Below are 123,322 nucleotides of genomic sequence, written 5' to 3'. Positions count from 1 at the left end.
GGCACAGGCTAGATCATCACCCGAATAAAAATTTAACATTTTTTAATTTTTTGAAAGGACACAAATTCTTTCCTGAAAAATATCCTTCAAAAATGTTCTCTGGATCGTCTAAACCTTGTCATTGCAGCCATTGGTATCTCTCTATTGCCGTTCTTTTCAGTTCATTGTATGTTGCATTATGTTGTTCTCTGGATTAGATTTTATGTTTTCCTTTCTCAAAAATAAACATGCACGAATTTTTTGTCTTTATTTTAATACTAGTTTTATATATTTACTGATTTCCATAATTTCATAATGATATATTGTTGTTACAACTGATGGTAATTCTTGTTGCAATAAGAATTTCATTTCCCAGAAATGGAAAATAATGCTAAAAGCAGCATTTTAACTTTCAGAAGAGTTCTTGGGCATTTTATTATCGCTGGTGTTGGAAATTTAGTGATATTCACATTTAAATGAAACATAGGTGAACGTGTCATCAGTTTAATCTTCATTGATGCTAAGATGGAGATAAGAAAAAAAGGAAAAGAGTGAATTACTTCAGTTTGAGTTTTCTCCCAGCATAAAAATAAGCATCATCTCCACAATATTATTGTAGGTAGAGATTCACAAAGTGGAAATAATGAACACTAAATAATCGTCCTTGCTGCAATTGCCATGAATGGACCGGCTAAATGGAATACCTACCTATTAATACTATGGGAAATACTTTGTCTGTTAAATGGGCTGATTAACAGAGTTTCTAGCCTATTTATTGTGTTTTTCAGGTTGTTGCTCTAATAGCCATCTGTTCTGTTTTCCTCCCCTCTATTATCACTCCAGTCGTAGCATGGCTTTGTGTGTGTGTGTGTGTGTGTGTATATATATATATATATACACACACACACACTCCCATTGACCAAGAAAAATAGGATCACCCATTTGTTTTATACTGATGAACTTAAACTTTTATATTTTCAATGCAAAATAACTCCATGTTGAAGTGTATGCAACATGAAGACCAGTGAGGATATAAAATGGAGTTCAGATGAGACAAATAGCTGTAAGCAACTCATTGAAAGGAAGATTGATGGAAAACAAGGAATTTGAACCTCACTGACAAACACTTGAAATGTGACCAACTATAAGAGTTCTTGGTAATCCTCACTGTTCATTACAGTAAGTGAAAGCCATAAAGTAGATGGATTCTCTGCATAGTATAGATTTCACATACACCTAGAGTCCTGAGTTTGACTTAGAACAAGATTTTTGCAATGAGTATATTAGTGTTTCAAAACTGTGAAATACCTTTTCCAGCAACAATTTGGGTTTCAGTTTCCAAAATCTCAACAGAAAATAATTATCATCAAGAGAAGACTTCACCAAAAATCTTGCAAAACCTAATTCTTTCCCTCGTAAAATCTATGAGGTAAAGGAAGGGGAACTTGGAGTATCTCCATGATTGACGAGTTAGGTACAGCATGCCATTTTGCAGTGTAGACCCTATTTTTTGCCTTGTTTATGAGCATGAGAAAGTGAGCATAGGGGAGTTCTTGTTACATATAGCAAAGAAGGGCAAATGGGCCTTTTCAAGACTTGGACCTTACTCACTGCACAAAAATGATTATTCCATCCAATCCCTAATGGCAGGTGCCCTTAAGCACACACTGTGAAGGATGAATATGCAGAAGCCCCATTCTAACAAATACATACAAGAATGTTTCTAGACAAACATGAGAACATATGGTTTATCAAAGGAGATGATGCTTATTATTTTTAGTGTGAGTCTCTTTCTCAAATCCAGAACTTCATCCTTGCATCACTAATAAATAGATAAAGAACGTACTACGGCCGAGTGCATGGAAAGAAAGTAAAACCCAAAGCCGTACACTTAAGTGTACGGCTTTGGGTTTTACTTGCTTTCCTTGCATCACTAAATTTTAAAAAAACTTTTCTTCGATCACAACTAAGAAAGAGCATAAAATCATACTTTGCCCACACTTTAGTTGCACAATGAGAGGCAATGCTGAATTGGTAGGAGCATCAAATTTATCATCCATTGAGAACTGTTTAAAAACTTGTATTTAATATTTACCAATGATCAATAATGAAAATTTTACTCGCAAATTAAACTTTCAACTATTAAACACTGAATAAAACCACTTGTAGAAGAAATTGTGATTGCATAGAAGTTCATCAAATGACATTTTATTAAAACACTTAAATTACAATCATACACATAATTTACAAATATTTACAGGATAAAATCTTTCTTTACCAAATCAGCACTTTTTTTCATTTTCTAATCAATTATGCACTTTAATAAACAAAATTTACTCCAAAAAGCATCAAAAATATTTGATTTGCTTATTACTGCAAAGATATTATTTTTATGGCTACTTGATTGCATATAATTTTTTTTAATACCTAATTCTTAAAATTATACCCCTGTTTCCTAAGTATTCATTGTAATTTTAGGTTTTACAGGCTTATATCTTATACAATCAGATGTCAAGCTCTGACATTTTTGTGTCCAAGTCCATTTTTAGTAATTTTTCTGTCAGCATAAGCTTGTTTTCAAAGGTTCATGATTTCTAAAAAGTTATATTTTTTTTGCTTTTTTCCATAACACCTCTACATTCATGACTATGTTAGAACCTGGGTCATAATTTCTCTGAAAAAATTGACATCCCTTTTGGCAAATGCCATAGTATTGATGTGCATCTGCACATGGACAAATGTGAAGTTTAGGACTTGAGCAAGGAACTTATGATAAATTTTTAATTTTTTTTGTTAAAATAAAACAGGTGGCCACCTATTTTCAACTGGATCTCATGTGCCAATAATGGATAAAACTGGCTTGCTTGAGAGTTAGCATGTTTACTTTGAAGTACTCAATGATTTCCCATCTATGTGCAGTTTATAAAGGTACCAAATAAGACTCTCACTATAACTCTTTGTTTACATTTTGCATTAATCTCTTGTTGAAATAGGCACTAGATTAAATCTTGATTACCAGAGCCATGGTGAATTTATGTGTTGTAAAAGAGATATATTGGATATGCAGATTTCAGATAGATGTAGAGAAATTATTTTGCATTGAATCAGACGTAATTTTCCAGTGAAAATGAGAAAAAATGTAAACTCACTCAATGATAATCACAAGTAGTCCCAATTGAAATAAATTTTCTTTCACATAATTTTGACTAATGTAATGGAAGAACAAGTCAGGTGGGTAACACACTGCTGCAAGCTAAAGTGTGTGGTACATGATTGAAAAGTTATGATAGCTGCTAAGGCTTCAATATTTTACATCATACAAAAGGCACTGTATTTACAAAGTATTGGGTACAACACATCACCATGAGTAAATGAAGTTTAAATTACAAATGCAGACTTCTAGTGAAATAATATGTCCTCTTGATGTATCATATCCTTAATTCTTAACAACATATCAATAATTCATTTGCTTTAACTGCACATGCATGACATTTCTTAAGTCATCTGGGAATTTTACTAACTATAATCTTGTCAGTTTCATCAATCAGTTGATAAAAAGTCTATCTGCTGAACCGAAGTTCGTGGGGATGGTTCTTACCATAAACTAGAGATAATGTGTACCCATTGTGACACATCTTCAAAGATCCATGTTGTTAAACCAAGAGTGGCATGTAGAAATCCAAACACACACACCCATATGGGTCACTGAATTTCCATAATAAAAATAAAGGATAAAATGTATTCCCTTTATATTTGTTCAATGATCATTGCATACTTGTTTATGTGGAAAGATAACGTGCATTTTAAATAAATGAACCCATAATATAATATTAACAAAATTACATTATTAATATGATACTATTTTACTTTAATTTCACTCTCATTTTAAGAATAGACATGGATCTCATGATATTGTGTCTTATTTGAAAGAGAGCTTGCATTGAATCAAATTATTTTTTCTGAGTTAGCTAAGCAGACCCAAGAGTGAGCGCCTACACAGAATTTGCGACATCTATGGAAGCAGTTTCTCGAGGGCAGTTATCTTTAATACATCAGCAGTTCAATCATTTGATTAATGCATCAAATTTGAAAAGTATGCATGTGTACCTTTTCATTTTGTTCAATTGTAAGAGAATTATGCTTTCGTTGAATTACTCTATTAATTTTGAGTTCAATAGTATTGTATATACATTAGAATAAGTTCTGCATGATTTTACATTGTGAAAATGAAGTGTGTCATAAGTACCATTGCATATTCTGCCATAAAATTTTATTTTACTTAAGAAACCTACGGTTTGGATGATTTTTGAAAGTGTATAAGAAGTAGGAAGAGTTTTATCAACTAGGGGCTGAAATAAATGGATGAAATTATGCTATGCAACTTGATGGAATTCAAATATAACCAATTGCATTAGCATTAAAATATGTTATCATATGTCAAAAAAACCTCGAATTTTGGCCACCCCTCCACTACACCTTTCCAACAACTTTATAATGAACCTTTCCTTTGCTAATCCATCCCCTGATGAAATCACCTATCTTAACAAAAGCCTCCTATTCTCCCTCAAGCCAAGTGAAACCCCAATATCCTTATTACTGACATTAAATTTAATACAAATATCCATCAGAAACAGTGAAAAATGCCATCAATCCACTTTTGTCAAAATAAAGATTAAATATCCTGCATTCTAACCAAACAAGTCTCTTCCAATGGCTATTTGCAAATCATCTAATCCCTTAACTCCAAAAACATAGTATTCTGAGGCAGATTAAGGGAATTCCATTGTAGTCCTTGAAAAAGATTAATTATGGTAAGTCAAGGATCTTCTCAATTCCAGTCCATACACTTCAATTAAAAAACCTTTAAAACATCAGAAGGACGTCTAATATAGACTTTTTAAGAAGGGCCCATATCCAATAATTTCTGACCTTTGCCTATCTTCCATCTGAGTACCTTCATCATTTTCCCTACTATGGATTGCATCAATTTGAAAAAGCAGACTGGTAAGTTAAGGACTGGTAAGTGTGAAATCAGATGGAATGACAAAATGGAATCAGTTTGTATGAGGCATAAGATAAGAGATTTAAGAAGGTCAGAGTGATGAAAAAAGGAGAGCTAATTCCATAGGAAAATGTGTAAGCTTCGTTATCCTGAATGTATTATAGAAAGATGCAGGAGGCATATACATCCTCTATCCTAAATTGTTGAGACCTTCAGATTTATCCCTTAGCCCTGTCTGCTGCCCTACCACATACAAGTATTGAGATATGGCTGAATTGCAGGAATAACAATAGTGGCAGGACCTAGAGTGTTTAAGCTTCTCTCCAAACAGAAAAATAATTGAAGTTTCTCATCCTGTCAAATTTTTTTGCCTTGCCCTGTTTCATGCACCCAAATTCACTAAATTTGAGTGCATGGATCTACCTCTTAGGCATTCATGTCTTTAAATGGCTGAGACAGCAGTTACTCATGGCAAGTGAGTGCATTTCAAAGAGACTGGCAGAGAGGAGGCTTGGGTCTCAACAGTAAGATTAGAGTCATTACATATATTAGAACTCAGGTTCCAAGTAGAAGCCTCACTTAATGACAGCAACTAATTCCTCATAAGAATGTCGACAAATGAATTTTTCTGAGGTACAGGATCATTTTACATTTGTACTTATTCCAGTTCAATAAATGACTGAAAAAATGCTAAAAACCAATCTAGCATTTTTTTCAGTCATTCCTATACAGATTTTTACATTGCAGTTTGCTTATGCCCTAGGTGCAGCTAATGTGCACCTGGGGCTTAAATGATATGATGTAAGGCTTGGAGGTGAAAAGCAAACAGATTGTGGCATGAAAAGTGTACATGCTATTTACAATGGCTCTTGATTTTGCAATTAGTTTTCATAGTCTTTGATCTAATTGCTGTCTGACCCAGGGTTGACCTACCAAAACTGAACAATCTTGTTTGTGTGGATGAGATTATACTGCATCAATGTGTATAGTGTTATCATATGGAAACATTGATAGGGAAAGTCCCCATCATGCATGTGCTTCCAATCAGAGTCTTCCCCATCAAGAAAACAGGGATGAATTTAAGGGAGAATTTTTGCTACTACCGCACCATCATACAATGGAAGAGTGCATAACCAAAGCTGCACCGTAACAAAAATGTATTTATGCAAGGGAAGCAGTTATTTCCAAATATGAAAGTGTAAAAAGCTAATGGCATATCTATATTATGTGTATATGTAGCCCTTAATTTAATGTGAAACTTTGTGTTAAGCCCTCTCAAAATGATGGGCTTTGACTTTGAGACTTTAAATATCAATACCAGTTCAATAAATGCTCTAACTTTTAATCCATAATGCTTCAATTTGTTAGGAAAACTTGATGAGCAAGGGTTAAATGTCATGCAAAATGATAATATGCACGTTCTCAGACATTTTCCGTCAAATATTTTGAGGGAATAGCTTGTTTTGAGTTGTGGTTATGCCAGAATAAGGTACCTATGTTGTGATGTGAATATTAAAGGTGATTTTGAATCATTACCATAATGAATTGACATTTCATTAAAATATCCATTTATTGGGGTATGCCTGTTCATAAAAACCTTGTAATATGTTGCTTAATCATGTGTCATCTTGCTGGTGCTGAGAGCCCTTAGTTCTTATCATCTCAACATTAAAGACAAATGCACAGAACATAGCAATAAATATATAAATGAAGTATGTAAATTAGATTCAATGCATAATATATACATACAATCGCATACCATCGTGGAATCAAGGAAAAAATATGACCAGAAGTTTCAAATCTCATTAAATGAAATTATTAAGTCAGTGTGATAAATCATATTCCGAGTTTCACACATTATATTGGATGCTCTTACATGCCTGGATGCAAAATTAAGTGGATAGTGGAAAATTTTACTTGGTTATTTTCTGCTGTTTTTACCAATGAAAATTTATGTAACCACAAGTAATTGTTTTTTTTTCTCTGGAACTAGTTGTTTCTTGTATTGGATCATTGTAGAAATCAATTGACTTCAATACATATTTTTCAAGCTTAAAGCATTATTATTTTCTGATTTCTAAATGAATTTTCCCCCTAAAAATGGCATATAATATTAAATTAGAACATATGTACAGAATAGTTATTTAACCCATTAGCAGTACTTTCACTTCATAAATGGTAAGAAAATAGGTATTGGAACTTTACCTATAAATGTCAGTAGAATTCCTAAATTCAAATTAATTTATTCCTGAAAATGGAATCTATGAAAAAACATGAGCATAAGATTTTTTACCTCATATTTCTGAGAACATCACCGCTAAATGAGCCTCATTTATCTAGATCTGTGATGAATTGATTGAAATCATGATATTAGGATCACCATCAATGCTTTTTATTGCAGTATGAGTTTTCCACAGTTATGCATGTAAATGTAACATAACTCTAAATAATGCATTTAGTAAAACTAATGACTCTTCTATATTGTTAAGATGAGGATCAGAAAGATCATTTTAACAAGTGGTAACCTACAGCAAAATTGATTGTTTTCTACACCCAAATATTTTTTGTAATGCTAGCATCCATTTAACTTCCTAAAAATATAATATGGACAGCAAGGAAAAAATTATTCATTCTTTCATACCCCAATTCAATACGGAGTACCTACTCTTCATTTCATTATTTCAATCACTACCCAGTGACTAGCAACGTCCGAAGTACTAATAGGAAGTGATTTTTTATCACATATTTAGGTTATTAAATTAACTCTACTCTTCCAATATCTTAGTGATAACTGTAACAATATGTAAAAAATTAAGTATAATTTTACTTTGTGAACACACTGCCTACTGATTGTGCTTCTCCATTGATGTAACATATTAGGGTTTAACATACAAACTGCTATGTAAAAAGCAAGTACATTTAATTGAGTGTAAGAATAAGTTATGGTTTTTTATACTGGTGGCTTTATTGAGACAAGAATAAAAACTATGCATAGAGGAATTTTCTAATGAATTGAACTGATCTATCTCAAATATTTTAAGGCCTGTAAATCAATATGAGAGGGTATCTATCTATCTATCATTGAATATTGGTTATAAAATAAAAGCTTTTATCCAAAAATGAAGGGCCTCAAATATTTAATCAAAATAATCAGTACACATTTTTTTTTTTAATTAGCCCATTTCAATATGAAAGTAAAGTGTTGTATTACCAAATGTGACAGGACTTATAATTAGAGAACCCATTCCAATATGTGTATGCATTGAAATGGCCCTTGTCAAGCTGTCCATAACACTGTGGCCATGCTGAAATGTACTATTGGACCCTTAATAGGAATTCTGAGATAGTTTAGTAATAGGTTTGTCTAAATATTATCACTCATGCGAGAAAATATGGGGTGTAAAAATATCACTGATTAATTACAGAGCACCATTGCAGAACAGAACAGAATTGCATTGAATCTAAATTCAAGAACTAATGCACTTGGGATGCAAAAAAGTGAAACCTTGGCATAAAATTAAATCCTACATAAGGATTAACCGTGTCAATATTCAATTTTCTATGAGGGGTTGAAAGCCAACTTATTCTCATCAAGAGACTTTTCAATCAATCTAACAGTCAGACATTTTGTGCTAAGAATCCCAGAAGTATGGGCTTTTTGGATCCTGATTTTCTTTTTTATAACCCAATGGAAGGATAGGAATCTCCTGAGTCTCTTCTTTAATCCATACATAGCTTATAATACAAATGGGAAACTTGACCTACTCAATTAGAATGCAAAAAAGGACTCAATCATGAGTGTATAAAAACATAATTAAAACATGGATAAATTACTGAGTTCCAAATTAATGTACTTATAATGTGCATGCAATGAGATAATATATTATGATATTTTAATGTGCATTTTTTTCCTTCTAACATTCAAAACAACACAAAAACATAAAAAAGCAGTGGCCTCAAATCCACCTTAACCATTTATCATTAATAAATATAAATTTGAATCATATTTTATGTGCACAAAACATTCCAGTACTCAGTGTTTAATGTGAGAGTTCTGCATTGATGTTTTACTCTTCTATTTCTTGTACAATAAAAAATATTTTTATCTCAAAGTAACTATGGTAATTAAGCTATTGAACTGTATCTATGAGAAGAAAACTTAACTACGAGGGAAATAACATAGCCATGTATGTACAAGCACTGCTGCACAGCAAGAGCTACTAGGTCTATTTTAGTGGGATATAAAGAATTTTAAACCCTATTGTAAGAGTAAAGTAAAAATTATCCCTTGATTAGGTATCACAGCTCCGATGCTAAAGAGTCATTTGTCTCCACATTTATGCGCAGGAAATGATTTGAAAAATATTTCTGGAACTAACTGCCTACATTAGCTATAGAGAGGAAAATTTCATTAGCCTTTAAGCCCACAATAAAAATGAGAGGAATCAGTAGTTTTTACCAGTCATTTCATTAAATGCAGACCATTTTCCATATGGTAAATGACATTACTGTTACTGTTTTGTCTTACATTTTGGCTCCTTTGAAGTTTTAGAGCCTTATTTTTAAGGTCCAATCACTCCCCTAATTCTGCAGAGTATTATTGGCAAGTCCTTGTCCCTTAAACCACCTCAATTTTGGGAGACTGTTTTGTGTTTTAGGCTTGCAAGATATTCTTCAGACAGAGTGGGCTGCAATGGCATTATTTTTTACTATAAAAGCATATATAATACACTCTTGGTGACCTAGGTCTGACTAATCTAAATTCCAACATAATCTGGACTGAGTCCAGGCATGCAGTGTTGGTGGTTTATTGAGGGGTTGCAAGAGGCAACCCTGTGGCGCTCTGCTGGAACATGTTTTGCTTGCAAGTGTCTACAAAAGGGGTTGAATACAAGTACTTTATATCATATTTCAACAATGTAACAATGCATTTTAAATTATGAACAATCAAATGATAAATGAAACAAAAAATTCATATGATTATCTAATGCCTTATGCTTTGTAACATGATACATATATTTGAGAGAAATATCTAATCTTTCCATAAGATTTTGTGCCACTCCATATTCATATTTATTTATTATCAGTTCTTCTGGAAGAAAATCTAAAGCAAGGTTTGACAATGGCACAAAAGTAGAGACAACAAAAGAAAAAAATTCACCCAAGAAGCATAGAAGGTGAATAATAGCATGCAGAAGTTTATGTTCAGAGTCTGGTTAGCTAGTTTGGTATCACTGTACATATGGTCTGATCTGAAAAAAATAATGCTAAGTTCAAACAATTTCCTCATAGGAAATTCAGGATGAATTTACATACAGGTTTAAGAATGCTGGCATATAAGATGTAGCAGAAAAACTTTCCGCATACTTACAAGCAGAAATCTTCACTACAAGTATTGGCTGGATTTGGCTGTTTAGGAAGATGCATTATATTTGTGATAAAAGCGAGTTCACCGATGTAATGAGTGCTGATAGAGATACAATTGAACCATTTAAGGAGAACTTTCAAGCACTAATGATCGAAAATTACTTACAGTCACCTGAGATCTAAAAGACAGTTTAAATGGACCTGTACTGGAGAGCTTTATAAAAAAATATGAAATCTTCATAGAGTGAAAGGTTCCCAAACGAAAAATCATTAAAGAATGGGTGTCTGATACAATATAATGAGGCAGATTATAGCCATAATGTGAAGAGTATTGCTGTGGCAAAAACTATACCCAGGTCTACCTCTTTACCTTTAAAAATATTAAGGAAATGCATAGTTACCCTGATTGATTGCAATGAATTGATTTCATAATCATTTTGCTACTGAAGTCATGATATATAAAACTAATGCTCCGGGAATACCAAAAAATAATGTGTTCCTTTGATTTTGGACAATGACCCCTCCCATCTTGCCATTGAAATTTGCATACATTGGAGATGGCAATTTTAGACTATTTGTTTAGCAATTACTTTCATTATAACAGCTGATTAATCAAGGTGTAACAGTTATTTGCAAGATGTTGTATAGATAAAAGTTAAAGAATTTCCTAAGTACAGACAAGTGAAAATTCCAAACTTCCTAACTACACTCAAAACTACTGGAATGCAGGTGCCACAATACAAATCATGTTCTAGGATCAGAAAAAATCAACTGTAATGTTCTTAAATAGTTAAGCAGTATGAGCAATGTATGCAAATAAATATATTTTACATGTGAATCCTTGCATTTAAGTATGCTGGAGTACAGTTATGACAGCATGTCATAATAACTGAAAGAAAACTCACAACATTTTCCTGAAGTTAACCTTTCATTTATTTGAATCAAAACTTGATCAATTAATTTATTTATTGCAGGGAAATAGATAATTTAAACAGGATGATACAAAATAACAAAGTATGAATTCCCATTATTTAAAGCTGCTATAGAACTAAAATAACCATAAATTTGGGGAAAAAGCTGTGATGTACTTGAACTGGCATTATTCCATGCTCAAATAAGAATTTTTCTTATCATGAGGGCTCTAATGTATCAAATAAAGTCATTAGAAGTCATTAGTGAGCAAGGGCATACAAGAGAGTGAGGGGAAATACTAAAGGGGCTTATGTTAATGAAGTCACTGGAAATTGAAGATGAAGAATTTGCCTATTTCAGACTTTGCCTCATCCCTTTGAGTTTAGAACACACAGTGCTTTTTTGAGTAGCTTGACTCCATACCACTCAGTTTTGTTGATTTTTTATGGAGAAATAGCATAAAGGTGATCCTAGAAAATGCTTAAAATCAGTTCATAAGATACTCGGCTAAAAATCAATGGATTATAGTATATATGAAAAATCAATTTGAGTTATATTATGAGTGAAATCAACCCTAAAATAAAATTAGTTTCACCTGAGACTAAAATGGAATTTCCTCCTCTCCCACTGAGAATGTCCTGACTTACAGTGGAAACAAAAACTAGGATGTTTATGATGCATAGAAAATGTACATTAGATAAAGGACAAAAACACATTTACAAGGCATGTAGACAAAGCACACTTAATGCAGTTCTGATTTAACATTTAAAGGAATGTGGCACCTCTTAGGAAACTTTTAAAAATCCTTAAAATATGTATTCAGTATTATTTTGACTCAAAATTTACTACACAGAAAAAATGTTGTTTTTACATGTACTAATTTTCAATTATATGCATACTTATTCCCTTGAAATTTGTTCAACTGATATTTTGCTTTTTGTTGAAATGACTGCATCCAATGACTGAGTCAGTCAGCATAATATAAAGAGAAGGTATATCCATGTGACCTTCTTTACTGACATGCAAAGGTTTTAGGGAATTGATGAAGATTGCTACTGTAGTTCTCTTGTAGGTGTATTGTAAGTAAGCAATTCATATGCACAGTAAACTTTTGAATGAAAGGCAAAGAAAATAATGACACACTGAAAACAATTGGCATTTTTCTGAATTCAGTACATTTCTACATTAACCCTCGCTCTTTAAGTGTTAGGTACCTATCTGATCAGTTTTACTCCAAATAAATTTTAAATATATATGCTTTTTATTTTCATCCTTTCTTGTGTACATATTTCAGTGGTAACAGTTACTTAACTGGCAGCACATAAGCACCCGTTTCTCATTTAGCCCACTGTACAGAAATCTAGAAACAATGGTATTTAAATTGATAATTTGAAAGAATTGCACCACCAAATTCCTGGTGGTGTTACTTTTTCAAAAGTTTACTGCATTCCATTTAACCCTTATGAGAAGAATTTCCAAATCACTCAACATTGTTGGCCAAAAGTAATGCATCTTCAAATATTTCATACTAAATTTGTAGTTTTAACTTAATATTTTTTTGCTGGCAACATATTCTGTCATTCTAGTGATCTTAGAAATTTTTATGAAGTGCTGGCACATGAGGGCCATAAATTTATCTGTTTTTCAATTTATTTACCTATGGAGAACAATGATTAACATTTCTTGCATTTTGAAAGAAATAACTCATTATTCATATAAAAATTTAGGAAACATTCACTATGAATTTTCATTAATCAATGTGAAGACAAGAAAATGCTTTAAACTATCAAAGATATAATCATATATTCATGAAAAATAACTGTTTCATTTCATATATCAACAAATTATCATTATATGTACAACTTTTTAGCCAATGTACTTTAATTGTTCTAAACCTAGTGCTTTTTATCACAAAAAGAGTCAATTAGACCCTTGTTTGAAGTGTTTTACAAGGAGTCAGTTTTTTAAAATTTATGACATAAAATGGACTTCTTTCACTTAAGTAAAATTTTCTATTTATCTAATGCAAACAATTATGTATCATAATATTTCCTGAGTGTTTTAATAAATGTAAAATGATGCTGTCCAGTTCAGACAATCTTCATTTTAGCAAAAAAAACAATTAAGGTTTCAAAATAGATTGTCTTTAATTTACTCCACTAAGTTTCTCAGGCTAAAATTTTATCATCAAAATGTTCCTGTTAAATTAAATATTTACTGAAGTATGCATCTAACCTAAAGTTCTTCATGTTATGGTTTAATTTAATACTGGAAAAGGGAAAATTTGGAGTTGGCATTACACAAGACAGCACATTTTGTAAAGACCACATGCAACACTTGTAAGTAACAAAAATTTTGCAATGAATGAAGCATCATCAATGAAAAATAATTTTCACAAGTGTTGCAGAAAATCCAAGGCAACATTTATGGCCAGTGGTTCAGGAATCAGTGACTGTGGCGATTGCTGAATTTTAAGTGTAAGGATTAACTGTGCTGAGGAACTTGATACTATGGGTAGGTATCTATTTCATCATCAGTGGGGCCAAAAGTGTGGGTAGGTACTTTAAAATATATTGTTGAGTTTTTGGGATGACATCATACAGAAAATTTGACAGTCTAACCCTGGTACCACTGCTCTATACCAATCATCTTACCTTCTATCATTTAGAAATAACTGCGTAACAAATAGCAATGAACTGCTACAGCTGACTGAGAGAATTGACCCATCTTATTGTTAATACACATTGCTCCATCTAACGGAACAACTTTATGCTCCTAGAACTTTCTTTACAGTATATCCTGGTATTGAATAGAAGAATAAAAGTAATAGTACTGCAAGTCCTAATACTAGCAAAACTTTCAGAATTGCCCATTTGTAGTTGTGCCAAACAATGTACCGGATAGACTTGAGCGGGTTGAGGAACCACATGAATGAAGCATCAGGCCGGCTGAAACAGAATAATGGATGGTTGAATTAATTTCAGTTGTTGCTTTGGTCATAACCTAAAAGAAACATTTTACTGAATCTACCCTGAAGGAAATAGCATATAGGGCATTTATACATGGAGAATAAGTACTTGAAATCATATTTCTTGGAGTATATGGAGATTAGGCCTTGAGAATAAACGAATGTGCTTCCCCAGACTGCACTGATCATTTGGAATACATGCTATAAACATACTGTGCAGACTTGAGTAGTAATACATTAATAAGTAGAACTTGATTTGGAAAGTTTTGTTTTTGGTCAACTTTTAACTTAAAACCATTATTTTTATTTTCTTGCTACTTTTGAACTCAACTTATTAGTTTTTTCCTTGTATTTAACGTCAATCACTTCAATTTAAAGGTTGGTTTTAATTGTGACATAATTAATTTACTTTGCTGTTATCATTATTTCAATATCACAGGATTAGACATATGTATTTTTTGTAATGCCCCTGGTTCAGTTCCCAGAAGTGAAAAATTGTTAACATAAATTGAATCCAGAGTAAGCATTCATATTAAAATATTTTGGTTGGAGGGCACTGTAAAATTGTAAAGGAAGTAGTGATTTACAATGGGGAATTCGTCAGTTGATAATGCTATATTTAAGCACATTCCGCATTGGTAAAGTTGGATTAAGGTTACCATTATTAACTGCATATGTGAGTCAAATTAAATATGGACTGGCATGTTTAATGTGAATGAAAGATAGTTTCATCAGTAATATGGGGTAAGGCTTTCTTAAATGAACTTTTGACTGAACTCAAGTAACTTTTGACAAGTGTGACTTATCCAAGTTAGTTTTGTATTACGTCAAATTTTGACTAAACTCGGTTAAAAATGTTTTAGAATCATCTACCTTCACCACATAGTTTTTTAAACAAACTTCCCTAAATATAATATTGTGTACTTGATGATCTATCCAATCACAATGTGTATGCGTGTATTAAAGTTTATGATTTCTTTAAATATACAGGTATCTCAAACATGTAAAGAATGATAGAATTTCAGCATCCTAGATGTATTTCTCTGTTTGTTGGCAAGCTCAAGGTCTGAATAAACACATATTATTCTTTTACTTTTGCCATTATGAGAATCCATCAAACCCATGCCAACATTGATGCATACTTGTAGTAGCATTTTATCTGCTACGAGGGTCATCCGGAAAGTAGTACCCGTTCGTGAAATAAAGACACAAAAGTAAATATTAACAAACATAAAAAATTTTATTTGAAAGAGGATACTTTAAACTACTTCTCAACATAATCTCCAAGCAAATTAAGGCATTTGTCATAACGTGTGACAAGTTTCTGTATTCCTGCTGCATAGTCCTTCGCCGCCAGCTCATTGAGATACGCGAGGGACCCATCTTGCACAAATTTTTGCATAATGCAGATGGTGTTTAACAATTTCATGAACAATTGTTCGAGAAACATTGGGAAAATGCTCACAGATGTCATCAATTGTGACGCGCCGATCGTTCCTCACGAATTCGTCAACTGAGCTCACCAGTTGGTCTGTAATGACAGACGGTCTCCCCGAACGCTCATCGTCGTGTGTGTTCCCCCTCCCCATGTTGAAGTTGCGACACCACCGCCGAACAGACGACTCGTCCATTACATTGTCTCCATACACCTCCTTTAATTGGCGATGAATATCACATGGGCGAACGTTTCTTGCATTGAGGAATTTAATCACTGCCCTCACTTCACAACTGGCGGCGTTCTCAATTTTTTTAAACATTGTAAACAATCACAGAAACAACACAGGCAATGCTACTTGGCTCAGAGAAGGCAGACAAGCCACTGAAGCTATCTGACCTCGTCCAGCGGCTACTCGCGTCGTCAGCACTTCATGCGGCACGAACGGGTACTACTTTCCGGATGACCCTCGTATTTTTATAAAGAATAAAGGATTTCAAATTATCTTTGTTATGTGTAATATATGTGACGATTCGCCTTAAGAGTGTCGAGGAGAGAGAAGTTCCCAGAAGGATGTCCCCCCTGGTGCTTCAGTTTGTTTAACACTCATTCTGCTAGTATCTTAGGGTTGCTAATAATCACACATTTTCCCAAATTTGTGTTCAGACATATTATTTGTGATTTTTTTGTTCAAAGTTTAATTTGCAGCATTGCTGAAAAACAAAATTTTGGCCATAGTTTTTAAATTGTTCCCAAAGAAAAAGATGAAAGAACGAGGCATGAGCGTGACTGATTTGGCACACATAGAAAATTGGAAAGCATCAATGACCATCTATTCAATGGTTACATAGCCTCAATCATGTTGAAAGGTTGCTTCTCATATGGATGCACAAAAAGCAATTGCAATCAAGAGTATTAATGAGAATACCATTAGTGAGATAGAGAAAGTGATTTTTGCTGATCTTATTAAGAAGATACTAGGACAATCCATGGTCAAAAAAGCATCACCCTAACAAGGCGGTGGCTATGCATGCTAAAAATTTATTTTATGATAAAGCTGTGTCACATTTTCACCAATTTTTGAAGCACCAACAAAAACAAATATCTCTGACAGCTTTCTTGCAAAAAAGAATTTGGTATGCATCATAACTAATAACCTACTTATTTTGATTTCTTTTTGTTTTCCACATATAGAATTTGCATTCCCAGTTGGTTCATTCCATGATAGAAGAAAAGATGATGACTCACAGTCCTAAGTAATGTACATATAACTTTGAGTAACACTATACATATTTTATTTTATCAGCATAAAATGCCTTCTCATAATTTACATTAATTTATATGGGTATTCTTTTGATTAACAAGTAATTAACTTCACGAGTAAGAGCCCTGAGCAAATTATGCTTGTTAAGCAAGGTTCAGCTGCACAAGTATTGTAATTATGAAATTCTCTCACTCACTTTGGTTTTTCCAGTGGATCTGGTTCATTACGCCCCAGTCCTGTTGGATTCTTTTCAGCCTCTTCTTTGGTTAATAAATGAACTTCAGCCTCTACTTTACCCTGCAAAGAATTTAATTGTCAAAGTGTAACATTTGCATCTCTGCTACTTACACTTCACAGAGCCAATACTTCAAAATTGACAAAACGTACTGTAAGTTCCATTTCTTCATTTTCCTTCTTGATATAAAATGGCCACCATCCCTTCACTCTTTTCTGCTTAAAAATGTTGACCATTGGCACTGATCCATCAGTTTTTAACATGTCAAGCGTGCAGAGTTTAGATGATTTAGCTCCACGAGGAAACCTATTTAAATCTAATGTTATGGCACCTACAAGCAGAGGTAATACGTTAGTCAGCTTAGTATAGAAAACTTACATACTGAAAGCTAGGCAAGTCATATTTTTTATTAATACAACAATGTTATAGAAGAAAAACTAAGGAAATTAGAGTAAATAACATGACATATGTATACATCTACTATAGTTAAAAGAGAGGGAAATGCAAGCTATATGGGTCTTTTTGAGTGGGAAGAATAGTATATGTGCTTCCAAACTAAGTATTAATGAAGATGCTGGTTATCTTGATATAGACTGACAGCGCTTTCTTTCTTCAAAAATGAAGTTTCAGCCATAATTTTACTTTTAGAGGATATGGTAAATCATTGCTGCATCATTATCAGAAACAATGCTCTTATAAGGTACCAAAACTGAGTATTACCTTTACAAAAAAACTCCTAATGCCTTTCATTTTGAAAGCCACATATTCATCAGAAGGTTAACTATGCCAGTGGATGGCTGCCATATATATTAATTGTATTGCATAACAGGTAAACATTTCCTGTGCTATTTTTAGGAATGAAGAGTGGATATTCTTTCTTTCTTTCCATTCACAAAAATAATACAAAGTCATTATTCAGTTTTAAAATATGCCATATTGATTTCATATTTGATCAATTGGAACACAAGGCCTTTAACTACATTAAAGTTGTAGTTCAAGGGTATGAGGTAAGTATATATGTAGCAGCTGTAAGACAAATTAATGAAATAAATCTTTATACTATCATTTTCAACTACAAAATAGTTACCTAAAAAGTCATCTGCTGAGAAATGATCAGCATCCCATACTTGAAGTTCTAGTCTTGCTGGAATTTTGCATTCTGTTTCATCCCAAGAAAATAAAGACTCTTTTCGAGAAATTACAATTTTTTCTTCGGCAACCAAATAATCAAATGGATATACAAAACGCCAATTGAAGTTTCCTTCTCCAGTTAATGATCTATAGTGAATATCTGTACATTGGCAGTCTTCAGGGCCTTTAAGCCATCTGCAACAGGAAAGTTATATAAAATACAATAAATTGTAAGCACTGATCAGATATGTCTTTTCTATCAAGTTCCCAAATTAGTCTAGTGTGCCATTTAAGGTTTTCCAGCTGTAGAGGCAGCAGTTTGTGCAGTAAGAAAAGTCAAAACTTTGATGTGATATTAAATATTACCTGGTGGTAATAGCAGTCAATTTTGAAATGTGGCCTTATAGAAGTTTAACACCCAACTCAAATAACATATTTTTTAAATTACTCTAAATACCTCTCCCATGAATAGGTCAACCTTTGATATTTTTAATTGAAATTTTGTATTCAAAGGTTGCCCTACACATGAGTACATGTGCTTTTTTATTTCAGCATGTCATTCCCATTTTAACATCTCATGAGAACCAGATTAATGTTCAGTCAAATTAGTCACATACTGTGCAATTTAAGTTTTTTGATTCAAGAAAGTCAAGTGATTTCCAAAAAACGGTTGGAAGAGAATTATGTGAGTTGATCTAACATCATTTTACAAGAGGTAAATTGCCTCAGTAACAGCAGAGAAACTCAATAAATATAACGGTGAATCAGCACCTTTGATTAGAATGATTCACAAGTGGTTTCAAAATGTTTGCAGTGGCTACAAGTACACATGCCACAAAACATCCTGAATGCTCAGCTGGGTTTGCCACTCCAGAAATAACTGATAAAATTTATGATATGGTGATAGGGGACAAAAGAGTAAAGGTGGGTTAGATTACTAATGCAGCAGGCATTTCAAGTGAAAAGGTACACATTATTTTGCATAAAAATTGGTACGTGAGAAATTTATCTTCATTATGGGTGCAAAAATTGCTCAAAGTTGATTTTCATTTTTAACTGACTTTTCAAATCACAATTATAGATGGATTAAAAACACAAGAATATTTAACCAGGTCGGAGGAACTGGTATGGGAAAGCTGAGATGCAATTAGTTACTGAGACATACTAACCCTTTAACGTAGATATCTGACATTTTTTCACCAGTGAAAAATGCATCATCCTCTAGGACAACATCATCTGTGTTCCATATAATTATTCTGAGCTCATATGATTTTGGTTTTCTAGGTGATATATCAATAGGCGGTCCAGGTAATGGCATATCCATTGGGAACATATCAACCCACATCTCCAGCTTACCCTGAAATTACCAACATTAAAATAGCATGTTTTATCCTAAAATGACTTTGCATTGTCTACTTAAGCCATTGATTAAAATATTGCCTTATTAAGATGACTCTGAAGATAACTATATGCATATCCTTTCTGCACCTTGCATGCATAGTAAATAATGGCTATCAGATTGATAGAAAGAACAGAAGGGGATGAAAGCAACGCCTTATGGAAGCACTCATCCAGGAGCAAATGTGAATGATGGTATTGACTAAACCAAAGCTTGTGGAATTGGTAGAGTAAGCCCATTTTGGAAGGCAGAGCCCAAGCCCCTAGAATGAATGAGCCGGTGGTTTATGCATAGAAATCTCATCCTGGAAAAGGTATCCTCTATGGCCAACTTGAAAGCATGCATGGTCTAAAATGTAATGAAATTTAAAGTCCACAAAAATATGCCCCATAATATGTTCTATGCTCCATATTCAATTACTGTGTATATTCAACATCGAGAATTAACTTTGTGGACCAGTAATGAGATATATGAATGCCACATGTCATTTTCTTCTGTCATGCACTGCTACTTACTATCCCTTCCTTCCTCACTTGCCCCCACTCGCTCATTTATTACAATGCCATGAGATTTTGGTTTTACCTCTACATAGTGGAGGAAGTCAAGGCATACTTTTGGCAGCAGAATTGGAGCTCTCAATAATGACGTTTATTCACATATTACACACATGTTTTATATAAAAATTTGAGACAACAAATACTGGTGATATAATATTATAGGGAAATATATATATCATTAAGACTATTGAAAATTTATACTCTATCATCACTGGCACCATCCAGTTACTTACTCATCATTAACATAAAGTCAAGAAAAAATCAGTCCATATACATCATTATTGTAATTTATTTCATAAATACTGAACAATACAAAGTAACTATTAGATTTAGCAAAAATAATCACTTCTTGACTGCTACAATTAATGGAATAAAAATAAAAAGAGCTTATCCTTTTTCACAGTGGATTAAGATAATGTATTATGGCAGCCCTGTAAGGAAATTTTTTAAATTTACTTATTAGGCTCACCTGCTCAATTCCAGGTTTTTCAGGGTTGTATAATGGCCTTGTTTCTATGTGTTCAGGTACCAATGTGCACCCTATCCTAGGAATATCTTTCCAGTTGAATAATGCTTTCAAAGCTAAGTGTTCCTCCAAGCCTAAGAGATGATATGCAATTAAAAATAATTCTGCTCTAATAGAAAAACTGAAAAAAATCTTTTTGAGTTAAACCTCTGACAGTCCAAATCTTAGTAATAAAATAATTGTTTGGATGAATTTAATTTTCATTGTATACAAAAGACTTTATAACTCAAAAAAGTTCAGGTATAGAATCCAAAGTTTGATGTAATGACAACATTTGTTACTGCTTTAAGATCTTGAGGATAATGATTTATGACCAGATTTCTCCTTAAAAGAGCTCATATGGCAACACTGTATATCTTATAACTTCTCCCCATTTCGAAAATTTTGCTGTTGAAAAAACTTAATCAAGTACCCTTTAAACTTTTTTTAAAGTTATTAACTTTATAAAATGCATGAGGATCATTCCGAGACAATGCAGAAAGTTACCGAAAAATCTTGTTTACTAAGGTAATTTGCACTCAAAATCAAGGTGACCAGAAAAATATATTTCAAAATATCCAAGTTTGAAAAAACAAGCTCAAAAACTGCTTTGATTCCATGTTTCATCAGTAGCATGAACTTTTGTAATGAATATATATTTCGTAAAAATATTTACAAAAGCTAAAACCTTAAAATGGAAATGCAAACAAATATTAAGTCATTCGACTCATCAATAAATCCTGAGCTTTTAGCTCTCTAATCTGGCCATTGAAATCAACACCACTTATCTTTCAAGACAGATATTGAAAAAGCATGTATTTTCATTTGCCTTATCCCATCTATTGAAAGTCATGTGCTATTTTCTGTTCTTAAATAGCTCCCATTCTTTTCATTGGAGTGAACCAAGTGGATCATTCTGTTTCTTAAGCTGCAGCAAGATTCATGTTCATTTTCAATCAAGAATGGGACCCTGTGTTAAGTATTTAGACTAAGCTATCATTATCATAATCTTTTCTGGGAGTGTTCTTAAAGTTACTATGTGCATCTAATATTTCCCCAAATCAACATTATCCCTTTGATAATAAAATACATTTTATTCCATCCACACTTATTTTCCACAGTAAAATAATAAGTGTATAAAAGGCATCGCTACCATATTAAACTATTTTTTTAGCTGCAACTTTAACATTTAAATCGAGGTATTTCAGTGAAAATTGTAAAATGGCAGAGATCCTACCTAGACCTAGTGTCTACTCTGGTGGATAAGAAACCTCATGACGGCCCAAAGGCTTGTTGAGATTGCAATGGGCATCTTTCTTCAACCTAATCCACTGATGAGCAAAACAGTTAGAGAGAGAATAAAATAACTGCATCCAGATAGTAAGATGTACCACTGGAACAGGTCCAGCAATGTGGCCTCTTCCAATCTCTTTTAAGGAGTGCTACATTCATTTGGATGAGCTATGCCATGATGCAACCAAATCTTAACACAAATTCTGCATTAGACCTAGTGGCTTGATTATAAGGTATTGATGCCACTTTCATCATTCCTGATAACATTTTACTGTCTAATGAATAAAAAACAATGAGAATAACAAAAAAGAAATTAAATGTCATTGAACGGTGGTAACGGAGTTCACTTTGTGATATAAGGAGAACAGAAAGGTTATGCCTATAAAACATAGACCAGAAATTCTGCAAAAAAATAAACTCATTGAAGCTCTTTTAAGGAAAAATTTCATAATGATAAATGTGTGAGTCACAGGGGCAATCCATGACTCCAAATTTCATTTTAGACAATTTGCATTTTCTGTACTTAGTAAAAAGCATGTAAAGTCAAATGGTTTTAGCAAGGGACTACTATATGCTTGGTATTAATAATATTCTGAATTTTTGGGAATTAAAATGGTAAGGTTTTAATGTCATTGAATCAAGATGGTTTTTATTCACAGTTACTACACTGCACTCATTTCTCTCAAAGAAATAAGATCCCTGCATTCAGTTTAAAAATGAACTTAAATTCAAATAATTAATACTCATTTTCATATTCATATTTCTTCAATAGTATTTTCAGGTATACTTTACCTTTTCCATTCATGTTGCATAATTCTTCATTAGTTAAACTAAATGCTTTATTTCCAACTTTAACTTTTCCATTTGTATATGAAGGCCAGTCAATTTTACCATCTTTACATAGCTTGGCCAATATTTGTGTTGGTTTCATTGGGTCTCTCCATCGGTTGTATCCATTACTGAAATGCAACAAAATCTCAATCAAAGGATGTTAATATTATTTATTTATCAAGAAAAATCTGAAATTTGATCAGCTAAGCTAACAAAATTATATTAAAGTTACTGGAATAATTAAAACAAATGAGTAAATATTTACTTACTCTTCATATTTTTTTGCAATTCCACAAGTTGCCCTATGTCTACTGTAAAATCTATTCTCTAAGTCTATTTTAGTTTCTCCTATCATATCATCAGACCCAACAAGATCCCAATCTAAAATTTGCACTGTAAGAAGAGAATCCTGGGGAAATGTTGCTTCAAATTCAAAGCACCTAAAAAAAAAGATAATTTCACTTTGTAATAAATATCAGCGATTATGAAGAGTTCACCTTTCTCTGGATATATTTTAAAAGGGGAGAAAAGAAAATAATACAAACTTTCCAAATACAGGGTTGAGCTGTTTTGAAATATAGTTTTCCTTATCACTTATTCTCTTGGAACCCAACTGCAACACAATATAGGGATCGGCTTTCCCATTCAAATCCATTGGATGTAAGTCATTTGCCTTCACTATGTACACTCGGACAAGAACATGTATTGGATCATTGGATGGCAATCCTTGAAAAAATCCAAATTGTGGGTCAAAACCCATTATTGTGTGATCTTCAATATCCTTTGGCAATGGCCATTTGTACACTTTAATGGCCCCCTGGGAAAAATAATAGAATGGAGCATTAGAGTCTTTTCTGCATAGTTTCCGAGTTTATGAGTGATGCTTCAAATATCAAATATTTATTAGCTAAATTTTAAATGTCCTTTAACATGAAGGATTGTGCTAGATTGGACAAAGGTAATGGCAGTATCATATATGACTTTTGAATGACATATCTGTGACCTCCATCTTGAAAGGTAAAGAATAAAATTAAATAATTAACTTCCGTTTCATTTGAACATTTAAAAACAGAGGAGAACATCTTCATCACATTTATGTGCCCACTGTTTCAAAATATCAATACTAATATTGCAGAACAAAATCACTACCTTAAATTTGCCCACAACTCTGCTTTCATCCTCCAGTTCATCTCCTGTTTTCTTTCCTCGGTAGAGATCAAAAGTTAACAGCCACTCCTTAAAGCCATTGTAATCATTTTGAGACTCCAGCTCATTAGGGTATATCTACAAAGTAAAAATTACACATATAATAAAAATCTGTAATAAAAAAAGAAAAGAGAAATAACATTATTGTGATAATAAATAATGATGAATGCAGGTATAGTGAATAGAAAAAAATCATGACAACATGAAAGTTTGTATTAAATGACTACATAATTGAAGATGCACCACAAAGCTGCTTATTGGCACATTAGCAGTGAGTGAGAATTGAGGAATATGAGCTCAAAGTTATCCTAACTGAGAAAGATATTTATAAATGCAATGAAAGGCAGTCCCTTAGTTTTCCTCAATGGACCATCTCTTATATTTATTCAGTCACTTTATGTTTGCATACATCTTTATTGATTTATTATCTCTGTAAATTTGGAACATAACTTTTTCTCTTTCCTTGTCTTTAATTTACAATCAATCGATTCAAGTCAACATTTTAGTCCAAAGAGTATAAATTCAATTATACTCATATTACCTGGTATGCTATTTTTTAAATACTGTTTTTAAAGATACCAATAAATATGTAAATATGTCATTTTTCACAATTTAATATTTTTATAAAATCTGGTGTTCGTACAACATATCACTGCATTTTATATCATTTAATGTTCCTATACCATTCATCCAAACAATAAAAACAAGTAGGTAACTACAAAAAAGGCTGGGGTAAAGAAGTGCATGTGTAAAAGTATGTCCAAATTTTTGTAGCAGTGAAAACTAACAACTTCAAATGAATGAAGAAAGACTCAAAAATAATTTATCAGAGCCAATTGAGACAGGGATCAATTCACTCATTTTGAAACCAAAGAACTCATGATATGACTATGAATGATAAACAGTACTGTTCAGTTTGAGGGAGGTTTATATTATTTTGTAGCCTTTGTCATTTGGTACATTCATTTACTCTTTATTTTAAACTTCACCTTCAGGATTACAGGAAATTTTAATTCCAGTCACCTTCATGAGAGCGGTTTTCAGAATCTCTTTCCTCCTCATACTCTTTGGACTGAGCCGGGTAGCCAATTTTGAGGCAGGTGAACTTCCTTTATTAGCAGCCTTTCTTCTCTTCTCTTCTTTGTCATGTGTAGCTCCTAAGTGGTCTCTTCGGGGATCTTGATACTTGCTCTCTTCCAAATAAATTGGAAGTGTCCCATTTTGCTGACTTTCCATATGCTGTGTTTCCTTCCTTGCTTCTTTACTCTCCTAAAATTTGCAAAATCCAGACTTGGAAATTAATGCTTTCAAATTTACCAATTACAAAGTTATTTGTATGTTTTCTTACATTCCAACTTAAAGTATTGCCAATATATACAGTTACAGTTACAATATATACAATTACAGGATATATCTCAATATATCCTGTATTTAACAGATTAATTCTTTTAGACTATCACTGGAAGTTATTGGGGTACTTTCATTTTAAATTATGCACATAAATAATGTGTGCATGTGTGGGCATTCAATGTGAAAAAAAATGACAACCTAAGTACTTGAAACTTGTTTTCAGGAAATTACTGGTTTCCCCTAAAGGAATTTTCAGTTTTCAGGAATTTTTTTTAATCTCAAACTTCTTTTTTTATGGGGTTCAAGATGGCGTGGTGGCTATTGTACTGGCTTCCCACCCAGAAGGCCCAGGTTCAAATCCTGGCGGTGTTGAATACTTTTCAGTGGTATCTCAATCCCTACTTGAGGTGCTTTGTGGAGGGCACTTTGAGTGAGTACCCGCACTTTGAGTCCGTCGGATGGGACGATAAGCTGCGGACCCTTTGGTGCCTTTTGTAAAGAGTAGGCTAATACCGACGCTGGGTTTCTCTCCCCCCCTTCATCCTATACTGTCCATCCCTAATGGCGCAAATGATCTCAGTTGTCGATGGCCTCCCCTAAACACTACTACTTCTTTTTACATCCAAGGAGATTTGAATTAACAAGGATTTACTGTTAAGGTAGAAATGGAGATATCCTGAAATTATATATGCAACTCAAATGCCTTCTTAACATTGAACCTCAGGTAACTATACCTATATTTTGGATTTTTTGGCATTTATAAAAGGTACAATTTACTGGAAAGGCAGTTGAAATAATTACAAGAGGTCAAGAAAATATTTTCTGTCGCATCATGACCCACAGGTCCAGTTTTGGCAAAAATCATGACAAAATGAAAGCCTTCTTTTCCTCATAGTACACATTATGTTCTATATCTTTATTACATTCATGGGTATTTTTGAAAAAAAAAACAATAGAAGTATTTAATTCTGCCAGTAATTACTCTTGCAAATCAACAAAGCATTATTTTATTTTTTACCTACCTCAATCATTGCTTCAATGGATGCAAAATACTTTGTCCACCAATCACGACTTTCTTCATCATCGTCCAAGTCATCCATACTCATTTTTCTTTTCTTGTTTGCTTCAGTCTTCTCTTTTTTGGTAGGATGACTTGTTCCCTGAAACATTTTTTCAATAAGAACTGTACTGCAATATGAGTGAAGTGAGAAATCAAACTAATTACTTGAATCACAAGGGTTCCATATGACAAGAACAAGTACTACTTTCTGGTTGACCCTTGCATTAAAAGAAAGTTTTAAAGAGATTACGATCACTAATAACTTCTACATTGAATAGGAGTGAATCATATACATGATCATATAAAATTATTATTTTAATATTTTGTTGCTATGCTTGATTTCTCACATTTTCAGAAAATTGTACTTTATGCATTGGGTGAAATAATTTAATCACTGCTGTATCTTTTATAACAATATCAAAGACTAATATCAATTATTCATTGTAGTTTTCTTAATCATATAATATATACATGGTTTGTATGAAAAGTATCGGGAAAAGTTTAGGCAAAATAGATTTATTCCAGATATTACTACAATGCCTCAAAATTCTTCAAGGTACATCCCTTGAGTATCAATACACGTTTGCCAGTGGCTTTTCCATGACTCAAAGCCTCCCTGGTAAGGAGATTCCAAAAGGTCCTTAAGGGTATGCATGTAAGCTTCTTTGAAAGCACTTGGGGTCCCATGGTGGTGTCCTTTGAGGGTGGATATCCTTGTGCCGTGATAATGTTTGCAGAAGATCTTTGAAAGCAGACACTTGATTCTGCTCTTGGTAATCCATCAAGATCTTAGGGACAATTTTAGAGCAGATCTTTTGCATTACCAAAGTTTCAGGGATAATGGTATGCACAGTCATCTTATCAATGCCTATACAATCTGCGATCATGCACACACTTAAGTGATGGTCTGAATTCAGCACTTCATACCCATCTCAGAAAAAAAATTGTTACCAATACTTTTTGTACAAACCTTGTATACAGGAAATGGTTCTAATGGTAATAGAAATGATGTTACATCTAAATCCTCATCAAGAGATTTTTCATGTTTTCCTCATGCAATCCTAAAAATATCTGCCTGAAACAAAAAAAAAATGCTTTCCTAGGATTCTAATTGTAGTCTAAAGTCGGTCACTTCTATTCTAGACGATGATTTCATACACAAGTAACATATATTGCATCTTTGTTACTTTATACTCATGGATTTATGTTTGTGCCATATGCCAATTACTCACCTTGAAACTTAGCTTACTGAAATAAAAATTTTAGAAACATTTCTCCAAAGTAACTAAATGAGCCAGTAATTATGTAACCTCTGAAGTGAACATGAGTTTTCTTTAATCAACACGTGATGTTATGTAATATATGTTTGCTTAAAACCTAGAACTTTCTTTTTCTACTTTTCTCCATTGTGCATGCGTAGCTCCCTCTTTAAAATATAAATATATCTCTTAAATTCTAAATCAAACAATTGAATAGCAAAAATTGTAAAGTTCACAAATGGATGGAATAAATGTGCAAATAGCATTTAATACATGTTAAAGTGAATGCATCCACCACCCTTTGCAGGTGTTTGTTAGGGTCTGGTTGTATTATTAGTGTTTAAAAATGAAGATTACAGAACTCAAGACCTTTTTTTGATACAGGTATTTTGTAAATGTATTCTGATTGTTTTTATAATAATCATGCTACCCCATATTTGTAGAATGAAATAAATATTTTGACTCAAATTACCTTTCAATCATTACCTTGGTACACATTTAAACTAGCATTAGTGATACATATATGACAAAATATTCCTTTACTCACGTAGTCCAAGGATGTCTGAGGATGCTTCAGTAATAATGGACTTTGTTCTTCATCATTATCAAACACAGGAAAATTATTGTTTTGCTGAGTAGAAACATTTGGATCAAGTCCTATGGGTATTAAATAAAAGGATTACAAAAAAGAATTATTAATGTGCTGACCCACTTCTGTTAGCAAAAGAAAAAAAAGAATCTTTGGGCTGGGCAATGCATTGAATCTTTCCCTCAAATGAGAACATTAGTTAACTCTTAGACCCATATTATTTTACTCGAAAAACAATGAAGCAAAACAAAATGGAGCCTGAAACTACAATCATTATATTATATACATTATTATATTTATGTATCATCAAATATACATGAGCAATATATGTTCATTTACAGTTCTTTGAACAAAAGACAAATTGAAACAAAACTGAAATGGTACTTTAAGCTGGCATTTGTATTTGTATCTGAAATATTTCAAATTTGAAGAGTTCCATACATGTCTTATAGGAACTAACAAACATCCATCGATCAATTAAAGCTGGCAAACGATTTCTAGTCTAATTGTGATTGGTTAGGGCGGTTCAAGGTGATGAATGGATCAAGATGTTTTTCTGGAAAATTAAAAAATGTTCCCCAAGATATGATGCCAGGGTGGGTAACTTCAACGTTGCCTAAATCATCAGAAAATTTTTCAGCAAAAACATTTTTAATGCTAAAAAACCTAGCATTTTTATTAGTGCCTCCTAGAAAAGACAAGTCAAACAAATGAGCAGTATTATGGTGGAAAAAATCTATAGAGTAATATAATGTCCGCCTGCAATGCCAATTGCTCTGAAAAGTTGCTAATGTTGGCTATTAGTAAATTTCTTAAGTCCTACTTCTACTATTAAAGTGGAGAAAAATTGCCAGTGAAATACACCACTAATAAAAAGGCTTGGATAATGGGAAGTATTTTCATAGACTAGGTTGAAGTATTGGGCAGGTAATTTTCATAGAAAAGATGCAAAACTGTTTTAATTTCTGGCCCTGCACATCCCAATGTAGAGGGGCTGAATTCAATTTAATTAATATTTTTACCATCAAACAAAACAAGTGTCAGCTTTTTGATCAGGGTATCATTCGAAATCTCAAGCACCACTAATTAAAGTTTACACTCCAGCTATGTCCATCAAATATTGAAACAAATAAGGAAAGCAGGTTCATGAATATTTTGCAATTCTTGCATTTATTATGTGCCACTTGGAGATAAGAAACCACAGACACATTAATTAATTATTTCACCATGTAGGATTAATAAATTTTGTCAATGAAAGAAACATCTCTTTTCAAGTGAGCAGCAGGGGCATCCAATACCCAGAATATCATTCATCATAGTAGACTAGGTCTTTTTTGTTATGGATAAACAATCGTGTGCTGTAAAGCAATAGTCATAAGTGATAATTCATTTAGCCACTTACCTTGGAGTTGTAGTAAAGATTTCTTTCTCTCTCCTGCTTCCCTATCCCTCTTTGTTACTGGAGTATACATGTAACGGTGGATGGAATTTATCATATGAGTGCCTACTAATGTGTATCTTCCAAAACTTCTGCAATCAACAGCTCTTATTGTCAGTGGTGGACAGTATAGCTCTTGTTCAGGAAGTTCCTAACAACAAAATAAACTTCATTGAAATTGTACCATGATAACTATAAGTTAACAATAACCTGATATTACTTTTAATTGAACTAATTACAGGTACTAGCCAGATTTACTTATACAATAAAAACACAGCGATAAGCTTGAGTTGAGTTTTTTATGAGTTTTTTTTATTTTATGAAAGAAAGATCAGAGGTACCTTTAATTAACATAAAAATTAGATACTTTTTATTTACATAAAAAGTACTCAGCTAAGAATTAAACATACTGGAAATTGAATTGAAATGTAGATACAAATGCATCAGAGTCATCTTATTTAAAAAATATTCAGATAATATATGTTTACAGAGCTAGGTAAGTAGTATGCAACAGAAATGCCAAAATACACAGGTGGTATTAGGTTCTGATGAGGTCAGGGTGAGGAACAGGAGGGCAACATTTGAGAATGATTCACACAAATAGGAAGTCAATTTCAGCAAAAGTAATAGATGCAAATTTATATTTCGAAAGCATTTATTAACAACAGTGAATATGTATTCCAATCAAAGATAAAACTAATATATATGAGCGTTTCAATGATCCCCTGAAGCTGCAAGATTATGAATGAAAGAAGAAAGGACTTTCTAAAAAGGGCAGGTTGAAAAAGTTTTTTTGGACATACAATATGTTACTATTAGAAGCATAATCAACTTAATCAACCAAAACTAGTATCTAATTTTGATATTAGTTAGTTTCTGAGTTTTCAGGTTCACTTGCTTTTCATGGAGTTCATGTTTTTAGGAATCTTATTGCCATATCCCCATGATAAATGGTTTTAGATTCTGGCTAGCATGATGATCACCTATTTAGAGTATTTAATTTACCTACTGCTTATGAATACATTTAATGGCATGCTCCCAAATTCCACTGATATGCAACCACATCATCAACTCTGTGAATGTTTACAGCACTAATCAATGAACGCATCAAATTAAGAAATGCATATTCTATGAAAATTTTCATATCAAAATTAACAGCCTAAGGTTGGTATGGCTGCTGAGAACATAGTCCAATCCAAACCCCTATGACATTTGAAATTCATACAATAGGGCTGAGAGACCACCTATTACCTGGTAATATCCAATACAAAATTATCCAAGAAAGGATATAAAAAAAGACGTTTGTATTATCAATGGAGCTGAATATGCAATAAGAGGCTGAATCTGAACAGTGGAGAGTAAAGAAACACCACATCATCAATAAATGAATTCAAGAGTTAACTTATTCAGTTTGCATGCTAATTTTTATAGCATCATCTAGTCTCTACAAGACATGATGAAATATCTATTTAATGGTAACTCACCAAATCTAAGAACTTGACAGGCATACTGAAGTTTGGATTCTTCTTAGCATTTTGGATAACCGAAGAATAAAGAATGTGTCCAGCACATTCAATGTCAACTCTAGGCTTATCAACAGTCATAAGGTGAACTCTTTTTAAATCCCTCAATCCCCAGAACAACACTTCAATCCTGGAAATATTAAATGACATTAATGATTGATCATCATATTTTATTAAATGCTTGCATGCTTTGTATTATGCAGTTGAAAGATGATGGCACCCGGAAGAGAGACCAGTTTTCATCTGAGTAAATCTATTTAGAAGAATCACAGCTAGAAGGAAGAATATTTAACAACAATCTTTCAGGCCTTCACTCAGAACACTCAGGCAGCTTTTCCTCTTTCAACATGGTTATATTACTTATCATTTAAATAACGCTTTAGAAAGTTTAGCTAGGTTAATTTTTTAGATTGATAATTTGCTTTTTTACGCGGTAAATATTGAGATAGTTTAGATAGATTGTTTTTTTTAATCTGATTATTTTCATTTGAAATATTAATTCCTTGTTCACTCATTCTATAGCATAATGGGACATAATTGATCTTTCTATGGAAGCATGTACAAAAACAATGGTGCGCACAGCTCCTAGTTCATACCATTCTGCTTTCTTAGATTTTATAGTTTCAGAATTAAACACTACGACCTTGAAATAATGCACTTAATCATGACAAAGTGAAAATTAAAAGTTTGCTTTTGTTACATCTCTTAAATATAAACAAAATACACTGCACCTTGTGAAACAGCAATTCAAACAAATATCACTGATCAAATTTTAATATTACCATGAACAGCCGAAGATTCTAATGCACTGAAAAATCTAAGCGTTTGCATAGAAAATGATTTACAGAATTATAATAATGTCAAATATTGTGCCAACCCAATTAATACTTTCTGAACACATTTTTGCCAAATAAATATGCTGAGCCAATGAACAAATATAAAATCAAAACCAGACAATGGTTGATGTGACTGCTAAAGGCAAATTAGTAAGCCCAAGTTAATCATCAAATCTAGAATGATATAAAAGCAAATACAAAAGTCAAGTAAATAAAACTGAGTCAATATTCCAAAATAAAGGAATGCCCAAAACACATGTTAAAGGCAAATGCGTAAAGCAAGTTTTTTTTATGTGCATGGCCAATAAAACTCTCTCAGTTGTTGTTAACTATCTCACACAACTCTACCTGAGGCACTTAAGCTTCCCCTCCAAATTTTCTCCCAGCCATGGTGGCAGCGGGGTAATATCCTCATCTGCCAACCCAGAGGTCGTGGGTTTGATTTCTACCTAGGTGGGCTTCCTCCACCTAGGGCATGGGTATTAGTTATTGTCTTCAATGTAATATTTAGGGGTTATGTCGAAGGAGGGACTATAAAGTCTCAATCTTGCCCCAATTGTTGTTAAATAAATAAATAAAATAAACAAACATATTCCCTTTCATTTGGTGCCATTCTGCACATTAAGGGGTACCTTTCAAACAAATATCCTTCTCAAAAATCATCAGGGTGCATCCTACCTGTATTTGGCTAATGTTGGTCTAATACCACTGGGAACTGGGAGGATGGCACCTGTTTCTGCCTCATCAGTTATTACAACCTCTTTTGGTTCAGGGAGTGCAGGCAAATTTGCTGATTCAGAGGCATCAGCAATCTGAAATTAATGGATTAGTTCATGAGTATGTAACTTCTTCATTATCCTCCTGAATAAATATTAAATAACAGGCCATAGCTCACCTCAAGCAACTCAAAGGCTGCTAACAATTCACCAGCATTGTCTGGTCCTCGATGTATGTCAAACCATTCTAATGAAGGAGGAAAATCTGGCTTGGCATATGGTTCCTTTGCTAGCTTCACATGTGGCTTTGCAAGAGCCCTGCCAATGAACTCTGATTTTCCCTGAAATAATGAACAAAAATAAATTTCAGAAGCATTTTTGAAAGTTATGCACATAGTATGTACCTAAATACTCAACCTCTTTTCTTCAACAACAGGGGACTTTTTTGTCAAATCACTTAAAATATATGATAATCTTCTTTAATCATTAATCAGCCCATGTTGGTGGCAAATAAGCTGCTTAAGTGTAGAAATGGGATATGCATTATGAGAAAGTCATGGAAAAAACTCTTGCTCAAATTTGAATACCTTCATGAGAATAAGCAGGATAGTGGAAGGAATCCTTCTTCACTCACAAAAGTGGGGTTATTATGACTCTGAACCTATATTATTGTTGAAATGATTGCCATTCATGTTACTTTCAACAGATATAAAGTAAAGTTTTCCTAATTCTAAGAACACTTAAAAAATTGATTAAGGCCTGCTCAGAGAGCTCACTTGCATTGCTAAAAATTTGAATTGAAGCAATCAACAATGGTGCTGTCAGAATTTTTTACACCAAATATTTCCTTTATTTCAGTGTAAAATGGAAAGGGATTAATAAATTGCTCTGATCTCATTGGAACTACCTATAATGGGAGTGTTTCACTGTTATTCAGCAGAATCATTAACATGAGTAAAAACAAATTTTTAGTGGTTAACAAGATTTATTAATCCACCATAGGCAATTATGTTTCCTGCAAATACTAGAAAAAGTTTCTCACAGTTATTTCTTATAGCAGATTTATTATAGCACTCAGAACTTCAAGTTACTGTGGGATATATGCCATAGTAAATCTTGATTCACTATGAGATCATTGGAAATCACAAGGGGAAGCTCTGACTTGATGTGAGAAACATTGAAATTACAGACATACTTTGCTTTACAAAAGGGATAAAGTCCTTCAAAAACAGTATTAAAGGAGTGATCATTTTATATTTGCTCTAAAGATAAAATGATTGATTCATTCCGTGACATTAGTTATTGATGTGGATTTTGGTGCACTAAATTTTATCATCTCTCAACATATCAGTAATGATTTGCTAATCGTTAAGGAATTAATTTTGAACTTATTCAGTGAATTTACTTTGCTGTTAACAAAGAAATGTTTCTTATTAATTCATATGCAAATTTCTACATAACTGTTTGTGGGTTATTTTTAAATTATATTTGTCAGGGACTTAGATGACATGATGTTATGTGTAGAAGCAAGAAGCAGATGTGACTACAGCACATATGAACTGTGAAAGTTGAAATTCCTTCTTTTTTATGAAATTATTTATCATGTACTTATAGTAGTCAGTCAATATGATGGTTAGAACTGAAGACACTAGTCTCAGCTTGGAATGGATGAGATTACATGACATGTAAATTACTAAAATAAATGCAAATTTTCCCCCATGGAAAAGTTTGGGACTCCATTTTCACTGGAGCATGTGCTAGACCATAATATCCTCCATACTTATGCGTCACAAACAAGCCTGTATCGTTGATTCCCCTTACTAGAGTGGTGATGAAAAATAATTGTAGCCTAAGCTTAAGTGTTTTAGATTTTTTGAACACTAATTAGCTTCTTTATCAAAAATATCACTATAATTAGCATTATGTTTTAATAAAATTATTTAAATCCCATTGGTAATTGGTATCATTCCTTTTTCCACCATAGCTATCTAACATGGGCCTAAAAGTCATAAAATCTAATAATGATATTATAAACTACTTCATAATGAAAGCCACACTATAATGAACCAAAATTTCAGCCTTATGCAAGGATAGGGATTCAGATGCATTAAACCCTATGTAAAATCCTTAATGCACCATATTATGAATCATTTTTTATAATCTGAGAGTTCTACATAAAATCAAGGATGGCCTTGAAGTAAATAATCACAGCTCAATTCTCGCAATTTCACCATGTGCTGATCATCATGTTCGTCTTTCTATAATCTTAATATTGTAATTGAATCTCAGTTTCCTGTAAGATATGGCACATGGTAAAATTTTGCAGTGGCTTCCAGTGAGAGGATAGTATTAAACACAATAACATTACAATCTAATTATGAACAATAAGGCACCAAAACCAAGTGACTGTTTGTTACTAGGCTCAACAGTATGAATTACAAAAATAAAAAACTTTACATTTTTTAAAAATATTAATGCAATCTCACATTCAGCTGGGTGACAAAAATTGTGAAATAGCTTCTCCTTCAGCTTTTACAAAGTTAATATGCTTTTACTAAATCTGGATGAGTATTTTTTCATCATGATTAATTGCCCTTTTTAAAAAGGATAAAGCTTCAAAAATGGCAGCCAAGAGATGATACATCAGACAGCTAACGCATATATTCCATTTTAATCTGCAACACAAATGTACTATGATTTAAGTATTTTTACTCTTGGTATTAATTAATTATTAGGTAATCCATTCTTTAAAATGAGTAAGAATGAAATTTTATGGAGTAAAGTATGCCTATTGCTACCAAACATGAAGTTTGATTCAAAACTTGTGTAATTTAAATTTTCTGAAACTAGGGATTAAAAATTGAGATAATTTATTTTAAAATATTACTCATTTTATTCACAATAATAATGTAAAATATTTTCTTAATTTAAAGAACTATGAAACAATTTAATTTTGTTCTGAATTGTTCATGAAATGGAGCATTTTATGAATTTCCCATTTCAATTTATGTCACTTATGGTGCAGTTAAGAAGTCAATCTAAGCATCTGAAGTGAGTAATACTTTATATTTTTTGTTGATTATCCGTAGATTTCTTCATATCTAGATATGATAAATGTAAATAAATCTCAGTGATTTTATAGTGCAACTCCAAAGAAAGAAATCAGCTAGCAAGCCTTTGCAGGTAGTGTCTCACTAGTAATGCTGCAATGACCATCTTGGTCTGCTGAGAATATTTGTTATTGGCAATAGTTTTGTGTGGGCTGATCAAAACTCATGGCCAAGAGGAGTGATTCAACCAGTAATGGTTGAGTATATAGAGACTGGTCTGTACCCTCAATGCAAGTGGAATAGGAAACATTATCACTATACCATAAAGCACTCATAGCTTCCATATTCATGGATATAAGGGTGTTTGATTTTTCCTTAAAAGGTACCAACCAGATATGGAGGCTTGGATGATACAAGAGAGCAATCCATTTGAAAAATCATTTTGGCATAGTAGTCTAGATGGATTAAGCTATTAGCTACTGACTGCAGGGCTTGGCTTTTATTTTCAGGTACTACTGACACTCTTTATTTTAGCATGGCTGTGTGATTATTTTGGTGTCCCTGGGAAACCACAGACAGTATAAGGAAAGGCACTTTCCCCGCTACCCTTATGTGTGAATTCCACATGCCATATTTCACTGCTTAACCTCACAGTTGACCCTCTGAGGTCAAACTTTGACTATCAAACCAACCTTTGGGTTGATATATGTGACTTTGAAAGACTGATCAATTGTAATTGCATTCCTGAAGTCAGAGAGCATGCTGAATGGGATAGGTAGTCAAATGATGCCAAAATAATTCAAGGCTCAAGTAGTGATTAGCTTGGAATTAATAGTAGCTTTAAGCATAAAGGAAAATGGCACAAAAGAGGCCAATGATAGTGGCATTTTATGATTGGTCCAAAATAAATCATCCTGAAAGAAGTCCCCACATGCAAAGGAAAACTATTTGATTTTATGAAGAAAATACTAGCAACATACCAGTAGAAAATGATGCAGGTGCATAAGATAAAATAAAATAATAGTGTGAAGGTTGTCATGAATTTTTTAATCTATTATAGCCGATGTTTTTTCTGGTAAAACTATGAGATATGTAAGGTGAACTTTGAAAAAAAAATCATGCATGAGTAAATGAAAACACCAAATATAGTGGACAAAATAGAATACTCAAAGCAAAGAATTATCCCACTCAGCAGATGAAATTTGGGGAACTTTTTTGCTAAGGAAACATTTTTATTTATTGGAACCTCTAAATTTATGATTTGCATCTATTCTCATTAAAGTCAAATTTTTCAAGATGATTTAGCCCATTTAAGTATTACCTCAAAACAACATCTGTGATAACTAAATATAATCATGGTTTCATGCAGTTAAGAAATAAATAATTTCAAATACTGTAAATTCAAGATTCCTAGAATGCAAAATGAATGCCATCCCTAATACACACTACACTTTCAGGCTTCACTCTGTGGAATTGTGTGGAATCCATATAAAAGGAGTCTATAATTTTCCACAGATTTTATTATCAGGTACAATGAATTTCACCAGCTTACAGCATCATCAGGTAAAAGTTTCGTTTACATGCAGTAGTTGAATATATACCCTTAGGATAGAGGAGAGAGGGTTGAAAGGATAAGGAGAGTTGGAAGTTGAAGGTGAGAGGGGGGCTTGGGGTTATTTGGGTGAAGGAAACATGACTAATAAAAATAGCACTAAATCATGAAGATGATCTCATAAAAATTAACCATTCTATAAATAAAATTTCCTATGTTGTTACATGTTGGGATGTGGTGATTTCAATTCCTTGGGATTTGAAACCATCACACACCAACATTCATCTCTTTACAGGGAAGAAATAGGGCATGAAATTCTCAATACCATATACATACGTTTTATATCAGGTAAATAATAGGGAAGGAAAAGGAACTAAAATTTGAAAAGTTGGTTGAAGTCTCTTTTTCAATGATCAAGTGAGAATTGATCTCTAAAGCTGGGGCAATTTTCTGCTGCTAGACAAAGAAGAGGAGGAATTTTCCTTTCATCGACCTAACAATATTCAAGATAGCATTGCACTAATTACAACATTAAAGATGAATAAGAAGAAAGAAGAACTGAGTAAATAAAAAGAAAGAAGGGTAAAAAAAACAACAGGCAGAGCATGTAGCCTGCTGGTTAAATTAGACATGGCAGAGCATTCAGCACATTGTGTAGGCAAGATAGTTATAAATGTTATGGTGGTGCAATAAGTTTCAATATTATTTGTGTAAATGTAAATATGCAGTAATTGATTGTTAAAGTGTGGTTTTGCACAAGCAAAAATTAAATTTTTGATGACAGTAATGGTACACAGTCATAATAAAATTACTGATGATACAAAGATATGAGAATAGCTATAGGCAGCACGATAAAGAAACAGCATGCTTACATGATGGGTTCCAGAGTTCTGCCCCATTTGCAGCAGAGAGGGACAGTAAGAGATTGGTGAGTGGGTTAAAAAATATGTGAAGGCCTTAACAGCTATAGTGTATATATGCTGTCTCTTTATTGTGATACCTATTGCTATTTGACTGACTTTTTGTTATATCTAATGCCATATTTAATGTGTACCACAACTGCAAGAAATTTAGTGAAATTTACAACTGGGTGAAATTGGTTAAGTATTTGTGAATTTATTCTGCAAAAAACTACCACGGCATAAAAAGACACAATTATATGAGGATTTGGTCCACCATTATATAGGTATTTTATTGATTTAGTAGTGACAACGCCCATATTATAGTGGTCCTAAATGCTCATATGCTCTAATAGCAAACCTCTCAATAACGAACTTCATGAGACCCTCTATTTTACATGTTTGTTAACTTGGTGTTCTCCTGAGGGCATTCCAGACTTTGGGATATTAGTTTCCATGTGCACACATATTAAACACTACTATCCATAATAGGATGACACATTTTGGCCACGGGTGTGCAAAGCTTAGTTATTATCAAAATTCAAGTGACCAAGGGAAAATTCTACTGACTCAATCAACAGTGTAAAGGATTGCATACTTGCAAACTTCTTGCACAGCAAATTACTAATTTTGTTGTTTAATGAATTACCGACTGTAAAAAAATACCCAAGTTTCTCAATTGAAATTTTTTGAACACTTGGGAGCATCATTAAGTTGCCATTAGCTGACATAAGGTATGACAATCAATTTTTAAAATATTCAAACATTGAATACTCCCCAGGATACATATATCACTCTAAAGTACCTAGAAGATTTGGTATCAGGTAATACTTCATAACATTCTATGAGCTGATATATTTAAAAATGATATAATTCAAATAAAGATTGACACAGAACTAAGAAAATTAAAAACATAGGTTACATTAGGAAAAAACATCAATTCAGGCATTATTGAGTTGATGAAGACCATTTGTCAAAAACTGAATGACATTCTTTGATTCTTTGCCTTTTATTGGAGTTTCAAGTGAAATTTTGACACATTGAGTTATTGCACATATCTTGTTTCGAATTCTCGATTCTACTCAATTCCGTAAAAACTTTTCAAATGGTAAAATTCAATTTTTCATGCATACCTTAACTATATCTTGTGTCACATTTGTATTATCATTATAGTAGGCACCACTTCACTCTCTAACTAGCAAAAATGTATTTATAGACTTCGTTAAAAGAAATACCATCACTTATTGCCTCATTGTTTGGTACTGAGATGGAATGAAACAGAGATTTTTGTGGTGATGGAGTTTGTTAATAAGAGATTTGAACAGTAGAATTGTCTTATCATGGTAACTGTATGCAGAGTGGTAATTTTATGCATCGATTTGCCATTAGTACTAAAACTTAAACATTTAATTCATAGAATTATCAATTTCAATAATTTTGGGACCAACGCTAAAATCCTATGGCAGTCGCATCTTTCCGGAATAAAGTAAACCATATTTTATGAAATAAGAGTGCTCATGTATATGGTGCATACTCAGTCCCAAAATACCACACGCAGCTAGTGCGTGCAGTGCTCCAAATTGTTACGTGGTAGTAGTGAACAGAGTAATAGTCTTACCTTCAGACTAAGAGATGGACGTTGATTTTGGGAATCATTCTGGAAAAGAAGTGTACCCTACAGCTTAAAAACACTATAAAGGAAGCTGCTAAAGGCTTCTGGATCTCCATTTTTTTAAAACATTGGAGGTTACCCATATTTTGTACATGATACAAAAAATTTTTCAAGTTTTGAAATTCAGTTATCCACATCTACATTTAACAGATAAGATAAAGCCAGAATAGCACGAAAATACAAAACTAACTGATAACAACTTTCTTAAAAATCACACATTAATTTTATAAAAGGTTATTTATCCACTTTTATAAAAAAAATCAATTTAACATTAATTCAAATTGATCCCCAAAGGATTATATAGCGACACTAAATCAATGTAGAATTGTTGCATTGCAATGCATATTGTATTACCCAATTGATTTTTCCAATTGTAAAATTCAATAATTTCACCCACTATTTCACCACCTTATGTCTCAAAATGTTCAAACTCGTTCCATCATTAGCCAATGTGTGATTTCTAAGAGCCTCCAATATCATATTAGTACCACCCAGAAGACTTCACCAGCATCACTGCAAAAGTGATAATATTACAAAAGACAGAATTCCAAGAGTACTTGCCGTAGTTTAATATATTGAAACAGGTCATATAATCTCTATTTACAGAATAGGTATACCCCGATTTACAAGGATGCGTTCCTCAAGTTTATGATAAAACAAAGTAATATATGTACTCCATGTGAATCAAAGGCTTGGGAAACAGCTACATACTATGTCAATGATTTTACTTTTGACCAAATGTGAGTGGAATTTAAACATCTCATTCAAATTTCCATTTATGCATGAAAATATAGATTAAACTTTTAATTCAAATGTAGAATATCTTAACCAAATGTAAAATACAATGACAACATAGCATCATGGGTGAATCTTGAATGGTAACAAAAACATTTATAAATGCAAAAAAATCATCATGATTTAAATACTATATTTTTCGGCTTATAAGATGCATTTTTTTCCGGAAAGAAAGACTCAGAAAATCACTCAACATCTTAAATGGTCAATTTCAGTGCTGAATTTTGCCTAAAGAATTGTGCTTTCACTGATTGAAAATAAAATGAATATAAAATTAAATTTTATGCTTATTTTATTATTTCCTTTAAACTGAGTTCTGATTACTTCCCTGTGCAATTATCAGTGATTACAATCTATGTCAACAATGCATATCAGTAACATTTCTTTTGCGAAAAATTAGCTGAAATCTGTGCTATATAAGTCTCACAATCAGAACTAGGTAAGTAAAAACTTAGATGCTAATACATTGATTTAACCCTTTTGCTACTGTGAATGTACCAACTACAGTAGGCTGCTGTGGACATACCTTTTTATCCTCTCTGTGGTGCACTATCATACTTTGAAATTTTATAAAAATTATGTTTGTCAAAATAAATTAATAAAAATTTTCCACTTAATAAACAGTCAATCGAGATTATTTTTATTATTTGAATTATTTTATTATTTTGGGAATAACAAAGGTTACGGAGACACGATATTCTTTATTTTTGCCGCATGTGAAAGTAGGATTCCGGATAGTGAACCACAGAAAGAGGGTTAAAAATATGTAAATAAAAAAAGTTTTTTAAGCTTTGACACCTAGTTATGTAATAAATACAATGAATTAAATAACATATGAACCTTTCAATCTCTCAATATGTCTCACTTCACAATTTGGGCCATTTCATTTTCCTATGTGTTTGTTTACTCTCTCTATATTAGTAGCCACCTCCTTGATAAAAATAGATGATCACACACTTTTATGACATGTTGGACTTCTTACTAGATAGGAATTTTTCATTTCCAGTTGAAATATTTTGATTAATAAAAATTAATGGCATCATTAAGCTAATTAATGGCAATCATCTGATGATACAATGAATATCAGCTCCCATTATCTCTCATTACTGACTATGAATGAAAGCAGAGTTATAATGTAAAACAGGGCTGTAGTTATCCTTGAATTAACTTTAACTTTTCCTTGGTTATAACAGCCAACTACTATGCATTTTAAGGCCACAACCTTCATTCAAGAAAAAACTTGTATTTCAGTCTGAGCCTTTATTGATATTAGAATAGAGTCTAAAACAGAAATTTCATTACCCCAGATAGATACTTATTTCCAAAAATAAAATATATTGCTGTTAACATTCATTAAATGTCACAAGTTTATCATGATATGTTTCTCTTTACTATAAAATATAACTGAAACTAAAAGAAAGCAGGAAAAAAATAGCTCCGCTGATATTAAAATTATGTGAAAAAATAAATGACAACCATAGTTTGTATTCTTCAGAAGAAACATACTGCATTATGTGTATTAAATAGAGTTAAGTTTGTCATCTGAAATGTACCTTTAAGCATGGGTGTGTTAACAGCAGTTAACCCTAAAGTGCTATATTATGTTTTTTATGTGAGCCAAAACACCTGAAAATCGTTTTTAATTGATGCCAATGCTGGAACATAATGACAATCTTGTTTCCACTCCAGGGATGGGCATTTTGTGATGATATAATTGGCAACACTGTGAGATAATGCTTGTTTGAATAAGTTTAACTAACTATTTTTGTGCCAGAGAGTTTTACATAACATAATTATGTGCATTCTTTCTTGAAAGATTTCTCATTCTTATTGCCTTTTTTATACTAATATTATATAAAGATCAACTGTTTGCACTTCAGCAAGTGATTCAGAAATGTATAATGTGTGAAAGAAAGTTCATCTTGCATTTGTTTATTCAGAGAAGAAATATGATAGCATAAACAGAGGAGGGCTGTCGATGGTTTTTGCTTAATATGGGGTGAATTAACCAGAGTACAATACTTTAAAATTCTTGCAAATTTAAGAGTGAATTGGATGTTGAACACCTGGTTTGAAGTATATCTTATCTCCATGGCTGATGAAATTGTAATGGATATATGTGTGAGAGATGAATTCATGGACAATGGAGGTTTAATGATAGCAGATGCACATGTACTTCCTCCTATTGCTGGCTGAGAGCCCATCATATTTACAGGGAGCTCAGGATAGCTTTAGTAGAAAGAAATTCAGGGTAAATGCATCCAAAATGAAAGTAGTGACATTGGTTAAGAGGAGAAGAAGAATGCTTGCATATGAAACTAAACTGTGAAATCATAAAACAAAGGGTTCAACGGGTATATATTTTGGCCAATGATTCTACAGTTCTCCATAACAATGAGTCTATACTGAATAACTCATATTACAAGAATAGCCCTCCAGGTGTCCTCAGGTCTAGGTGAAGAGAAAATTTCATTAAAAATACCACATTTATGCAGGTAATTGAGGTTACTATTAGACTGCTGCCCACAGATTGGACAGTGACCAGTTGCACTTTGAATAATCGTAACCAGGAAAATATTTTCATGCATTTTAAATGTGCCACTAGATGTAGTATCCTACCAGTTAAAGTTTAAGGTCTTAACATACACCTATATCTTATTCTTCATGTAACTTTAGTAAGGGAAAAATAAATATTATTAGGGCTCATAATGGCGGCGCTTGGAACAGAGGTTTCTCAATGTGGCTGGTGTAAAATACAGTTGAAATCACATGATAAAATTGTTTTATGTGATTTTTTTCTGGTGCGCATCATTTTAATTGTGCACATCTAAATGACCTATCTTTCAAAACTCTCTGAGATAGCAGAGATATTAATTGGATGTGTTTTTTCTCTGACACACCAAGAAGTTCTATACTGTCAACACGGCAGCCTATTGAACTCTTGAAATCTCAAATAAGTGCCCTAAAAATAAACAATGGAGCTCTTTTGCCAGCTCAGCTGGATAGCCCAGTTTCCTACATTGATGTGATGAATTCTGAGACTGAAAAACCAACGAAAACATCCAGAGTTCATCCCTAATCAGAATATATGAAGCAGGATGAATCATCTGAAATACCAAATTTGAACTAGTGAGATCGGAAAAAATGAGTATCTCCCAGTCTGCTTCGGAGACAGAAAGGTTTCCCACAAAGTTAAAGCTTCCTGAAGTATTGCCTATTGAGTAAGCTAAAGTGGAAGTTGATGTGGATGGCTTCCAAATACTTCTTTCATGGAAAATAAATGGAAATGAAATGTGGTCTTTGGCAATAGTTCACCATTAAATTCAATGTCTAACTTCTCCAGTTGCCCCTCTGAAAGTGGGACGTGTTTCTTGTGACATTACCGCTGACAATATCATGAAGTACCTGACTGAGAAATTCCACAAATGTAACTTTTCATGTGATAACTTAAAGGCAGGCAAGAAACATCACTCTTTCAAAGTTAGTGCTCCCTTTACTAAACGGGATAAACTTTTTAATGCAAAACTCTGGTCGGAAGATGTCTCTATGGGGAATATTTTCCCTCCAAGAAAACTGAATTCAAAGTACGTGAACAAATATAAGAGAATCCAATCTCAATGGTAAATTAATCCCAAATGCCAGCATAAATTGCTAACTAAGAAAAACTGCAAAAATGGACTTGTACAATACCAGGCCTAAGCCTAAGTGACTAGGCAAGAGAGAGTAAACAAAAACCAATTCAATTAAAGTTACTAAGTTCTATTCTTTACTCCACCAAAATATTCAAAATATTAGAAATAAAACCTTAGACTGGGAAGCTGAACTGGTTCAACTGGTTATGTTGATTTTGTGCATAAGTGAATTTTGGTACAGAGAGGAAGAAATTCTTTTCACTCAAATAACTACTTATTAGTTAGCCGACTATTATTATCATTCTGTTTTTAAAAATAGTAAATCATGTATTTATGTCAAAAATTAATGCCAGCTTAAAATATTAGAATTTCCTAAGTACATTGCAAAAGAAAAATGTATTGAAATTTCAGCAATCGAATTGTGGAAAATACCAGCGGGAAATACTTTTGTAATCTGTTTGTACAGACCCCCAAATAGAGATTTAGATGAAATTTTTGATCAGCTTCTTATAAATCAAATCATTCAGATCAAACTCATCATAAAAAAGAACAAAAACTGAATTGACTGTAGTGATCTTAAAATTTAATGTTAAGTTAACTCAGGGTTGGAAGCCAGTACGATAGCCACTGCCCCATCTCAATCCACCCCAATCTCGATTGTGCCATGAAATTATCTTTTGGGACTCTGTTATGGGTGCTGACAAAGTATCATGCAAAAAAGAGTTATTAGATATAAGGCCAAAATTCCAAAAGAGAATCATGTAGACATCACTTAATAAATCTTTAAATCTTAGCTGTAACATGTTTGTACTTATATCATGTGACACATATTGTGCATAAGTGTATGTTTCAGGAGGTTGTATTACGTATATAGCAAAAATAATCCCACGGCAAACTTGCAAACCTTATTTTAAAGAGGAGATGGGGATGGTGCAGTGGCTAACTTATAGGCTTCCCACCAAGAGGGCCTGGATTCAAATCCTGGAGACAACAAATATCTCTCAGTGGTATCCTGATCCCTGCTTGAGGTTCTTTGTGGAGAGCACTTTGAGTGAGTATGATGTCTGTCAGATGGAACGTGAAACTGCGGACCCCTTGGCACCTTTCGACAAGAGTAGGCTAATGCCGATGCCAGGTTTCTCTCCACCCTTCCTTTCCCATCTATCCCTAATGGCACAAATGACCATAGCTGTCACTACTTATTTTAAAGAATTGAAAATTCTAACTTTACCTTGTCTGTATATTTATTACTTATGTATGTATGTAAAGGATAATATAAAGCAACAAATCATCAATGCTAAAGTGCATGGGCATAATACTCGACAGAGTGTTGATGCATATTTGATCTGCCCCTCTTCTTCTAATTATAATAAGATTTCCTTTCATGTGGCCATCAAAATTTTTAACTATCTGCCATCAGGCATAAAATCTGCTAATTCTAGGGGTATATTTAAGAAATATCTCATGCATTTTCTGATAGAGAAATGCTATTTTAGTGTTGAAGAGTTTCTGGAGTTGTAGAGACACTGAAACAGCTGATTGCTTGTTGCCTGACATGTCCTATATTTTACTTTATTAAGCCCTAGGACCAATAAATATTATTTATATTTATGTACTATAATTAATAAAATTGTTTAAATGCTTGATATATGTGACCACATCTTTATGTGATGATTTGTGCTGGCTTTTGAATACGATTTCTTACATCATGGTATATAGGATGAGACTGTAAATGAAAATTTGTATAAAATGAAGTATGTCACAGCTGTTTTGAACAGTTAAAAATTAATCTTTTGAGTAAGTATTCAGGAAATCTCTTAATTTATAAAAAATAAAATATAAATTTGGAGGTGAATAACATAAATTACATTAAATAGTTATAAATGTAATTCTTTCAATTGTAAACCTGGGTATACCTTTACCTGAGTTACATTTTAAGCTAAGAATTAATACTGGCAGTAATTTTATTTTGAAGGCCATTCTGATTACTCTGGGTTTCTGATAGGGTACAAATGATCTGTATCAGTCCAGATAAATTCATCTACATACTAGCATATTTGTATTCCTTAAAATAAGACGAGGAGAAATATGACTCTAGATTTTTAATTCACGTAACATGTGTATATTTTTCACAGATGCCCAATAATTCATAAAGCAATGATCTCACATTTCAAATAGTTTTTGAGGAAATTATATCACTCAATTTAGCTTTGGGATTAGCAGTTCCTCCTATCTATTTAGTTTTTGAATAAGCTCCTTGAAGATATTTGGGATTGACTTTTACCAATATTTCTCATAGATTAAATATGAGGAGCAATGATAAACTTTGCAGTAAAAATAATGTGTTTTGTGGGTTAGATAATAGGCTAGGATTGTGTTGAAGAAGCAGGAAAAATATAAGTTATTTCCCCATTGTTCAAGTTAAAACTGGATCAATGAGTAACAAGGAATTTTTCAAGGTAGGTGATACAGTCAAGATAAAAGATAATGTCTGCAAAGTAAAGGAAAAGTTTTCAATTCAGATAATTGATTTTAACTTCATCACATTATGAAGAGCATGGAAATTTAGTAAAAATGCTAAGGGAGCATATTTACATTTGTTAGCTTGAAATGCTTTAAATGTTCAAATTTCAGTATCAAGAAAAAATATATGTACTTACTAATAAGGAATACATACCACTTGGTCCTGATCAAATAGCTCAATGATTATAGTTGGTGGATCTTTCTTGATATCTTCTCTTCGACCATAGATAAGAATTTGATCGAATAACAATAATTCATCCCATGTTGGACTTAGTGTTTCATCAATAACCTGTAGTTGTTTGCAAGATTTACTTATAATTAAAATGCACTAAGATGTGGCTCATAAAATGATCATATAAATGCTGAGTTTGAGAAACCTTTACCTGAGTACTTTTGCAATATTCTCCAATTATAACCCTGGCAAAAGGATCAGAGAGACCTGACGCATCAGATCCAATCAAAGATCTTGCTTGATACATATGAGCCCATAACTGGAATGTCTGAAATATAAAAATGAAATGGGAGTTATCACATTCAAGTATAACTTTTAATAGATTTTTGGTAAAAATATTACAAGAATATGCTCATAAGTTTATAAAAAATTTGGTGAAAACATTATCCTTGCTACTTATTACACTATAACATGTATCTTAAAGTGTACATGAAGGGACTACCAGTGATTTTTTTTCTTAACTCATAGCACTAAGAATGAACCAAGCCAAAAAGCTTAGAAATGAACAAGGTGCATTCCTGAGAATGTCTGTAGGTCAAATGTTTATTTATCCTCAAGTATGCAAGTTTTTTTACATGTGTGAAATAAACTAACTCCTGAATTATTAATTTCATTTTAAATTAAAGCAGAACATTTATTATTTGGCATCTGTTTGCCCAAGGGGCAGATTTTTCCATTGATCTCAAAGAAGCAGCATTCCCTCCTCTTCTATCAACTCAGGTGACCTCCACTTCTTTCTCAATTGAGGTGGCTAATGACAACACAAGAAATGCTGGATAAGTCACTTAAACCATTTTTGTCCAATAATAATAAAGGAATGATAATTCCAAGTGTCTTTTCTCCCCAATTAGTTCATGGAAATAATTAAAATTTCATGAATTATGATCTTTTATCTCTGTTTACAACTATATTTTTCTTGATTCATTAGTCAACAAAATATTTGTTGATGTATCTATTAGCATCAAGAATGGTCATTTTAACCACTGTCATAAAATCTCTTCAAATCAATCTTTATTTTTATTCTATATTTTTTAAATCTCTCCATCATCATCATATTTAGCTGTTTTAGTTATTAAGATTATGAATCCAGCTGTGGTGGAAGTGGGGTAGCGTGCTTGTCCACCAACACAGGGGCCAAGGGTTTGATTCATGTCTAGGTGGGTTTTTCATACATCTAGGGCTTGAGTATTTATGATTGTTTCTGTTGTTATACTATTTTTAAAAGTCCGATGTTAAGGCTGAAGTGATGTTTTCGGATTAATGTGAAATAAATAAAAAGTACACAAATTTCACTTTTGTTTACTTGAAATGTGCTTAGGGTAGACCAAATTTTCCCAAAAAACACTTCAACCTTTGTTACCATCTGGATTAGAATGCTGAAGGAGCCCAGTTCTTTGAGATTTTTTACCCTGTAATCTTTGATTCACTTTATAACGCTTGCATGTTTACTGGAAAAACCATCATGTACATGCCCATTTCACCTGAATTATATATCTGATGTAATTCCCAATCATATTCAGCCAACAGTGTAGTAATTTTATCATAAATGTGTCACTATCAGCACTCATCACTTCACCAGACACTCACTCTATTATCAAAAAATATATATCTCCTCCTAAACCATCATAACAACCACTACTTTCAGATAATTTCTCTAGATGTAGGGATTTGGCAAGTGTTTGTACTGTTCATGTAGTGAAATTCAGTTTCATGAATTCCTGCAATACTTGATCACTGCTGCTCTTACCACTGAAGAATGGTTTCTTCAAACTTATCATCTTCCCATAACCTCATTGTTTTCTGAGGCTTCTGGTCTACATCCAGGTTTTAACATCTAAATGGAGGGCAAACACTTTGATTTTACCCTTCTTCTTTTTCAGATCAGGTACAGTCTTCATAGCTGTACCAAACCTGCCAACCAAATTAACTACAGAGACCCCAGATTTCAACTTCTCAAGAACCTTCATCTTGTCTATGAAGTTAAGTTATGTATTTTCTTTTAGTGCCACACTATATTTTATGCAATTTTTGTAGCACCATATTGCACCAGAAGAATGCAAAATAATTTATGTGCTTCAGAGATTAAAAAAGTGGACTGAAAGGACTCTTCATCTATCATAAACAAATATGTTGCTTCATGTAGCCCTGGTAATTCATAATTTAGAATATATACTGAAAAAATGATGAAATGTTTCAATATGCCCTTCATTCATGTCCAGAGGAACATGGAAGCACAAAATAGTTTTTGGCAAAGTACTACATTGCAGCCATATTGAGACTTCCATACAAAACCATCTTCACCACATGGCCGGATTCTGCCTGAATTAAGTAGGTGTATAGATTAACTGTGTCTTGATTAGCAAGGGTATACTGCACCAACATGGGGAACCTTAAAATTTCAAGTGTCAACAATTTAGAACACTTTAAAAGGGAACACCCTATTTCTGATTAATGATATTTCACTTTTCTCGTACTTAATGAACCATACTTTTTATTGCATTAAATGCTAAGAAAATCATTCCAATGGAAAAAATAAAAGAATTATGCAATTTGAGGCAGCAGAGAATTATTCTTAATTAGTACTTTATAATACCAGATCACAGCCATAATCATGAAATCATCATAGACAAATGAGTTCAAATTCTTGCAATTAATTTACAACTCCTGATATACTTACATGTTTTTCCAGATAGTGTATAACTGATGGAGGCAGAGCTCTAGGACGGTCAGCATTCTTTATTTCATGGGAAAGTCCATATCCCTTTGGTAGGCCATTTATGAAATTTCCTTTATGTTTTATCAATCCTAGCCATGCATAAACTTGAAGCTTTGCTTGAATCGCCCATCCAGTTGGTCCAGATCCTTTTTTACCTGGTAACTAACAATAAAAATTTTTTTTTTCAAGTTTCGTAAAATGTTTCTTGAATGATTTAATCAGTAGTCTCATTTTTACCTTGAGAAAAAGAGTTTGTACTTTCCCACAGTCTTTTCCACTCTCTTCATCAACAATCGAATAAATTAAATCTCTAGCAGCTATCCTTTCATATGCCATTCTCTTGCCAGAACTAATCACCCATATAAATATATCAGGCAAAGAATGCTGAGGCTGAAATGTAGCATGATATTTGAAAATGAATATAATAAAAGAGCATATTCTTAATGCCCTACAATGTAACATGAAGGTGTAAAAGGATTGGTATTAGGGTATATTTTCCATTACATGGCAGAGTGATAAAATACTTACATCTTCTATTAGAAACTTGAGCTTTTGGAGGTAGGTGTGAGCAGTTTTGTATCTTTCCTTGAAAGAACTCTTTGTAACCAAGGCCTTTAGATTTCTAGACATTTGCCCAATTTGTTCCTATTTAAGAAAAACGGAAAGTTTAAAATGAATGTTAAATATATACCACTGTCTAATGTTCAACTTAACATTAAACTGGTATTGGATGATTATGAAGCAACGTTTGTATCAAATGGTTTTTTGATCATAGGGGCATAAAAGATTCTCTTTGATGGAGATGATCATTTTTTCAGTACTTAAAAATTTTATTTTTCATGTAAAGGAAAAGATAAAACACTATGCCATGAATTACAAATAGTATACAATGGATGAAACAGCATTTGAATTCAGCTAAAATATTTAATTGTAAAATAGGTTCATAATTTTAAATGTCTATGCTTAATGATTTAGATTGGATTGAATTTTGGATTCATGACTAATTTGATCCATGTTATAACTAGTGGGGAATGGTCGGCAGTGGTTCAACATAACCACCAAAAATAATTTATACGGAATTATTTGATATAACTTGTGAGTCCATCTCAGAGGTTTCAAAAAATATATTGTAGGCTTATTCAAATGAATATCACTCACAATTTCCCTTTGACAAAGTTTTGATCTTTCCTTATCAAGTTTGGTTTTCCCCATTGTTGCACCAGATCCAGTTCCTTTAGTAATTGAAACATATCTTCCACATCCCTCTGATAGATGCTCTAAAACAGTTTTCAGTTTTCGTTCCACATTTGAATCTTCAATAAGTATTAGGTGCTGAACCTCATTAAGGCCTTCTTCCTGAAATTTAAGCAGTCTTCCGACATATAAATGCTCAAGAAAGGAGTAAACACATGTAATTATTTTACAACTTCAGCCATGAAAATTAATCTCTGAATATCATCTAGCCTCACCAGCTTTTCAACGATCTTTGCGATTATGTTGGAATTGTACATTCTTCTTCTGTAATCAGGCCAAACAGATCGGACATACATACATGGTTTATCATCCCAATAAGGTAAAAAATAATATGTCCGGTCATGGGTCATTGGTTTACTGGGTGATGTTGTACTCTGCCAGCTAACAGCATGAGTTGATACAGTCTCTAGAAAATAATAATTTGAAATTATGCACCTCTCCATCATTATTCTTTCAAAATTTGTAACAATGTTAACTATGCATTACCTAAATTATCATTTTCAGCTCCAGAATCATTTTCATGAAAAGACTCATTGTGGCCATCGATGGTATTGCCGGCATTGCCAATGCTGATTTCAAAATATACTGGTTTGTCTCCTAACTTTTTATCAATCATTGAAGCATCTAGTATAGATGTGAACAAGAAGAACTCTTCATTCTTAGCATATGTGGACTGAAAATAAGCATTTGAGATCATATAATGACCAATTTGACATAACTTTGTAATTTACTTCCCTTTAATTGAGATTAATACAGTACCAGCACTTATTAAATTGTTGATTAGTACATAGAAATTGCTTCTTACCTCTGATATGGGAAAAGTTGGTTCCATTTCAACCTCAGAAGGGGCTACATCAATACTATCACTTATTTCAGTTCTAATGGCAACAAGTAACCTTGCTCTATATGAAACACCCTCCCCCAATCCTCGGTTTAAGTTTGCAAGGTCGTCAATTAAATGATAATCTCTTGTAGAGCCATATAAGTGAACAAATGCTGGTCCAAATGTTGGTAAAAAGCCTGCAGAAAGAAATATGATTTTCAAAAGGCAGTCAACAGCAGTTTAGCGTAGAACAATTTATTTACAATATTGAAATAATGTACCTTTTTCTCCATCATTTGAAATTGTTTTTAAATCAATAAAATGAGTTCCCACAACAGTATCATTCACAGGATCATAATCTCTCAGTTGAATTTTTATTCTTTGGCACAGTGGTGGAAACATCTCAGAAAATATTATTTGTTCATTCCAAACAGGAGCATAACTATTTTTCTTCACACTAGTTTTTCCCTGAAAGTAAAAATTGCTTTTAAGTAAATTATTACTATTAGATGGATAAATATTATAAAATTACCTAAAATATATGCAATTCAGCTAATTTATCACTTTTATAAACCACTGCGAGGAAGTTATAAGTTGATCATTCATGAGAACTACAAAGTTCTGGGTGCGTATTATACATAAGGTGCGCATTATCGATGGGAAAATGCGGTAATTGCATAACTTCCCAACATTGGCACAAAATGATTACTATTCTCTCAGTACCAATCTGGGTAGTCAGTTATAAGTAATTTCTCAGTTCTCCTTGCTGCTAAAGTGTTATTCTGCTTGAGCTGTCACAAAAACTAAAGTAGTTTTATATATACCACTGCATTAGTTATTTTATGCCAGAAGGCAACTTTTCCCACCAACACTTGGATTAATAATCAGGGAGCTAATCAAAGTCAGGATAAAATTGATGTGAAAAAGAGAACTTTGCATTTGGAGGTGGTGAACACATATCTGAGTGTTTCAACATCAAGGCAAGAGTTATTGATTGATTAAAAACCTTTTAGCATTTTGGTAATCAAACATGTCAACATGGAACCTATTTAGAATAAACCCATTGCTGTTAATGCAATGAACTTACACAAATTTATGCATAACCAAGAGTTGGATTTTCTCTGAAGGATTATTTGGGGAAATAAATTATCGACCATGTCTGCTTCCTTCATTACTATTGACTTCCTCTTTAATTAAAAAAAAATATTGGGAATAATTACCTATGCATACTTTGAGCTTATTTTAAAATAAAAGGCAATAGCTTAAGTAGATAACTGTGAAAAGGTATTTGCCTGTACTAACCGTCAGACCAGCAAACGAGACCTGAACATATGGGTCCACCAAGTCTTTAACTTCTCCTGTGAATGCTTTTCTAACATTGGCAACTATTGATGAGTTCATTTTTGGGAGTCCATCTGCACGATATATTCTCACAATGAAACGAGCTCTCTGTCTTTCAGCTGGTACACCATCAGGAAGGAGCATGTTTCTGCAACGAGTGAGCCAAAGATAAATTCCATAGTTAATGCTTTATGAAAAATGATAAGAGATTCTGTTATTTATAAATCTTACCATATAATTTCCAGTTTGTAAGGCTATGGGCAATTATTTCATGTTGTAATACTATTTGTAACTTAATGGAATTTTTGTTTTCCGTACCTATCATCCACTACCTTTGTCAAGTTATAAAAAAATATTTGAATATTTAATACTTTCATGCATATGGTGGCATTACTCTACAGAAATGGATAAAAGTTGAGGTGCTAAAACTACACTAATACAGCATTTCTGGAATGGTGAACAGAGAAATGAAAATATCTGGATTTAATTGGGAGTACTAGATTTTGCAAAATATCCATTTTGAAATTTATAAAACAATTGATTTAGAAATCGCTCATTTTGACATCAATGAGTGACACTCCATGGATATGCTGGAAATAGCAATTGGTTGATCCTGGTTTTCCACAACACACAATATTGAGTATGATGTGACTTTCAGTTTCTCATTATGCTCCTTGATACTAAACGATAAACATCAATCTTAAAATTTGAGGCTAGTTTTTCCTAAATTTGTGCTAAAAAATCACTAGACTTAGAAAAATTCCTCAATGAAAATTTTTTTGTTGACCATGCTAGTTCAGCATGACAATATCTACACCAAATAGCATATAAATTATGGAGAAACTTGAAAGTACTGCCAATAACAAAATTGGAAGTTTTCAATTAAGTAATTATAATTCATGAAGATTTTTGGGATGTCATTAAGACCGATGAAGGATATAGATGATAAACAAAAATATGACAAAAATGATTTATAGGCTTGATCTAAAATTTGCTTAGCAGCACAGCTGGCAATCCAGCCATCATCAAAAATATGAATAAAGCCAAAGAAGCATATGACAAACTTGGAGCTGCACATGAAGACAAAAGAAAAGATCATTGATGTACTGCATTCAGTTTTTTCAAAAAGTATACCACCCTATATTTGAAATAATAGGTGAAGAGTGTCTTTAAAATATATATATATATATATATATATATATATATATATATATATATATATATATATATATATATATATATATATATATATATATATATATATATATATCATAATGTGAACAAGCCACAGGGGTATGCATTCCCTTTAATGTGTATAAAAACTTTACCAACTCTGAGATATCACATCTTTTAAGCTTCAATTAGCTTAATCATGTTATATTTCATAAAAATTATTTTTAATAATCCCATGAAAAAAAGGTTAAATTTATAGGTCTAAATCTATATTCAATTGTTCCTGGCTCAGCCTTGTGGATATTCATTTTAATAAAATTAAGAATAAAAAGTAACTTTCCACTGTCCTTTATTAGCGTACAACCGGTTTTAACGCTCAAGTGTCATCATCAGGTACAAATTAAACAAGTCGCAGTCCATTTCTGCGGCTTGTTTAATTTGTACCTGATGATGACACTTGAGCGTTGAAACTGGTTGTACGCTAATAAAGGACAGTGGAAAGTTACTTTGTATTCTTAATTTTATTAAGTCTAAATCTATGTTACAGGTCACCACTATGTATTTCTAACAATTTTGTAGAGATACAATCTATCTCTCTATATCTTCAAGCATACTGGATATGCATATAGTTCTAATGTAGCAAAAATTCAGTCAATTTTTAATAAATATACTCACAGTCAATGTTTTACAAATATGCATTGAGCCTATTTGTTTCAATTATTCTGGAGGAAAAAGGATTGTTTAAATGTTGGTTAACACAGCATATACAATCACTTACTCAGTTTGTACCAAAAAGGATCAATACTTTAGAGGATGTAGAGAATATATGGCAAGATAATTACCTACTTATAAGTTACGTAATTAAACTATTTGAGTGTGGCAGAAAAAACTTTTCTAAAATATCATTAGCTGCTTACATATGAGGTGAGAGAAAAGAAAACGGGTATGGATTGAAGAGGAAATGACTCTTACTGTGACCTCATAATAATGCACCCATTAGATAACCTGACATTAGATAATTCATGCTCTTCAAGAATTCACCCTTTAAATATGAAATTGATATTCCAGGAACTACATTCTTCCATGCATGCACTAGTCTTGCACTGTCATGGCTAATACCATGTATGCACAGTATCACTATCATCTTCAATTTGAAGTCAATTTGACAGTCGTTAATTATATTGTTAAAGTATTTTGCATTAATGTCTCACACATATGTATGTTAGGTTAATAATGAATCCAAATAAGATATAAATATGATGAAGTTGTTTTCAGGAATATATCTCATCTAAAACGCAGGGATGGCTAAAATAGCAATAAAAAATGTATAAACCCCATAGCAAAGAAAACTTCTTAAATAGTTTCCTGGTTTTAAATTAAATTTTGATAGAAACGATGAAATATTCACTGAAGAGGGAAATGCCTTAAGAATAACCTGAGTCACCTACTGATGGGCACCAATATGAAAACTTTATGAAAATTATCCCCCAGCCTGGAATTCAACATGAATCCTTCAATTTCTAGCTGAATGCTTCAGGCAGTTTAAGTAAATAAGGTTAAGTTAATTTAATCTTACATTCAACGGGAATCAAAGATAGAAATGCAGTCCATGTGACCGACTTTTCCAATGAGACATTTCTTGCATCATAAAATAAGGTTGTTCATAGTTTAAGTTTATTACCTATAAGAGATAAAGAATCCAACAAGGCAAAATGAATATATTACAATAGTGTAAAAGTTTTATGTAGTAACTGCAACCAAATTCAGTAAGGTAACTAAAGGCAATTTTGTTGCTTATTTAAGCCTCATTAAAAAATCACACAGCTTGGATGGAGCTGAGATGCCTGAGACGCGTACCTAGGAATCGAACCTAGGCCTTCTGGTTAGTAGTCCAAAGCTCCACCCCCAGACTACTGTGTCCCTATTTATTGCACATTAAAATGCAGTATTTTCTATTAGCCAAGATAGAAAGCCAGCAGCTTTCTCAAGCCTCACAAATTATTCAACATGCCTACACTTCATAAATTAGTTTATATATTATACTTTGACATTTCCCTCAATTATTTGTGTTGAAGGATATGGATTTTTATGAAGACTATTGCAATAGAGATGCCTGATAAAAATCTGAAGTAAAATTAATATGTAAACTTGAATTGTGAATATAACATATATGACAACAATCTAGACCAGTTTCAGATGTAGAAGACACTATTATGTTTACAATGAATACAACAATAACCCTACTCCCATGTAAAATAATGATTTTTGAATTACTCCTACATTTTTAATTGACCTAAAGTTTCAGGTGTGAAAGGTGAAAAGGAGTACTAAAGCAAAAAAATGTAATGAACAAAAACTGAAGAGTTACTTACGCCTCTATGTCATCTTCATCTTTTTCACTTTTTGGAGGAATTTTAATGGAATCCCCTTTTCCTATAACACTTACATCACACTTGAGATAGCCTTTTGGCCCTCCAGCAATATCATCAGGGTCTGTTAACAGTGCCCACTTGTGATAAAATTGATGATCTTGAGTGAACATTCAGCCCAACATAAATGACAGAAAAGATAACATATATAAAAATACATATTTGTCTTTGATTTTCATTGTCTCATATTACTTAAAAGTAAATTCATGCTAATAGTGCTGTTAGGTAGGTACTTTTGTCACAGATATTTAAGAAGATTTTCACTCCATTACTAATAATGAATTTTTTACTGTTGCTCCATACATAGAGTAGCCAGATGGCAAGCTCAAAGGAAATTACTATTTTGAATGTTTTACTTCATTATGTATTCCTCTTATCCACAAATTAACTCTATATTCTTTATTCCATTTATCACATAGGCAAATGGAAAATATTTATAATGAAATGGCTTTAGAAGGTAAATTCAAATCTTGTGACAATAATTAATAAAAATAATAGAATATGAAGCATAAATACAAGTGCATTCATTGAGCCATGCTGTTTGAACAACAAGTACCACAAATTTACTAATTTCAAGAAATTGGAGTTTAAGTGCACCCAGTCTTATTATGAAAGATATATGGCAACAGAGGAAAATGTAAATGCTATAAAATAAATCAGCAAATCACATCATCCTTGATTCATCATGAATATGGGCTGAATTGTTGATATAATTCTAAGCTCCAGTTTCCTATACAGGTAATCGAGGTGCAGAATTTCCAAAAGAAGGGAAATACTCGATGAATTGAACCCAAACGTGACAAATAATCACCTTTGAGGATTGAAGTAGAAAGAAATGGATGGCTACATTCCTTGTGATGGGTCATGAAAGACGTGCAAAGGAGGTGAGAAATCACCAATCAATAGTCACAGGCTAATCCTTTCCTGAATTATTCCTGTTAAGGCAAGCAGCAAAAGAGTAATGAAAAGTGAAAACAAGAGGAAAAATGTGATACAAGTCCAGAGAAAAACAGAAATCTGTGCATAGATAGAAAACAACTAAAGTAATAAAGCATGCATTATCATTGCTCAGAAAATGTTAGGTGCAGAGAAAAAGTTTCACCATGAATCTCATAAAAATTTTGTTTGCACTCACAATAGATTTTGTGTCAAGTTAATGAAGATTTTCTAAAATTAGTAGTTAAAATTTTAGACTAAATGAATTAAATGTGGCTTTCTCCCATACTTAGAATTTATTACTTTCTCGGATAATCACATTAAAACTAATTTAATGCTCACATTTTTTCTCTACATTCCCATCTGGAGGGTTATTTTGAGTTCCCTGATATTACAAATATTTAACAGGCATCTACGTTTGATTTGACCTTTAACCTAAAATACTATGGGTTATTTTTCCAAAAGAAATATATTTAAAATTTCATGGCATTTTTATGCTTTAATGCTGTCTAATGAAACTGTTTCCAGCAACTAATTATAAACATTTTTGAGCCAATTCATTTTATACATTCTCTCATACTTTTCCTCAAGTACTCTTAATTTGCAGGTTTTAGCCCTAATACTAAACACCTTTGTTTCTTAAATATTCCAGCTAAAATGTTTCACTTTTGTTTTTGTAAATAATAAAAAGATACACATTTTTTTTTAGAAAGAAGTAGTAACTGACATTTAATTATTCAATAATAATTTGTGAAATAGGTATTTTGTATTTCAGGTAACATATGAAAGGAAGTTCAAATAAGAAAAAATTATGAAATAATAATAAATATGTACATTTTGGGCTAAACAATAATTTAAGTTTGAATGATACGAAAAAGAAAAGACTAATTGCACAAATATTGTGCCACATAAGTGCTATTACAAACTATAATAGAAAAGTAAAGAACTGTCCACGGTGTAATGTATAAGGATGAAAAATACTAACAAAGCAATAAATATTTAGATTATAAATGCAAAATAATAATCACAGGTTGAAAGTTATGTTGTGTTCAATGAATGAGCAAACCTTTACATAATATGATTGTGAAAAATGAAAATGGTTGCATCCTGTTAAAATAAAATAAAACACTGTAAATGGGCACTTTGCATTTGCTGAGTATATAATTCAACCATCTCTAAGAGGAAGTATTTAAGTAAAAATTCCATAATGAAAGTTCTCATACAGTCAACTATGAAAAAATTTAAAAGCCAACTTAGGAAACAAATGGAGTTCACACAAATTTTATCATGTCAATTATTATGCACTTAACTTTTCCTATTCTTTTGAAGACATATTTCCAACGCCAAATATTTTTAAGAATTAACAATTATTATTCATTATGATTATATTGTTTATAAAAATGAAAAGGGGTGGAGTACTTCACAAGATGCAGAGCATAGAACTTGACAATTGGGCACATTGTACTGAGCCAAAGAGAAAATCTAAACAATGGGGAATAAAGATTTCGTGGCTGTTTCATATAAGTGGTGAGAAATAGCTTCCATAAAAGTCACAAAGCCAATGTTGAATGAAGAAAGTAAGTGGAAAATAGGCTTTTTTTACTGGGAACTTGTTTTGCTGTCATATAATGGTATCATCATGCTGAAGGAAGGTAGAGTAAGGATGTAAACTCAGTTCACTATTTTATAGCAATCTCAACGTCACGCGATGAAACTTTTCAGTAATAAGAGCTCTCAGTGACCATCAAAGTGGTACGATGCATAAATGTATCATGTCAGTAACAGCCATATAACAATGTAATGAAAATGACCTGACAGAGCATGGCATCTATCAAATTGTTAATCTTTGTTTGAACATGAGTGTTTCCTTCTCAGGGGTGGTTTAGCATGTAGCAAATGTGGAATCCAGAACACTCTGTAAGGAGTGGTTTGCCACTTACTATGCCAAAGATGTGCAAAGTCAATTCCCATTTGACCACAATTGCATCAATGGAAAATATCTCATTAGTCTAATCATATGAGGGCGATTCAAAAAGTAAGATCTCCTATTTTTTTTTCATTAAAAATCAAATTTATTCTCATCTTAGTGTACATCATAGAAAAAACTGAGCATTTAACTATTTTTCTAAATAGTTGCTTTGATGATCAATCACTTTTTGCATCCTTGTAACCAGCTTTTTAACCCTTTTAGTGCGGTGGGCCGATATATCGGCTTTCGTATCCCTGGCGAAAAGTGCGGCGGGCCAATATATCAGCTCTCGTGTAGGCTATTGTTTAAATCGTTGTAACTTATGGTTTTTTTCTTAATAATTTATGGTTTTTGTGCTATCGATAGGTTGAATTCCATAGAATTACATGACTAATTTTTTATTAGCAATTTTAAATGCTTTACAAAAAGTATAATTCTTACTATAATTTTTCGTTCAGTTCTGTACATGTCGGGATGCTCAGCCTAATTGTTTGCTCGTTTTTTTTCTGAGTGATCTTTCCACTATGAAAAGCCACTAAAAGGCTACTAATCTGTTTTCATCTGCAATCTCTTGAATGTGTTATGGTGTGGTAGTGTTCATATATAGCTGCTTATTCAGACTTTGTTGATACGATGGAAATGAGAGCACTGTTTTGTAATCATTTTGGGATCTCTTGCCGTCCATCCTATCTGATCAATTTCGCCCTGTGTATTAGATTACATTGTCAGCAGTTCTCTGTGAGTTAGAACTTGGTTTTTTTCTGCCTTTAGATTGTAAGCACATTGCCGCAGTCTCAAGGAAAGGGGAAAAGTCCCAATTTGACTCAGTGAGATCGGCCTTTTCAACAAAATCGAACTATGCAGAGGCTGACAAAAAAATTTGCAATTCACTGGTTTTTCTTCACTTATTTATAATATTTTCTACATGTCTTTTTGATTCTTTATTATATTTAAATATCATAGTTTTATTGAAAAATGTTTTTAAAAAAATATTAGTATCGTGTCTAAAAATCGAAATATTATTGCTAAAAAAATATTCTTCAAATTTATAATACTTAAATAATTACATTTATTTTTCCGATGATTTAAATGTATTACATCATTATTAACTACAATATTTTATTTTAAAATAAAAAACTGCATATGGATATCTAAACAAATAACTTCATAATTTTTTTTTTCCTATGGTGATACATTTTCTTAAATTACCCTTTGCACTTCTCACTAGTACCCCTGGAATCCCCGCCACACTAAGAGGGTTAATACAGGAGTTGTACCTTTCTCCCACCACATCATGAAGCCAACTGACGACTGCTTATTGCACTTCCTTGTCTGACTTGAATTTCTGTCCTCTAAGGTGTTTTTTGAGAGCGAAAAACAAGTGGTAGTCCCTGGGGGCAACATCTGGGGTGTAAGGAGGGTGGTCAATGATATCCCAGCCAAATTCATTTGGTAGGGTGGTCATTTGATGAGACACATGTGGACGTACATTGTCATGATGCAAACACACTCCTTTGGTGAGACACCTTGTAGTAACCGAGGACCTCCAGCACAATATTCTGCACAGAGAAGTAGCCACTCTCTTCATTAAGGACTTCCTTTATCTCATGAAGAGTAATTCTCTGGTTATTATGCACCATCTCGTTAACTGGAGCTACCGTTGATTCCGGCAAACTCGGCCGCCTCGACCAATGCTCATTGTGAATATTTTTCCGGCCATCAAAAAACTCCCTGCACCACTTCCACATGTTTTTGATGTCCACACACTTCTCACTGTACACTTCCACTAAAAAGCAATGAATTTATATCTGAGAAGCAGTCATCAGTTGGCTTCGCAACGCAGTGGGAGAAAGGCACGACGCCAGTATTAAAAAGCTGGTTACAAGGATACAAAAAATGATTGACCGTCAAGGCAAATGTGTAGAAAGATGGCCAAATGCTCAACCTTTCCAACAATGTACATTAAGTAGAGAATAAATTTGATTTTTCATAAAAAAAATAGGAAACCTTACTTTTTGAACCACCCTTGTATGTCAATCACTTTGGTGGGTTACAGCTATGAAACAAATCTCATTTTAATTTTTCCACTTCCAACTCAATGAGAGAATAAGGGACTTTTAAAAAAATAATTGCATAAATTTATCACTGGGTTTCTTAGGTGCCTCACAAATGCCTCAAAATTTGATCCTTCACTAGATCAGATAAGAAGATAGATAAGAAGAGGCTGTCTACTCCTTTCTTACAGTATCATTTTAAGTTTCTTCGAAGTCAAAATTTATAATTACTACTTCCTAATTTATGTAAAAGGAGTTTCACAAGACTCCATTAATTGAATATTGGGACTGGCAGGTCCATACATTAAAATATTTTAAATAAATTTGAGTATTGCATTCTAAATATTGAAACCATTTTTCAAGATTCACACTTACCAGCTCATGATGTCAGTTAGAACATTGTCAACGGTTTGGACAAACTTGTCAATAAATTAATATTTTTTCACAAAATAATAGCCTTTGCCTTGGGATATTTCTGTTCACTTTGAGTAAGAACATGCAAATAGATTACCATTTAAGTGAATTTTTCTTTAATTTCAATGGAATAATTTTGTAATGATGGCATGGAAATCTATTGAATTATGATTGTGGCTGCTGATCAGGTGGTGGTAGATACAAATCTGGGTGGTATCTCTGAACACTCCCAGCTAAGGCACAAATGTGCTTTTTTATTGTTAGCCACAGCATGAAGAAAAAACTGACTAGGTCCATACCCTGAATGCATGAACTCTGTACACACATGGCTCAGTGAATACTGGGTGAATTTCATCCTTGGATTCAACCAAAACAAGCTTTAGATTGAAAACTTGTTTGGCTTAGTTTGGAAATATGCATTAATTATATGAAAGCCCATAAACAGTTTTTATTTTGTTTGTGTAATAAACTATTCTGAATAATAACAGGCTTTATTTTAAGAGTATGGATTAATATTTTGATTTATTGGACAATGACCATGAATTATAGGCGGAATCTCATCTAAGTTTGTAAAATATAGCTGAAGAATTCCAAAAGAATTACATTTTTTCATTTTATTTTCCTTAGTGGTTGCCTCCTAAGAAGTTCTAATTCTATAAACTTTTATAGAAAAATATTCACTTTCAATATTTCAGAATTATCAATGGGATAATTATTTTCCCAATACTCACATTACCATATTAAAATCAGCTAATTCAGATTTAGCAAATTATTTATTTTTATTTATCAATGATTATTTAGTGTAGTTAAGAATTTTTGTGTGTGCATATGACTGTCAAACCAACATAAAAACACACAATAATTTGCATCTGCTTGCACCCAACTTTTGCACATACTATTTTCTTGATTTCTCTAAAATTCTAACTTTGCTTTGGGGTTTCATTTAATGATAAAAGTGGGGGACAACTGCATTCTAATAGACTGCAGAAGTTGTCATCCACTGTACCTGGTTGTGCCCAAACTGTCGCGACATCTAGTTTAAAGCTGCCCAACATTTTGTTGGACCTGAGAATGTTTCTTGACTGCAGAACCTAATTGAAATAGGAAACAAAGTGTACAGAACCAGAAGAAATAAGAAAACTAGCAGAATGCAGAAAATTGAAAGTGCATATGCATCTCAGAGCCTGCATGAAAAACATTAAAAATGTCATGATCTGCTGAGGAAGAATAAGTGCATCATGAAATATTAAACCAATAGAGAAATATTAAATTCTCCTGGATTATTTGAGACCATAAATTATCATTTAACTACAATCACTAATATTTATCAGAAAAATATTAGAAGAGTGATAATATATTGAAGGTATAACTTCATCTGGCAGACCAAGACACTGAAAGAATATTCTTTATTAATACCGGGGGCATCATAGACCGTCTTCAGATCAATCTTGAAAGAGCCCACTATGGTTCCAGAGCGTAATAATTTTCTAGAATGCAACACCTATAAGAAATAAAGTCATTAAATCCCAGGAAACCATCTCATATAATTTATAAGTGCACATGATAGAAATGTTTTCATTTGATTGTTTTCCTCTGCTTTTATAAATTCATCCAATGCTGAGGCAAAACATTTACTTCTTGAGTGATTTTAAGAGTTAAAAAACTTTGACATGTATCATCAAATATATCATTTAGTAAAAGCTTATTCAAATTTATGAAAATCTGAATAGTAACTTCTTTCACTGCTGAGCAATTTTTAAGCAATTGGAAGTCCACTCTGTGATAAATTATTATTTACTTTGAAATTGACATTTGTCAATTTCTTTGTGGAGGAGAAAAACATTTTGAGGCAAACAAGTATTAATAAATCAACTGCAATAATAAGAGAACAAGTATTAATAAATCAACTGCAAAGTTTTTGATGAAAAAAAACATGATTTATCCATTTAGTGAGAGCATGTTCTCTAGGCACCTAGATAGATGCCTAGCTATAAAAAAGAAACAAACCTTACTCTAAATGTTATACAGTTGATCCTAAATATTTGTGGGAGTCAAGGCAAGATTATCAACAAATGATAAAAATTGTTATGAAATTAGGCTGAATATGAGGTTTTCCTGCCTGAATGACATATGTATCCATCACATTAGGGTGATAAGCTTGAGTTTCAATTGACATGAGATAATTTTTTAGCATATCTTTAATCTTATGTGTGCCTTCTGGTAATTTCTTCCTGGCTTCACTTTGGAGCATCATATAAAATGCAACATCTGCTCAATGTAACCTAGAGCAAGATAATGAGAGCTTCAGCATAACCTGGAGCTTTATGGTCTGTTCTAAACTTACTGCCCCAATATGCAATCCATTTTGGCACCAGAATAAGTTTCCATTATCCAATTTATTTATCATTTACAATTTGTAATCATATTATTTTTTCACTTTTGTTACCATACTGGTTTTACTAACAACTGATAACAATTTATTATAACTGGTGGGACATTAATTGATAAGCTAACTAATGGAGGAATTATGTTGAAAGATAGAGGGCTGAAAGTAGAGGGTGTCATTTCTATTTACATCATGCTCAAAGGCTTTACTGCAGTCAGTCATTTACTTACAAATAGACAGTACACAATATCACCGTAAAAAAAAACAACATTGAAATACAGTAAATGCTTGATTATCTGTGCATGGATTATCCATTTTGTGGATTATCCATGTTATTCTCTCTTCCCAGAGCCTCAAAAGTTGCTGATAGAATTATGTAGTTGTAAACATAATGAAATGCTTTGAAATTTTTATATATTCTAAAAAATGCAAGTTTAAAATTCTCTAGCTTTCTTAAATGTTTTTAATTTTGATCACAAAATCAAAATTTTCAAACAGTTTTTTAATTTCAATTTAAACATTCCTCCACAACCCATATTTTCCCATTATCATTTCTCTCAAATTTATTAGCCATGAGAATTCCATTTTCTCCTTTAAGACCAGCAAATATTTAGCTTTATTTTGTAACAAAGACTTCAATAATCATCTGCACTCCATTACTTTAATTGGTACCATTTGATGAATATGATTCTGCATCAGCATTCCCAATTCCACTTTTAGAAAAATGGCTGAAAAACTGAAAAATAAATTACTTGCAATTTCTAAATACACTCTGATTAATCACCCGGGATAATAATGAAAGTTAATTTCTTTCCTAGTACCAGTCACTTGTTGTTTTGAGCTATTTTGTTTCAAAAAATTGAATCCATTAAATTATGACCATATTTTCCACCTATTTTGGTTATCTATAATATTCAATTATCCATGCTTCATCATGCATCCATCACCATGGATAAGTTCCAGATATGATCAAGAGTTTACTGTATTTCAGTTATAGTAGATGCTTGATTATCTTGGATGAAAGAAAAATAATTATCCCAGATAACAAAAACTTTGATTAAAACATTATCCACATAAAAATGTAGATATTATTTGCAGCTTATTATGGTGATTTTTTTTGAATCAGTAGAATGTTATTTTTAACTGTAATTCAAGAACAAGCATTTTTTGCCAACAAAATGGTATTCAAGACCTGTGAAAAATTCTACCTGGTTAACTTACAGGGATATTATCTTTAATCATATATTGAGCACACAATAAATCATTAAAATGCATGTCCTGATTAGGGACTGATTTTCCAATAGCTCTATGGTATAGGGGATTATTAAGCTTGAACTTAATAGAACAGTTTTATAGCCAACAAACTAGCTCTCAATCCCAAATAACTGTGTAAATAGGATATAAACATATGCAAAATACATTTGTTATGCACATATGATTGACTTTTGCAAATAATTTTTCAGCATACAAATTCTCAGATATCAAATTGTTCATAAGAAATCTATGAGATATTTGAACATGGAGAGTTCTTGATAATGAAAAACATATATTTATGCTATCTCAAACTTGAAGCCTCCACAAGGCCATTCTACAAAACCTAATTCAACTAAAATAGACATCAACCTAAGGGATGGGAGTAGAAATCTCATCAAAGATGAATGCTGAAGTCACTGAATCATACTTGTAATTTATTATACTATGAATTTTTGACAGAAAGGTTTTGCAGTTTTTCAAAGTTAAATTGGATACACATTTCCTCTGTCTTACATCAATTATGAACATTCCATTCAAAAGACTGTTCCATTCATTATACACTCTTGAAAAATACTTTTCTAATTAGTTCATCTTATACATATCAGGAAATGCCTTTCTGCTTAGGAAAACCTTTTCCCTTTTATAAATTAATAATGATGGTATTTCTTTGGCATCAATAGTCATAGTCAAAGCAAAACTGAGCTCAGCAGATGTATTAAGCATGTATCCCACAAGCATTTAATGAGCTTTAATTCCTTAAAATGATTATTTGGAGTTTTGATATGCTAGAAATAAGTTTAACTTTTTTCCATGCAGTCAACAAATTTTTATCTCCATGCTCAATGGAGTTTTTCAAGGAAAAGATACCACACATACTACTTGTAATCCTGGCAAACATTTGGTAGGGCTGCATATTGATTATTGTGAAAATCAAGCCACAAAAATGGGTTAAATATGCAATGGATTTATGTTAATTTTTATGTAACTAAAAACTATTCATCTTTAATACTGTTTAAATGATGCCAGAAAAGTAATAGCTCTCATGTATGTTACAATTTCTTAAAATAGTTTAATTTTAATGCCATTCATTAAACCTAGTAAAATATTTTTATTAGATGGTCAAATGCTAAATGCAGCATATACTTACAGAAAGAGTAATAATTTTGTCGAACAGCATCACAGGAGGCATATGGAAATCAAAAACAAAATACTGAAAAAGAAAAAAAAGGCAAGAGTTGTACACAGTTTCTCAAAAGCACAAATATATAGAATGTAGAAACATAAAACAAACACTCACTTATGGTTTAACATTTCAGTGGTCCCAAACACCATTATCAAAGTATGAGGATTAATTGAAGGGATGTTGGGAGAAAGATGAAGAGAGGATGTTGGTAAGGAGTATTAGGGAAAACACAGGGACATGAATTATAGATGATTGGTGGCTGAGAGAACAGGAGAGGAAAGTGTTAGCTAATTGGAAAGCCCATTAGGTTGGAAGAATTGAAATAGGCAAATAAAAGCTAATTCTACTGTTCTTAATTGGATTGGTATGGTTGTAGAAGAGAGGAAGGAAATATTAGTTACATCATAGCAACAATCAAAAGTTTAGCTGTGGGCAAAGCTTGTCAGGGAACTGGGAGGGAGGCAGATGAGGAGAATGGGTTACAGGATACTTTGATTGCCAATTTTAATATTGAGGTTCATGGTGCAGGGGCCAATTAAAAAGCTGGGCAGAGTTTATATTCAAGGAGATTTTGGATAATCCATTTGAAAGGCAGGAAGAAGTTGTGAGGGATAAGAGATACTTAAAAAGGTGCAGTTGCAGAAAGGAATTTATGGTGAGAATGGAGCAGGTTTTGTATCTGGCATGGTCGCATGGAATCAGAGGGATACAGAGAGGGGCCTGTTGATTTTAAGAATAAAAGAAATACTTAAGATTAAGTATTTAAGAAAAAAGTTGATACACATACCTCATTATAGTATGGACAGTTGGTGCTCTCCTTTACACTTGTGTACTTTTTTTGGTCCCCTATCTGAACACAAACAACTGGGTCCATGTTGAGGCCGGCTAATTGTCGTGCCTCGATCACAGTCACACACACTTGGAAGTCCTGTGCCTTCAATGCTGGAGGCGTAAGTCCTGCCATTGGTTGATTTTTATTTTGCCTGTTCCAAGTAGAGAGTGGAATGAGGACTTTTAATTATGAATTGATACTGGACCTATGCTGATTTTTGCTAGGTAACCATAAATTAGATTAATTTTGGTACGCACAGTAATTTTGACCAATATATATTTCTAGCTTTGGATAATATCAAAAGAAAGGATTTATATTATTCCTGCTCTTATTGTATGGCATTTATCAAAAAGAATTGAGGTTTCTTTATCTGGAAATTCATAATGTACAAGAAGAAACTCAAAACTAATGTCACATAAACAACCTTCAAAATTGCTCCACTAAAAGTTGGTAAATCATAGCATGATAAGAAATCTAAGATTAATTGATTTTAATGCTTGTGAGCATATACAGTATATTAAGTAACTCTATTTCAGACACAAGTTTGTGCGGGCAATATTTTCTGAGTTCTTGGAAACTGCAAAAAAGAAACAGTTTTTGTAATACTGGTTCTGGCACCAACCTTTGATTTCATTTAATAAAAGTAAATTGTCATCCAAGATTTCTCTCTCTCTCTCTCTATATATATATGTATATATATATATATATATATAGTCAAAGTAGTAGGGACGTAAGGAGAAGAATTACACTAGGCAAAGAGGCTTTCACAAGGAGGAGGGAGTTGATGAGAGGGACGCTGAGTAAGGATATTATGAAAAGACTTGTCAAAACTTTGATATGGAGCATAGTTGCTATGTATGGCACGGAAACACGGTCACTGAAGCAGGAAGATAGATGTAGATTTGAGGCTTTTGAAATCTCGGTGTGGAGAAGAATGGAGAAGGTGAAATCAACCAAGAAGAAAACAAATGAAGAAGTAGTTGGTATGGTGGGCAAAGAGAGGGGTTTGTTGGGAGAAATCCTATGGAGGCAGAAAAAGTGGATGAATTCCTTTCAGCAGAAGTGCCTAATTTAATTTACTAACTTATTGTTCGGTTCGATAATTGAAAGCATAATCCTGATCAACATAATGTGTTTTTTATTGCATAACAATTTGGGATAACAAATTACCATCATTTTACATGTTTTTATCTGAACAAAAATTGGTTCAGGAACTAAAAGAAATTTCCTGATCAGAGAAATTTATATTAATTCATGGAAACTGCTTAATTTAATGAATGACTTACATCCACAAATACTTTCACAAAGTGTAGTTCTGTGTCTCAAGGAGCATGAGGCCCTAATTTTAAACCAAAGCTTTCATTTATATTCTGCATTTGATGACATATAATATGCATAGATATATAAGACACACCCCCCATTTTAGAAGGGGGGTGTATCATTATATAATAAAATATTAAGGTAAAAGGTTTTTCAATCCAGAACTTAATCTTAATTTCATCCAACGTAGTTACCAGAAACACTATTATTGGCGGTAATAATACTACTTAAAAGCAATATTCTTAGGCAAATCAAATTATTTTTGAAATGGCCTAACATAAGTAGTACCAGGAGATCATATGTGGAAAAATTAACTAACCATAGGTATGTATTGGAAATAACATTAACCTTTCGAAGGTCTTACCCTTGTTTGTAGGTCCCATAGGTGAAATTCAAGACATTATATTGGAAGAATAAGTATCATAAGTGCCATAAAAACCATAAAAAACGGTATATTTCTCTTCATTCATTTAATTGCTTATCTTCTTCATTACTTTATCAATATCAGAAAAAAGTATTTTAATTTTTGTTAGTACCTTTGTCCTCGGATAGCAGGTGAAAGCGATAATGATCTCTGACTCTCATTGTCAGATGACAGTGAGGACTGACTACCAGTCCTAGGCATTACAGGTACTGCAATGGATGCAGTTGGAGGTTCCCCACCGTACATGGAAGATGTCCGGTGGGGCTGTGTGGGGATGCTGGACCTCGAAGAGGGTGGTGGTGGTGGAGGTTCCCCTGATGTACCACTCCTCCGCCTCCCAAGCCCGAGGCTCAGTCCTCGAGTCCTCCGTCCACGGGATTCCCCACCCTCTGAGGAACATCGGAGCAGCAGTGCCCTCCTCTGCTCTGCCTCTGAATTGTCTTCCCCACCAGATGAATCCCCCCTCGGTGGTCGCTGCTTACCCAAGCGCATAAGGCTCCGGACGCTTCTCAGTGTGGAACTCCTTAAGGGAACAAAAAGCCAAGAAACCATTCACATTTCATTTACTTTTCAATTTCATTTCTTTCAGCTACAAAATCAATTAATTTATTTCTCTTGAAACTCTTCAGTCTTATCTGATGCCAAATTATATAAAATCTAACATCCCTTAATGAATTATAACAGGATAAATGCAAAAAATTGAGATAGTATAAAATTGGAATGGTCACCATGTGAGATTCTCCAAACTTATAGCATTTAATAATTAACATTATGACAAAATACTTTGGTATATCTATAATCAAAATACAATGGTATCGTAAATGTGAGTCAAAATGAAATAATTGAGTTATTTCTAAAGAATTTTTTATCTACTTATCACCAACAATGCTAACTCTTCTGCACAGGGTTACTGATACAAACTCTCAATGAATAAGTGACTGAAAAATCCATGAAAAATAAAAGTAGCTCTGTTCTCTCTTAATATGTTTGAAACAAGGTAAAATGAATTAACTGTGCAGTCAGAATAAATGGAGTGCTAGGTAAAAATGTCTATTTTGTAGAGTTTTACTGCCTCTTGTCCAGGATCAGAAATGGAAAGCAATAAATGGAAACAATTAGTTACCAAAGTGACCTAAATGGTGTACCATTAATATTTAAATAGCTCTGTGTAAAAATGATAACCAAAAATATAGAGTAAAATAAAATAGAATCATTAGTTTATTATATTTTCAAATTCAAACATTTGGTTAAGGAGTGAATGTTAATTTATGTAGATATCATGGAGAGAATCAAGTCTAGTGAGTAAATGACAGATGATAATTATAATTGTTAACAGAATGAAATAGAGATACATGTAGATTACAGATGAAATGCAAAGAAATTGGTGGAAATTAAAAGAGTAATCAGCCAAGAAAAAGGCTTGGCATACTGCAGTAAAACTTTTAGGAGCCATGAGCAAAGAGTTACTATTTGTGATTTAACTCCCATATTAAACATTAGATCAGGCAGATTGGAATGCTCAATCCATTAAACAAATAATACACCACTCCGTTTCAACAAGAATCTTGATGATGCACAGGAACTCATTTCATTCCATGAATTTACTGCTTTGAAGAGACATCAGAGAGAATACAATAATGAGCAGAAACGTGTTAATTACCTGAATGAAGAACAGGTGTTATTCCTAAAAGAATAAAACAACGAAAGGATTTCAAGTTTGATTGAATTCACAATGAAAATGTTTCAAAAGTAGGTTATTTTTACCTTAATCAAATCCATCCTGTTTCAAGTTTTCAGATACATTTCTTGAAAACATAAGTGACTATAAATGCGACTGATGCTAGAATTCAGCCACCTTTAATATAAAGTAAGCAAATAGCTATATGTACAATTAATATCGGACGACAGTTACATTGGCATAAATGCATTTCGGCTGCCCGCGCTAACCTAACATCCCATCGAAGTAAGACATGCCCAAGTTTCCAACCTTTTCCGTGCAGGTGGCGGACTATCCCTCTCGGGTGCGCTCATGCTTCCGGCTCCCCCATGGCGCCGGCCCCCAGATGGCGACTCGGGGGCTGAGGACCCGTGTGCCCTCCTTCGCTCGGAAGATTGCGATGGCTGGCGGTGCGGCATCCACCCGGGGGACTCGGCCCCCTTTCGCCGCTGCTCCATTGACAGCGTCCGCTCCAAGTTGGCAATGTTCCTCTCGATGTCCACGAGCATCTGGCGCTCGTCGTCGGCGGGCAGAAGGGAGTCCCCGGGTGCCTCCGGCCACCGTGGGGAGGATTCGTTTGCAGTGGAGGCGGAGGGCGGCGGGGGTGGCGGCGAGGGGGTCGCGGTCCCGCCGCCCTCATCCCCCGACGCCGTAACCATCAGCCGTCTCGGCGGTCCCTGCAGCATGGAGACGGTCTGCGGGGTGGCTGGTGATGATCCGCATACGTCCTCGCCGTCGGCTCTCCCTATCGACTCTCTGGCGCCTCCAGGGGGATTGTAACTCACTTCGAAGGTGACGGTGGTCTGCGGACAGCGGGAAAAGTCTGTTAGCGTTTGGGTGAAGAGGATATCGTAGGGCTGAGAGAAAGAGAAGGTGGGAGAGATTTGTTTTAATCTGGGAATCGGGCTGGTGAGGTGGATAAAGAAGTGGCTTCCGACTTCGTGGGTCCGTATTAGTATCTCGGCGGTGGCAGGATTTTCAGTGGTATCCCGATCCATCCTTGGGTTACTATGTAGAGAGCATTTCAAATGGAGTATGCCGTCAGTCGGATGGGACATTAAATTGTGTCATCCCTTGTCGCCTTTCGTAAAGACAATGGTATTGTCAACTACGAGTAACTCTCCGCTCTGTACCTATGACCTGAAAATCCTAACTTAACCGAATGGTACCTAATGGTACCTCAGACCTCAGCAGTCGGTCACCTACCCATGCTACTTGTACTTAATATACTATTGTCTCTTTTTGCCCAGTGTTGTAGAATATTTTTGGCCTTTATAAAATACTAAATTCATAAAATATACGTCGCTGCTTTTGAAAACCTTTTATAACTCGAGAATAAAATAAACTAGGATCCATTACGGTCTACCAGGATCCATTACGGTCTCTAAATTAATGCGACTAGTATCAAATTGAACTTGATTTTCGGCCTGCCTTATTTTATAAGAGATCATTTTTGTGCACCCGGTTTCTCCATCCGTTACAAATTGAATTGGATATTACTGCACCCTTCCCCATCCCGAAATAAAACATACGCTCAATAATTATTTCAAAGATGATGATTAAAGGAAAAGCTGTTTAGAAAAATCCACAGTATTTTATTTAGACACTATCTGTGTTTCGACGTTCAACGTCATCTTTCGGTCCTTGAATGTCATATCTAAATTAAATACTGTGAATTCACAAAGTTATAGCTTTTCATTCTTTTATGTATCGATTCAAAAACGATACGCCTAAAACAATTTAGAAAAGCCATTCTAAGAAAATACTATGAGTACTGTAAAGAGTTTAGACAGCAGTAAACGCAATGGAGGTTCTTGGAAGTTGTTTGGCCGTTCGTCTCCCTGAGGAAAATTCGTTGAAATAGGAAATCGCTGCGGCAATGCACCACCATCGAGACGGATCCAGATTACAATTGTTGATGCCACTGCATTCGGATGGCACACTTCTTTCAGCCGGATAAAAAATTAGGGAATCAATGATGAAAGTGCGTGCCTAACTATTATAGTTATTTACACCATACTCGTAAATAATAAATATTCCACTTTTATTTGTCGAAGCAACGATTAAAAAGACTGCTATAGTCGCATGCTCCAGCAAAGTCTTTAGATTTCATATTAAACGTTTGAGTAAGATTATTTTTATATACATTTCATATATCTATGTTAATACAGTATTTAGGTATACATAATCAACATCTAGGAGACACGCTGTGCCATAATCAAATGAAGGATGTTACGATCATAATCGAAAATCATCCAGAACGAGTTGTGTGGCGAGCTGTCATACGAGATGTTTTTTGCGTACTTCCATTCCTTCGATGTATCCTAGTGTTTTTACATGTAATTATTGATACAACTGACGGAATTCCTGGCAGGTCTCTACCGAAGGAGCTTCCGTCATAAACCTTGTTTGTGGATGGGGTTCACGATGATCAATGTGGTTCAATTGCTAGTAAGAGGGTGGGTACAAATCTAGATTAGTCCCCTGTTTACGAGTGTTACATTTTATGCTCTTATTACTTTCAGGGCGAATGGCGGGTTACTGGCGAAGGAGATCCTCCTTGTAAACCTTGAGTGCGTGTGTCGTTGTGACTCACGAAGGTCATTGTGCTCTACAAGCGAGTGTGATAGCATTCGAGATTGCTGTTCATAATTTCGTGTCCTCTTTTTTTCACATTACTGTTCCTACCCCCCATAGGCTTAGAGCAATCGTTCCAACCAATCAAACATTTTTTTAACTTTTATAGTCACACTATCTTTTGTGCTTTATTACTCAATTAATTGATTATTGGTTTTATATCATTCTTAGTTGCAGTTGAAATATTTGGTAGTTTGATATTGTTCTTAGTTGTTCGTCTTAGGTAGGTTCTTGAAGGACTCGCCCACATTTCTTAGCTTCATCTAATAAGACAAACTGGCCCCTCACACTACAATAAACTGTTATTCCATACCACGTACATTCTATCATCCTTCATTTCGTCCAATATTCGTATCATTATACTACCCCTTCCTTGCTTACCTAACGTTCTTACCTCTATCACAATCTTCAATATTCCATCAACTATCAAAATACTATGCATCGACCAGTCCTCTCTTCTCCCCCACCATGCCTAACACTTCTTTGTTTCTTTTCCTTTTTGCTGATTTTACCTTTTCTATTCTTATCCACTCTCACATCTCGAAAACCTCTAATTCATGTATACCATATTGTTTCAATGAACACTTTCCGAGACAAAAAAGACCGCGCTCCATACCAAACCCTTTACTAGTCTTGCCTTAGCATCCATTCTCGAAGTTTTAATGTAATTAACTTAGATTTAATAGGAACTAGCCAACATTACAAGACGCACAGTAAAATTTAAGTGCAAGTGTCCTCAAAGATAATAAGCATTTATTTATTTTCATTTCATATAAACCTTGTCCATCAAATATAAGAGGCACAGAACTTCAATGCAACAATTTCAGAGTGTACGCATTATTCGCCTTGACCGAGATCCGGGGTCGAATCCCGGTCAAGGTGAATGATTTTTACACTCTGAAAAGTTGTATTGAAATGCATATTGGCGGATGACTCCTTTAAAAGTTACTGTTGCGACACCTCCCGCAGTTTCGTGGAATATGGCACAGAACTCGACGAAAATATACACATCCGCCAGTTCTCAGTGTAGTTCAACTGCAAATTGTTCAATTTTTATTGAAAAACTATTCTCTGGGACAAAGAGTAACGCATTGTTCATGGACTCATTCGTTCCCTCATGGAACAAAAAAATTAACACTATAGATAAAATAACTTATTTATGTTAATAATTACTATTTATTTTTGATAAAAGAACATTTCAAAGTAGTGGCGATGCTTTCAATACTTGAAGACACCGAATTTAGAAGAATAAAAATTATGGAATTGCAGAATGACGATGCAAATTCTGAGAAGAAAATACGTGTACCTATCACGAATATTTTCTGAATAGAAAACTGATTATAAATATTGGATTACAGAAAAATGAATGTCAGCAACGTATCATGCAAAGGGACGTTTTTATAAGAAGGCATACAGACGATTCTGCCAAACGATTATCATTCTTAAAACCACCATTATTTAATTTTTTAACAAATATTTTTCAAAATGCGCAGCAGGTAGCGCTACAAAAGATTAAACGGCAAATACATCAAACCATTACAAAAGAATATGATTCCATAGACGAAAATTATCAATGAGGATAGAAATCATCTACAACATTGTCTACTAAATAATGCGTAAGATAGCGCGTGCAAGACCATGAAAATTACCAAAAGTTGCAATAACTTACTGCCTTACCCAGTTTGGGTTTTTAAATTTATTTTACCACCGCATTAAAGGGCTGGCTCTTTGATCAACTTTGATCCCAGTTCCATTTAACTAAGTTCCCTAAGACTCAGTTTATAATAAGCAGAAAAATTCAAAATGAATATAAAATGAATAAAAACTTAACCGGTTGAAAGGTATTACATAAGATTTCGTCTGGATCGTGTGACTTAAGCCTACTGACGCACTCACGTCACTTAATCAAAAAGGTTCGTATACCAGTTTTACTGATTGACAACTTTTATAACGCAGGCATATAAAAAAGACCAAGTTCAATAAATCATAGGCGTGAATACACTATTAACGACCGATAGCTATTAAACGAAATCATTTCGTACGTTGAATTTGATAGTCACGGAGGGAGCAAGGATAATCCAATTTTTGTTGAGTCAAAGGTTTAGCGCGTGACAGGGGAAATCACACCTAAAATAATGCTGCATTTCCACCCTTGGAGAGAATTTCTTTCGCAAGACAACTGCGAATAGAGTTAAAGCTAATTTACACGCATATTTGACGCGAAAAAATTACTCAAATTTCCTTCCACGACAAAACTTTGATAATCATGGCTGTTGCGTGAAAGGTTGAAAGAATAATTTTCTTGCAAAAATAAACTATGCAAATGCTGCTCACTTTGGTCTCGCGATATCGCGTACAGGATCAATATGATCGCCGAAACTAAAGGTATTTTTGAGAATGTATCCACCTTCTACAACTAATCAAGCAATTTGCTCTAGTCATGGGATAGGTTTATTAATAATGCGACGTGGTTTTCTTCAGATCACTAACTTTCATTCAGATGATACTAATGCAATCAATATATTTATTTGAAATTTCTGATATTCTCTCTTAAAAACAAAGAACGTCAATGACCCATATTAGGTCAGTCAAAGAGATCTCAAATAACTGAGAAATAATATATTTAATCGAAATAAATCATGTACAATGTTAAAAGCTTAGACTTTTACACTTTTGATGCGTAAAAATAGTGAGGTAACTGTTTGCTTAGGAAAAAATTGCAAATCCATTAAAATTGCAAATCCATGAAAAAAAATTGGATGGATGTTCCAGCATTTGCGATTTCTAAGAAGCCTATTTCTCAAAGTAATAATCAAGCGATACAAAACCTATTAAGACAGTTTAAAAAATAATATGATTCATCCTCAATGCATCCTCAGTTCAAAATATTGAAAAGAGCTCTGACAAATTTTATGCCACCGGAATGCTTTTTGTCTAAGTATTACGATTACTTGTGAACTGACTGAATGTTAGAAAAACGAGCACTGGGTGTCATAGATAAGCATCACAGTTTTGATTTTTTCAAAGTTTCACAGTCCTCCAAAAATCACGATGGGGCCTAACATCATTTGCGGGCCATGTTGCCGCTGAACACAAAATACCCCCCAAAGAGTTCACCTTTTACTTGAAGACATATTCCGAAAGAGGCATTTTACTTAAGAACAAGCTCAGCAACTAGAGAAACGATGATTTTCTTAAGAGAAATATTATTTTTCTAAAGGAGAGAACAGCTTATTTAAAGAATGATCATATTTTTGGCTTCAATACAAAATATAGAGAAATAAAAATTACTTTAAAATTAAAAAAAAAATATAGACCACTCATTTTACTTCGTAGACCAGTATTTTAAAGAAGCCATTTAAAAATATATATAGACCATTCATTTTAAAAGGCTAATGCTGAAATGGTGAAATGCATAGAATTGACATTTTACGCGAAATGTTAACCCCAGGAATTGCAACTATCTGGTGGGTTATTTTTTCCTCATTTTATACTGCAACCTCTTCATGTAACCTCTTAAAGGAAACTTTCATACTTTTTTATCGCCATGTGACGACTGAGGCACGTGGTACCGTAGTGAAACTGATTAATTTACCCCAATTCAGTCTTGAGAGAGAAAATTTCAGTTGACATGAGCACAATCAGTCCTCAGCCGCATAACGAACGTTGTTATGTGCAAAACAAAGAGCGTTTTAATTATTTTCTATCATTTGTGATTCTATTTTATTAAATTCGGGATCATGGTGTTAAAAATACATATTTAGGAAATATAAGTAACATTCATAGAATATCATCGGAATCACAGGAAGATAGAGAGTGTGCTTAGTTCCGGAATAACATTTTTGAATGGGTGAGCACACTGTAAATACCGATGGGTGTAAAAAACTATAAATGATAAATAAATAAATATAGTTTACATTGTATTGGTAAATTCTACCCATATATCAATAGTTTTTAGATACATAATCGAATATAAATTCCTATGATTATGGTAACGTGTTCACCTAGGTGTCTTATTGTTTGTACTCGATGCGTACATTTCTAATTAAATTATCAAATTCTAACTTACCACGCAATATTACCTGAGAAATTAGTGCATTTTAAAATTACTATCTTAATAAGTGGAATTATTAAGCTTCTAATAGCTTAATTCTTGAAAAGATGGAAGAGAAAAGACCGTGTATAATTTAATGCATCGACTTAATTTGCACATTCCCGTAATTGGATTACCTTCTGGCAACAAAATTTAAGCCCTACCGTCGTCAATTTGGTTAATAGATAGTACATTAAATGGTAACCTGACCCGCAGAAGTAACATACATAATATTTAAACAGGTGTCATAAAATATTTGTTGAACTTGTGATGGTTTGTTAAAGTTTTAAATATGGCTAAATTTATGCAAATAACCTCTATCATGAATCCGTCTCCTCAGACTTGTATGCCCATGAAGATTAAAAGCTCAGAATGTAGTAGCCCATGAAGATTAAAAGCTCTTGGATTTTCTACTCTCTCTTAGTAACATCATGTCATTAGAGTTAAATATTTTTTCGTGCGTTGTATATTTATTGCAAAACCAATTAAAAGATGGAAGTGATTATTTTTTTAACTAAAGGCACTTCAATTTTCAATGACCCAAATTAAACCAACATTTGAAGTTTATTTTAAATTTTGAAGTTTTTCTAAATTAGGTTCAAGTTAAGATAAAAGAAGAAAATAATGTATTAATGAATGCTTGGTACATCGGAACGTAACCCTCGATAAGACCCGTTAAAATTATAGTACATTTTTAAGACAATTTTAATTTGAGACAAGGTGCCTATATGACGGATTATTAGCAATAATTTTAACAGTGGTGTTATTTTAACACACTGCAAATACCACAGATTTATTCAACATTTTAAATCAATATAAAATGCCTCCAAGTGGGCTTGGCAGAAGTTGACAAAAAATAAATGAAATTTTCTGTGGCTGTGAGAAATGGATGAAAGAGGTAACAGGGTGGAGTAAATTAATTGCAATGCAGTAGTGGGACAATGAAGGGGACGAGGAAAGTAATGGAAAACGATAATTTACTGAGGACTATAATTGAAGGATGCTTCGAGGGGAATAATTGCAGAGGAAGATCAAGAATGAATTACGAGAACCAGAGGGATAAATGCCAGCGCAGGAAACTATGAGTAGATTAAATTATTTGCGGTTAAAATGCTACTTAGTGAGATTCAATGAACCAGCCATAGGATTTATAAATGGTTGAGTTGGGTGGATTACGAAATATCAAGGAAAGAGTGTTATCATTAGTATTTAAATCCGAATATGTGTTCATTGCAGTCCTCAAATGTGCATTATCTAAATTTAACTCCCGTACACCCTGATGACTTTTCTGTCTTACATTTCTCTTTATTTGTACCTAAGGCTTGTCTCTCTGTCTTTCTCGTACGACCTTACCTTCATTTTACCCTTATATAATATTTTAATAAATATGTTGTGTCTCAAGACGTGTCCAAACTACCACCATACCGTTTACTGTGGAGTAACCCATGCTGTATTTTTCTCTTTGTCTTGTATGTATTCATCTCGTTTCTTATCTTTCTGTCGATTTAATCTTCAGCATGCGCCTCTAGCACCATGTTTGAAAGTCTTCATAATATTTCTTCTCTGATCCGATTTCTGATGGTCCATGTTTCTCATCCATTCACCTATGCTAACGTAAGTGCGACTGTTTAAACGTATTGCTTCCTTGTTTGCAATCACAACTTTCTGGAGGATACACTTAGGAAGAGGTTGATACTAATCTTCATCGTGAACGTCTTAGCTTCAGCAATTCTTCCCCTGATGTTCATCATACCTCTCCATGTTATTTTGCTCCCCAGGCCTCCCTCCTTAGTTGAAAGATCCCACTTGGGTTTAGATATGGCATGAGCTAAGCAAAATTAGGGACCGTATAAAACCTGATATTATCTGTTAAAGTGTTTGAGAACTTTGAAATTCCTCTCCAAAAAAGTGTGTTTCGCATATTTTAGAGATTTTCCTCGAAATAAACCGAGAAATTATAATGTTAATTCCGACAAATTTACACTCTTGGGTTTGCATTTTATTTTTAAGTCAACTTGGTAAGCAATGAAAATCTTCCTATTAAACACGGTAAGAGTTTATCGGTGTTCAAAGTTCTTTGAACCCTGAAGAACAAAAAAGCAAAGTTGCCAAAACAAAAGAAAGCTATGTAGGTCATCATGTGAGCAAAATAAAAAAGAAATTATTTCTTTGTGGATCTGAACTCAAAAACTTACCTTTTTTATGTCATTTACAAGTATTTGCAAAACCCTTCCGGCCAAGTTGCTCTTTTAAACCCATCAGATAACCACGGCCTGATTCGTTATATTAACCTCTAAGTTTTTTTTCTGAAAGGAACCAATTAATTACGTCTTTCAAAAATGACTGAAGAAAAGTAAAACGAATATTATGTTGTTTCTATTAGATAACAGGAAAAAATTATTATTATTAGTTGGTATTTAATTTTAGTGGTCCCTAAAACATTCCCTTAGTTCAGGGAATAGAAGAAATCGAGTATTTGCAACTAGCCACCCCTATTTATATGTGCGCTTGTATAATCAGTAAATAGAAATATCTCAGGGAAATAATGGCATGCTTGAAATAAACTGACATATTATTTCACTTACTGTTTAAGCAGCATGGTACCGATAAATAAAAGAAATTGGAAGTACAATTTAAGTAAAATACAGAGTTCACATTCAGTTTAATATTTTACTCTATGACTGTTCATAAATGGAATAAGAAGCACATACGAAGAAGAAAAATCTAGGTGTCGTGTGGTTAATAAAAATATCAGTCCATGTGCTAATAACCTAATGATATATCTAATGACCAGATTTAGAATATTATCACCGTCTATACGGTTTTTTAATATTTTGCATGGAATAGCAGCAAATCAATTCAAAGCTTGAAAAATATATTTAAAACTGGACGAATGGGTATTAGACCTCGCCTACCGAAAATGTTATTGACAATAATATGATATACTCGTGTTAGTGATATACGTAATAAAGTCATCAATATGAATTATAATATGCCAATAGTAGGGAAAGATAACATGACTAACGTAGAGTAATGTCAGGTTTTTACTATTTTCACTCTCTTTTAGGCTGTTATAAATACTGCTGGCTAAAATTAAATTTCTTCCATAAATTCATATTTATACATCAGGGCTTCACAATCTAAATTAATCCTTAATCAGAATGAATCCTACACCGTTGTTTATTGTGTCCATTCAAAACCAACCTCTACCAGAAGGATACCAATTTTAATAATGACAATAATAATATAATAATAATTACTTTAGTTCTTAATCAAAATATCATTAAATGTTTAAAGAGAGTTTGGTTAAGGATTAATTTAGATTGAAAATGTTCCTCGTGGGAAAAATGTTATTAATTTATTTGCAAAACTGGAGGGGTTCTATTAAGGTTTTTTATATTTAGTATCGTAGATGTTGAATATGTACAAGGGTTACTAATAATAAAACAAGAACCATTTTGCATAAGTAAACACGATTGTCAGTTCAGTTTAACTATCAGATGAACCAAAAACAAAGTACCAAGTAATGATTATTCTGTTGGAACATTTGATTAACAGCATTATAGTTCGCAATTGCAATATGAAACTTGAAATGGTTTTTGCTACGCACCAAATATTCCTTCATTGGTATATGAGTGTGCTTTCAACATTCATCTGTTGAAGCAGAGAGTTAGTTCATTGGTAACTTTCCTTTTTTATACGCGAACTGCTTTCACAGTTCATCAATTAGCCAGCCATCTCATTTGCATGCAAACATCCACATGCAAAACGTTTGCGTGCTTTGCGAGTAAAAATATTCTGGCCGAAAACATCTCTCTCTATATGTATAGTTAATTCATTAAAAACGATTTAGAGTTGGCATATTTAAAAACGGTAATGATTAACCATAATACATCTAAAATGCTTATGAAGCGTAGTAATAACATTTCAGCGAGCCATCTTGTTATTTTAATTTTTCTGAATATGAATGTGGATATGTTTTTATTCTCGTTGCATGGAGACCAATAATTAAAATTAACTCAATACGCTGAAAATTAAAAGGGTGGCGTCCTTAACTAATTACGCAAATATTGTTAAAATGCACTCAATTTAATTATTTCTATCAGCGTTCTCTTGATGAAAAGTTATATAATGAAGCAAAGCAATTTTTTTACTTTTCCGATATGTTTATCTGCGGGTATTGAAGCCAAAGTTTTTGAATTGTAGAAAACTTGTGGATACTGAAACATACATATATAATGGCAAGCAAACTGTAAAATGCGTATTTTTCCATGGTCTGTACAGCTTTAAACTTGTAATTTAGCAAAACGTAATCCGAATTAGGGCGGAATTTTACTTGATGACGTTAGTTTTACGGATTGGGACGATAATTCATTCTAAGATGAACTTAACAAGATTTTTAAATGTTTTCCTCAGGAAATGTGCAGCAGGTTGCCATATTCACTTCAACCAGCTCATTTGGAAATTAAAATTTTACACTACAAAGGAAACATATGGCCTTAGCATGCGGCACAACAAAATTCAAATAACAGGTTGAATATTTCGTTGAAACTGAAGTCGTCCAGCAAGTAATCCAAAAACAATAACAGCGGCATTAAAAGGTAATGGATGCTTCATAATTGAAGACCGGTGTCCCCATCATTTTTTCGCCCCGACAGATGAGTTCACTTTTAATGGTAGATAAACTGAGCAGCGCGTTTTCAAGATTTATTTATGAGACTCAAACAATCTGCTGTGTGATGTATTCCAGCTGTTTTAGGTTTATTGGATGTGGGAATCACCAAAGGAAATTTCGTTATTACACAAACCTTTTCCCTCGTGCTAATGGCGTCCACTCTCAAAAGTGATCCATAGTTCATTCTGATTCTACCATAAACGTGAAACTATAATCCAGATCAGGGAATCGCTCAGGAAAAAATTTAAAATGAATTATTAGAATAGATCTTATCGTATGAGTTGTGTCATAATTAAAGTCAACATTATCTATTACTGCAGGTATAATAGCACAAAAATTAAATCCGTTCTCTTCTTCTTCGATCTTGCAATTTTTTTTCAAATGTTTCCGTTCCAATTCACCTGTGGACATCATAGGTCTATGGTTTGATATACATTGATTGGAACGATTATCATTTTGATTAATTTCAAAGGATATACCAAAACTAGGAAGATGCAGAGCACTTGACAATAAGACACTTTGGGGCAATTTTCATAGCGAATCATTCTATATTCTTGGAATGTTATCCTCATTAGTTGATTCAGGAGAACAGTTTACGTCAAAAACAAATGGCAGCAGGGAGTAAAAATGTAGCCTTAACGGTCAATCCACTTATCGATTATTAATACTTCCGGATGACGGTTAAAAGTTAGGATGTGGCAAGATTCCCAGATATTGATGAAGTAAAACTTAAACAAAGACACTAATCTAAAGTATCTTATTCAAACCGATTCATTACCAAAGAAAAAATTAAAGCTGCTACAGGTGAGACTATAGGAACAGTAAAGAGTAAAATGTGTGTAAAACCTAGCATTGAAGATGAGTTGGTTAAAAAGATGGGCCGATAAAGGAAATGGAAGAATGTAAACACAGACTTAGGAAGCACTACAAAGAGTTGAATTATAAATTGAGATGGGAAAATATTTGGGTATGAATAAACGTGTTGGAAGACTTAATGCGAGGATACGAAGAGTTCACACAGGTGAAATGAGTGCGGTGGTGAAAGCAATTTCAGGAAGTAAGAAGGTGAAATCCGTGAACACTATCACATATAGAGCATCCAAAATATTGATTAGTCCAGGAAAGTTTCATAATTAAGCTACAGAGCATAGGGCGCCCCATGAAAACGTGTAATGGACATCGAGGAGTGGCAGGGGAGTTAAAAATAAATAGTATTATTTAACTCAAGAGGTATTAGAGAGGAGAAATGATGATTTTTACGGAAATTACAGAAAAAAGACCCAGAAAAACAAAATGGTTGCCATAAAAGAATAAATAACAAAAACAGATGCCATAAAAGAATAAATGTGAAGTAGAGCAGGAAAAGCAGGAATACACATATGATTTTAAAAATCATTGAAAATTCACCTAGAGAGTAATAATCCTAAGCAGTGTTAAGTAGACATATCTTCAGTAACTTCCTAATTTTTCTTATGAAAGAGATAGTTTTTAAATTAGCTGGGAGCTTATTTAATATTATTGAGGCTTAAGGCCAGGTTAGTACAACTAAAGAAGTGACAATGTTATGGAATAAAAATTTTGTGAAATGCTATTCACAGTGAAATGTCAAAATGTATGGTTTCCATTTTCTGAACCTTGTAGGTCTATGTTTGCAAATTTGACCTCATATTTGCAATGGTGGCTGCAAAAACAGGAGAAAATTCGTGTTCAAAGCAATCTATCGGTTAGGCTGTTTGTTGCTCTCATTTTACCCGGGGAGTGTTTGCATTGTTTACGGTTTGTGCTATCTAATGAAATGCCGATTATTTCAATGCAGTTCCACAATCATTGACCGGATCAATTTAACATAATTTCTAACTCTTGTCGTAAATTTAAATTTAATTCAAATTGGTTGGTCCAAACCTTTCTATTATCATTCTATGGGGTGTCTTGCCGACAAAACAAGATTTACGAAACAAGTTGGAGCCTAATATTTCAAAGTAAAATTCTTCTCTTCTTTCACTCGTTCCGTTAAGGAAAATGACTGAAAGATATATTAATAGATGGATTTAGAAAAATTAAGCTTGAAATACTTAATTAGAATATATAAAACAAATATTTAATCAAATTTAGTTATAAATTTAGCCCAAGGAAGCTTCATGCTAAAAAAAATTCTTTAATTAAATTCAGGTAACGAGCGTAGCTAGGGCTAAAGACAGCGTAGCATAACTGAGGTCAACTGTGATAAACAATTAAAATAAATACAAATACTCATCGATAGATGGACTTTTAGTCAAGATTAGTGACTTTTACATCCATTTGGTGACTATTTTTTCCACGAAGTAAGAAATAATAGTTTTCGGTAGGACCGATACTTTATAATATCTTATTATAAAGTACCGGTGGGATGCCATGTTACTTTTACATGGAAAGGTTTACTTAACATTATATATTAAAAATTACATCTCTTCTTTCTCCGATAGCAGGGAAATAGCTCTTTATAAATTCAAGTATAACTCAGGCATCCATTAATAAAATCCTGCTAAAAACTACGCCTTATAGAAAGTCTTCGGTGTATCAATCAAAAGGACTAATCAGGGTCAGTAGATTATAAACACTTCTTTAAGTGAAACCGCATATAACTGTTGCACTAAGAAGATTTTGCAAACGAAATTAAATCAGTGTTTACGCCTTGGTACAATTGTTTCATATTTCGAATTAGCGCCAGGGAAAAGAGGACCACGGGGTTATCACAATTATGTGTGCAGTGAGGCAAGTAATTCGTTCAACTGAAAGAGTTTGATGGTCTAATTGTATCTCTCTTCATTTGTTTCTGGTAGCCAGAATTCGCGGACGCTCGGGAACAAAAACGGTCGTCGATGACGAACTGGACTGAGAAATGGAGGGCGGCCATTGTCATCACATCCAATTGTGAACTTCGGATTTTTGATTCGTACAGAGGTCTCTAAAACCCAAGATTTGATCAATTAATTGAGCGCAACTAGGGATGACGACGAAATATCGGATTTTTCAACTAATATCGATTCGCTTATCTACTTTTGCCATCTGATGAAGCGGAACAGTTGCAAGTATCGATCTTTCGTGGACGATTCAAATCACGAATTTAATTATTCAATTTAAAAGTGAATTTATGTATGTCAAGTGTTTATTACTTTCTATGTTCAGTGCTTAATAGAGTCCAAAATTAATACACTAGCGTGTAACAAATGCCAGATGTAGGTAAACACCGGCTGGATTTACTTGAAAATTCATCGCATCATTATATTGAATTTTTATGCAATGTTGTAGTTTATATGCGGATAACCAAGGAGGCAGAGCTAACCCTCTTACAATAATGCGTGATTTTTACTCGCCGTTGGGTTTGGTATTATGGGTACTATAATCTCAATAAATGAATCAACCTTCGGGTTTCTAACTGCGATGAATGGAGAATAAGGGTAAAGTCTATTTCCTTGGAATATAAATCGTTCAGTCTAATGCTTCGTATTTTACGTACAACATGAAATAGCACTAAGAAAGATAATATCAATCAATACCTATGACTATGATAGTTTTCTATGCCGGTATTTTATTATATCGTCATATTAGAGCCTATTCATTGTGTGATATAGTAATGGCATTTTGCTGTTACCCCTAGATGCATACCCTTAGCTTCCACCTGCTGTCAAAAAGTGTTTGGCAGCTTAGAGGCGTGAGGGGGTGTCAGGGTGTGTTAGAGATGCAATTGAAAATGGAATGAGTGTTTGGCACGGGAATGGCTCTGGGGAATTGGAGGGTGGAGAGGGAAAGGGGTGGCGGGGAAAGTTGGGATCCGAATTCGTCGTTCTACCGCTGAAATGCTCGAGAGACCATGACTCGGAACCTAGAGAATGAAAGAGAGAGAGGGGGGGAAGAAAGGGAGAAAACCGAATTAAAACCTCCTCCGCTGATTGAACCGTTCTCTTGTAATTGGGCGCAGGAAGCAAGCAGGAGTCCTCGGGAAATACCCCATTTCCGGAAAAACGAAAGGATTTGGCCATTTTTGAGATGGATTTGTTCTGCCACCCTCCCATCCCTTCCCCATCAACCCTCAATGGGGAGATGGTTCCGCTTGCCTGTCATTCCCGCCGACTACAACGAAAACGTAGTGCGCAACTCGGGGGACGCCGGGAAAGAGTGTGTGTGCAAGAGAGGCGGGGGGGGGTAAATCATTCAGCGAGGCCATTGGTGGGGTGCGCGTACGTTGTGATTGAGGCCACTAAACTGCGATACAGCGAAACCTCCAAAAAGCGGACTCTTTTATGGGCATAAAAATTATCCGCTTTTGGGAGGTTGAGATTGAAGTAGTTTCAAATATGGTCGTCGAATAGAGGAAGTTGCTGGAGGAAATCTGAAAAAGCCAGAGAAAATAGATGGAGGAAATATTGAAAGGCTAAGGCATACAAAAGGCAATGGTAGAAGGGAGAATAAGTGGGATAAGAGAAGAAGAACGAAGGGAGGAGACTTTTTAGACAGCATGAAGGCAGGTTGAAGTTGCGAAGGAACGAGGAAGGAAGTAATGTAGGGGAAACAAAAGATGTTCTCGCAAAAGATATTTCAATAGCCTACCTCAAAAACCTATCATTCATAGGAAAAATACTAATAATGAATTGGAAGATACCTGTTTTTGAGAGAGAGACTTATTTGCATACCTTAAACTAGCCTTAATAATATTTAGACTGATTATTTTTTATCTTGGGAAGATTATTTCACCTTTAGGCTATCGTTTCTTTCTACTGTTCACACATTTTAATGAAAGGAAGCAGATGAACCTGCGTGGTCAACTAATAGAAAACTTTTGAGGCATGAAATTTAGAAACCTTCATTTATTATCATTTTTAATGAGTTGGCGTAATTTTGAAAGTTAATTTTCTTTTTATTTCACTTAGATGCTCTATCATCTGTTTGGTCTGCACCATAGGCGAGGTATATTCCTCTAAAGAAAATTTGTTTCGGGTCTCGAATGGATTATGAGTTTGCTAGTTTAAGATCTTTTCCCCATCGTTTATTATTACTGGTAATCTACCGGCTAAGATAGATTTTGGATGGACACATACTACAAAACGGCACAGCTCAGATAATCTCGCATAGTGAGAGAAAACTTTCACTTCGTTACAACCGTGGGATGTTAGGGGCTCTCTTCTTCGTCAATTTTCTTCATGCTCAAATATTGAAACGCACATGTACACTTAAAGGATTAACGATATACGAGTATCTTCTTACCCAAGTCACAATCATGCGTTTCAACGACAAGGCAGACATAATCAGAGTGTACTCAGATTGTCAAACACAGAATACATACACACCTCTTTTAAAAGAGGGAGAGAGGGAAGTTGGAAAGGTTGGGGAGAGGGAAAAGAAGAAGGTGGTCCTTAAAAACGATAAGTGGTATATGTACCTTCGCAGGGTGAGTGAAAACATGGGACTAAGTTTCAAAGTGAAGGTCAACTGAGAAACAAAGAGTATAAAGTTAAATTGGGTAGAGAGTACACTACACTGTTTAAGCACTTATTTTTTGTGTTCATAGATAATTATGTTTTAACCGGTTTCCAATCTACTGACGAAAACTATTCTACGAGTTTCAATTGGCTAAGGTCATTTAATAACCCGTTACCAACATATGACTAGCAATTCTCGAATCCTCTGAATAGCTATTTTTAGCGCCTTGTGTCCATTTTTAGATGTTACTCTGTTCCATTCGATGTCTTTTTAACATATGATACCTGGCTATATGATCCTTTGGCTTGTAATAATTGACAACATCGCTTTGTCTATTAAATATTTAATCTTGTATATAGGAGTGATTCAACAATGGGTCTTTGAAATGTTAATATCGCATATACTGCGAAATCGCTCGAGTACGTTTTCTTTTTGTGTATCACCTTATAATATGCCGTTAAAGGCGTATACACTGTTACAATCCTTTCTTTGGTTCTAGAATCATTCAAACGGGTCCGTGGTAGATCCGTTAATATGAAAACTTCCATCAATTCTTACGTCACAGTAGTTCCTAAGATTCACTATTAAAATAGCAGAGAAATAAAGTTATTTGAACCATGATTATCACATGTAAATATAATAAAAATACCTTACAACATACAAATAAAAGTACTGTAATTCCACAAATAAATATAGTTTTTACTCCTCCACTCAAGAAATTTGTAAAATTTCGGTTTCATTTGCCTGCATGATCGACAAATTTCACTAATTAATGGCTCACACTCATCCAAAAAGTCCCTCGTAATCTAACCTTACTCTATTTTAAGATCCGTCCTATTGAATGGAATTTTGATGGCCCAAGATTTCCCATGAGCGCTTAGAAAAATAAGATTTCTGGAATATCATAATTAGTTTTTATTCTTTAAACTGCCTGTAAGATTTGAATGATAAAGTATTAATTTATGGATGAACAATTCAAAGAAATAATTTAACAGGAGGTTTTCATATCAAGCAAAAGCGTAGCCTTCTTTTCCATACATCACTACGTATTTCTGTTACACCTTTATCGTGAAACTTTTTCCCCCATCATTCAAGACGTTTTCTGTTAAGAAATAACTGGACTGGATAGGGCTTGCCAATGGACCCAAATGCCACACTTTTTTTTCACCGAACAGTCAAGAAGTATACCAGACCCGCACTTCTCATATTAGGCATTTGGCTGCGTAGCTTCTTTTTTTGAACCCAGATGGTGGAAATGCGGGCGTAGGCTCTTTACCGCTTTCCATTAGACTTTTCTGTGCAAGAGAGGGAGATCTTTCGTTACAGGGTTTCCCACAGGTCCAATCCTTTTTGAGTCACGTTCACCTTCGACCTACACAAAACTCACGTATCTGGATGCTGCCAGAGTGGATGGGCAAAAAAAAGAAATAAAGCCAAAGATCAGCTGATTCGACGGATTTCTTCGCTTTTTGTAGCTGAAAATCACCTCCACTAGCAGTTGACCTGATTCCAAGGTGATGCATGTAAACGTCCCCCAGATCTCTCTCAAAAAGAACTTCTATGATTTTCAACTATTCGAGAATCCAGTAAAACACATCTCCGTCGTAATTAGTCCCATCAAGTATTGCATTTACACGACAGTGGAACCATGGCGAACCCTCAACCTCATACAGACTTGAATATAGAAATTCATTTAAATATAATGCCTACTTAACGTAAAAGTGTTAATTTTCGGGCAATTGTTTCGGTTAACTTCTTTTGGTAATTTATATTAATTCACTAAACTTTTATCGTAACACGTTAATTTCATTATACGAGGTACATTCACATTCTAAGCTCACCTAACTTTTAATTGTGGCTAGAAGCTGAAAGGAAGATGTAATGATAATTAAAATAAGCTGGAGTTCATTTTTGAAGCAAGATATAGATGACTACATCTTAGAACTTACAAGGTCTGTAAAGCTGTCGCTATAGAGAGAGTAGTTTTCAGTATTCAAAAATGCGTTCTATAGAGCAGAAGAATAGTTTTCTCCACTGGTGTGGTTTAACACCCATAGAAATTCCTCACCAAATGAATGAGACATGCAGTTATGGTGTTCTCGGTGGCCATGAAATTTGACATCAACGTCGTAAAAACAATATATCTACAGGGAAGTTATGTTGCGAACTAACCGAAGTTTCAACTTTCTGGTGTTTATCAGGGAAAATAAGAAAATTTTAAAATTTGAATGCCTCTTTTATAACTTTACTTAAAACTTAATAGTAGTGGTGGGGAGATCCGGTTCACTTCTTGGCTTTGGTTCAGATATTTCCGGTGAATGAATGCGTATTGGCAAATGAAAGAATATCCAAAACTGTTATCACCTTTTGGAAAATTTTAACCTTTTCGAATTTAAATCCATTCTTCCTTAGAACCTTCATACTTGAACAGATTTTTACAATCGATCTCTCTTTTCTTCAGATTCAAGATTTGAAGGTGATTATACAAAATGTACAGATACATCGGTGAGTTTGAAAATGCACTATTATTCCCATCGTTCTACTGCAGGAAAGATCATGTCAATAAAATGATAGAGATTAGGTGTAAAACAGATAGATTTAAGATGTAATTTTTCCACGAACAATTAGGGATCAAAAAAACATTCTCTGCTGGCAGTAGGTTCATATTTGGGTCAAAATTAGTCTGGTGCGTATTCACCCCCTACCACACACCCTAGCGGTGGCTAGCAGGGTACGAATATGTCCAACTAAAATATCTATTGAATGATACAGTTTTATTAATATCTTTTGTAAAAACGGAGAGCATCCCAAATTTTCACAGCAAAGTTGCCATGCGAAGACAAGTAAATAGATCAAACCTAACTGATTTTATGAATTGGCCACCGCCTATCATTTCTACCTCTAGTTATTTCCAAACCACTTTAACCATTTCTTCTACACATGCGTGGAAATACAGACGTGATCCCCTGTCTTACTCCTCTTTGTAACAGTGCCCGGTGTCTTGCAGGGTACTAAAATAAATAAATAAAACAACTGATTTTTGGGTAACTATTTGGAAAAGGGGTTTACTGAGAAAGAATTTAGGAACTTTGAATCAATTAACAAGCTCTCTGTCCCTTTTAAGTGCGTATACAAGGTAACACATATGTTCTGATGAAATCTAAGAACCAGAATACTGAGTAGATGAAATTATGCAAACATGGTTGATTTCTGCGCATAGTTTTTCAAACGCCGCCTTTCCGCCACCAATTTTCACAAAGTTCTGCAAGATAAGTTTCTTAGGGTATTCAGGTTAAGCAAGAGTATACTGCATGCATAATACAACACAGTACATGTAATACTCTGATGCAAACATTTGTTGTGGGATCTTTGATAATCCTCTCCAGACATTACGATCTTTTGCGAAGTTTTAGTCGGTGAAAACAACTTCAGCATAAATATCAGTTCTAAAACCATTGTTTTTGTTTTGATACTGGTTTCAATTTTGATGTCAATAATCGGTGGAGCCAATAAGTGAAGAACGAAATCGTTTACTTCTTTGCCATGCTCTTTGACTTCTACCTTATTTAAGTTATGTCAATATTGTCTAGCTTCTCAGTTAACGCAGGTAAAGTATATTACATTTAATTTATTTCAACGGAGTTTACTTTTACCATACTTTCCCAATACTGATCACAAGAAATATAAATAGTTAATTGGCCATTTCATTTTATTCATAATTTGATGAAAGCGGGTAAGGTTAAATTTAATTTTAAATCCCCGTGTAGAAGAAGTCGCATTCCGCAATTGAGCGTGGCCAAATGATGATGAAAAGAATAATTTTTTGTCAGAAGCATTCATTGCGGTAGTCTCGCTAATGAAATTATATACACCAACTATAATCCCAGACAACTGTTTATTATCTCTAATTCTGATACTTGAATGTTTTTGGATGATAGCAATACATTCTATCGATATTTAATAAAATTTATGTTAGATGTTACATCATAAATCCAATACCAAAGAACAAATGTCATACAGGCAACATCCAAAGTTTAACATTTTTCATTCAGTGTCAAATATTTAGTAATTAAATCTCATTACGGCAATAATTTAATGGATTAATAAACTGCTATCAAACTTGGTCAAAAAATCGTCTATTTTTCATATCATCATCTTCACCGCCTTGTTCAGCGAGTTCATGGGTATGAGATGACGCAAATCAGGGGAGACTGAGTTGGCAGTTTCGTAGCCATCGTGGAGTAAGTGACGTATATCTCACACTTGGGGGTGAGGATATCATAATCCTCGGGAGGTAGGGGGCGTAGCGTCGGACTGCAATACCGTCCGCAGGGAGAACATCCCGCTGGAGCTGGGAGTCTCATTACACATTTGCAATGCGGATTATTCGAGCCAAGACTAGAGAGCACCTCTGGGAGAGATATAAGTAATTGAGATGGGAGCTCAGAGATGAATATTCTCAAAATGTGATGAAAGGCGAGCGAAACGTATTATGAAAAAAAAGTGGACGACACGGAGCCGTTGGTTTTTCCACCTAAAATTAAGACACGGGAGGAAACGTCAAAAATCTGCTTGCTCACTCACTCTCTCTTCCTCTAAAACTTTACAGAAAGGCTCCAATCATGCCACTCCAATTAAGGCTAACATTAACACTGTATTTCTCCGAGGAATACGAGGATGAAGGGATAAGGGTGACTCTACCTAACCTTATTCAGAGAACTTGCCGTTCCCTACCTCTGTCCTAATCCTCACATAAACATTTTGCGTCATAAATTACACTGAAACCTTCACAAAAACTCTTTCATCTCCTAATTACCAATATGGCCTTCATATTGTTATTTTTTCGCAAAATAAAACTTTTTTGGTCCGCATATCGTCTCATAATAAATTAATCAAGTTAAAACTAGTATCGCTATCTTGGTGTTGAAATTTTTATCACTTTCAAAATATGACAGGGCTATTATATTTGTTATGATGGTAAAAAGAAACTTAACATTTCCACCTAAGAGATTTAATATTTCATGACCATGGTTTCGATGCTGCACAGCATCCTGAAACTGTTATGTATATATTATCTTTGGTCTAAGCTAATACATATGTAGCTGAGAGATAGACTTTAAATTTGGAATTAAAGAAACTTAAATTGACTTCTTTCCTGATTCCACTTGCACTCCAAGACATAACGAGTGTGCCTGCAGTCTGTTCGTTTGGAAACAAAATGTTCTGTACTATTTTGCTTTCAAATCTGCAATTGTAGATTTCGATTATAACATTCGATGAATGCGTCTCCATTCCTGATGCGTGCTTCATATACGAGCTACATTTCATTTCGCGCGACCAACTAAACTTTGCTAACGAAATAAATGATTTATGGTCCAGTTTTTTTCACTTTTAATAGTAACTTTGATTTTTAATCTACGTTTTATTCAAGAGATAGTTGAGGCCGATACTTGTGGAAATCCATTTGTAAAGCACAAAGAAATAATCAAAGACTGCGCTTCTACAGGAAAGAATTTACTGTTGTCGACTAGTTTCGCTACACTGTAGCATCATCTGTATTGATTATAAAACGTTCACACTCATATATCGTATATATCACAGTCTTTGATTCTTTCTTCGTGCTTCACATTTTATTTACTACAATAACACTTACACTCTACAATTACTAAATTTTAAGGTACATTTCTAAGAAAACCGTCCTATGAAAAAAAAATAAAATCAGAGAGCAGCAATAGACTTCTAAGGCTAAATTATAAACTCTAAATATGTTAGGTAAATAGGTTACTACGGTACCACGTTACCTAAATGATTATTGAAAGCACAGAAATCACAAGAGAAACCATATTACCCTGTTCTGCGATAATAATTGCACGATATACTTGTACTGAGCGGTAATAGGCACTTGTACTGAGAGTAGTAGACCTATCATATAAAAGACAGCCAGGTTAATGCATTACAAACAGTAACAGCTAGCGGCTAAGATTAAAGGTTTATGAATTGGCCTTTAACTATATATTTCGAAAACTTGGTGAAATAACTCCGAAATTTTCACATGTAATTTGTTTTTCATTAGCATGGGTCGACACCAGAATTAAAATTTCATTAGAAATGATAGTGGAATTTTACCCTAATATGTTAGTATGAAAGATTTCCACCAAGTTACGCGCGTGACATTTTCTTATTTTTATTTTTTTCATCAATACATACTAACAATACTGATGATTCTAAAGGTTTACTTCAATAGCCACATTTTCAGTATAATTCAATTACTTTGAATAAAATTATTCAAATTGGCAGACATCTCGTTTTAACATTATTTAATACATTCCATGACCAAGGTCTGTAATTTAATGAGTTAATGCATTATAGGCTCGATTTTTCATCAGCTACTTTCCGACCACAAATTCTCACTAAGAATGCTGCTTGTTTCTCATAGATAGGAGATAATAAAAAATATGCCACTCGATGATCAGTGGCTGAAAAACACGATGATTAAATGGAGCTTTTGTGAGAGGCAGAAAACACCTATTTGACGGAGGGGAAGTGATTGAGGGAAGAAGAAGAGGTCTGACTTAGGAGACGGCAACACTGTGAAAAACTCCAGCGTTCGAGCGTTCTTAAAGAAACTAAAGAGAAACAACGAAGGTCTCTAAAGCCATTTTCCCTCTCCTTCACCTTCTACCTTTCCACTCTAGTGACAACCGAAACTGGTAAAGAATGAAGGGACCAATTCAATGGCGGTTAGATTATGCGCTCATGGACGTGAAATCCCACCAGAAAGAAATTTAATTGATATATAAGCTCACAAAACACTTGAGTATCTGGAAACCGCCAAGGAGAAGATAAATTGTGGAGAAGATAATTAACTTTACGTAAAATGCAGGCAAACCAATTAGGACTTTTCCGCGGATTGTTAATTTATACACGGCAAGGACGTTTTTCAAACAAAGGATATACTCTTAACACAACATTTTTATTTTTTACATGACATTACACTTGGTTATTACCTGGCGACAATGATTTCAATTAAAAGCATCAGATACTGCTGCAATGTTTAAATAAAAGCATATAGTTATGAGAAAAAATCCAAAAATAATGACTTATTTTCTTCGTTGTGCTCATTAATTCGTCATATATTTCCAAAATTTCTTTTCAAATTTTTATTCATTTTTGGGAAAAAGTTTAAAGTCTCTTATACGAGAGTATTTCTCTCTATCACAGTCTTGTTTTCAAAAGGAAAGTTTCCTATTTTTCCTTCCGCGCTCCTACTTTCATTTTATGGCCATTTTTACCATTTTGATGATTTTTTAAATCTAATATTTACATATTTACATCCTTTGCCTTTTGTATTTGTATTAAACGTATTTACAACCCTTTGTATTCTCCTTCTCACCAACAAACTTTTCCGGCTCAAATATTTTAGTATTTATGCCACGACATCATATCTCTTGTACCTTACTAAAACAAAACAAAATGCCTTACCATGTTTTCCATCAATATCTATACTAAACACCTCTTGTGTGAATCCGGCACACTACACAAAATTTAATATCTGACAAACTGTTGTTTTATAGGCTACTTAAACGTCTTTGAAAGTTTTCCTTGAATTTTTCCTAATGAAATGTAGTCTTGAACAATTTTGCAGTATTTTTTTCAGTATGCTGCTCACAACTTAATACTTTGGCCAGTAACACAGCTAAATATTTCAAACTATGCCATCTTGGTACCTCTACATTTACATATTTACCCTGAAATTCGTCACCAAGTCACGTGGGGGGAGGTGTTTGGTCACTAATCATACATATACTTTCACAATTTCAATCGTGTTTCCTCTACACACGAAAACCTTTAATCGCACAAAAGAAAGTAATTACATGCCATTATTAAATAAAGAGATTAAGTGTAGAACAGATAGATTTAAGATGCCGTTTTTTCTACCAACGATAAGGGATCAGAATAATATTGTCCGACCGCGGTATGGTCATATTTTAGCCCAAGTCAGCTTGGTGTGTATCAATCCCCTGCCACACACCCTAGCGTTGGCATGCAGGGTACTAAAATAACCAACCAAATAAATAACAAAAGGATACGTATATTCAAATTATGCTGTATAACTGTGAAAAAGATCGGTCCATTAAATACAAAGAATAAAATGCAGGATTTCGTTAAATATATAGGAGGGCAAAAACTAGAGCAGGTAGAGCAGTTTACGTATCTCGGTATATGACAGAAGTGTTTTGGACCAACACGGTCAAAGTAGTAGGGACGTAAGGAGAAGAATTGCGCTAGGCAAAGAGGCTTTCACAAGGAGGAGGGAGTTGATGACGGGGACTTTGAGTAAGGATGTTAAGAAAAGACTCGTAAAAACTTTGATATGGAGCGTAGCTATGTACGGTGCGGAAACGTGGTCATTGAAGCAGGAGGATAGACGTAGATTGGAGGCTTTTGAAATGTGGGTGTGGAAAAGAATGGAGAAGGTGAAATGGACAGAGAAGAAAACAAATGAGGAAGTACTTGGTATGGTGGGCGAAGAGAGGGGTTTGTAGGGAGCAATCCTATGGAGGCAGGAAAAGTGGATGAAGGGGGTGTTGACCGGCAGTGGGATGTTGAAGACTGTGATAGAGGGTAGAATGTTGGGCAAAAGAGGAAAGGGAAGGAACAGGATAGGGATGTTGGACGGGATGAAGGGAGGAAGAAAGTACTCAGAGATGAAGAGGGACCTGATATAGAGTAGGATGATGGATTTTGTGTTTTGTTAGGAGTAATAAAATATTTGTTTGGTAGTTTTGTCCATCCAAAAACCTACCTTAACCGGTAGATTACCTTAAAAAAAAATACTCTACCAATTCTAATTATCTCCCACGCGATTGCTGTCATATCTATTTTGATCTCTAATTGTACGAGGAAAAAATATTTAAATGTATCCGTTCTACAGTAAATATCCCTGAATATACGTTGGCGATCTGATCCACCATAGTAAGCCGAGGCCTACCATATGTCTTTTATCATCCTCCGATGAGTATCCTACCTCAAATTTACGCAGTAAATTCAACCTGTATTTAAGCCTACGATCAACTATAGGCTCCCATCCTAATTGTTTCAATAGTGTCGCGACACTGCTACCATCTTTATAATAACTTTTCATAAACCTAGCGTCTCTAAGTTACAGTCGTTTAATTGCAAAATTAAGCCTACTTCATGAGAATCACATACACCCGCAGCATACTCCAGGTGGGGCCTAACTAATGTGAAATAGCCAAGCTCCTTAACCCTTTCATTACAACTACCAAGTATTCTTTTTATGAATCCTAACTATTTGTTAGGTATTCCGCAAATGTTATCAATGTATTTTCCCCAGGACATATCCTTTGCTATCGTTACAGCTAAGTATTTTACCATTTTCACATGTGTTTTTCCTAATAAAATGAACATTTTTGAGCACTTTGGCACTCCCAAGTTTGTGCATAAAATCAGAACTATATTACTTTTTACGTCTCTCAAATATTTTACCACCACTTTTTGTACCGTTTGCATAAATTTTATTTCCATTTACTCACTCTATTACTTTGTACAAATCACTTTGGAGAATTTTATTCTCAAAATTATTAATACTCCGATATACTACACAATCATCCGCCGAAAAGTGTTATCTTCGACAGTATTTCTTAGGAAAGGTATTTTTTTAAATAGCAACAATAATGGTCCTAATAAAGTACCCTTGGATGAAATTATTCCTTAACCTTCCCTGTTCATTCATTCATATCATGGTAACCGATATAAGGAAAAAATTTTCATTTTTAAAACTTCACTACAAGAACCTTATTTCTTCTTACAAAACAAATTTCATAAAACATAGGCCTATTGGCACTAAGGACCAATAACGATATTTTTTACCTTAGGTCATGCACCAAAATGTCGATCATTTCGAGATATCGCCCAGGTAATCTAAGATTTCAAGAATGCGAGCGGTCACATTTTAGCTCAGCATCTTCATTTCCTGGAATAAATCGCTATACTCTCGAGGAGGGACACAGTTTTAACCAGACGAAGGAAATTACGGTTCGGATGAGTAACTTTCCCTTTTGTGAGCCTCTCACGTTTCAACCATCTTAATCAACAGGCCATGAAATAACTCGGCTCAGAGTTCCCCATGAGATGGCACGGAGGGAGGTGGCAGTTGCGGTAGTTCGAGAGGAGAGTAACTCGAGGAGGCTCAGAAGAGCTTGAAGGAGTTGTAGTTATTTCCATCCTGTCCTCTAGCTAAGGTAGTCAACAGGCAACGGAAAGGGAGGCTGACTCACAGGGCATCTACATCACCCTTATCTTCCCTTCCCACGACGTGAACTCCGTTTCAGATATTCGAGAGACACGGTTGATTCACCCTGTTCGTTTGTATAATGTCATATCTCTGAGCACAGACATTAAAGGTAGGAAGTCGTACAATATAGAGTTGAAGTAAAAATGGCAAAAACGAAAAAAGAAGAGGGAAGTTTGAAACTTAAAAATTAAATACAATGAAAAAATCAAGAGAATGCTTGCAATAGAACTTGGTGGTACGAAGCAAGCTTCTAGGAAAGATATTTCCCCGTTATTTTTCAAAAGTTCAAAATTTTCCTTCCATTAAAAAATAAATATAATAAATCATATTGTTATTTCTCAAAAGAATATATTTTTTTCGATCCTTTATAAATATCCCAGGGGCCATCAAGGTAACTTGTGGTGGAATTTGTATAAGCTGTATACCTTTCTCGATAATTCTTTTCCTTCGCCCATATTTCTTGTGGTTTCTAAAATATGGAGCAAAGATTTGGAGCTTGACAACTCTCAACAACGTTTTAACGCCGAAAGTCTTCAAACTTTGAAGATACTACGTCTACACTTCGGTTGGTTAAACCATTATTTTTTCAGTCCTGCTGCTCTACTCCTCAATATTACCGGTATAACTGCCAATATTTTTGACGTTTTGAGAGGGCGTTGACAGTAGACAAGTTGGTCCAACTTTACCTTGGCTTAAACAATTGCACACCAATAAAAAAAGATTACAGCCGGAAGACCAGCTGGAACGTAACTTTCACTTTAACAAGGTTAACTTGATTAAATGGGTGTCCAAGGTCCTCATAAATTCGGATTAATTGTCGTGAAGAGGAAAAGAGCGTCTTAATTGAAAGGCCTTTTTCGTTTTTTGATGCGGTTTTTACTCAAAAGTTAAAGCGATCTGTTGATTACTAGCTGCCATAAAAGTATTGCGTAGTTTGATAATTAAATAAGACAAAAGATACTCGTTTTAGGGTTAATTTTTGCGTGCATCAATAAGACGTGATTACATTGCTATTTCTTTTTACCAGTAACGAAAATTAACTCATACCCAATCACATGCAAAAGCATCTTCAGTGTCAGTAAGTCAAGGTTAAATATACGGATAAATTTGAACATATTTTATAAATTTTCTTTCAGGAATATATGTTAAGTTAATAGAAATTGTAAATTTGAAAAAATGTATTAGGGCAAAGTAGGGACTAAACAGTCCCTTCTTCCATCTATTCTCTTAGATCTCTTAATCAGTTATACTATCATCATACTGGTGTAAGTTTTTATGATGATAAAATATAGGTTTTAATTTGATGTACACAGTAGAGCTATAACACAACGGCTATAATGTACACAACGGCTATGTGCACAACGGCTATAATGTCCATAAGCGTCACATATTCAAGCCCGAACAATTTCGCAAATGATGAAAGTAATTCACTCACCTGAATGGGACGATTATTAAGGTCAAGGAGTGTGTCGTTGAGCGCCAGGTGACGCCTCCGCCGGCGGGATGACGGCGCCTCCGCGGACGCCGAGCCCTCGCCGTCCCCCGGCGCTACGAGGCCCTGGAGCACGAGAGTGAAACTCCCGATAAGCCGGTCTCCCAGTAGCCTCCCCCGGGTCAAGAGCTCAATCCGGAGGGTCTCTTGTCGCTCTAGGGGCCGAGCCACGGGCCACTCAAAGCGCTGTAAAAGGAGAAGAAATAAGATAGCATCGAAATTGGAGACATAAAAAGGATAACAAATATACAACACGTAACAAGTACAGCAGATGTGGTATTTTTCGCATTGGTCAACCCAACTTTAGAAATACGCGACCAGTAGTCAGGTTTCATTGGAAAAGATTTCACGTGAGGAAATAAATAGAATTTAGATACGATACAAAGCATTAATGAAACATTTTTATGATGATAATAATAGGTTTGACGGGTCTATGAGATAAACTAGTATTTGAGTATACCTAATAGGGCTAGAGGAAGAGAGATAAATTTACGAAATTTAGAGAGAATGTGGGCTGACGATTTTACTTCTTATATTAAAGGAATCATGAAGGTCCTCATCAATTCAAAACAGATCGTCCGAATGAAATAAGTGCAATGAACTCCAAAAACGATTGGGCTACATTCTCATTCTTCCTCTGTAGAGTTAGCGATCACATAATCTAGGCAAAAAATCTTAGCATTTGTAACTGAAAAACCTTCATTTTATCTGTTGTAACTTTGATGGCAATTTATTTTCACTATTCTCTATGTTGTACTTCAACCCAGTTTTATTTTATCATTTATCCATAGTTGTACAACTATGGGCTGGTTATAGGTTGACAAAACATGCCAAATGCTCATTTGATGTTGGAATGTTTGACACTATTACAGGTGTTATCTTTTCCATGTGAACTTTAGTATACCTTTAATCACCCAGAACAAGGAGACAGGAAATAAGTAATTGTTCCCAATACCGGGTAACCAAGTATGCATACGAGTACTCCATCAATTCATAGATTTTCAAGATTTAATTGAGGTGGTCATCGCTAATATTGGCAATTAATATTTCAAGGGCGAGCGTCTCGAACCGAGAGGAGGAAACACGGAAAATTAAAATCCGATAAAAATAATTTCAGTTAAGTGAAATATAAATATAATTTTAAGCCAATGCTCAAGTTAATGTAAGAGAAATATTTTTACTTCCGCAAAAAACTCAGGTAAATTGCAACCTCCATTTCTCAAATTAAAAAAGTGAATCTGCGAGGAAGATGAAGAACTGTTCAGTTTTTCTAAATGAAGTAGATATACCAGTTGTTGAAGTTGAAGTCTTGGTTCTGCATAATATTTCCTCCCATTGAATCCTATGTAAGTTATTCTTATGAGAGCCCCCTTTCACCTAAGGAATTAACTTTAAACTTGTCAATTTATTACCTACACAAAAAGGATAAGGAAACCATAGATTACGGACGAAGTGATGAGAAAGTTAGAGAAGAGTGGATATGGAAGAATGTAAAAACAGCGATATGCAGAAGGAAGCTCATTGAGATGAATAATATCATGGGGTGAGAAACAAACAATGTAAAAGAAACGTGGTGGAATGTAAACTGCTAGGATATGGAAAGTTCACAAGGGAAGGGTGCAATTGGTACATTTCAGAGGGAGGTGAAAGCATTATCAGAAAGTAAGAAGGTAAAATGTAGAGATACTATATGGTGAAGTCATTAAACAAGCCAGCTCAAACATAGGGAATATGACGTGAATGAGAATAGAACCTGAATAGAGGATAGAGGACCTAGAATATTTCATCAAAGTCGTGAGTAGAAATTGGACGATTGATACCTTCGTCGTTGTTTTACATACGAGTAGTAACCTTTCTCCGCTTTTTTATCTCTGTACTTTCCAACTCTGCTTTTCACAAAGTACTAGGGTTAATCCGAAGAAAACATGAAACGTAGGGGGTAGGTATTGAATGGTTGCGAGATGTAATTAGACGGGAATATGTCAGGTAAGGGGAAAAAGGAAGGAAAAGACTCCCGAAAGGCAATAGGAAGTGTAAAGAACTGAGTAAGGAAATAATATTGGTAAAATAGGAGGAAATTGATGCGAAATGTTATACATACCAGTTGTTATGGACGTTAGGAAAAACCTACCATAAAGAGATACATAACCAATTATGATGTTTCACAATTGTTTGCTTATTCAAGGTAACACCGTGTACACTCTATGCAATATTTCCCATTATATGCCGGCTGGGATTCATTCTACATTAATTATAAGTCTACATGCACATATCGAAGTCGAGAGGGACAGGCTAATTGCTACCCTAGATATACTTGAATATCCATGGTAATCGTCGGCCAATAGAAAAAGTAGGAAAATTGCATCTGAGTGGTTGTAAAAATTACTTATGGCCTAACATATCCTTTGCAATGGCGTTTTAAGTGTTATTTATGATTTATTCAGCGTTTTAAGCCCTTATTCGTTCATATTTGACACAAGATATCATGACATGAATGGTTGGGCCCATAGGCCTAAGTGTAGCCGAAGTTCAACGGCTTTTCTTTTGCCTGCTCTAACAGAGTTATAATTTCAAACTTTGGCTGGTCGATGGCGGAATAACGCAACAGTTACTGTAAATAATCGACTCAATCCTGATTTATTTATAAAATATCCATTTCGATAAATGTTATTATTAATCGAGAGATTGCCTTTCGTTGGATGACTTTTGATGGCAGCCATTATTGTGTGATTCATTATGTACAAAAATAAATTTTAATATTCTAAAATGCGAATTAAGGAAAGTTATTATTACAGGTCTATTAGAGTTTCTCATTTACTTCAGTCAATTCGTCATCAAACTACTTACACTAAATTTTGAAATTTCCGTGCATCAAAAATGGCACTCAAAACCATATATATTTGTTGTTTCATTGATCATGCAAGCATGTAGGTTCCAACTACTTGAAAATGGTGCTCAAATGAGGCAGATGTGCACTTTGTATGCCACAAATATTTTTTCAGAAACAAATGATCAATTTAATAAGGGTCAATTCTAATTAGAGTAATACAATTGTTTATTGCCAATGATCGGATCACGGTAGCTAAGTTTTAAACACTTTTATTCTAGTCGCTCGATAAATGAAAATAGATATAAATATATTACTATGTTTCCATAATAATAAGCGCACTGCTGGTGTAGTGGTATCATGCAAGATTCCCATTCTTGCGACCCGGGTTCGATTCCCGGGCAGTGCAGTTATTTTTAATTTATTAATAGGGGAAACCTACATACATGTTTTAGTATGACATACGATAGTGATATTTTTGATGAAATGATTTTTACATTTTTTATGTTAATTGAGAGGACATGTTTCCTGTAAAAATTCACATTTTGGATTAAGAGCTACGCTATCCGTTCAAATGGCATGCAATGTAATTGCACGTTAAACAATGGGTTGGAAGGGTAAAATTACCTTCATGCGCCATTCTTAAGTATTAAAACTTATTGAATGTACATGATATCTCGCATGCTTGCGTATGGAATACATTACCTGTGTACGATTATAAAATACAAGCGTATGTTATTGGGCCCTAAATATATTATATACTCAAGGATGGGAAATATAATTATTATTCTGTTGATGAATTTGTAATATCTGAAGTGCCTGATTAAACAACGATATTGATAAAAAAACACCGAAAGGGCTCTTGGTCATTTTATTACATCAAATTCTAATGCTTACTTCAATGCTTAGCTTGAAGTCTGAATACACCGTCAATCGAGATAAGTTCTGAAAAACAAATAAATAGTACTACCGATGTATCTGTATAACTATTGGAAGGTGCCATCACTTGAGAAGTTCAATGGAACGAATTTCGTGAAATCAGTATGTTCACGGAAAGTTAACAATTTCTTTATACGAGGGCTGTCAAGAAAATAACTTACCTTATGGCTTAGCGTGGCGGCGGGTAGTGCTAGGGCCACCAACTTGGTGTCGTCCCTCCAATCAGTACGCATTCTACTATGGCATTCTGTATGTATCGACGATGGGTTAAACGGAAGAAGAGACCATTTGATCTCAGTTTCGCCAAATAAAGACTACTATATATAGTGGTTAGTCTATTTTGCTCAGTACAACCCGTTAAAATGTGCGCTGCAATAGAAAATCCCTCGAGTTGTCTGCGAGGGTGGTCCGGAAAGTAACTTACGTTTTGAAACAAATATGAACCCAGTGACAAGACAAAGCTTTATTTGAAAGGAACATTCTTAAATAATTTTTCTGCATAGTTTCCATTCAAATTGATGCAATTATCATTACAATTCACAATATTTTCAATTCCGTCTCAGAAGAAATCTGCCACCTTACATTTTAACCCTTTGTTTCCGCCAGCATGCAATTTGACTTCACTGTCAAAGCTCTGTGTTGGAAGCCACGTCCGATATCAAGATCAAGTCTCTTAATCGCAAATCGTTGATTTTCACGAATTTTTTCGTTGATTTTCTCCTTCAGCTCATCTGTCACAAGGCTTGGCTGACGACTGCGGTACTCGTCGTGAATATTGCTGCGACCATTTTTAAAACTGAATTCACCACGACCTGACTTCGCCTTCACCCATTATTTCGTCTTCGTACACTGCACATAGTTGCTTTTATATTTCAACTGTTTGTGTTTTTTTGCCAGTAAAAACCTAATCACAGAATATTTTTCACAACTCGCGGGATAGTCTATTGTAGCGGATATTTTAACAGTTTGAAGTGAGCGAAATATGAAAACCAGTCTACACATTACAACAGCAAAATGCGTTCTGTGTTATGAGTGTCACGTTGAGTTAATATCATAATACAGTGTTATTTATTCAGGCACTTCAGATATTACAAATTCATCATAACAATTTTTAAAGCAATGTTTTAATATTTAAAACACAGAATAATACTTATAGTTGCCATCCTTGAGTATACAAAATATTTACGACTCATTAATATACGCTTGTATTTTACAATCGTACACAGGTAATGTATTCCATACGCAAGCATGCGAGGATGTCATGTACATTCAATAAGTTTTAATACTTAAGAATGGCTGTTTTAGACGAAAATGCGCAGTACGGTAATTTTACCCTTCCCACCCATTTTTTAACGTGCAATCACAGTATATACCATTTGAACGGATAACGTAGCTCCTAATCCGAAACGTGAATTTTTACAGGAAATATGTCCTGTCAATTAACGTGAAAAAATGTAAAAATAATTACATCGAAAATACCACTGTCGTATTTCATACTAATACATGAATGTATTTTTCGCCTGCGTGAAATAAATGAAAAATAATTGCACTACCCGGGAATCGAACCCAGGTCGCAAGAATGGGAATCTTGCATGATACCACTACACCAGCAGTGCACTTGCCTTATAAAGAGTTTCCGTATAAGAAAATACGAGTATTTGCATAAAGGGTTAGTATTTATTGAAATAAATGCAACGGTGGAGCATTAAGGTCACTAGCGGATAATGCACAGCAATCAGGGAGTTGACTTAATCTGAAAGTGGAGCCTAGAATGCATTAGTTTTCAATAGATTGCATCAAAGTTGACATTAGAAGAATTGTGACTTTTAGAATGTTATGCAACAGGGAATGATGAGAGTGGATGCATGAAAGTTGAACATTGGGGGATAATGGAGAAATGTTTTGAATAAGTGTGACCACGACAAAAGAATGATAAAATTAGGAAACATTAATGAATGATTCAATTGTGAGAGGAATACTTCAAATAGGTAGTAGGGATACGTGATGGACACCACGTAAATGATAATGGTAAAAATATGTTGATTGTGAACGTAGAAAAAGACATAATGGATTAGCGATGCAACAGTTTTAAAGGGTAAAAATCATTCGCCTGGACCGGGATTCGCACGCGGATCCCTCGATGTCCGGAGCCAGTTATCCCAAAATGTCGGAGTGTACGAACCTCAGAAGCTACACTGGCTAAAGAATTCAGTCGGACATCGAGTGCGAATTAGCGGATGACTCCGTTAAAAGTAACTCTCTGGGCATCTACCGGAGTTTCTTTGATTTCATTAATTGATTTGTATAAATTGGTATTTGGTTGTCCAGTGCTGTACTATAGACCAGTGGATCCGGGTTTATTCGATAGGGACGTGACAGGGCAACCTCAGCTTCATCTAAGTTGGGTAACTTTTCGGGTACCAGAACTTTCCGGGGAATCCAGAGGTGGCAGAGGGAATGAAACTGGGCCTATGCTCTGAAATTGACGTGTGAATTTCACACATGTGAAATTCACACGTCACTGGCATTGGCACTGCTATGGCTGGTCAAATCGAACTGCTGGATACATCCTTTAGATATAAATATATTGACTTATGTGAATGAGGAAATAGTGACACTGGAAGAATTATCAATTTTTATTTCATACAATGAGAGATTGTGTTAATGACCGAAACGAGTTCAATGGACTAAACTGAATATGAAAAATACCACTATTGAGTAATTTCTGTAGTAAAACCGGTGCTTAAAAGAGAGATGTCCTGATTCATATAAAAATTTCCCGCAAAAGGTATTACGATAAGAATGCCTAGCGAAAGCATGATTAAAGGGGAATAATATTGGGTGATCTTGGGGACGGGCAAAAGGAATGGGCAAAGGGGCGCATTCCATTAAGAATCGGAATATTGATATGGAATGGGACAAATTCAGTTTCAACTGTTGTTGGAAGTGTTGATTACTTTTCAAATAACGGTGTTAAATATCAATGTAAATGAAATGCATTAAGTTGTGAACTTCAGAAAGATTAATATTATGACAAAAAAGTAGTAAGAATATTTTAATAATAGAAAAGTAGTTGACAAAAATGGCATTTTTTGTGGCTGATGTTAATGAGTCAAGAAGTGAGTATGTTAATTATGAAGCCCTCTTATGCAAATTCCTAAATATTTGTTTGGAAGCTTTAAAGTTGTAATTCGATTGAAAGCAACAATCAATGTGTCTTTCTATCTAGAGAAGGGAAGTAAGATTAAAAATTATAACTGAGTAACCAGTCTCTTGAGTATACTGGGGAAACTATTCGGTCAAAGTGTTTACTGGATGAGTTTGGAAGGTAGTATAGGACAAATTCACCCAAATTGTAATCTACTTTGATACCTTGTAGGAAATTTACGATCATGTATTAGCTCTTATTCATGCATTCCAGAAATAAATTGTGCATTTATCTGTTTAGAAAAGGCATTTGACAAAGCACATTGAAGAAGGTTATAGACTTTTCGGATCGTTTTACACTTTTGAAAGACTTTTTTGTGGCCTTTAGTTTAAAGTATAGCATGGTATTTGTCTTAGCTAAAGAGAATGACCCAGCTATTTGTGTATTAATTTGATAACTACGAAATACTCATGTTATGACTGTACCAAAATATTCGCTGATGAGAAAATTAAATGCACAAACAAGTAGGAGATCATAAATAATTTTCTTCCTTCAAATCCTTGGAATATGAAAATAGTTAATGCCTTACATGCTGAATTATAAATGGGTTTCCCTCCTTTTAGTGGACATAAATAATATAATAAAATTCTTGAGGTAAAGGAAGGACTGATACTGGTATGGAAAGGGAGATATACATTAGGAAGGGTAAGTCCATACCTTGAAAAAACTTTCAGGGATGACGTTAGATGAGGTTAGCCAAAATAAAACCATAATACTTCGAATAAAAAATTCAAGCCATACATACCGGTTGAAGGGTGAAGGTATTTTGAATTGACTCAAAAATGCGTGGTCGTGCATTTATAAAAAGGCTTATTCATCTCTGGGGCAGGAAAAATAAAAATTCAATCAGTTTACCAGAGTGACTAGCATCAATGTTTAGCTGACCTCAATCCACGGGAGAATTGCACGGACAGCAAGGCTAACTGCGTCCAGGAAATTTTGACCTCCCACTCACATGAAGTGGCCAGCGAGAGGGAACCTTTCTACGTCATTCAATCGTGTTTTTTCCCAAAAACTTTTTTCTCATGGGAAAAGGTCACAAGTCAAATGGAATTTAATTTGTAATGGATAAATCTTCTGCATTACTTTCCTCTGTTATAAGTTCCAATCCTTTATTTATTGAATTGATTATATTTCTCACGAGAAAAGTCTAAAAATTAACTGATAGGACACAATAAATTTATTCTATTTGGATTGGCTAATATTCAGAAATGCCAAATGTGAGCCAAATTACTAGCATTTATAATATTTGTAAAAATTAGTAAAAATTCATTTAGCAGATATCCAATCCTTATTCACATTTAGTTTACTCCGTGTATTATTGTACACAATTTTTATGACATTTTCGACGAGCATGGGAGGTAACATTATGTAAAACCTCGGTAGATGCAATGCGGTTATCAACCTGGTGGTCAATATTCTTATACTTTGATAATAAACATAATGAATTTCAATAATAATGAATGCATAGAAATTTGAAAATAATATGATTATACTTATTAGTTATAGTATGGGCGGAATAACACAGTGTTTACTCCATAATATACTACCTTGATCAAAAAGTTCCCGGAATAACCACCGTGTGGCGCTCCCATCGTTCCGATTTGAGTTCTGTTTTTTTTGTTAAATTGGTACATCTGTTGTTGATATTACCTTTAAATCTTAGTGTCATAACTTGACATTTGCAAAAGTTACGTAGCCAAGAGTACATCTATCTCTGTGTGTGTTGGCGATTTTTTACAATTGCAGAAATGGATTTAAATTTGCAACAACGAACTTGTATTAAATTTTGCGTAAAAACGGATTTAGTGGCGCACGGACGTTGGAAATGTTGGAAAAGTGTTTCGGCAACGATTCTCTAAAAAAAACGGTCGTTTACCAGTGGCACGAGCGGTTCAGAAGTGGTCGTGAGTCAATCGAAGATGATGAACGCAGTGGCAGACCATCGACATCGAAAGTCGGTGAAAAAATTGATAAAGTAAAAGTAATGTTGGTCAATAACCGCAAATTAACCATCAGAGAAATAGCGGAGGACTTGAACATTGCCTATGGATCCGCCCAAGACATTGTGGTTAATGATTTGGGTTTCCGTCGTGTAGCAGCAAAGTTGGTGCCAAAAGACCTCAATTTCATGCAAAAAAGAGACCGTGTTGACGTCGCAAAAGACATGATTTGCGAGGCTGAATCCGATCCCACATTCATCAAAAGGATCATTACTGGAGACGAGACGTGGGTTTATGAGTACGACACGCAATCCAGACATCAGGCAAGTGAATGGCGTTCACCAAATGAGCCGAGACCAAAAAAACCACGTCGTTTTCAGTCAAAAAAGAAGGCAATGCTGACGGTTTTCATGGATTACAACGGTGTAGTGCATCATGAATTTTTTCCAGAAGGCCAGACAGTAAACAAGGAGTATTATTTGGGCGTTATGAGACGTTTGCGTGAAGCAATTCGCCGAAAGAGACCAGAAATGTGGGCAGAAAACTCGTGGATTTTGCACCATGATAACGCACCGTCGCACAGTGCTATCATTATTCGTAATTTTTTGACGAAAAATGCAACAAATACCATCCAACAGCCACCGAATTCACCTGATTTGGCTCCCTGTGACTTCTTTCTGTTCAATCGAGTTAAAAAACCATTACGGGGAACGCGTTTTAGCAGCCGAGAGGAAGTAATGGAAAAATCGCAGGAAGCACTGATGGACATACCGAAAACCGACCGTAACTTTTGCAAATGTCAAGTTATGACACTAAGATTTAAAGGGAATATCAACAACAGATGTACCAATTTAACAAAAAAAACAGAACTCAAATCGGAACGATGGGAGCGCCACACGGTGGTTATTCCGGGAACTTTTTGATCAAGGTAGTATATCTTAGGAAAAGTACACGTATTTTAATAACAATCGACAAAAAAGGATGGCAAAGAATTGTTTAAAACTTGGTTCGGAACTCCAGACGTGAAGTAGTAGAGGATATCCTGTGTCATGAAATGGAATATTTCAGGGTTTAAATCAATAAAAGAAATCTTGAAGTCCAGCTTATCGTTCACAATAGATACTGAAGAACGAACTCTCACAATAATGTTTCATTTTTACTGGGCTTACTATGACGCCATAATTAATATAAAATATTGTTATTTTTGTTATTCGAGAATGGCATGAATGAATACGGTATCCGCTACTCTAAAGCAACTTATGGTATTGGCCCCAAAGAAAACTCTAATTGAAATTTTTTTGAGTATTGACGCCGCCACATTTCTCTTTCTTCACTGCCTTTAGTTGATATAATAAAATGTGCAAGTTATCATAAATGGAAAAATTATACAAAAATATATTATATTGAGTTGGAATCGAAAAATTATTCTCATAGCAAAGCAAAAAATTGAAATAAGAAGGCTACAGGAAAGGCCTTACGCGACGTGACAAGTTGCTAGGTTCTCCTATGTTCGCTCCTAAGGATATATCTACATATTTATCCCAGAAGTTATCATTTAACAACTATTGACATTCTGCCTAATACTTGTTTTAAATTTCCTGAAAACTCACACTACTCAGAAACAAAAAACAACGCCATGTTTTATTTTTAAGAAAGAATTTATTTAATGCAAGGCAATTACCTGGCTTGGAATCAGAAATGACGAACACTTTAATAAAAATATGAAAATAGTCAGTATAACTGAAATGGAAATACATCTGAGGCAATCAAGCTATTCGTGTCAGGTTACTCGAACTCATACCCAACGGCACGAAACCATTGATTACCCAATATCAGGTATGTGATTTCTGCTGATTTGCCAATCTTACATACGATGAACATCTCGGAAAAAGGAAAAGCGATGAATTTTTTACCTTTCATTTTCAAGGCCACTTGTCTTGCGAATAACTAGCTTCTACTCTAATTGGCCCAGATTTGAGAAAATGCAATAAAAATTTACCGATTAAAAACATTTCAGATAGATGGTTACACCGAGACTCGTGTTTTTGATTCCATTCTTTTTTTGCTATAGATAGGAAATGTGTTTTAATCTGGTGTTTTTGACGAAATAATTAATCAACCTTCACAAGATATGTATCATTTACACTTTTTGCAATGAAAATTTTTAAGAAAGGTCATTTATTTCTATTTTTCTTAAGGTGGACAATAATTCGTGCATTTTAAGGAGGATTAAATAAAAATTTTGAATCCAGTGAAAATTAAATTGATTTCAAATATAATTTAGTATTCTGAGATTTTTTGTCTCAGGCAGGTGTAAATTTATAAAATATCGGTAGATGGTATCACAGTGTATAAATTCTTTTGTAACTGGCTGTAGCAGCCAAGATTGAATTTTTGAATGATGAATCTGCACTCCAACGCCATCTAAAAATTAAATTATTGGGATTTCATGGGATCTAGAACTTCGTGGGAAATCTAATGGTGTCACAGGAAAAGAATCTCCCTCCCGGCATGCTTTTATGAATGTCACATACCTTATGGCGTTGTACGGCGTAAACTGTACCCCCTACCTAATTATAGTTATCCTTCGGGTTGATTACTTTGATGATTTGAGCAATTCGAACCAAACTAATTAAGTACGTTTCTGTATACTGCACTGGTGAATCCATGGAAACGTATGGTCTGCCAATACAATATCTACGAACGCATGTCATTTTTTTCAAAACTTGAAGCAAAAGAATTATAACCCACACCGGCCTATTAAATAACAAAATGAAAAAAAAGGGCTTTCAATACGGTTTGACAAATGGATGCGGGTGTGTCCTGAGGGAAGATTTTCAACAGCAGCCGAGGCAGTGTACATTCGGAAGAAATATATTGCGGGCGGGAAAAAAAGGTAAAAAAAATCAGGAGGGCAGGAAATCGACTGGAAAAAAATCTCCCATCAAACCCGCTTCCCAAAACTGGTGTCACTTGTCCGATTCTGAGGCTTGCGAAGAGCACGGGGATGTTTCTGTGTGGCCCCATTGTTTTTTTTCGCAAAAGGCTTGTCGTTACGGGTTAGTCCTGCTGGATGTCGCAGAGGTTTCTTCCACCAAGTATGTGCCCATCCATCACCTCGATGGCCCGAACTGATTCTGGAATGCCGGATATAGGGCGGAGCCTTGTGCACTCATCTCTTGAATTACTTATCACGGCGGAGGCGGGAATGACGTCATCCCCCTCGAAACTGCGTCGAGGCGAATGAGAAACGAGCGCATAAAGTGGTCGGCAGCGAGTGCCGAGTGCAGGAACGAGTCGTTTCGAGTCCCCCTGCCTCATCCCTACTCTTTATTTTCCGCCAACCTTCCTACCCACCGCCCCCACAAACAGTATACGCCTTCACTAAACCTACGCTCGACGATTTGGATGGGAGTGCAATGCAAACGCACCAGAGTTCCAATCGAGATAAATCTCACCAAATTGTGAGTTGACCTGCTCGCCCAGAAACTATGCACATTGAAACTTGTTCAAGGTAGTATCTCAGGGGACCACTCTGGGATGTATAGGTTCTCCATTTTACAAACGTTGAAATAATTGACGTGGATGTCCTTGAGGGAATTAAAAAAATTAAAGAAAAATAACGTGTTTTCAATTGATAATTTTCTGAAAAAAGTTTTAGTTTAATTCAAAGGAAGAAGTAATTTGATTGTATAGAAGTTAGCAATAATCAACTATAAGCACAAAATATGAGATTTGAGAAAAAATGTTTATGATTTTATTTTCGCTTCTATGGGCTTCAAATAAAAGAAATATTCGTAAATAAAAAAGGCTACATGTTTCTTTACATGTGCCACTACTAATTAGGAATATTGAAGTAAGTTATCAATTTTTTTATGAATAAATAAACAAAGGTAAAATTAGTGACTCGCTGAATATTTCCCTTTCGTACTTTAGGAGTTCCGTCTGAGAGAGGGGCTTATTTGAGAACAGAAGGTTCATTATTCTTTAAAATTTCTGTATTTCCGATTTTTAAAATATTCGTTTTATGCGTACAATTTCCACATTGGTCTGATTTTACTGCATTATCTCACGTGCTTCAAGTCGAGCAAACAAACTCTTTGTCGAACATTTTTGATATTAAAAGGGTTCGAGTATGGAAATTAGCCGACTGTCAACTAGTGGTGGTGCCAAGATGGTGGAAAGAATTTGAAAGCCACCCTTTTTATTGCTTGAAATACGATGTAGGCGAAACAATTAAGGTTTGGTATCCCACATCGATTTAATTTACGATTGGAAATACTGATTAGCATTTAAAGGCGTTAACACTACATATTTACCGTCCTTCACTCAATTCTCCCCAAAGAAAAGAGATAATATTGGCATACGATATTCACGATGTAAATTCCAATCACCTTGATATTTTTGCAATATTAAATGCCATTCTTTATCTGTAACGTCGCTCGTACTTATTATTATAACATTGTATTTCAATCACAATAAGATATGTTACATTTAGAGGTGGAAAAATCGATGGCGATAATTGCAATAATGAATAAATTGCATAAAAACAAATACAACTGCATTTCTTCTCCCAAAAGCCCTGATAATGATGGACGAGCTGGGTCAAAGAAAGTTGGCAGAAATTGAGTTTCCTTCCCGCGTAAAAAATTAAGATTATTTTAAACAATCCAAACTTCTTTGATTATATTTTGAGAAATTAATGGATCATTTTAGAGAATGTACGTGGAAAAAAGTTAAGCCCAATCCTGAACATAACGGATCCAATTGGTGGGCTCATATGGTATTGTGATAGTTAGTATTTTACTCTATGTCCATATAACGTGCAGTGTGAATCGAACAAAAAAATATTGATAAATTTCACTCAGACCTGCATTTTCATCTAATTAAGGTTATGTTGAATTCTGTGAAATGATAAAAAACAAATATAATGTAGTTCCTAGAATGGTTATAATTTTCCTCGCAAGCTAATTAATAATAATATTCTTTTAATGTGAATAAAACATATGTAAATGGTTCTAATAAATATAAATATTAGGTAAATAACATGTTCTGATCATTACTGTATTATATAGCAATTTATAAAGGTCGCTGCAAAAGACGAGAATCACTTAGAAGATTTGAATGAGTTGCCTGGGAAATTATCCACCAGACTGACCTCATTGCTTAGCCATATTGCTTGGCCAGCTAAAATTGTAACGCGACACCGCAGCGACAGCGGATCGCGGTCATTATATTGCAACTTTGCACAAATCTGCCTTCATTTGATGGATTTGTTTTGTAATTTCAGCTAGCCATTTCATGCGCCGTACTAATTTGGATGCTCAAAGCTTTAAATGCTAAAATCTTTACATGATATTTACACAGGAAGGCCCAGATTATGGCCATGTACCCATTATAAAAGCGAAATCATTAGAGGCTTACGGAGCGCTGAAATGCATGAAGAACTTCAGATGTATCACGCAAATGTCTTTATCCCAGAACTGAAAATGTTTCCCGCAACCGGGAGAAAATCTTATGAGCAGATAACCTGATCATTACATTGGAAGAAACCACACAGTCATATCCTGTGTGCTTTCTCAGAATCCATCATAGAATGGAATAATTTCTGCCATAGTATTTTTCATAAATCCTGCTTTTACTTTTTAATTAAAAGAAATCTATCTTCCAAATCGTTTCATATGTTTGAAGAAAGTGATCAAAATAGTCAACAGGGTAGAATTCATCAATCTATTACAGAGAATAGGAGTTAATTGGAGGAATGGGCCGCAACCTATGCAATACTTTGCAATATTTATACGGGGGAAAGTTTAAAAAGGAATGGGAATAAGCCGAGATACGTGAAAGTTGGTTGGGAATTCGTAAAATCAGGTTTGCGGATAAACAAGCATTAGTTAAAGGGGTTTCAAGAGGTTTCAACCATTGGTGACGGTTTAAGGAAATCAGTATAATAGGTATGGGATAAAAGAGTATGTAAAAAACAAAGGCAAGATTAGGAAACATAGACTAAAATAGGTGGAACAGTCCATATATCCTATAAGTGTTTTGGGTCCAAATGGTCAAAGTAAGGCATAAGAAGAAGAATGGCGTTAGGCAAAGAAAATTTTGCCAGGAGAAGATTGATGACAGACATTTTGAGCAAGGGTTTTAATAAAATATTTGCGAAAAATTAAATACAGAGAGTGGTTTTCTGCGGAAACATACCCGTTGAAGCAAGATAATAGGTACTACGAGTAAATTAGAGAGAAGTGTGTGGAGAGAGTTGGAAGAGCTAAAATAAATGGAATGGAAAACTAGCAAAGAAGTACTAGAAATTATGGGGAGGAGAAATTCTGAGAGAACTCCAAAGCAAGCAGAAAATGAGTATGGAGAGCTTTTCGATCAGCGATAAACTACTGGTGACAGTGATAGTGGACGGATGTATGGTCAGGAGGAAGGGAGGTAAAAAGAATGACAGTCAAAATGTATGAGAAAGGATAGAAAAGTTTATTGTAGCGTCGGGTGTTGGATTTTAACTTATTCGACTGGTTAGTCCATAGTAAGAAAATTCGTGATATTGATTTTCTGTCCATCCAAAACCTACTATCAACAGTAGACTTCCAAATAATGGTTTTGAGTAAATAGAATCCATTATTTGTAATCTCAGCATAGTGGCAGTATAATAAAATTAGCATGCAATAATTTAGTGGCCAGTTTCATTTGATGGAACCCACCTCTGAAGATTCTTACCTAAAGTAAAACTCCGTGATATTCTTGACACCGCATGAGACAACTGTGAGAAAAAAATTTCCTTGTCTCCACCATTATCCAAGGTGATTCCAATAAATAAACGAAAAGGAATATAAAGACGAATAATAAGAATCTGGAGGGGGGTGAGCTTGGGTGGACATTATTTTGAGTTGAAGGAGATCGACTGGAGTACAGCAAGCTGTTCCTTCAGATGAAGGATAATTCATTTTTTTCAGAGTAGAGGTTTCGAATCGGCATGAAATTCCTTTCGTCCCTCGAATGATTCTACATTTTTCTTATTATTTTAAAGGGGTTTTTTTAGGAACACCAATAATTTCGGTTTTACAGGTATATGCTCGTATTAATTGATATTCCAAATGAATCTACAAAAAAATCTCAAGTCGAATACAATGGTTACTTAAACAGATTCATCTCCTACCAATTGAGGAATCATGGGACAATGTGAATTCCGCTTAAAGCAGCGGTATGGGTAAAAAAATCTGTTAAATAATATAAAATACTTAAACTATATTCATACAATGTCTTTCATCCTGATTGTTTCCATAATTTATTCCACAAAATAATTTACTTTAATTTAAACTCCTATCTAGGGCATCGTGTAACTAATTAGAATGGCGAACTTCGAAATCGACGTATTCCATTTAAACATTATATTAAAATATGTTAGCTAAAACTCCACTTTCACATCAACAAAATAAACGTTATAAGGTGAATATTTTCCCTCTCATATCTGTTCCGCGGGATTTTCCCTTCTAAGTATACATTACAAGAATTTCCTAAATGCGTTCATTTTTCTCCGTAGAAATCTTATATTTGTGCTAAGGTGTAGTTCTAAATAATCGTTTCAAAGAACACCAAGCCCTAACTATGCAGTAACTCAAAAGAGTTAAATTCTTTTTCAGCAACGGCTTATAGGTTCACTAGACGAGTTGAGATTCGATCAAGTTATGTAACGAACTATCAAAATAACCTAATATTGATGTCACACGAGTCCAATTAGCTCTGGGTTGGAGTGCGCCATTCGACGGCGGGAGAGACCTATCATTTGTGCTAAATGACCTAATCGTCAGAACAAAGTAAATTACCCAACCTAAATACGGAAAATAACTGAGTACAACTTCCTCAATTTTAGCTTTTTGGTGTACTATAAAGAACGCAATTAATTTTCCCAAAGGTGAAATCAATAATTTGGTCCAACTCTTGGGAGTAAACTATTACCTTGGAGTAAAACTTTTGCATTTCGGACCCGAAATTGTATGCATAATGAATTGCGTGAACGCATGCGACGCTCAGGTGAAGCAGTTAATGATCACCATATTTGCCGTGATTACCGGAGTTGGGAGGTAAGAGTTTAGGAAGATTTTGCGTCCTAACTAACCCAGCGATGTTATCGCAAAGTGACGAGATTTGTCCTCATGACCTAGAATTTTGACTTAGACGAATGGGAAATAGAGAAGGGATCCTCGTTAATGAATTCAGCTAACGACAGGGATAAAATAAGGGGAGTGGAAACGCAGATTCAAGCAAGGTAAATTATAATGCCGCTACAGTTCAAACACGGCGGGTTGATGCGACATTTCAGCGCCGGGCTCGTAAGCTCGGGAGGCATTCGATTAAATGGAGCGAAATGAAGGGAGCCAAGGGCGGTGCCTCCCCATCTCTCCGGTGATATTCAATAGGAGGAAGCGGGATGACATTTCTCCCCATGCTCGCTCCGTGCGACAAAGGCACGAAGGAGACTAATGTCGAGGGGTTTAGGGGGAAAATGGAAACACACGTCTTTGATTTCCTTTTACCTCCGGGGGTTAGTGGGAAGGGGGTGTTTGGGCGGGTCTGATTGACGGAAGGGATAAGACAGAGAAACAGAAAAAGGAAGAAGGAGAAAGAGAGAAAGGGATTGATGAAGACCATGATGGGGTGAGGAAGAGGGTGGAAAGAAATAGGAAATTGGGATGGTGAAAAAATTCGAGAGCAGATTCAAACAGAAAATCAGTAGATCTGGATTTTGGGCTTGTAAATCACTCGTTAGAAAGATTTCGAAGGGTATTGTTGATCCTCCGTGTTCATCAAGTTTTCCGAAATAACACCATCAGTAAAAGAACGGTTTAATTGCTATTTGAGAAAGATGTCTCTCTCACTCACTGGCAGAATGCATAAAATTCTCACATTCGTCAATGAAAGAGTTCTAAATGCTATTTGAGTAATTTTTTACATGCCAAACTATTATTTGATAGTGTGTCGCTAAATATATATTTATTAACATAAATATTATTTAAATAAAAATATATACACGATAAAGGTTTACACTGGATGAAAACATACTTTAGCCACTACCTTCACGAAAATGAATTTTATCATACTTTCATTTTTTTACCTTTGTCTTATAAAAGCAGCATTTGGTGAGTTCTAGTTTTCTTTACAACAGATAAACGTATCGCAACGGTGTTTTAACTTTTTAAAACAATCCTGGAACGCTTCTTCTGGAATGTTCACAAACTCCTCCATCGAATTTTCCTCTTTCTCTAGAATAGTGGTAAATCTTTTTCCTTTGACAGAGTTTTTAGTTTAAGGAACAGGAAAAAGTCACATGGGGCAGATCTGGATAGTAGGGTTGTTGGGAAAAAGAGCCAATATCATCTTGGCATTGGAGCAAACTTGTCGGGCTTTTTTGGGGCTGGGGATGTTTCACCAATCCATTGTGAAGATTGCACATTTGTTTCGATGTCATTTCCACAAAGCTATTATTCATCACCTGTTCTGATTTTGGAAAAGAAGGTTTAATCCTCTTCACCATGATGAAACAGTTCTGACAGACTATTTACCTGTTACTTCAGTTTCGAACCTATGCATTTTGAACGCGTATCCTGATAATTATGCAACACAATTATCAATACAGTAACACTATTTGTGTGTACAGCAGGATACAATGTTTTCAAACTCTTCATTGTGTTCTTGAACATGGGATACAATTTGACTTAATTTTCATTTAACTTTTTATTATTTTTTCAATTGTTAAAAAACTGAAATTATAGATACTCTGCTTAGATTATAACCATCTTACAGTAACACTATTTGTGTGTACAGCAGGATACAATGTTTTCAAACTCTTCATTGTGTTCTTGAACATGGGATACAATTTGACTTAATTTTCATTTAACTTTTTATTATTTTTTCAATTGTTAAAAAACTGAAATTATAAATACTCTGCTTAGATTATAACCATCTGTATATTCTGCTAGTATCCAATTAGTCGACAAAGGGGCTATCATGCTCCGAGCGCAGAGGATTTTTTTCAACTGTGAAGAAAACTGACTGAGAAAATGACACCGTGTTAAAGCACAAGTGAGTAAAAACAGAGAAATGAGGATAAGAACTTGAAGGTTACTTGCAGCAAACATCCCCAAAGGACTATTTGAACACCGGAAATATTAATATGCACGCCATGTAAATGTAAGCTTCAAAATACAACCTTTACACAACATTTAATGACTTCCATTAAAAATCGAAGAGGCATCACTAAGATAAAAAGTACTCTAAATGGAATTCAATTACTGCATCAATACATTGACAGTAAAATGTAGGATGTCCGCTGCCTTAAATACCAGTCTAAATAAGTCTCAACCGTATGAGACTTAGGTGGATTCGAATATTCCCAATGAGAAAATGAAGCCCGACAAGGAAATCACCCGGGAAGAGGAAGAAGGTGGAATTTTAGGAGGCAAATAGTCAGTAGAGCTTAAAGCCAGTATGACTGGTGTCAACTCTTGATATGCGTCTGATACAATGCTTACCTTTCGCTTCATCCCTTAAACATGCTCCTCTTGAGTCGAACGCTTCGAGGAGGAAAGGACCCGACTCGATGAATAAACGTGTAAAGTGTCTCATTATTGAGCCAGTCAGGCGTTCTAATTTAATATTATACTGCAGTGTTGATTTAAGTTCCCAAAAGCTTCATTGTTTCACATCAGGATGGATTTAAATGAATGATAGCAATTTATATCTGTATGCTGCATGAAAATTTAAGGCATGCGATGTTTGTGAACATGGTGGAGTATCGTATATAAAAAAACCACCCTTTGTTCCTGTATAACTTGTACATTGTACACGGTACTTATTTATATATTATTTTGAGGATGCAATGATATCTATCTTTTCACTAATTCTCATCAATTGATACTTGGAATGTCAATGTATTGACAAATTTCCGAGGCGTTTCTTTACATCGTGGAGCAATATTACATATAGTATCTCAGAAGATACATAAAAAATTCTCCGAGAGGATTTTTGTTGATTTTCGAGTCTCCGAGCATTGCTGACAGAGCGTGAAAATTAAGGAAAACTAATATTATAAAAATAAATCCAAATTAAATCATAATTAAGGAAGGTTTTTGCATTAATCTTTTAAGTTCCGATACATTGTTTAGATCATTAAGGAAGATTAATTATAGAATAGGAATCAAATAACTGCCTTGAACGACGATTTTTTTACGATCCATTAAAGATGTGCGTAAAATCATTTGTGAGCATTAATGTCCTTTATATCAGGGATAAATATATGATTGAACCAATTATTTCAATCTTCAAATACGAGACCAATTACAACACGGACGTTCGGCCATTTCTTTAAAATTAGATTTTAAGGGCACTTCATTTGTAGCTCATAACTTTTAACCATGAAATAATCAGCATTTTATTCCTATTATGGATTTTCGTGAGGGATAAGAAGTGTTCCTATTCATACGCAATGCTGATTAAATGAAATTAGTCACTCTTTTTCCTTAAGAAGAAGATAATATTTGCCAGTTTCTTATCACGTACGAATTATTGCCATTGCAAATTGTAATCTCCATATTCCTAAAAACTTAAATGAACGCTTTCACCAAGACTGGGAGATTCTTAAGGAATTACTTTCTTTATTTTATCTTGCTCTTACAAAAGTGGCATTGATTACTTTGCAATAAATGTCCTGGGGGCGATAAATGAGTCTTGTGGAGGTAAAAAATCAAACAGTTTATTTAAAAATACAGTGTTTTCGTGTTCCCAGGAAAATGAAATGCAGTGGTATAAGCATTTTTAAAGGCAAGTCAAAAAATTGACGGAAATAGTTCTTTTAGCTGATTACACTAAAGCCCTAAACACTAATTGATGAATTACTTTCTATAGTATATTTTGAGATTAGTACCACCACCTCCTTAAACCACAGACCTATCTTTTCCAAGATTATTCGGGTCTCCCACCGGGTCCACGTTCGTAGGGTTGCCGACGTTTCGATGGCCGAGTCGTCCATCGTCTTCGGCCATCGAAACGTCGGCAACCCTACGAACGTGGACCCGGTGGGAGACCCGAATAATCTTGGAAAACATTATTCGCCGGGAAAGTACCAGATCATTCTTCACAGACCTATCCTTGAAATGACATATCATCACCCTTCAAAATGAAACCAAAGGAAGAAGATGGACACATTCAAAGTCAAAACCGTATTCTAAATATACCCCAAAGCGTCAAACGCTTCTGGAGTGCAATAGATGAGGAAAGGCTTCGGGGATGAAAAGTAGGGTTTGAGGTAAGGTGACTATGTTTCTTTTTTCCAATTCGTTATTTCATTACATAAAAAATAGATAATTTAGTAATATTTTTTAGGAAAAAATTTCCAATTCTATTACGACCAACCTATTACCAAAATTAGATATATTTGACCGAAATAATCAGATACGTGATGTTCATGGCGGGATAAATTGATTGGTACCAGGTAATAATAATTATTTCATTAACATTTGGAAAGTAATAAAACCTCGCTAGAAGTACGACAGGAGGAATTAAGATAAAAATAATTACAACGTGGAACGAATACGAAAACAATTAACCAAATAAAGAAAAAAGGCAAGATGCGTCATCTAAGCTAGTTTCAATTACTGTTTGCCGTTTTCAGAGAATAGAGCCCTCTCTACATGTGCTGTTCAAGGAAATGCCAATTTGGTCTCAGAATTGATGAAAGAAAAAACCCTGACGCTCATTCTCCCGCGGTAGAGAGGGGACAATGTTTGTTAAACAAGCGGCCAACGATCCAGGGAACGAGTATCTCGTGGGATATGGAGATCCCTTCTATCACTGCCAACAGACTTTTCGGAGGGTTCATGAGTGGATAGAAGGTGGGGCATAGGATGTGGTGCCATGCACCGTCTCCCTTGGGGTGCAAAGCTACATATAAAGGCGGATGAAACTTGGAAGATCAACGGCATAGTATGTGATAGGAAATGAAACTTCCACTTTTGAGGACCAGTTGGTACCTCCAGTTCCACTGGACTGTTTTCTTTAGCTATGGTTGTTTCTGAGATGAAATATTCCGGAAATCTAATCATGCCCAAATTTAGATCTTAGGATGGACACGTTACGAAGAAAATTGTTCGATGGAAAGAAGAAAAAAAGGAAAACGTTAAGATTTAGAATTAGTGTATGCAACATAAAGGCAATGAATAAAAAGTTACAATGATAAAAATGCGAAGATAGAAATGATAAGTACAGTATCATTACTTTAAAAATTAAGTGGAGGGCAATTAGAAGGAGAATATAAATTACAAGATATTTTATAAAGGAGGGATAGTTAAGAAAATGGCGTCGTATAAATAGTTAAGGCTTAAAAGTAGGATCATTTATACATGTACTACGGTGTAGCCTTTATATCTTGACAAAAAGATAGTGAAGGCTATACCAGTAAGTAACAGAGTTTTAGCAAGTAGACCTAGTGGATACCTTGTCTACATCAGCAGCGGAAGATATGGTAGATTAAGTACATGAGAAAACTGTGGGAATCTATGAAAAATTAGCAAAGTATAATCAAGAACAATTATGATGGAAAATTAGATTAGTACAGAGAGGAAAGGTGAGATGTAGTGGGAGAATATGGACTTGGAAAAAAAATAAAAGAGGCGAATGATTGATGCGACTTCTGCGAATGGTTGAATATTTGGATAGCTAATACCCCTGTTGATCAAACATCCACGAAGGCTAAACAAGTGAAAGGCAACTAGATATATTGGCAAGTATAATATAGGTTTTAATATAGCAAAGCATAGGTAAAAAAATGGTGTCCACATGGCTAGTATCTTTCCAGGAGTGGACTCTAACCCAGACTATAACTTACTTGTGGTAGATGTTCAAAGAAAGTGCAAGTGCTACCTTGATCAAAAAGTTCCCGGAATAACCACCGTGTGGCGCTCCCATCGTTCCGATTTGAGTTCTGTTTTTTTGTTAAATTGGTACATCTGTTGTTGATATTTCCTTTAAATCCTAGTGTCATAACTTGACATTTGCAAAAGTTACGGTCGGTTTTCGGTATGTCCATCAGTGCTTCCTGCGATTTTTCCATTACTTCCTCTCGGCTGCTAAAACGCGTTCCCCGTAATGGTTTTTTAACTCGATTGAACAGAAAGAAGTCACAGGGAGCCAAATCAGGTGAATTTGGTGGCTGTTGGATGGTATTTGTTGCATTTTTCGTCAAAAAATTACGAATAATGATAGCACTGTGCGACGGTGCGTTATCATGGTGCA

General features: G+C 34.2%; 1 protein-coding gene and 2 non-coding genes across 4 annotated transcripts; 1 reads left to right on the top strand and 2 right to left on the bottom strand.

Annotated features, from left to right (window-relative positions):
* Nucleotides 1-13,144: 13,144 nt before the first annotated feature.
* Nucleotides 13,145-70,088, bottom strand: LOC139691862 (otoferlin-like). Of its 2 annotated transcripts, XM_071589779.1 has the most exons (33): nucleotides 69,831-70,088; nucleotides 67,930-68,125; nucleotides 67,107-67,169; nucleotides 63,736-63,820; nucleotides 56,890-57,046; nucleotides 53,306-53,492; nucleotides 52,285-52,471; nucleotides 51,986-52,200; nucleotides 51,667-51,853; nucleotides 51,396-51,586; nucleotides 51,085-51,282; nucleotides 50,455-50,571; nucleotides 50,164-50,316; nucleotides 49,888-50,088; nucleotides 47,362-47,478; nucleotides 47,133-47,267; nucleotides 33,035-33,196; nucleotides 32,818-32,951; nucleotides 31,265-31,433; nucleotides 29,745-29,931; nucleotides 28,301-28,410; nucleotides 26,457-26,594; nucleotides 25,108-25,353; nucleotides 24,028-24,162; nucleotides 23,424-23,695; nucleotides 23,148-23,318; nucleotides 22,840-23,006; nucleotides 20,719-20,849; nucleotides 19,463-19,650; nucleotides 18,250-18,488; nucleotides 17,315-17,493; nucleotides 17,124-17,224; nucleotides 13,145-14,208 (listed from the first exon to the last, which is right to left on the bottom strand). In XM_071589779.1, the coding sequence occupies exons 1-33, from the start codon at nucleotides 69,962-69,964 to the stop codon at nucleotides 14,028-14,030; spliced, it is 5,433 nt and encodes a 1,810-aa protein (XP_071445880.1). In that variant the 5' UTR covers nucleotides 69,965-70,088; the 3' UTR covers nucleotides 13,145-14,027. The 2 variants fall into 2 exon arrangements, with proteins under 2 accessions (XP_071445880.1, XP_071445882.1); XM_071589781.1 differs by lacking the exons at nucleotides 63,736-63,820; nucleotides 67,107-67,169; nucleotides 67,930-68,125; nucleotides 69,831-70,088 and adding exons at nucleotides 39,975-40,013; nucleotides 63,326-63,425.
* A 33,184-nt stretch (nucleotides 70,089-103,272) lies between these two features.
* Nucleotides 103,273-103,343, top strand: TRNAG-CCC (transfer RNA glycine (anticodon CCC)). Its single transcript has one exon. It is a non-coding gene; the product is annotated as a tRNA-Gly (tRNA).
* Nucleotides 103,344-105,418: 2,075 nt separating this feature from the next.
* On the bottom strand, nucleotides 105,419-105,489 carry TRNAG-CCC (transfer RNA glycine (anticodon CCC)). Its single transcript has one exon. It is a non-coding gene; the product is annotated as a tRNA-Gly (tRNA).
* Between the last annotated feature and the right edge of the window lie 17,833 nt (nucleotides 105,490-123,322).

This window comes from Hetaerina americana, unplaced genomic scaffold, assembly GCF_022747635.1.
Source record: "Hetaerina americana unplaced genomic scaffold, ioHetAmer1.1.p SCAF_4, whole genome shotgun sequence".
NCBI lineage: Eukaryota > Metazoa > Arthropoda > Insecta > Odonata > Calopterygidae > Hetaerina > Hetaerina americana.
This window is presented reverse-complemented; position numbering and strand designations above follow the sequence as displayed.

Bases quoted from the DNA above. Each gene is read 5' to 3' on its own strand.
- LOC139691862 (XM_071589779.1), bottom strand. From the start codon at position 69,964: ATGTACGGTGGGGAACCTCCAACTGCATCCATTGCAGTACCTGTAATG. The intron at 26,595-28,300 runs GTGAGTAAAGGA...AAAATGTTTCAG, and splicing joins CTCAGACATCCTTGGACTAC to GGAACAAGTCATCCTACCAA. The intron at 19,651-20,718 runs GTGAGCCTAATA...TGGTAATTTCAG, and splicing joins AAAAACCTGGAATTGAGCAG to GGTAAGCTGGAGATGTGGGT.